Source organism: Heterodontus francisci, chromosome 1 (assembly GCF_036365525.1).
Source record: "Heterodontus francisci isolate sHetFra1 chromosome 1, sHetFra1.hap1, whole genome shotgun sequence".
NCBI lineage: Eukaryota > Metazoa > Chordata > Chondrichthyes > Heterodontiformes > Heterodontidae > Heterodontus > Heterodontus francisci.
Window position 1 is genome coordinate 39095580 of NC_090371.1, and position 144179 is coordinate 39239758.

General features: G+C 43.2%; 2 protein-coding genes across 3 annotated transcripts; both read right to left on the reverse strand.

The window, feature by feature from the left end:
- Positions 1 to 28176: 28176 nt before the first annotated feature.
- On the reverse strand, positions 28177 to 36673 carry LOC137376575 (transmembrane emp24 domain-containing protein 11-like). Its single transcript, XM_068045789.1, has 5 exons — positions 36544 to 36673; positions 34854 to 34954; positions 33576 to 33701; positions 30490 to 30636; positions 28177 to 28326 (listed from the first exon to the last, which is right to left on the reverse strand). The coding sequence occupies exons 1-5, from the start codon at positions 36671 to 36673 to the stop codon at positions 28177 to 28179; spliced, it is 654 nt and encodes a 217-aa protein (XP_067901890.1).
- A 7262-nt stretch (positions 36674 to 43935) lies between these two features.
- Positions 43936 to 116157, reverse strand: spon2b (spondin 2b, extracellular matrix protein). Of its 2 annotated transcripts, none has more exons than XM_068044633.1 (6): positions 116069 to 116157; positions 70855 to 71092; positions 53598 to 53821; positions 50214 to 50405; positions 46389 to 46566; positions 43936 to 45062 (listed from the first exon to the last, which is right to left on the reverse strand). In XM_068044633.1, the coding sequence occupies exons 2-6, from the start codon at positions 71063 to 71065 to the stop codon at positions 44884 to 44886; spliced, it is 984 nt and encodes a 327-aa protein (XP_067900734.1). In that variant the 5' UTR covers positions 71066 to 71092; positions 116069 to 116157; the 3' UTR covers positions 43936 to 44883. The 2 variants fall into 2 exon arrangements, with proteins under 2 accessions (XP_067900734.1, XP_067900652.1); XM_068044551.1 differs by lacking the exon at positions 116069 to 116157 and adding an exon at positions 71535 to 71752.
- Between the last annotated feature and the right edge of the window lie 28022 nt (positions 116158 to 144179).

The following is a 144179-nucleotide window of genomic DNA, read 5'->3' on the forward strand; positions in this document are numbered from 1 at the left end:
TTCATGTTAAAAGGGAGGAGAATATGCTTCAGTTGTATAGTACCTTGGTCAGATCCCAGAGTACTGGTTGGAGGTAGTACACAGCAGATTCACATCATGCTACCAGAGTTTAGAGGGCTAAATTATGAGTGTAAGTTGTGTAGACATGGCTTCTATTCCGAGTTTAGAAAGAGTAAAATCCGGAACCACTTTTTCACAGAAAGGCTAGTTGAAATATGGAACTCTCTCCCTCTAAAGGCTGGGAATACTCAAGACAATTAGAGTTTTCAAGACTGAAATAGATTTTTGGTCGTTAAAGTGTCAAGGGATATGGAGCAAAGGTGGTAAAATTGAGTTGACGTGAGATCAGCCACGATCTAGCTGAGTGGCCCACTGTTCCTAATGTTCTTATGTTCTTACTCTTGCTCTAGATATTTTTGCCCTTCCATCACTCTCAGCAGAGAATTCAAACTCCCCAGATCTTCAAGAATATCAATCCTTGCACAAAGATCTAGGATCCAAGATTCTACAGACTCTGGAACAGTTCCTACAGATTGGAGGGTAGCTAATGTAACCCCGCTATTTAAAAAGGGAGATCGAGAAAAAACAGGGAATTATAGACCAGTCAGCCTGACGTCGGTAGCGGGGAAAATTCTAGAGTCCATTATCAAAGATTGTATAGCAGAGCACTTGGAGAACAGTGGTAGATTCAGAGTCAGCATGGATTTACGAAAGGTAAATCATGCTCGACAAATCTACTAGAGTTCTTCGAGGATGTAACTAGTAGAGTTGATGAGGGACAGCCAGTGGATGTGGTTTTTTTGGACTTTCAGGAGGTTTTTGACAAAGTCCCACATAAGAGATTAGCGTGTAAAATTAAAGCGCATGGGATTGGGGTAGTGTATTGCGATGGATAGAAAATTGGTTGGCAGACAGGAAACAAAGAGTAGGAATAAATGGGTCTTTTTCCGAATGGCAAGCAGTGGCTCGTGGGGTACCGCAGGGATCGGTGCTAGGACCTCAGCTATTCACAATATATATTAATGATTTAGATGAGGGAACTAAATGTAATATCTCCAAATTTGCAGATGACACAATACTGGATGGGAGGGCAAGTTGTGAGGAGGATGCAGAGAGGCTTCAGGGTGATTTGGACAAGTTGAGTGAGTGGGCTAATGCAAGGCAGATGCAGTATAATGTGGATAAATGTGAGGTTATCCACTTTGGTAGCAAAAACAGGAAGGCAGATTATTATCTGCACAGCTATAAACTGTGAGAGGGGAATATGCAACAAGACCTGGGTGTTCTCGTACACCAGTCGCTGAAGGTAAGCATGCAGGTGCAACAGGCAGTAAAAAAGGAATATGGTATGTTGAGCTTCATAGTGAGAGGATTCGAGTACAGAAGCAGGGATGTCTTGCTGCAATTACACAGGGCCTTGTTGAGGTCACACCTGGAATATTGTGTGCAGTTTTGGTCTCCTTATCTGAGGAAGGATGTTCTTGCTATAGAGGGAGTGCAGCGAAGGTTTACCAGACTAATTGCTGGGATGGCAGGACTGACGTATGAGGAGAGATTGAGTCGGTTAGGATTATATTCACTGGAGTTCAGAAGAGTGAGGGGGGATCTCATAGAAACCTATAAAATTCGAACAGGACTTGACAGGGTAGATGCATGAATGATGTTCCCGATGGTGGGGGAGTCCAGAACCAGGGGTCATAGTCTTAAGGATACGGGGTAAACCTTTCAGGACAGAGATGAGGAGAAATTTCTTCACCCAGCGAATGGTGAGCTTGTGGAATTTGCTACCACAGAAAGCAGTTGAGGCCAAAACATTGTATGTTTTCAAGAAAGAGTTAGATATAGCTCTTGGAACGAAAGGGATCAAAGGATATGGGGGGAAAGCGGGAACTGGTTACTGAGTTGGATCATCAGCCATGATCATAATGAACGGCAGAGCAGGCTCGAAGGGCCAAATGGCCCACTCCTGTTCCTATTTTCTATGTTTCTATAACGTGCTTGGAAAATTAAAAGCAAAGGTAGTTGCTTTTACCTACTGGTCCTATTCTTTGCCTCCATAAGTTTCCTCTCTGTCTTTAAGCGTTCTTTATCAGACCTCATTTTCAGTTTAATGGCCCAGATTTTGCAGTAGTAATGATGGTGAATCCGTCAGCATTCGCTATCATGACTCCACTGAAACTGGCAGCAACTTCAGGAGTCTGCACACGTGCAGAATAGCGCAGAAATCCAGTAGTTGCTATCAGTTGCTCCTCCAGAGGGTGTGCAGCTGAGGTGCCTCCAATGTGCAATTCCTAAGCAGTCAACAAATTGACAAGAACTTCCAATTTTACACTTAATCTTGCTGTAAAAATCCTTTGAAAAAGTTATATCTTGTTAAATGCAGTGTAACTGGGTCTTTAAAGGAGTACTAACTTCATAATTACTGCTGAACACCCTTGCTCACCCTGAAAATCTAATTTTATATTTGTGGATTGTCAGATTTTGCTATTATGATAAAAAGAATCCAAATATTTAAAAATAATAAATGTTTTTAAAAGATTGTTTATGATATTGTAGCTTCTATCTTAATCTAATTTATTTCATTATCTAAACATTTAAATTAAAAGTGAAGGATAATCAGGTTTATTTTTAAACTTCCTGGTTTGCTTCCCATGGGAATACTTCGATGAGCTGCTTGACCTACTTGCTTTCAAAGTTTGCGGATGATACGAAACTTGGAAGCATTGTGAACTATGAGGAGGATAGTGTAGAATTTCAAAAGGACATAGACAAGTTGGTGGAATGGGCAGACAGGTGACAGATGAAGTTCAATGCAGAGAAATGTGAAGTGATTCATTTTGGTAGGAACAACATGGAGAGACAATATAGAATAAAGGTACAATTCTAAAGGGGGTGCAAGAGCAGAGGGACCTGGGTGTATATGCGCATAAGTCATTGAAGGTGGCAGGACAGGTTGAGATAGCAGTTAATAAAGCATACAGTATCCTGGGTTTTGTTAATAGGGGCATAGAGTACAAGAGCAAGGAAGTTACGTTGAACTCGTATAAGACACTAGTTCAGCCTCAACTGGAGCACTGCGTCCAATTCTGGGCGCTGCACTTGAGGAAAGACATGAGGGCACTGGAGAAAGTACATAAAAGATTCATGCGAATGGTTCCAAAAGATGAGGAACTTCAGTTATGAAGATAGACTGGAGAAGTTAGGACTATTTTCCATGGAGAAGAGAAGGCTGAGAGGTGATTTGATAGAGGCACTCAAAATCATGAGGGGTCTGGACAGAGTAGATAGGGAGAAACTGTTCCCACTCGTGAAAGAATCGAGAACGAGACGGCACAGATTTAAAGTATTTGTAAGAGAAGCAAAAGTGACATGAGGAAAAACATTTTCACGCAGCGAGTGGTTAAGGTCTGGAATGCGCTGCCTGAGAACATGGTGGAGGCAGGTTCAATTGAAGCATTCAAAAAGGAATTGGACAGTTATATGAAAAGGAAGAATGTGCAGGGATATGGGGAGAAGGCAGGGGAATGGAACTGAGGGAGTTGCTCTTTCAGACAGCCAGTGCGGATACGATAGACCGAATGGCCTCCTGCGCTGTAACGATTCTGTGATTACTGCTGCTGGATGCCCAGAGATCCCCTTGACTTGGCACCAGATTTTAAGCCAAGGAGATTGCTTGAACTTTGTGAGCAGCTTTCAAGGTCAGTGGCAAGTGCCGTCGCTTTGCCGCTAACCATAAAATCCACCCAAATATATTAAGATAATTTATCAAACAATAAACTAATAAAAAAATCTGCACCATAACACAATTAGATATCAAGCACATTCAGTAAGCAAAATAAAAATTCCAAGAACTAAGCTAATCCTTTCTGAATAACTTTTAAACAATAGTTCGGATGAAAGGTTTTTTTTTTATTTATTCATGGGAGTGGCCATCACTGACAAGGCTAGCATTTACTGTCCATCCCTAATTGCCATTGAGAAGGTAGTGGTAAGCCACCTTCTTGAACCACTGCAGTTCATGTGCTGTTTGGAAGGGTATACCTGGTATACTCCTCATTATCAATGTAAAATTACCACATGGCTTCAGCTAAATTTCATGCTCCTCCAGTACTGCAAATACACCACTCGCCAGTGCTGTTAGGAAGGCAGTTCCAGAATTTTGACCCAGTGACAGTGAAGGAATGGTAGTATGTTTGCCAAGTCAGAATGGTGTGCAACTTGGAGGGGGAACTTGAGGATGGTAGTGTTTCCCATGCGCCTGCTCCCCTTGTTCTCCGAGGTGGTAGTGGTTGCATGTTTGGAAGGTGCTGTCAAAGGAGCCTTGGTGACTTGCTACAGTGCATCCTGTAGATATGCACACACTGCTGCCACTGTGTACTGTGGATGGAGTGAATGGTTAAGGTGGTGGACAGGGCACCAATCAATCAACTCCTTTTCTCTTTTCACAGGTGCTGCAGCAAGTACAGTCCAAGGTAGACAAATGGAGACAGAATGGGGAGAGATAGGAGTAAAGGACAATGACAAGTTTAACTAAGCATGTGCATGTAGGCATTTCTAATGTGAATAAGGCACACACAGAATTGGATAAGCACCTGAAAAGAAAAGAAATTGCAGGGCTACAGAAGAAAGGGCGGGGCAGTGGGACTAAATAAATTGCTCTTGCAGAGAGCTGGCACGACACGATGGGCCGAATGGCCTCTTATGTTGTCACCATTCTATGAATGGAGAGCTGTACAAGGACAGTAAATTACATTTGCACGTCCTGGTGCAGATATTTACAATACAGACTGCAAGTACAGATTTTCAGCTCTTGCAGCATTTAGCTATAACATCCTGACACTCCTCACAGCCGCAGCCAGAGGCTCACATCATCCCTCCCTAAACGAAGCCTCGACACAGTCGACATGGCATCAATAAACAAAGCAAGCCCCTTGGTTTAAAGACACTCACTCGATGCACAAGCCCGCGCTTCAGTGGTACAAGTCGCACAACTGGCTGGTTACCAACTCCTTCACAACGGTAATTGTCCTTAGAAACGGTTCCTTCTCACCTCACCCAAAGCCGCACATGCGCCTTCAAATGCATGTGCGTGCGCTTGTCCAGTCCTTTCCCCCGCCCAGCTCGAAACCGCATGCGCAGTCGCACGGCCTGCGAGCACATAGAGCCGCATGCGCAAACTCACAGGCGGGACTCACACCTGAGCACGTGGCTGTGAGCAGGTGAGGAGTCCAAGCAGGTCCGAGTGGTGCATGTGCAGTGCTGGAGGAGCACGAAATTCAGTTGAAGCCAATAATCACTTTGATAATGAGGAGCGTGCCAGGTAATGTTGCTTGCAAAGTTATCTGTGTAAAATCTTGAAAATTAAATGTGTGCGCTTAAAATATACGTCGCCATTACCACGCGAGTGCCCTGCAATAATACGAAACTTGGAAGCATTGTGCACTGTGAGGAGGTTAGTGTAGAACTTCAAAAGGACATAGACAAGTTGGTGGAATGGGCAGACAAGGTGGCAGATGAAGTTCTGTGCAGAGAAATGTGAAGTCATTGATCTTAGTAGGAAGAACATGGAAAGGCAGTATAGAATAAAGGGTACAATTCTAAAGGGGGTGCAGGAGCAGAGGGACCTGGGTGTATATGTACATAAGTCATTGAAGGTGGCAGGACAGGACGAGAGAACAGTTAATAAAGCATACAGTATCCTGGGCTTTACTAATAGGGGCATAGAGTACAAGAGCAAAGAAGTTATGTTGAACTTTGTATAAGACACTAATTTGGCCTCAGCTGGAGTATTGCATCCAGTTCTGGGTTGGAAGTGATAGACATTCTGATCCAAAAACAGTCATTAAAACACAATGTTGAGTTGAATGAATTTAACTGCGACACGAGTTACATAGATCCCTGATCTGTTTTTGAATACTGCTTTCAGTTCTCACTTTAGGAAGTATGTGAAGGTGTTAGAGAGGGTGCAGAAAAGATTCGTGAGAATGCTTCCAGGAATTAGGAACTTCAGTTATGAAGATAGATTGGAGAAGTTGGGTCTGTTTTCCATGGAGAAGAAAAGGCTGAGAAGAGATTTGATTGAGGTATTGAAAATCATGAGGGGTCTGGATAGGGAGAAACTGTTTCCATTCGTGAAAGGATCGAGAACGAGAGGGCACATATTTAAAGTAATTGGTAAAAGACGAAAAAGTTACATGAGGAAAAGCTTTTTCACACAGACAGTGGTCAAGGTCTGGAATGCACAATGTGAGAGTGTGGTGAAGGCAGGTTCAATTGAAGCATTCAAAAGGAAGTTAGACTGTTATATGAAAAGGAAGAATGTATAGGGTTATGGGGAGAAAACAGGGGAGTGGCACTAGATAACTTGGATATTCGGATAGCCAGTGCGGACACGATGGGCCGAATGGCCTCCTGCGTTGTAACAGTTCTGTGATTCTGTGAAACATAACGTGTTTCAATCGTTTTGCTGTTTTTACAATAAACAATCATATCGGTAATTCATTACTGATAAAGAGAGAAGGTCTTTTTAATTTTATTTTCTCCCATTTTAATGACTTGCTGCCTTATTCTCAGCTCCTGAATGTTGACTGCTTTCTGGATTAAGGTTCCAAAGACACAAGTTGTCCTCTGCTATGTCAGCCAAATTCCATCTTTTTTTTTCTTTTTTTTCTTTGGCCTCCTTATCTCGAGAGACAATGGGTAAGCGCCTGGAGGTGGTCAGTGGTGTGTGGAGCAGCGCCTGGAGTGGCTATAAAGGCCAATTCTAGAGTGACAGGCTCTTCCACAGGTGCTGCAGAAAAATTTGTTTGTCGGGGCTGTTACACAGTTGGCTCTCCCCTTGCGCTTCTGTCTTTTTTCCTGCCAACTGCTAAGTCTCTTCGACTCGCCACACTTTAGCCCCGCCTTTATGGCTGCCCGCCAGCTCTGGCGAACGCTGGCAACTGACTCCCACGACTTGTGATCAATGTCACAGGACTTCATGTCGCGTTTGCAGACGTCTTTAAAGCGGAGACATGGTCGGCCGATGGGTCTGATACCAGTGGCGAGCTCGCTGTACAATGTGTCTTTGGGGATCCTGCCATCTTCCATGCGGCTCACATGGCCAAGTTCCATCACAGCCATGTAATTCCAGCATTGGCCACTGGACATCAGAACTAGTAATGAGAGAAATGCTATATCGCCGTTCCTTCACTGTCCCTGGGTCAAAATCCTGGAACTCCCTCCCTAACAGCACTGTGGGTGTACCCGCACCAGATGGATGCAGCGGTTCAAGAAGGCAGCTCACCATCACCTACTCGTGGGCAATTAGGGATGGGCAACAAATGCTGGCCTTGCCAGCAATGCCCACGTCCCATGTTTTTTAATAGGGACATAAGAACAGGAAAAGGTTATTCAGCCCCTTGAGCATGTTCACCATCATGCTGATCAATATCCTAACCTCATTTACACATCTTGGCTCCATGTCCCTTTATAAGCTTGGCTAGCAAAAATCTCCGATTTAAATTATTAATGGAGTTAGCATCTACTGTTTTTTGTGGGAGAGCATTCCACACTCCTACCACCCTTTGTGTGAAGAAGTGTTTCCTAACTTCTCTCTCGAATTACCTGGCTCGGATTTCAAGGCTTTATCCTCTTGTCATAAACTCGCCCGCAGAAAAAGTTACTCTCTATCTACTCTATCAGTTCCTTTCAATATCCTAAAAAAAAGTCAATCAAATCACCCATTTAAAGTAGGCGTATTCCATGTGTTACAACCAGGTGAGAAGGTCTAAGGGTTTACTCTCAGCCTTTGCCTGGTTTAACCTTAACAGGGTTTAATTTTTTAAAAATCACTGTTTTAACTCCCTCTTAGTGAAGCCTTGTTCACCGCTTTCCAATTGTAAGGCAAAGAAATCAATTCAGACAGATTTTCTCAGATTTTAAACAAGTAAGGTAGAGGTTTATTAGTCTTAAACTCTAATCCGGTTACCGACTACAAATATGCGACACAACCATGCTAGCATGCATACGCGATAAACACACGTAGATAGAGACAGAAAAGTAGAAAAGGATAAAGGGGAAAAGTTTGAAGTAATTGATGGGTTTCTATTTTACTATCCTTTAAGTTCAATGTGGAGTCTTGGTTGCCAGTCAGACTTGCAATTCATTGGGGCTCAGCTTGTTTCGAGGTCTTTTCTCTCTTGAGGTTTACGTGTCTTCCATGGGTCCGATGGCTTGGGAGAAAGCGAGAGAGGGAGAGAGAGGCTTCCTTGTTGCAGGTTCCAGATCAAACAGCCTTCTGAATTCAAACTGTCCTATAGCTGGTTCAAAAAAACCTGGACCAGCCAGTTACTCATGTGACCAGCTGGTTTAACCAGTCCTGGCTCTGTGGATTGTATCATCTTAGCAGGGCCTGGAATTCGCTTCCTTGCCTTCAATGTCTGGTGATCAAAATTCATTTGGGGTTAATTGGAGCAGGGAATAGTCCAAGCGCTGTCTGTTAGTATGCAAATGTTTTCCAGCCAAGTGTAAGGTGATTTTTTAACAAGTCCTTTCTTCACTCCAGCAACATTTGAAAATCAATTTTCATCTAACAAAATTAATATGCCTCATTCTTGGCAGGTGGGGGTCTGCATGACACATGGTATATAGAAAGTTATGTAATCTTTCCTCATAATTTAACTGCTGGAGCCCTGGTAACATTCTGGTGAATCTGCAGTGTGTTAATGGTGAGAGACTAGAAATTGTGGAGGAAAAAAGGGATTTAAAAACTAGAAAACAGGTACAATAAGTAATCAAAAAGGCTAATGGAATGTTGCCCTATATCTCAGTGGAGCTGGAATTCAAAAGTGAGGAAGGAATGCTTCAGCTGTGCCGAGCTTTAGTGAAACACCATCTAATGTACAGCATTCAGTTTTGGAAGGAACGATATATTGGCTTTGAAAGGCATACAGCACAGATCCACCTTGCATTTAGAAGGTTGAGGGGTGAACTAATTGAGGTGTTTAAAATGATAAAGTGACTTGATAGGATAAATATTGGGTAACTATTTCCTCTGGTGGAGGAATCTGGAACAAGAGGGGATATAACTTTAAAATTAGAGCTGGGCTGTTTAGGAGTTCCTTCACCTCACTGTTGGCAATCTTGCCTTCAGCTGTCATTTCCTGACCCTCTCATCTTTACCTTTTCCTTCTCCTCAGATACTCTGATCAAGCTTTGTCACCTATCCTAATAATTCCTTCTTGGATCGATGTCAATATTTGTCTGATTTTTTGCTCCTGTGAAGCGCCTTGGGATGTCTTACTATGTTAAAGGTGCTATATAAATGCAAGTTGTTGTAGTCGCTATGGGCTGGATTTTCCATCAGATGTCGGGACCTGAATACTGGGCCCATATAGAGATCCCAAGACCACCCATGTCCTCAATGTGACCACCAGCGCAACCTTCCAGAAGGAGACCTCCTAATTGGCCTCTTCTTTGCTATTAAGGATGGTATTCGGGAGCCCAAGGCTGAAGGCCCAATCAGTGGGCCCGCAGCAATGTCAGGCCGGCAGGCGAGTGCAAGGCCACCTCAACATGGTGGCGCCCTCGGTTGCCTGCATTGAAGTCCTCAAGTAAAGAGACCTGAAGCTGGTAAGGCCATCAGGGTGGAGGGGAAAAACCTCTGCAGGATTGGTTTCTGATGCGCTTGTGGCCTTTCATCCCTGCAGCCCTGTCATTGGGGCATGAAGGCTCTGGCTTCGATGGTTATTTGGCCTGCTGCCGGGAAGCCATCTCAATTTGAGCTGGCAGCCTCTGCACACGTTGGTGGCCACTCAGACAGCAGGAAAATACCAGCAGCATCGCAAAATGGCCCCTAGGTGGGGGCTTAATTGTCCTAATGCCGACCTGGTTCCCATTGCACCCCGGGAAAGTCTTCCGGAGGCAGGAATTCATCGGTGAGTCATACTAATGGGGTCTCACTACCCCACCCCCCCCCCCCCCACCCCAAATTTTCCCAGCTCTCCTCCCCTGCCTCCCCACCAGCCTCCAAAGCTGTCTACATGCAGCTGGGAAAATTCGATCCTTTGTGTTTGGTCGTAGTGGTTTTTAAATTTAATAGTTTTTTTAGTTCTTCTGGCTTGATTTTTTTTTTGAAGGTATTCTTTACCTGTTTTGTTGAAATTTGTGAAGACTGTTTGCCATTCCCAAATAAACATAGTCAGGCCAGGTAGCTTCTATAGACAGTGAAAACATAATTTTTTTTATAGTTTCATAAAACATCTGTGAAATATTTATTATTTTCTACACAGTGAGATAGCTAAGCCGAACAACTACTGAAAAAATATTAGTTGTGCTTCAATGCTTAATAAATTTGTTGAAGGCTAATTCAAAGTCTAGTGCAGTGTTAGTCTGCCACATTCTGAAGATGGGGAGGATGACTAGAGGACAGTGGCTGAAATCAACTGGAGAAGGTCATTCCTGGACAGTGTTACGGGGTCCTATCATCTTGGAGTCTTCTTTCTTTTACAAGTGGTAGTTCTGGATCACTCCAAGTTCCAAACACCTTCTTTTGATACACAAATGCAAAGCAAGATCGCACAAAACATCGCTTAACCTTTTAACTCTAAGCTCCTTCTGCCTTTACTTCTCCAAACCTTCCCTTTTATGCTCACCTGTCTAGGAAAGTCTCCTCCCACTCCAGGTGCTTCTACTTTAAAGGGGACGTTCTTAAGCAGACCATATCCTTACCCAAGGACCAGAACCCTTATCAGCCTGTGCTGATGTATGAACCCTGCCACAGGACATTGCAGGTTTCCATAGATATTTGGGCAAGTAAAAACTCCCTCGGATATAGGGGCTTACTTATGTGAGATACATATGGAGTCATAAAATCATTTACAGTGCAGAAGGAGGTCACTTGGCCCATCAAGTCCATGTGAGGCATTCAAGGAAGAGATAGTGAAGGTTCAGGACAAGTATGTTCCTTTAAAGACGTAGTGTGGGACTAACAAATCCAGAGCTCCCAGTATGTCAAGGGACTTACTGGTGTAAGATTTGATAAGATAGGGGTATTTTATACCCCCTTCTAAGGTAGGGACAGACTTGACAGCACAAAGCTTGTTATGAATTGACTTTATTGAGATAAAGGTTTGTTAAGTTTTCAGACAAACCATAGTCACAGACTCAGGCAGTAATTAGCAGTCTAACACAGATACTATCTGTATTAGAGACTGGACGGCCGAGCACACGACTAGTTTCTTTTGCAGCTTTGGGGTCCTCAAGCTTATTGGTAGGTCTTTCTCCTCTCTCTTGTAGTTTCTCTTGTCTCTTGTTGCTCGAAGATTCTCTGCCGTATAGTATCAAAGACAGGACTTCTGTTATTCTGGCAGCTCTCCAGTTAACCCTCCCCTCTCCCAATTAATAATTAGTTTTGTATTAAAGGATGCCTTTCTTAACCATCCAAGGATTGTTTTGTGATGGCTGCTAACCTTTCGAATTTGCGCAAGTAGTACCCTTTTGTGTTGACTACTTTATCTCAATGCTTTTACATTTTGAGGATGCCTTTATCACTACTAAACAAATCTACGCAGCAGCTGTTTTCACTGTCCGCTCTCAAGGTCTCCCTCTTTTGCTGCAAGTAAACATTTTAAAACTTGACATAATCTCTCAGAATCCTTCTGCCTTGACATTTTGTCCATACTGTGCCCTGTTTCTGAAGTTTTTCCACTTTACCATGCTACAAAGAAGGGTTCTAATAAAGCTCAATGTTAGTTTCTAATAAGTCAATTGTTAGTTTCTAATAGCTAGATTTTAACAATTAGTACTCTGGTTAGTAACTTTTAGTAACCTAATAATCTTAGACAGAAGAGGATCAAGAAAAAAAGGGAAGCTTATGACCGATACCGAGGGCTCAACACTGGAGAAACTCTAGAGGAGTATAAAAAGTGTAGAGGTGAAATTAGAAAGCAAATTAGGAAAGCAAAGAGAGCATGAAAAAATATTGGCAAGTAAAATCAAGGAAAACTGAAAGATTTTTAATAAGTACATAAGAGCAAAAAGATAATGAAAGAAAGGGCGTATGAGGGACCATAAGAATAACCTGTGTGTGGGGGCAGACAATATTGGTATGGTTCTTAATGAATATTTTGTGTCTGTTTTCACAAGAAAGGGACAATACAGGCATTGCAATCAGAGAAGATGAGTGTGAAATATTACGAGTATTAATAATATGAGTGCCATGGTCGAGGATGTCACGAAGCGGCTGTAGGACATCCTTCTGGGGGAGGGTGAACAGCCAGACGTCGTGGTCCACATTGGTACCAATGACATAGGTAGGAAGAGGGATGAAGTCCTGAAAGCAGATTTTAGGGACTTGGGAAGGAAATTAAAAAGCAGGACCTCAAGAGCAGTAATCTCAGGATTACTCCCAGTACCAAGTGCTAGTGAGCATAGGAATAGGAGGATTGATCGATTGAACATGTGACTGGAGAATTGGTGTAGGACGGAGGGCATCAGATTTCTGTAGCATTGGGACCAGTTCTGGGGCAGGTGAGACCTGTACATGATGGACGGGCTACACCTTAACAGGACCAGAACTAATATCCTTGCAGGAGGATTTGCTAGTGCTGTTGGGGAGGGTTTAAACTAGCTTGTCAGGGGGATGGAAACCTGAGGGGTAGCTCAAATTGGAAGGAAGTAAAATTGGTAACAAAAGTAGGAAGCGACATTAGAAGGCAGGTGAAACAAAGGCAAGCATCAACTAGGTTTAGAATGCAGAATAATGTCAAGAAAACAAGGTTAAGGGCACTCTACCTGAATGCACGCAACATTCGCAACAAGGTAGATAATTTAAAGGCACAAATAGAGGTAAATGGGTATGATCTAATTGCCATTACGGAAACATGGCTAGAGGGTGACCAAGACTGGGAAATGAATATTCAAGGATGTTTGACATTTAGGAAGGACAGGCAAAAAAGAAAAGGAAGTGGTGTTGCTCTGATAATAAGGGATGGGATCAGTACATTAGTAAGGGAGGATCTCAGATCGGAAGAACAAAATGTGGAATCTATTTGGGTGGAGCTAAGAAACAGCAAGGGGCAGCAAACATTGGTAGCAGTTGTTTATAGGCCAGCAAACAGTAGTGGTAGTGTGGGGCATGGTATTAATCAGGAGATTAGAGAAGCATGTAGCATGCAGTAATCATGGGTGACTTCAATATGAACATAAACTGGGTAAACCTAATGCGCACTAATGCTGTGGAGGACGAGTTTCTTAAGTGTGTTAGGGATGGTTTTCTAGAGCAGTATGTTGAGGAAGCGACTGGAGTACAGGCTATTTTAGATCTAGTATGATGTAATGAGAAAGGGCTCACTAATAACCTAGTTGTAAAATAACCTTTAAGGATGAGTGACCATAATATGATAGAATCTTACATTATGTTTGAAAGTGAGGTAGATCAATCTGAAGACAGGGTGTTAAATTTGTTAAAAGGAAATTATGAAGGTTTGAGGGGCAAATTGGCTGAGGTGGATTGGAAAAATACATTAAAAGGTATGACAGTACATAGACAATGGATAGTCTTCAAGGAATTATTACAGAGTTTACAGCAACTATACATTCATTCAAGGAACAAAAACCCCAAAAGTAAAGACAGTCAACCATGGCTAACAAAGGAATTTCAGGATTGTATAAGATTAAAAGAAAAATCTATAAAGTTGCCAGAAATAGTTGTAAACCTGAGGATTGGGAGGATTTTAGAGTATAGCAAAGGAGGGCCATGAAACTGATAAATAAAGGGAGAAATAGAATATGAATGTAAACTAGCAAAAACATAAAAATGGACTGTAAAAGCTTCCACAGGTACATAAAAAGGAAACAGTTGACTAAGACAAATGTGGGTCCATTACAGGCAGAATCAGGAGAATTTATAATGGGGAACAGAGAAATGGCAGAGAAGCTAAATGATTACTTTGTGTCTGTCTTTATTGAGGAAGATACAAGAAATCTCCCAGAATTAGAGATCCAAGGGACGAGGGAGAATGAGGAATTGAAGGAAATTAATATCAGTAAGAAGGTTGTATTGAAGAAATTACTGGGGCTGAAGGTTGATAAGTCCCCAGGACCTATGGAGATAATTGATGCATTGGTGATTATCTTCCAAAATTCTATGGATTCTGGAACAGTTCCTACAGATTGGAAAGTAGCAAATGTCATCCCACTATTTAAGAAGGGAGGGAGAGAGAAAACAGGGAACTACAGACCTGTTAGCCTTACATCAGTAGTAGGGAAAATGTTAGAATCTATTCTAAAGGATGTGATAAATGGACACTTGGATAATAATGAGCTGATTCAGCACTGTCAACATAGGTTTATGAATGGGAAATCATGTTTAACGAACCTATTGGAGTTGTTTGAGGATGTTACTAACAGAATTGATAAAAGTGGACATAGTATACTTAGATTTTCAAAAGGTTTTTGATAAAATCCCCCACAGGAGGTTGGTTAGCAAAATAAAACACATGGGATAGGAGGTAATATACTGGCATGCATTACGAATTGGTTAACAGGCATAAAACAGAGTGTAGGAATAAATGGGTCAAAGAAAAAAAGAACAAAGATAATTACAGCACAGGAACAGGCCCTTCGGCCCTCCAAGCCTGCGCCGATCCAGATCCTCTCTCTAAACATGTCGCCTATTTTCTAAGCTTCTGTATCTCTTTTCTTCCTGCCCATTCATGTATCTGTCTAGATACATCTTAAAAGACTCCATCGTGCCCGCATCTACCACCTCCGCTGGCAATGCGTTCCAGGTGCCCACCACCCTCTGCGTAAAGAACTTTCCACGCATATCCCCCCTAAACTTTTCCCCTTTCACTTTGAACTCGTGTCCTCTAGTAATTGAAACCCCCACTCTGGGAAAAAGCTTCTTGCTATCCACCCTGTCTATACCTCTCATGATTTTGTACACCTCAATCAGGTCCCCCCTCAACCTCCGTCTTTCTAATGAAAATAATCCTAATCTACTCAACCTCTCTTCATAGCTAGCGCCCTCCATACCAGGCAACATCCTGGTGAACCTCCTCTGCACCCTTTCCAAAGCATCCACATCCTTTTGATAATGTGGCGACCAGAACTGTACGCAGTATTCCAAATGTGGCCGAACCAAAGTCCTATACAACTGTAACATGACCTGCCAACTCTTGTACTCAATGCCCCGTCCGATGAAGGAAAGCATGCCGTATGCCTTCTTGACCACTCTATTTACCTGCGTTGCCACCTTCAGGGAACAGTGGACCTGAACACCCAAATCTCTCTGGACATCAATTTTCCCCAGGACTTTTCCATTTACTGTATAGTTCACTCTTGAATTGGATCTTCCAAAATGCATCACCTCGCATTTGCCCTGATTGAACTCCATCTGCCATTTCTCTGCCCAACTCTCCAATCTATCTATATTCTGCTGTATTCTCTGACAGTCCCCTTCACTATCTGCTACTCCACCAATCTTAGTGTCGTCTGCAAATTTGCTAATCAGTCCACCTATACTTTCCTCCAAATCATTAATGTATATCACAAACAACAGTGGTCCCAGCACGGATCCCTGTGGAACACCACTGGTCACACGTCTCCATTTTGAGAAACTCCCTCTACTGCTACTCTCTGTCTCCTGTTGCCCAGCCAGTTCTTTATCCATCTAGCTAGTACACCTTGGACCCCAAGCGCCTTCACTTTCTCCATCAGCCTGCCATGGGGAACCTTATCAAACGCCTTACTGAAGTCCATGTATATGACATCGACAGCCCTTCCGTCATCAATCAACTTTGTCACTTCCTCAAAGAATTCTATTAAGTTGGTAAGACATGACCTTCCCTGCACAAAACCATGTTGCCTATCACTGATGAGCCCATTTTCTTCCAAATGGGAATAGATCCTATCCCTCAGTATCTTCTCCAGCAGCTTCCCTGCCACTGACGTCAGGCTCATCGGTCTATAATTACCTGGATTATCCCTGCTACCCTTCTTAAACAAGGGGACAACATTAGCAATTCTCCAGTCCTCCGGGACCTCACCCGTGTTTAAGGATGCTGCAAAGATATCTGTTAAGGCCCCAGCTATTTCCTCTCTCGCTTCCCTCAGTAACCTGGGATATATCCCATCCGGACCTGGGGACTTGTCCACCTTAATGCCCTTTAGAATACCCAACACTTCCTCCCTCCTTATGCCGACTTGACCTAGAGTAATCAAACATCTGTTCCTAACCTCAACATCCGTCATGTCCCTCTCCTCGGTGAATACCGATGCAAAGTACTCGTTTAGAATCTCACCCATTTTCTCTGAGTCCAAGCATAACATTCCTCCTTTGTCCTTTAGTGGGCCAATCCTTTCTCTAGATACCCTCTTTCTCCTTATATATGAATAAAAGGCTTTGGGATTTTCCTTAACCCTGTTTGCTAAAGATATTTCATGACCCCTTTTAGCCCTCTTAATTCCTCGTTTCAGATTGGTCCTACATTCCCGATATTCTTTCAAAGCTTCGTCTTTCATCAGCCGCCTAGACCTTATGTATGCTTCCTTTTTCCTCTTAGCTAGTCTCACAATTTCACCTGTCATCCATGGTTCCCTAATCTTGCCATTTCTATCCCTCATTTTCACAGGAACATGTCTCTCCTGCACGCTAATCAACCTCTCTTTAAAAGCCTCCCACATATCACATGTGGATTTACCTTCAAACAGCTGCTCCCAATCTACATTTCCCAGCTCCTGCCGAATTTTGGTATAGTTGGCCTTCCCCCAATTTAGCACTCTTCCTTTAGGACCACTCTCGTCTTTGTCCATGAGTATTTTAAAGCTTACGGAATTGTGATCACTATTCCCAAAGTAGTCCCCTACTGAAACTTCAACAACCTGGCCGGGCTCATTCCCCAACACCAGGTCCAGTATGGCCCCTTCCCGAGTTGGACCAATTACATACTGCTCTGGAAAACCCTCCTGGATGCTCCTTACAAATTCTGCTCCATCTGGACCTCTAACATTAAGCGAATCCCAGTCAATGTTGGGAAAATTAAAATCTCCTATCACCACCACCCTGTTGCTCCTACATCTTTCCATAATCTGTTTACATATTTGTACCTCTATTCTCACATTCTCACATTGGCAGGCTGCAACTAGTGGGGTACCGCAAGGATCGGTACTTGGGCCGCAGCTATTCACAATATATAAGGGATTGGGGGTAGTGTATTGCGATGGACAGAAAATTGGTTGGCGGACAGGAAACAAAGAGTAGGGATAAATGGGTCTTTTTCTGAATGGCAGGCAGTGACTAGTGGGGTACCACATGGATCGGTGCTAGGACCCCAGCTATTCGCAATATACATTATGATTTCGATGAGGGAACTAAACGTAAGATCTCCAAATTTGCAGATGACACAAAACTGGGTGGGATGGTGAGTTGTGAGGAGGATGCAGAGAGGCTTCAGGGTGATTTGGACAAGTTGAGTGAGTGGACTAATTCATGGCAGATGCAGTATAATGTGGATAAATGTGAGGTTATCCACTTTGGTAGCAAAAACAGGCATATGAATATATATAGCTTCGAGCAAGTGCACATGAGCCACATTGCGAGCACAACTGATGATCTTAAATTGGTTGTTAGTATAATTCTTAGCACACTCAGGATTGTTCAGTAAGTGCTGTCCAATCATGGAATCACATCTAACATTAGACATTGTGTTCTGAGGTTTTGCAAGTATGGGCTCGTTGAGTATCGTTAGTATTCTGTCCATTGCGAACAGCCGAAGGGACGTGCTGTTTCATACAATCTGCCAGTCATTGGGATGTACAGCCTCTGTACCTGGCATCGCACCGGCACTGAAATTCAGATATCACATTACTCATTTGTGTGGCAGGCAGAATGTCTTTTTGGCTTGACGGCAGCATCCTGTTAGTGGAAAATGCCACTTGTGTTGCTACTGCATAGTAGCAGTGTAAAAAGGCTAGCTTCACCTTTTTGTCAATTTTTGATACACCTTTCCCTTCCAGGGTAATTTGAGGTAGACTGGGCACTTTTTAGATCCGAAAGTGGTGGACTTAGGCCCATTCATGAGTATGCGCGATACACAATGAGCAATGATCTGATCGGGGTAGCATTATCCTGCAGGATCGCTGTGATGCTCCCTGTTTCAGCGTCAAGCTTGCACAGTGAACAAATGGCTTGGGCCCTCTTTACGAGATTACTTAATATAGCTACAAATAATTGTTGAGTGACATTTCAAAACTTGAAACCCTGATTAGTTAAATAAAATACCAGGAATGGTACTAAAGACTGACAATTCCCCTGGTCATGATGGCCTGCATCCTAAGGTCTTAAAAGAAGTGGCTACATTGTTGTAATCCTCCCAAATTCCCTAAATTCTGGAAAGGTCCCAGTGGATTGGAAAACCACAAATGTAACACTTCTTTTCAAGCAAGGAGGGAGACAGAAAGCAGGAAACAATAGGCCAGTTAGTCTAACGTCTGTCATTGGGAAGTTGCTAGAATCCATTTTTAAGGAAGTAGTAGCAGGACATTTCAAAAATCATAACACAATCAAGCAGTCAGCATGGTTTTAGTTTAGTTTAGAGATACAGCACTGAAACAGGCCCTTCGGCCCACCGAGTCTGTGCCGACCATCAACCACCCATTTATACGAATCACATCCCCACCAGTCCCTATATTTCCCGACCACCTACCTATACTAGGGGCAATTTATAATGGCCAATCTACCTATCAACCTGCAAGTCTTTGGCATGTGGTAGGAAACCGGAGCACCCGGAGGAAACCCATGCAGACACAGGGAGAACTTGCAAACTCCACACAGGCAGTACCCAGAATTGAACCTGGGTCACTGGAGCTGTGAGGCTGCGGTGCTAACCACTGCGCCACTGTGCCGCCCACAGTGAAAGGAAAGTGGTGTTTGACAAAGTTCTTTTGTGGATGTAACAAGCAGGGTGGATAAAGGGGAACAAGTAGATGTAGTGTATTTGGATTTTCAAAAGGCAATTGATAAGGTGCGACATAAAAGGATACTGCACAAGATAAGAGCCAATGCTGTTGGGGTAATATATTAGAATGGATAGAGGATTGGCTAACAGGAAACAGAGTGCTGGATTAAATGGATAATTTTCAGGTTGGCAAACTGTAACTAGTGGAGTGCCACAGGGATCAGTGCTGGGACCTCAACTATTTGAAATCTATATTAATGACTTAGATGACGGGACAGAGTATTTTGTGTCAAAATTTGCTGCTGATACGAAGATTGGTGGGAAAGCAAGTTGTGAGCAGATCACAGAGTCCGCAAAGGGATATAGATAGGTTAAAATTTGGCAAATGGAGTATAATGTAGAAAAATGTGAGGTTATCCACCTTGGTAGGAAGAATAGAAAAGCAAAATTTTATATTAATGGAGAAAGATTGCAGAATGTTGTGGTACTGAAGAATCTGGGTGTCCTCGTACGTGAATCTCAAAAATTTAGCATGCAGGTACATCAAGTAATTAGGAAGGTAAATGAAATGTTGGCTTTTATTGCAAAGAGGATGGAGTATAAAAGTAGGCGAAGTCTTGCTACAACTGTACAGGGCATTGGTGAAACCACCTAGAGTATTGCATATAGTTTTGGTTTTCTATTTCCGGAGAGATATACTTACATTGGAGACAGTTCAGAGAAGGTTCACTAGGTTGATTCCTGGATTGAAGGGCTTGTTTTATGAGGAAAGGTTGAACAAGTTAGGCTTATACTCATTGGAGTTTAGAAGAATGAAAGGTGCTCTTATTGAAATATACAAGATTTTGAGGGGGCTTTCCTGGGAAGACACAGAAAGGATGTTTCTCCTTATGAAGGAATCTAGAACTCGGGGGTACAGTTTCAGACTTAGGGGGTCTCCCATTTATGATGGAAATGAGGAGGAATTTGCTCTTTGAGGTTCAGTTATCTTTGGAATTCTCTGCTGCAGAGAGTAGTGGAGGCTGGGTCATTGAGTATATTCAAGGCTGTTAAACCAATTTTTGATCAACAAGAGAGTTGAGGGTTATGGGGGCTGGCAGCAAAGTGGAGTTGAGGCCACAATCAGCTCCGCATGATCTTATTGAATGGCAGAGCAGGTTTGAGGGGCCAAATGGCTCCTATTTCTTATGTTCTTGAGTTTAGAGAGGATTTGAGCGGAATTTTTCTTCACCCAGAGGGTAGTGGGGATCTGGAACTCAGTGCCTGAAAGGGTGGTCGAGACCTTCACAACATTTAAAAAATACTTAGATAGGCACTTGAAGTGCTGTAAACTACAAAGCTACGGATCAAGAACTGGAAAGTGGGATTAAGCTGGAATGGCTACTTGTTGGCCAGCATGGATGTAATGGGCTGAATGGCCTCTTTCCCTGCTGTAAATTTCATTTCTATTCTATGAATTCTGGAATATCAAAACCAATACATCTACTATCTCTGCAGCTACTTCTTTTAAAATCCTTTGAATATAGTACATCAGGTCCGGAAAATGTTATAAGTATATAAGTATTTGGTGGCTCACCACCACATTCTCAAGGGCAGTCAGGGATGTGCAATAAATGCTGGCCTTTTCAGCGCTGCCCACATCCCATGAATGAATAAAGAAAATGATTTGTTTTTTTAGTCCCACTAATTTCTTCAGTACTTTACATTTCCTCACTTTCATTGGACCCTTAGTTCCCTACAATTTCTGTTATGTTCCTTGTGTTTTCTACTGTGAAGACAGTCACAAATTTGAGCTGAATTTTCACCACGGAGGCGAGAAACGGGATCCCGATGAAATATAGGTATAATCGGCTTAATTAGGTAGAATTTAGATATAATTAATACATTATACCTTTTAGAATTAAAGATTGAATAAATGGTCAGTTTTCAAGACTCACTGAAATTCCCTTTAAGGGCAGAGTTAAAAATCCATGAATATCCCTGTTACAATGGAATGTGTACCAGAAACACCTTTTAAGTTAAATGAGACTGGCTATACATGGTCCGTACTGATAACTATAATCCTAATTAGTTGATAATGTTAATGATTCAGACAGACTGACTTAAGGAGATGGTACAAGGTACAAGCTACCACAGATGATCAATCAGAAAATGGAATGTTACCTACAAAAACAGATGCCACGTAAACCCAATTTAACCCAAAAAGGAAAAACAGTTACTGCACAAATTTAATTAAAAATCTTAAGTATAAAACACATTTATAAAGTTAAGTCTTAGCGTTACTATAAAACACTGCAAACATTTTGACCAGATAAAAGCTCACAACTTCATGAGAAGGGAATTCTCAGCAGATAATTAATTGGGAATAATTAGCTAATGATATCATCATATATGGATAACGAAAGCGGGAAAAACACGCACAGAAAGGTAACCTCTACATTCCAAAAGACGAGTTAATAGACTAGAAACAGTATAAATGTGAGTTTTGAATCAAAAAATCAGAGGTATCGAAATTCCTCATCAATGCTTCTCAACCTATGGTAAGAACGGCTAACAGAATGACAGGAGAATTCTGCTCTTAACAGAATGTTTTGTCTTGTTAAGCAGGATGCTCACTCAGGGAATTTAAGGTAACAGTTTACTTTGAATTTTGATGGATATTCTAAGATATTTTGCTGTAACATTGTCAAGGTTGAACTTTTGGATTCTATTTTAGAAATAAGATTATGTTTTACATCTCTTAGTAATATTTGATATTGTAGTATACTTATCCACTTAAAAGTGTATTGCATGTTAAATTCTTTAATAAATATATAAAAGTTAATAAATCGTCTCATGTAGCATTCTATATACAACTACAAGAACCCTCTCTCTGTGTCTCTTTAAGTGGAGAGATACATATTGAAGAGAGTTTCCCAGACCCTTACAATATCTGGGATATTTACGACTTAGTCATAATTTTTTTTTAATAGGCTATCCGAAAGATGGTAATATTCTCTGTTAGTTTTCTTTCTTTGAGGGAAAACTAGTTCAATTCTTTGGACCCAAATAAATATCTGTAAGAGTTTGTCTAGTTTGAACTAAATTTAAAAGGAGATTCATGGGGATGTACTCTTGATTTGGTTTAATCCCTGTAAGGGTTTAAAATCATAAATCACTTCAGAGCCAGGTTTGTTTTTGGGTCAGAAACCTGCCTCTGGGGGAAACAAATTAAATTTAGATGTTTGCATGGGGAAGCCCTTAATTGGTATGGAGACTAGTTTCCTGTCCAGTTTGAGTCAGTAGGGTTGGCATGAACGCTGGTCAGGTGAAGTGTGGGACTCATTTAGACTCCCATGGCAGTCATCACTGAGGCTGCTGGTTGTCTTGAGAGAGAGATCTGTGGTTTGTGCCAAAGCCTTCCACTGCACCAGAGAGAAGCAAGATGTCGCAGGGGAATCGGAGGCCTGGTACCTGGGGCAGATAGCTCCTCGCTTCGTCGGTGCCGACCTGGATCTAATGCCTCCTATTGCCACCACCTCGTTGTACATCAAGGGAACCTCTCCATTCAGCATCATCTCCCTCTGCCTCCTCTTCCTCCTCCTCTCTTACCTCCTGTCCCAATGAGCTGTCTCCTTCCAGGGCCTAATTGTCCTCAAGGTCCACACTTCTCTGGAGGGCCATGTTATAGAGAGCACAGCAGACCACCACAATGACCGAGACCCTTTCAGGAGGATATTGGAGGGCACCACCCAACCAGTCCGGGCACTGGAACTGCATCTTCAGAAGCCCAATGGCCTGCTCAATAATTTTCCTACTGAGCTGCTGATTTTATCACCTCTGCGCCTCTGTCTGGGGACTCCCATAGAGGGGTGAGTAGCCATGTCTTCATGAGATGTCCCTTGTCCCCTAGGATCTATCTATGTATTTTGGGTGTTGACTGAAGATCTGAGGCAGCCTGGACTGTCGGAGGATGAAGGACTCATGGATGTTGCCAGGAAAATGAGCGCACACATGGTGGTAGCAGTTGGATATTGAGGAAGTTGGAGCCCTTCCTGTTGATAGATCTCACTGGCTGGTTGCTGGGTGCCTTGATGGCCACATGGGTGCTATCGATGATGCCCTGCACTTGGGAGAATCCTGCAAGGCTGAGACCATCATCAAATGAATATGCTGTCCAGCTCTGGCAAAGAGAGCATCATTGACCAGCGAGATGCAATGGTATGTAGCCGTTTATGAGATGCTACCAACGTCTACAACCAATCCTTGGAAGGAGCCAGAAGCAGAGAAGTTCAAGCCCACAGTGACTTTGACAGCTACTGGCAGGGCATGGCAACCAGCGCTGCAAGATGCGAGGTCTTTGGCAACGAGGGCACCGATTTCAGAGTCGCAGTCTGCTGTGGCACTGGGTCTCGGTCATCTCCAGGTAGCTCCATCTTCAGCAGTAAATCCTGTGTTGAGAGTATGGCTTCCATTGCCTTCCTGCCCCTCTTTCCTCTCCGCTGCTCTCCTGATGCCCAGGTTCCACCCTTCCTGGGGAGGGTGTTGCCTCTCTTTGCCACTGGACCCAAAATCTGACGGGCATGCCTCCAATGCCAGTTGCAGCTTTTCTTTTAGAAAGGTGGTTGTCCTCTTGTGATTGGCAGTTTTGCTCACTGCTTTTCTGTCCTGCAATGCCAGGCAAGTGACAACCCCGGTCAATGCCCGAGCACTGACTCTCCCTGCCGCCTGAGCACCATCAAGGGCACCTACGTACCAAGTGCTGAGTCCCCCTTTGTTCTGCTGACCCTCTTATGGGCCGGGGCAATCTTGACTGGGTCCCCACTGTGTTCAGAAACTGGCAGCTTCTAAAACTCTTTCACTCCTTTAATTATTCCACCCTTCCCCTTCAACAAGATCTTTGAGCTGTTTAACTAGTTTAATTAACCTCAGGAGGAGAGCTGGATTACTGTCCTGCCCTAGTGATCATTGCTGGCACCAGGATCGGCAATTTAACATTGACATACTACCCACTTTTCGGGGCCCCACTGCCTCCGTTCTCAACTTTGGGGAGGTGGCGGGGGTGGGGGGGGGGAGAGGGGCGGAGGAGGGGTCCTGACGATTGAGTCCAAATATTTATTTTCCGTTTTTGCCATTTCCTTACTCCCCATTAGAATTTTTCCTGTCTCTGCCTGTAGGGGTCCCACGTTTATTTTCACTAATCTTTTCCTTTTTATATACTTATAAAAGCTCTTATGATCTGTTTTTATATTTCTTGCTAGTTTATTTATTTTTTATTTATTTATTTAGAGATACAGTACTGAAACAGGCCCTTCGGCCCACCGAGTCTGTGCCGACCATCAACCACCCATTTATACTAATCCTACACTAATCCCATATTCCTATCATATCCCCACCTGTCCCTATATTTCCCTACCACCTACCTATACTAGGGGCAATTTATAATGGCCAATTTACCTATCAACCTGCAAGTCTTTTGGTGGTGGGAGGAAACCGGAGTACCCGGCGAAAACCCACGCAGACACAGGGATAACTTGCAAACTCCACACAGGCAGTACCCAGAACTGAACCCGGGTCGCTTGAGCTGTGAGGCTGCGGTGCTAACCACTGCGCCACTGTGCCGCCCATTTTCTCCCTCTTTATCACTTTCTTGGTCATCCTTTGCTGATTTTGAAAATCCTCCAATCCTCTGGCTTATTACCCTTTTTAACAACATTCTAGGTCTCTTATTTTAATCGAATGCTATCCTTAACTTCTCTAGTTAGCCACTCTTGTACTATTTTTCAAGTGGAGTTTTATTACTCAAGGTAATACAGATTGAATGAATATATGTTGAGAATTATTTCTTTAAATGCCGTTCTTTATCTACTGTCATATCTTTTTAATATAATTTCCCAATCTGCCTCTGTCAAATTGTGTCTCATGCCTCCATTATTGGCTTTATTTAAATTTAAGACCATCGTATCAGACTTATCCGGATCACTCTCAAACATGATATGAGATTCATCATATCAGGATCACTCTTCCCCAGAGGATCAGCTACTATAAGATTACCAATTAACCCTGTCTCATTACACAATACTAGATCTGAAATAGCCTGTTCTCTAGTTGGTTCCTCATGATATTGTTTTAGAAAACTGTCTTAAATGCATTCTATGAACCTGTCCTCCTAGCCTTTGCCAATTTGGCTTGCCTATTCTACATGAATTTCCCAGGATTATTGCATTGCCCTTGTTACATCCTCTAATTTGCTGATTCACTCTGTCCAACATTACAAATACTGATAGGGGGCATATAAACTATTTGGACCAGTATTTTCTGCTTTTTGTTATGACTTACTCAATCCATACTGACTTTTTTTTGGACTAAGATCCTTTCTCACTACTGCCTTTCGCTCATCATTTACTATCAGGGCTGTCCCACCTCCTTTTCCACACTGCATATTTTTTCTAAAAGTTATGTATTCTGGAATACTTTAGTTCACAATTTTGGTCACCCTATAACCAAGTCTTAGTAAAGTCTACTAAATCAGGTTATGAAAGAAAGAAGGAAGACTTGCATTTATATTACATCATTCATGACTTCAGGAGATCCCAAAGTGCGTTACAACCAATTTAGTAATTTTGAAGTATATCATTGTTGTAAAATGTAGAAAAGGCAGCAGCCAATTTGCGCACAGCAAGGTCCTACAAATAGCAATATGATAATGACCAGATTATCGATTTTAGGTTTTGGTTGAGGATTAAATATTGCCCAGAATACCAGGGAGAACTACCCTATTTTTTTGAAATAGGACCTTGAGATCTTTTATGTCCACCTGAGAGGGCAGGCGAAGCCTCAGTTTAGCCTTTCATCCAAAAGATGGCAACTCCAACAGTGCAGCATTCCCTCAGTAGTGCTTAGCCTGGATATTTTGCTCAAATCTCTGGAGTGGAACTTGAACCCACAACCTTCTGAGTCAGAGTACTACCCACGGAGCCACTGGCATTTTATAGTAGTTTGCATGGAATCGTCCTTTAATTTTATTTATTTTTTAATCCTAAATTTGTTTAAAATATGTTGGTCCGAGGATTTCTCCCATTACAACAGGGCTGCCATTTTCAATGTGGATAAACTGAGCCAACTGCGACTATAGTTTGAGCCTACATTTGACACTATGCCAGGCAAAACCTCCCAGAGTAACAGAAAACACTATCACACCTTTCCTCACACCTGACCTGGAAACGTTCTAAAAGTCACTGGAACGAGAATGTGCTTCATTCAGTCATTTATAAAAACTGATAAACAGCTTTAAAGAATATTATTGCGGAGATGAGAACAAGTAATTCTCAATTAAAAATAATTACAAATTAAACATATTGAAAATATATAGGGTTAAATTTCCACAGGAGTTTTCCTTAACATCCACCATAACCATGGTCAAAGATTTTTTTTATTCGTTCATGGTCTGTGGGTATCGCTGGCGATGCAAGCATTTATTGCCCATCCCTAATTTCTCTTGAGAAGTTGGTGGTGAGCTGCTGCCTTGAATTGCTGCAGTCCTTGGGGTGTAGCTACACCAACAGTGCTGTTAGGAAGGGAGTTCCAGGATTTGACCCAGCGACAGTGAAGTAACGGCAATATAGTTCCAAGTCGGGGTGATGTGTGACTTGGAGGGCAACTTGCAGCTCATGGTGTTCCCATGCATCAACTGCCCTTGTCCTTCTAGGTGGTAGAGGTCGCAGGTTTGGAAGATGCTGCCAAAGGAGCCTCGGTGAGTTGCTGCAGTGCATCTTGTAGATGGTACGCACTGCTGCCACTGCGTCAGTGGTAGAGGGAGTGAATGTTTGTAGATGGGGTGCCAATCAAACGGGCTGCTTTGTCCTGGATGGTGTTGACCTTCTTGAGTGATGTTGGAGCTGCACCTTCCAGGCGTGGGGAGTATTCCACCACACTCCTGACTTCTGCCTTGTAGATGGTGGACAGGCATTGGGGTGTCAGAAGATGAGTTATTCACCGCAGAATTCCTATCTCTCTGCCCTGCCTCTGTAGCCACGGTATTTATGTGGCTGCTCCAGTTCAGTTTCTGGTCAATAGTAACCCCCAGGAAGTCAATAGTGAAGGATTTAGTGATGGTAATGCCATTGAACATCAAAGGGAGATGGTTAGATTCTCTCTTGTTTGAGGTGGTCATTGCCTGGCACTTGTGGGGCACAAATGTTAACTTGCTAGTCTTCAGCCCAAGCCTAGATGTTGTCCAGGTCTTGCTGCATCTGGACACAAGCTGCTTCAATATCTGAGGAGTCCATCCCCACTCTGACCTTATGATGGAGGGAAGGTCATTGATGAAACAGTTGAAGATGGTTGGGCCTAGGACACTACCTAGAGGAACTCCTGCAGTGATGTCCTGGGACAGAGATGATTGACCTCCAACAACCACAGCCATCTTCCTTTGTGCTATGTATGACTCCAACCAGTGGAGAGTTTTCCCCCGATTCCCATTGACTCCAGTTTTGCTAGGGCTCCTTGATGCCATACTCGGTCAAATACTGCCTTGATGTCAAGAGCAGTCATTCTCACTTCACCTCTGGAATTCAGCTCTTTTGTCCATATTTGGACCAAAGCTAACATGAGGTCAGGAGCTGAGTGACCCTGGCAGAACCCAAACTGAGTGCCAGTGAGCAGGGTATTGCTAAGCAAGTGCTGCTTGATACCACTGTTGATGACCCCTTCCATCACTTTGCTGATGATCAAGAGTAGACTGATAGGGCGGTAATTGGCCGGGTTGGATTTGTCCTGCTTTTTGTGTACAGGATATACTTGGGCAATTTTCCACAGTGCCAGGTAGATGCCAGTCTTGTAGCTGGAACAACTTGGCTAGGGGTGTGGCTAATTCTGGAGCATAAGTCTTTAATCCTATTGCTTTAATGTTGTCAGGCCCCATAGCCTTTGCAGTATCCAGTGCCTTCAGCCATTTCTTGATATCATCTGGAGTGAATCGGATTCACAGATCCACAGAAACCCCAATAGAATTAAATAAACAGTATGAAATGTCACACAGACATGAAATGTTTACTCTGTTTTTTCTCTCCACAGATGCTGCATGACCTGCTGAGTATTTGCAGTATTTTCTCTTTTTATTGTAAGTAATATTTATGTTGCTTCTCCATGTTTCAATGGATCTTTTGCAGAAATAAGGGTGGACAATCAGCGCCAACCCCCACCCCTGCAGAAATTCAACCCCTTAATGTACAGTTCCTTTCAGCAAACATGCAACTCATACTAGTTTCTTAGCTATCAAGAAATTTTTCATGTGCCTCATTTGCCAGGCTCCCATTGAGAGGAGGATAATGGTTTGAACGATGGCCCACCATAAGACGCTACTGTTGGTTTCTTCGCTCATTTGACGAAATTCTTCTTCACGTGACTAAAGATCAGAAAGACTCAAAAGTATTAGTTACATGATCATACATACTAGGATTTTATTTAAAAATTGCATCCAATCATCTGAATATAAGAACTTTGATTAAAATGACATTTCTTGAATTAATTAAATTAAAAATTATCTGTAAAGATAGACTTCAAATAACTTTCAAGTAACCTATTAAGTAAGATGCTCTTCCAATAAATTGAAATTTGATTTGGGAAAAAACAATTCAAAAATCTCTGTTAGCTAAGCTGTACAATAAAATCTTGTCTAAAGCCAGTCACTGTTAGTGAACTGCAGAAGTATGTTTTTTTTATTTTGTATGTGTGTTCTAATATACCATCAAAATAACGTATGGCGAGTTTTTGTATAACTTTGTGGAAAAAGGTTTTAAAAATATGAATTCATTCAGTTTTTAATGCTAGTAATAACTTATTAACAGAACCACTTTTTTTTTTATTTGCACCATTAATGTTTTGCATAATTTAGTGTGCTGTAGGACAAAACAAGACTTGATTTAATTCATTATCTTGATGAATCAATATTCACAGCGCAATTTAAATTTATCATCAGTGCAATTTAATATTATGATTGCCAACCTCCAGGATTATTGTGAAGTCTCCAGAAATGAAAGAATATTCTGGGTCTGCTGCAAGTAACTCAGGAGAAAAATCATCGGAGCGTAAAAAGTTGTATGTTGTTTTTTCATTTTCTTTGACCACTTTAGTTTATTAGTTATGAAAATATTGGAGATGGGGAAAATAGGTTGTTTGACTGGGATAGAACTGTCCTAAAGGGAGCGGTGGCCACTGCTGAGACTACACCCAGCCAGGACTGGCCAGATGGAAGAGGCCCCAAAATAGAGGTAAGCCTGTGGGGCTTCGCCAGGGACAATCAGCAATTAATTGTGGGCCGTTTGCCTTCTCCCATGCTCCTGGTAAAATTGCATTGGGGATGAGTCGGCAATGGGAATGGCGCCCCTCCACCTCCCACTCAATTTTACAGACCCCCCCCTACCTCCAGCCCACTCTAGGGGAGCGGGGGCATAAAATTCTGGCCAGAGAGTTCTGGAGATGATTGTAGGGCTGCAAAGGGTCAGTGAAATTTGAGGGAAGGGAGAACAAGGTCCTAAATGGATTTAAACTTTATAATTGCCACCTATATCTGCAGGCTAGGGAAAGAAACATATCAGCAATGTTTTGTGCTTTTGATTGCTATCTGGTGAACTCTGCTGGATAGCTCAGAACCCAACAAGTGCAAATATTTCCACCCACCAGCCCTCTCCACCGACCCACTGATAAATCGGCAGATGAGGTGGGTCCCATCTGGGTTAAATGCCAGATGTTAATTTAATACAAATAGGAAAACATGGTCTCTGTCATATGCACTGCTTGGACGCTGGATGCAGAATCCACATTTTAGGTCAGAGCTAGCACAATGGGTTCTTAAAAATCAATGAGCAGTCAAGAATAGGGATGAAAATATAGTGGACTAGCAACCCAGAGGCCTGGATTAATGCTCCAGCGACATGAGTTCAAATACCACCATACCAGCTGGAGGAATTTAAATTCAAAGTTAAATAAATCTGGAATTAAGTGCTAGTCTCATTAATAATGACCATGCAACTACCAGTTTGTCATAAACACCCATCTGGTTCACGAATGCCCTTCAGGGGAGGAAATCTGCTGTCCTTACCCTGTCAGACCTACGTGTGACTCCAGACCCACAGCAATGTGGTTGACTCTTAACTGTCTTATGAAATGGCCTAGCAAGCCACTTAATTGTATCAAGCTACTATAGCAGTTCAAGAAGGTTCACCACCTTCTCAAGGGCAATTAGAGATGGGCAATACACTCACATTCCCAAGAACGAATAAAAGAAATGTCCAAGCACTTAGTGAGCACAAACCTCAGGGCACATGGCATAAAAACTTATCAAAAAAAAGGTATTTTATAGCTGCAGGGTGAATCCTGACACATGCCCATGGTCTGCCATGTCAAAACTCCACCCTCGTTTTTTTCGCAGCACCCCTTTGTAGAGGCTAGTGAGCCCACCCCCAATATGATGAAAAGCCTGAAGGCCAGAAAGTCAGTCAGGTTGGGAGGTGTATCTGTAAAGCAGAAAGCCTAGGCCACTCTTCCTTGCATATAATCACTGACATACCCTCTGGTAGTCCTGCTGTCTACTGATATATTGCATCTGGTTTATCAGATACTGGATTCTTTCCTTCACATCATTTATCTTGTCCTTGGTTTCATCAAGAGACTCATCAATAGGGTGTTCACCAACCTGAATATTCAAATGTATGCGCTGGAAAACAGAAACCCACTGTGAACTGAGAGGAAATGGCATTAGTATTAAAAAATGAAAAATATAGCATTTTAAGAAGTATCTTTATGAATTCAATATTAAGAGTTTTGAATTAAGTTGAACTCCTTTCATAAAACATTTCATGGAGGTCCAGCCAATCTCTCACCATTGTTACAAGAGGTGATCCATAGAACTTCTATGGAACTTCAGGGCCATTATAGTTTGACCATGAAGTAAATTTATTTCTGGCTACTTAAAGAATGAACCATGAACTCTGGTAATGTTAGAAAAAAAACAATATTGAGAGTATTTTCCAATTGTTTTAATTTCTTTATTCTGTTTATGCAAAATACATGATTAAAAAGTTTAAGCTATTTTAAATCTCAGCTATAAAAATGATTTATTAACTTGTGTCCATTCTGATGGTTATTTATGTGGGCCAGATTTTGCTGTAGTAATAATGGCAAGGCGAACAGCACTTGCCATCTTTATGTGCAATTTGAATAGCAACTGCCAGCAACCACACATACGCCGTTAAGTGCAGATATTTGCAAGTTGCAGAACTTCTCCAAAAGATGCAGGAAAACGGTCCATGCCATTTGACTCACCATTCAAATACATTGAACGACATGAAATTCCTGTACTTATCTCAGATTCGGGATAAACTCACCAGAAAAATTAGGGCTTGTGCATTCCAGTCTAAGTACTCTTTTATAATAAAAACAAGAAATGCTGGAACCACTCAGCAGGTCTGGCAGCATCTGTGGAAAGAGAAGCAGAGTTAACGTTTCGGGCCAGTGACCCTTCTTCAGAACTCTACTTCATGGTCAAACTATAATGGCCCTGAAGTTCCGAAGAAGGGTCACTGACCCGAAACGTTAACTCTGCTTCTCTTTCCACAGATGCTGCCAGACCTGCTGAGTGGTTCCAGCATTTCTTGTTTTTATTTCAGATTTCCAGCATCCGCAGTATTTTGCTTTTATCTAAGTACTCTTTTAATGGCTTTGTAAGTCTTAATTACTGCCAAAAACTTCTCTGGCATTGAAGAGTAACTTTTACAAGTGTGAGGTCTCACACTTTAGCTTTTAACTACTGTTGAAGATTTGGAAAGGAGATAAACTGAATTTTTTGAAAACCCTTTCTCTTTTATCTCTCTATCGTAATCCAATCTTTTTTTCGCTCTCTTTATTTCTCTTTCTGTACCTGACTTACCACTGAATTCACTATTCTACCTGACACTTCTGGTTCAGACTCTGTGCTGCTCATTAACAATTCTTCAATTTGATTGGTTAAGTTGCTTGCCCTGTTCATACAGGTCTCAGATGCCCAGTAGTGGGCGCTGAGCTTTATGGCAGGTTGGCTGACAATCTTAACAAATGGCTGTTACTCATTCGCCACTCAGAGCAAAATCAGGCCCAATATTTCTAGTTAAATAATAAATGCCAGGCAATGTAAAAGAACTAACGATTAGTAGAAATTACTCCAGTACGTACCAGTGGAAACAGAATATCACCCAACTAATAGGGCCTCATTTTAACATTTCACCCAAAAGGTAGCACCTCTGATAATGCAGCACTGCCTCAGTACTAAGCTAGAATGTCAGCCTAGTCCCACTGAAATCTCTGTGGGACTTGACCCTGCAACCTTCTGACTTGGAAGTAAAAGTGCTACCACCAAACTACACGATTTTGGAAGAAGCATATAAATTCTGCTTTCTCTTCTGCTATATTGCTCCTAATTTAAATGAGTCTGGCAGTCTCAATCCAGCTTTGGTGAGCACAAATGTGTAATTTAATAGTGTCATTCAAAAAAATGCAACAGGATTACCGATGAAGGTAAACAAAATGTTTTAGTACTGCACCCAAAAGGATCATTTTGCAATCATGCTTGTTTGCTATATCTTCATTTAACTGATTCGGGAGCAATATTACTGTTCATTCCGTTGTTTTGGATTCAAGCCCTACTCCAGGACATAAATATATCTAGTTGACACTGGAGTGTATTTTTGGAGATGCAGCTCTTTAGGAGAGACATTAAGCTTAGGAACTTTCCATCTGTGGATGCTAAAGATCCAATGGCATTTTTTTGTAGAACAGCAGATAATTCAAGTTTCTTTGCCAACCAGGACCACAAAGATCATATTCACTGGCCATCCATTGCTGTTTGTAGAATTTTACCATGTGCCAAATGATTAGAGTCATAGAATTATACAGCACAGAAACAGGCCCTTCGGCCCATCATGTCTGTGCCAGCCATCATGTACCTATCTATTCTAATCCCATTTTCCAGCACTTGGCCCGTAGTCTTGTATGCTATGGCATTTCAAGTACTCATCTAAATCCTTCTTAAGTGTTGAGGGTTCCTGCCTCAACCACCCCTTCAGGCAGTGTTTTCCAGATTCCAACCACCCTCTGGATGAAAGAAATTTTCCTCAAATCCCATCTAAACCTCCTGCCCCTTACCTTAAATCTATGCCCGCTGGTTAATGACCCTTCCGCTAAGTGAAATAGTTTCTTCCTATCTGTCCTATCAATGCCCCTGATAATTTTGTATACCTCAATCAGGTCCTCCCTCAGCCTTCTCTGCTCTAAGGAAAACAACCCTAGCTTATCCAGTCTGGGCTTTCCTACACAACAGCAGTCACTGTACTTCAAATTAGTTCATTTTCTGTGAAACATTTTCAGATGTTTCTAGAACATGAAATATAGTGCTATAAAGGGCCTTTTGGCTTAAATGCACTTAATATCACAATATTCTTGAATAATCAAAGAGACTGTTAATTGAATTTGGTTGTTTTGCGTGCAATTCAGTAAGTGAATTGAGTCTGCTTGCTGGATCTGTTAAAAACACTCAATATTTGAACCATTCCACTTTAATCTATTATTTATATTCAGTCCAGAAAAGAGGCACGTTGATTTATTGTTGATAAACAGCCATACCAGTTTGGTCCCAGCAAACACTGCTATTTTGGTAGAGTTGGACATCAGACAGATGTGGTGCTCCCCTTGTGAGTGTGACTGAAATGTAAAATGACTTTCTGGCCCATACAATTTATGCAACAAAACCTGTTTAAAAGAAAGTAAAGATATCAATGTTGTCAATGCAAATTGATATTATTTTGCTTCTAATCTACTGAAAAACGTTCAACTTGAGAGCAAACATACAGGGAGTAAATGTGATATATTAAAATTCTTGACCTTTTTGAGTTTCTTGCGATTGTGGTACTTGGTACCTTGAAGTCAATGGGTAACACTGTTGTGGTAATCTCTGCTATTCTTAGTTCCTTCAAAGGTGGCAATATTATGTCAGGGTCACCCACCTGCTGTAGAACCAGCCTGCACCCAAAACACAGGACCACCTGTTACTTGTGCTTGCTCCAGCTGAGTCACTAAAATCTCTCTTTGCCTTTTAAAGCTTCGTTCGTTGGTCGTCATCTTCCCAGAAGGCTGACTGCCATGGATCTGCACCTCCACCTGTCCTGTGCTACCCTTACACATTCCACATAGGTCAACTGCATCCAGTCCATTATATCCATCATCTGTTTTCGCTTCTGCTTCCCTCTCCTACATTTTCCATCTATCTTTCCTTCCAATAATTATCTCGGTCTACTTTCTGCTCTAATGATGTGAATGAAATATTGTATCTTTCGCACTTTGATGTTGTGCACTAATTTCCTCTTCTCTCCAGCCATTTTCAGCACTTCCTCATTAGTCTTTCTGTCAGTGTAGGATATGCAGAACATCCTCCCATATGTCCACATCTCAAATCACAGAATCACAGAATAATACAGTGCAGAAGAGGCCCTTCGGCCCATCGAGTTAAAACACCTGACCTGTCTACCTAATCCCATTTGCCAGCACTTGGTCCATAGCCTTGAATGTTATGACGTGCCAAGTGCTCATCCAGGTACTTTTTAAAGGATGTGAGGCAACCTGCTTCTACCACCCTCCCAGGCAGGGCATTCCAGACCGTCACCACCCTTTGGGTAAAAAAGTTCTTCCTCAAATCCCCCTTAAACCTCCCGCCCCTCACCTTAAACTTGTGACCCCTCGTAACTGACCCTTCAACTAAGGGGAACAGCTTCTAATGAACGTTTACATCTGAAACATTAACCAACCTATGGTATATTTCCATTATTTTCAATTTTCTTTAAACCATTAGTAAAGTCTGCTGTGCAACAGTTTATTAAAAATGCATAAATTGATTTTTTTTTTTACCTGTTCATTTGGACCTTTGACATTCACAAACAAGCCTAAACCTGGGGCAGAAGGAAGAAAATCTCGTGTGGCAAAATCCCACGATTGGATTTTGTAATGCCCTGAACAGAAGGAGGAGAGTCAAAGTCAGACAGAACCATATTTAATTACTGTCATAACAATTACCTGCAGCTGTACAGAAATGAACCGATGCATGAACTCTGACTGCAAAACTAAAGGTTGCAATGTAAAATGATAAAATTCATGTTCCTCGAAAATCATGGACCTTCTTCCTTCCTCAGTTTCCCCTTCTCCTTATAATCTGCAAGCTTTTAAAATCTAAGCATCACATCACCTAACCTGTTTTGATTATTTTTGTTTTTGTTACCTGCTGTTTTGAACCTTGGTAGTGGTGTCTTGCATTGCTGGTCCTGACTCATCACCAAAATTGCTCATTTAAAAAATGTCTGAGAAATAATTGAAAATTTGTCCTTCCACTTCATTAGGAGTAATTCAATAAAGTTGAATCGTTTAGAAGTCACATAAAATGTTAATATAATATGGGACATATCTCTACGTGTGAAAGGCATAGAACTGACCTATATTTCAGTTGAAAGGATGCCTACAATTTATCATCAGCCACATTAAGATATTCAAATTATGAGCACATAACTTACCCTAGAGTGTGCCTTTCAATTAAATTCTGGAGCAGTATCAGGTACTACCAACCTTTCAAAGGAACATTCAGTTTAATCCAGAAATAACTTCATATGCAATCAAACCATCATTGTATTGGCTTGAATTCAAATAACCAAAGATGATTCAACAATGTTACTCTTACTGCAGCAAAATGGATCAGATATTTTAAGGTCCTGAAGGATCATCAACATTTTGTTAAGGGCAGTGAAGTGCATTACCTTATCATGTGTGACTCAACACTCAACAGTTGGTATCTTTGCTTTCCTGCATTTTGCAAATGAAAAGCTACATTTTGGGGAGGGAGAGGTCCTTTTAAAATGAATTGGGAATACAGTAAATTAAATATTTAATTGAGTTAATTAAGTAGGTGAAGATCTTCAATCAGCATGATTTCCAGAGTTGAGAATGACTTCTGTATTTTTAGCACAGTGAGAAAGAAACATTTGTGTAACATGCATCTAATCAGTAAAATTTCCAAGGACACACTCAGAACCATCAATATGCACCTCCTTTGGTGAGAAAGTTGCAGGTGGCAAACAGCAGCTTTTCAGCTTAATAGTATTAAACTGTATTTCCTTCATGATCTACAGAACCTTATCTTTAATTTGTGTGCAGAAACCTTATTCAATTAGTTAAATGGTAATAAAATATTATACATGCTGAGTTATAAAGTGTCCCAATTACACAGCTGAGGACAGTAAACATACTGTTGTAGATCACTTTAAAAAAGACTCAGTCGACAAATAGTGCAACAATGGTGAAAATGTAGATGTGTGGAGTGTACAATCAATTTAAAGTAGAGTTGTAAAAATGCATGCTTTTAAATGTATCTTAGGATAGTCCAGCTGTAATTCATGACTTTTAACTCGTAATACCTTAATCTTTTCCAGTGGGTAAAAACGTGTTAATAGTTACTTGATTTTTTTTAAATCACAGTGATTTTAGAAACTTTTGTTATAAGTGACTGAGTCTTTATATGGATAAAGAGCTCATACTATTTTTGCACACTCACCTGTAACCAGAGTATCACCTGGAATGTCCTCTATGATGCACTTTTCTTCTTTCTCCCCCTGATGAAAATAAAGAGAAGAAGCAAGACCCCAGCTCAAAGTGAACAGAAATCCTGTGATATGACACTTCATTTTAATTTATAATTCAGCAAAATCAGCAGGCTCTTAGGAGAGCAGAGGGGTGAATATTATACATTTCCCCTAGTGACACGTCACACAAAATCTGCATTGATATCACTGAGGCCCTTTCCCCTGAGATCAGCTTTGGCCAGGTATTGTGGAAATGTTGTTACATGATATGTGAGCACCACCCAGTGGACACAAACTTACTGGATTTTGTGTGGCCCCATGAGATGGGATCGGAGGCGGGGGGCAAAGAGTATCGGGGCAGAAGTAGAAACGTAGGGTAGAGGTGGAGACGTAGAGTAGAGGTGGGGAAGGAATGGTAGGCGGGGGAGGGTAGTGGGGGGTTGGGGTGGATAGGAATCTGTGTTGAGGTCGGGAAACCGGTTTCCTGAACGTACTGCAGTTTTTAAGTTCCGAAGAAGGGTCACTGACCCGAAACGTTAACTCTGCTTCTCTTTCCGCAGATGCTGCCAGACCTGCTGAGTTGTTCCAGCATTTCTTGTTTTTATTGCAGTTTTTAAGATGTCTTTAAATTTCTTTCTGTAGGTTTCCCACTCAGTCAGCAAGTCTGGCTGCCTGATGAGTGGAAAATCCTGCAACGCAAGGCCGTAGCCAAGCTGGCCAAGAGCAATAGGTCTGTTGGGCTGGGAATAGGGTGGGAGGGGGGGGATGGTGGTGGTGGAGAGATTGATCTTGGGGAGCTGTGATTGTTAGAACATGGCAGGGGAGCGGGCAGATGGTGGTTGAAGGGGTTGGGGGGGGGGGGGGTCCGATCACGGTGGAGTCCAATCGCAGGCAGAGTGGGGTGGGGGGTCTACTGGCTAATTTGTTGGGCCTGAATAAAATATTCCTGCACCTCCTTGCCCATAAGCAGTTGTCATGCCAACTTGCTTTGTTGAATGATAATTTTCTTTAATCCACTGACTGGAGATCTGAATTTATACTTTTTTTAAAAAGACATTTTTTTAACAAAAAGAGCTAAAAAGATGACTTTGCTGGCAGCTTTGGATGGCCACCTCATTTTCAACCCTGTATCCTACATTACAAAGGCTTGAGAGGAGGGAGACGAAATGTCTGCTCAGTCCTCAGCAAGAACAAAGACCCAGGAGGTTTAAGGGAACTACTTGTTCATTTTAGCAAGAAGAAATACTGCAGCTATGTTTGAATCACTGAATGACTGTCATGTGACAAAACCACAGATGGGGAGGGGCTTAAGCTTGTGTTTGTCTGCAGCCGAAAGGAGAAGCATTTGGACTCTGATACGTGCAGACACTAAGTGGGAGGTCCCTCTCCCTCCCTCTCTCTCTCTCTCTCTGCCCATTACAGCTTGAAAGCTTTTAAATCCTGCTTGTTGGCTGACCACCTTTGCATTCCCCACCTACAATCAGAAACCCCGTTGGATGAAATCATCCACATTGCTGCTTCTAAGAGACCCATCAAACCAGTCATCTACCTCTTCCAACTAAAAGCCTCAGGACCACTGATATCAGCTAGAGGCCAGCCGAATCACCAAACTGCACAGATTGTATACCTTATTTTTATATTGACTCCAACAAATCTTCCTTTCCCCACTCTGTAACCTATTTGTGTGTGTGTAAACCTCCAGAGTGTGTGTGTGAGTGAAAATTGGTGCATTGTTTATTATTTTTATTAGTTCAGTTTAGGTACAATAAAGTTAACCTCTTTCTTTGTTAACTCAAGAAAACCTGTCCGATTGGTTCTTGTTATGATCATAGCAAGTAAGTAATCAAACACCTACTGAATTAGCCAGTACATCAACTTTAAGAAATAATTTAAGCTATTGTGGTCAAACAAGGAGGGAAAAGAGGGAAGCTGTTCGACCCCTCCTCACTTGACCGTAACAGTGCAGTAAAGTCACTTACCTATGGATTTGGCCCTTTCACCTGCTGGGTTTCTTGAGGCTAAGGAAGCACGACTGACTGTGGTTAATAGTAGAATCACTTAAAATGAAGGCACATTGCCTCGTTAAAATATTTTAAAAGAACGACCCCCCGCCCCCCACCCCCACCGAGAACGGATTTGTTGCCCTCCTCCATTTTAAGCAAAGATGGGCAGATTCAAGGAGGGTTGGGGTTTCTGTTTCAGATTTTTAGCTTTTTAATCTCCCATTCGGACCAAATCCATCCGCTTTGGCTGGTGGGGTGGGGGGTGGTGATGGTGTTAAAAGTCCACCGATAGAGACCAGAAAAGTCTTTAAGAGAAACTAATAGTATTGAGGATCCAATTGCATACACAAAAATGAGCAAGGGAACATTTCAAAAAAAATTAAAACTTGAACTAAACTTTCTATCCAGAACATGTAATTACTTAATTTATAACAAGGAGAATATGTAATTGAAACACTTGTTTCTTTAATTTGACATGAAGTGTAAAAGATGTTAGGATAAGGCAACTATAGAATTAAATACAACAATATACATGCAGTCAACTATATACAAATACATGTTCAATGGAAACAAAGTAGGAAACAGATAAGAAGCAGCAATACAGTCCCTTTTAGAAGTAGAGACTATGCACACAGGCAGAGGATATTAGCAATCTATAGTGATCTGAGATAGTAGTCCTTTCAGTATTTAAAAAATGCACAATGCTCGTATTTAAATTTAATAACCAAGTGCAAGTTCATTTTGTGGATCTCGCTTCACGAAAAAGTGAGAGAAGAGCATACCTCAGATAGTCTTATACGTTGTTAAGAGTTCAAATGAACATTAGGGATAGTAGAAGGTGATTTAGCCCCTCAACCCTGTATCACCATTCACTTAGATCATGTCTGATCTGTACCTCAACTCCATTTGTCCACTTTTCTTCCATATCTCTTGATACCCTTAGTGAACAAAATTCTTTCTATCTCTTGGATATTCCACTTGCCCCAGCATCCATAACTTGTTGGGGCAACAAGTTCCAGATTTCAGCTACCCTTTGTGTGAAATTATGCTTCTTGATTTAATTCCTAAATGGCCTTGCTCTAATTTTGAGATTATGCCCTCTCATTTGCCCTGACCCAATATTCATGTGGAGATGGGGAGAAAGAGTGTGGGGATGGGGATGGTGATCTCAGAGAACATATACGAGCATACGAATTTGGAGCAGGAATAGGCCACCCAGCCGCTGCAGCCTGCTCCACCATTCAATAAGATCATGGATGATCTGACATTAACCTAACTTCACATTCCCGCCTTACCCCTATAACCTTTCACCCCATGGTAATCAAGAATCTATCTACCTCTGCCTTAAAAATATCTAAAGACTCTGCTTCCACCGCCTTTTGAGGGAGAGTTCTAAAGATCACGACCCTCTGAGAGGCAAAATTTCTCCTTATCTTGGTCTTAAATGAGCGACTCCTTATTTGTGAATAGCGACGCCTAGTTTTAAATACTGCCACAAGGGGAAACATCCTTTCCACATCCAACCTGTCAAGACCCCTCAGGATCTTGCCATTTCAACACTACCCTGCTCTCATGTCAACATTTCTGTTATTAGCCTGCTCCAGTGTTCCAGTGAACATCAACACAAGCTCGAGGAGCAGCACCTGATCTTTCAATTAGGCACTCTACAGCCTTGCGGACTGAACATTGCATTCAATAACTTCAGAGCATGATTGGCCTTTTAAAAAAAATGTTTTAATATTTTATTTTTTAACCATGTGTCTGCTTTTTATGTAGTCAAAACTGCTTATTATTCCACTATTAACAGTCTCTCTGACCTAATGCTTTGTCTTTCACCACAAGCATTAACACACGCTTTGCCTTTGTCCCAGGACAGCTTTGTTATTTAATCTCTCCTGCCCTATCAAACACCTTCCCCTTTGTTCTCTTCCCCACCCCCTCCCCTTCACTTGCTTAAAACCTAATACTTTCCTAACCTTTGCCAGTTCTGACGAAAGGTCACAGAACTGAAACGTTAACTTTGCTTCTCTCTCCACAGATGCTGCCTGACCTGCTGAGTATTTCAGCACTTTTTGTTTTAGATTTCCAGCATCTGCAGTATTTTGCTTTTAATTACCTCTCAGGATCTTGTATGTTTCAATCACGTCACCTCTTACTCTCCTAAACTTTAGCGGATACAAGCCTAGCCTGTCCAACCTTTCCTCATAAGACAACCTGCCCATTTCAGGTATTAGTCTAGTAAACCTTCTCTGAACTGCTTCCAATGCATTTCCATCCTTCCTTAAATAAGGAGACCAATACTGTACACAGTACTCCAGATGTGTTCGCATCAATGCCCTGCATAACTGAAGCATAACCTCTCTACTTTTGTATTCAATTATCCTTGTAATAAACAATAATATTCTATTAGCTTTCCTAATTACTTGCTGAACCTGTATACTAACTTTTTGCGATTCATACACTAAGATCCCTCTGCATCTCAGAGCTCTGCAATCGCTCACCATTAGATAATATGCTTTTTTATTCTTCCTGCCAAAATGGACAATTTGAAATTTTCCCTGGGGATGTGGAGGTACCACCGCATTTACTGGCAATACCTCTTCAGTTTTATTTTAATTCAATTTCCTGCCTGGCAACCAGCCACAATGACAGGCCAATTGGGTACCAGGCAGGAAAGTTGGTGGTAGAAGGCCAGAGCTGGGGGCGGTGCCCAGTAATCAGGAAAGATTGGGGGTTGGTGATGGTGGTGGGAGGGGGGGGGGGGTGGTGGGTGGCAGATCCCATCAGTCAGATGGGAAGACTAGGGGTTGTGGTGATTGGCCAATCACAGCAGCAAGTGCAGACCAGGATCAGCAGAAGGTTAGCTTGAGGGGATGGGGGAAGCACTCTTGCTCCTCCTGTCTCTCAGGAGTGCTATACAAAACACCTACCTTCTGCAGCCAGTTTCTCCCATCTCCATTTAGCTGCCTGGTTTCCCGAGCCTTAGGAAACCTAGCCAGCAACATTTAAATATAAATCAGGCTTCCTGGAAGGCTGATTTAAGCATTATAATGAAGTGTCCTGGCTCTCCAAGACAGGAAGCATGCAACCTGCTACCATACAAATTTCAATTGAGCAGTATATCCACAGCCTTTTGCAGGGGGCAGGGTAGGCGGGGGGGGGGGGAACCGATTTCTCTCCTAAATAGCCTAGCATGTTCTGCATTTTCCCACCAAAGGAAATAGTTTCCCTGTATCTACCCTATCAATTCCCTAATCATTTTAAATATCTCTAAAATCACCCTCTCAATTTCCTAAACTCAGAGGAATACAAACCAAGTTTATGCAAGCCCCCACTCATAATTTAACCTTTTAAGCTCTGGTATCATTCTGGTAAATGTACTCCTTCCAAGGCCTTGAAGAGGGAAATTAGCATTTCCATAAAAGGAAATAATATTCAAGACACATGATATATACATGTACACATAACATAGGCAAAGGCATGTTACTGCATGTTACCTTATGTCCAAACTATGCCAATGCATGACTGCTTCAAACCAGACATTATGATTTTGTTGAACTGGAATTTATAAAAAGAGGTAAAAAAGCAACAACATCGACTGCCTGAAGTAAACGTACTAATTATATTTATATATAAAGAACATATGAGCTAGCTTATGAAAATAAAGACCAGCTGTGATCATCAATATATGGACTCGTGTTTGTGATTTATTTGGTTCACCATTCCTTGATGGTGCATTACCCTTTCACCATGGATCCATTGTGTGCATTGCTATTTATTTATTCATTCATGAGATGCGGGCATTGCTGGCAAGTCCACCATTTATTGTGCATCCCTAATTTCCCTCAAGTTGGTAGTGGGCTGCCTTCTTTAATACATCTGAGTGGCTTACTAGGCCATATCAGAGGACAGTTACAAGTCAACCATATTGATGAGGGTCTGGAGTCACATTTACTGGATTGGACGGCAGATTTTCTTCCCAAAGGGACATTAGTGAATCATTTACTTTTATTTACTTCACAAGAGTGAAAAAACAATAATTTATGAACACAGCAGTCACCAGCAAATGACAAGATCTTTTCTCAATGACTTAAATAAATCCCTTATACTTCACCATGATGTGATTTCTAATTAATTTGGGTTTATTTTTATTTAAAGTGTAAGATTAATGAATATACTTGTCTTTCCCCTCCAGTTCTCTCTAGCTTTTTAGCACTCTGCACCATTAGGGTTACAGTAGTCTGGTGGTTATGTTACTGGATTCAAAATCCACCGAGTCAGAATATGAGTTCAGATCCTGCCATGGCATTTTAAGAATTTGAATTCAACATAAAAGAGTCTGGAAATAGAAAAAAAAAGCCAAAATGTCAAAACCCAACTAATTCACAAATGCCCTTTAGAAATAGAAACCTGCTGCCCTTACCTAGTCTGCAACATGGTTGGCACTTAATTGCTCACTGAAGTGGCCTAGAAAGCCAGTCTGGTATATCAAGCTCAAGACAACTCGGATAGGCAATAAATGCAGACCTGATGAGCGATACCCAAGTCAATAAGGATTTTTTTAACAAAGCAGCAGAGAATCCCAGAGATAAAGCCCAATACCTTTGCCTATTCCATTCCGTGATTGCTCACTAGTGCTATGTAAATTCATGGTGACTCTTCCTGAGATTTTCTTTCCCTTTTCGTGAGGAGGTTTCTAGTCTTCACTTGATACTTTCCCACAAGCATAGAGTTGAAATTAATAGTTCATAATATGCATTTTCATTAGCCTTTACCTTGCATCATATCCTTTCCGTAGCACCATACAATGTGTCACATCAGCATGTTAATCACTGCAATCTATACATTTTTGAAACTTTATTGGATCCCCTTGACATAGGAGATGATTGTTGTTAGTTGATGAATCCCAGAGAATGGTTGGTGCCTCAGAGCTTCCATCAGCTTGAGTTGCCTAATGACACACTGTAGAAATACTTCACCTTCAAGGATCCATCTGTACTTAGCTCATTATACACATGTTACAAGGTGTAGCTAGTTAGCATATATGCTCCTAATTTTAACACCTTGGTAACTTCTCCTCTGAAAGGGTTTAAGTTGAATTTAATATACCCACCCTAACTGCAAAATCTATTTCATGATTTTAAATTGAGTCTTGTAACTTAAATTAATTGAATGAAAGGGCACAAGTAAATCATGTTGGCAACAGTTAAAGTGGCAACATCTTCAAGAAAGCTTCTAGCCAAGCAAAAGAAAACACATTTTGCCAAACATCATACTGAAATGCATGAATCTTCTTGTCTAGTAATAAAAGTGTTTAAAGACACTTAAGGAGAAAAATCAGACCAGATTGAAACAGTTCCCTTAATTCAAGCATTCTATTGAAAATTTTAATTTTGGTTGGACAGATACTTGAAAGACACAACTGGGCAAAATGATACTGCAATTTGTTACAAAATGCTTTAAACCAACATCAAAATGCAATCTCTTACACAACTACTCCCTGAGAATGTGGGTAATGTTATCACTCAGGATGACTAATCATGACACTGCAATAGAAGTTGATGTTCTTTAGTCTACGAGGTCTTCAGATAGTAAATTGTCTGCCTAAGAATCGTGATTGTGATCCGTTAAGACCTATTCAGTGGCCTGGTAAATTTGTGGAACAAGGAAGCATTAAATGAGAATACATACGCAAAATACAAATTAACACTGCTATTTTCAAATCAATTTCCATCATTACTTTCTTAAAGCTATTAATTAGCTACTGCACATAACATTGCCAGATAATTAAAATCTGATTCTAAAATGTTCATTGCTGACCGCCGTTAATCTTCTCACACAAATACCATCACTGAACAAGAACCTGGAAGGCATTCACATGTTGCCTTTCACACCAACACCAAAAACAGAAGAATTCAAAAGCTCGTGCTAAATTGAAATGTCACAGTATAAATAATGCAAGATGCTGGGAGTGATTTCCAGACTGCAGTCTAATCTAAGAGTTTGCTCAAGAGATTAGTTTACTGCTGAGTATGGTTTTGAATCATTACTTACAGTAATTGCTGTGCACTAAGATATTGATGATAAATGAGGTGGAGGGAAACTTAAGTCTTCATTTAGTCGACATCAAACTGATAGAGAACGCATTAGCATTTACATGGAAGGACTGTCAGCCTGTCATTTAAAACCCTGAATTATTAACAATTAATTGAATTAATTAGTATTGCATAGGGATCCATCTTTGGGGAGATCCAGCCCTTTAAATCCAACAAAGGCGCCAATATGGTCTATTGTCACCAAGTGTCGCTATTAGACACAGTTGTGCAGCACGCATGGCTCCTCCTCCTGTAGCTCTGGGCACGGATTACCGCTGTTGGCTGGATTCAGTCGGATATAGCGAGTGCGGCGCTTAATACCCATATCAGTGCATTTCCCCATGCATAGCCCCCAGGAAGACCAGGTGGAAACCTCACAATCCAGGGGTGTCTCTGTAATGAACAGATCAATCAGTTGCAATCATTCAGTCCAGAAAATTTGTTGCAAACAGAAGGAAAAAAATGTCTATGCGATTTGATGCAAAATGCAACCAGCTTTGTTTTTAAAATCATAATTATTGGTCAATTAATTGGCAAAACTACAAAGACTTCCAGTTATATTATTCCCAGCCAAACAATTTTCAAATTAGGAATTGCATTGAAATGTAATACAGGCAAATGTCGCAGCCATTTTGCACACAGCCAAATCTCATGGATGCAAGATACATGTGAAGTTAATGTGCTTTTGGTGATGCTGCCTGAGATAGGACTGTTGACCAAGTCACCAGGAGAACTCACTGTTCTTTGGATAATGCCACACCATAGGACCTTTAAAGTCCACCTGAACATGTGAATAAAAGGAGATAGAGCCGCGGTTTCACATCTCATCCAAAGGACAGCACTTCCGACAATACAGCACTAGTATGTCAGCCCGGAGTATGTGCTCAAATTATTTTATATTTTTCTTGTACCATTATGTAATGTAGGAGTTTTATTAAGTCAAATTGGTTTACATTAGTTGAGTGGAAACTTTATTGGGATTCTTGTTTAATTTCCAGCAGAAGTGCAGAGTTATCGGTGGCCTGCAGGTAAACCACCTATTCTACCATCTTGACGACAAGGCCTAGGAGGAATAAAAAAGATAAGCAGTGGAGAAGGGACTAACCTACCCTCTTGAGTTATAATTCTGCCTTGATAAATCTTAATAAAAATACTATTTAGTTTAGACAGTAAGCCAGAACTTGACAATTACAAACTTTGATCCTTGAGTATGATTTGAGTGTTGACGATTTCCCTCCCCCACACAGGATATGTGAGGCAGACTGCAATTATTAAAATTGTCAATTGATCCAGGAAATTGAGAGTTAAGATATTAATCAATGTGTACTTTATGAGGGTGGGAAGAAACAGCCCATGATTGAGACCATCAAGCATGGATTGTAGATGCAGAAGCCTTGTTGGATTAGATGGTCTTTCCTTCCAGGTTTTCTTAGATTGCCTACCTCCTTTTTAAAAAGAAAGGAGCTGGATAAATATCTGGCTAAAATTGGAATTTAAAAGTATAAGGATTAGTATAGCTATCACTAATTAAATCATAGAATGATATGGAATCGGAGGCCATTTGGCCCATTGTGCCTGTGCCAGCTCTTTGAAAGACCTATTCAATTAGACCTATTTTAGTTTGGCGCCCTGCTGGAACCATGAAAATGTGGAATGCATTGTTAAGTCTACTGTCATGTAGATTTAATGGGAAACATTCAACAGTGTTCTACAACTCACCTGACACAGTGTCATCTATCTCATTGCCCATGGGAATGAGGTTGGACTGAGCTGCAGAAATCCCAATTAACCGGGTGTCCTTCAGTTTTGTCAGTGTCACTCTGGCGATTGGAGGGAGTTGTTTCAGTCTGGGATAGAAGAAAGAGTTTGCAGGGTGGTTTGGTGAGCTCGACGTTATCTGAATGATGGAAGCACATTCAACAGATAAGTATCAGTTGTGTGCCAATTTTACATCTATCTCTGAATTATGAAAGTATTGGTTTAAATTAGATGGTAAATGCATTGTGATTTAGTGTTAATATATAAGACAATTTTACCAAAGCCACAGAGATCTAGTAATGTTAAATTAAGAGTTAACTGGCAAAAAAAAGTTCATATGTAAAGGTAAAATGTAAAAAAAGGGTGTGTTGGGTAATTGTAATATAATGGGTCATAAAATACTAATATAAAGCTGGAGGGACCCATATCATCTTGAAAGCTAGTATCTACAATCATTCCAAACAAAATACTCCTACTAATGATGTGTCACGCTGGAGTATGTGGGAGCTCCTGGATGCCATGGCAATTCATGGCAACCACATCTGTAGTAAGTGACTGCAGCTGGAGCAGCTTCGGCTCTGAGTAGATGAGCTGGAGGCCAAAGTGCAGACATTGCGATGCATCGCGGGGGGTGGGGGGAAGTTACCTGGACACTTTGTTCCAGAAGGCAGTCACATCCCTCAGTGATCAGGGACAGGAGGATGTGACTGCGAATCAGGCGGGTAAGGGGATCAAGAAGGTAGGAGTGGAACAGCCTCAGCACTTGCAATTGAGAAACAAGTTCGAGGTTCTTGCAGCTTGTATGGACAAGAGCGAGGGTTGTAGTGTGGATGAGCAGACTGACCATGGCACAGGAAGCCGTTCAAGCAGGGATGCAAAAAGGGAAGTAGTTGTGGTAGGGGACAGTAGAGTGAGGGGGATTGACGCTATTCTCTGCAGCAAAGAGCGAGAGTCCAAAAGGCTATGTTGCCTGCCCAGTGCCAGGTTTGGAACATCTGCTCCAGACTGGAGAGGAACTTAAAGTGGGAGGGGGAGGATTCAGGCGTCATGGTCCATGTATGCACCAACGACATAGGCAGGACAAGGAAAGAGGTTCTGCATAGTCACTATGAGGAGCTAGGCACCAGATTAAGAAGCAGATCCTCAAAGGTAATAATCTCTTGATTATTACCTGAGCCATGTGCAAATTGGCATAGGGCAAATTAGATTAGAGAAATAAATGCGTGGCTCAAAGACTGGTGTCGTAGAAACGGGTTCCAGTTCATGGGGCACTGGCACCAGTACTGGGGAAAGTGGGGGCTGTACCATTAAAATGGTCTACACCTGAACCATGCTGGGACCAGTGTTCTAGTGAACCATATTCTACAGAAGTAGTGGGCGAAAGGAATCAAATTTGGGAAGATGTGGCAAATCAAAGAGTAGAGACAAGGCAAGGAGAAAGGTATTAATATGGGAAAAGATAAACAGACCATGACAGGAAGGGATAGTGAGTAAATCAGCAGATAAGGCTAGAGGTTACAAAATAATAAAAGGACAAAACTAAAAGCTCTGTACGTGAATGCACATGGCATTCGAAACACAACAGGTGAACTGGTAGCGCAAGTAGAAATAAATAAGTACACTCTGATAGCCCTTACAGAGACAGGGCTGCAGGATGACATAGGCCGTAATTTTACGGTAGGCGGACGGGAGCCAGCCCTGACTGAAAAGTCAGTGGCTAACCCGCTTCCACCTTGCCTGGGGATCTGACCCATATTTTGCGGGTCCCCGGGTTTCAGTTGGCGTGAGGCAGGACTTCCACCCGCCTGAGGTAGGATTTGAAAATAGCCAATGTAACTCCATGACTCAAAAAGGGAGGGAGATAGAAAGCAGGAAACTACAGGCTAGTTAGCTTAACATCTGTCATAGGGAAAATGTTAGCTATTATTAAAGACATTTTAACAGGCCACTTCAAAAAATTCAAGGTAATCAGGCAGAGTCAATATGGTTTTGTGAAAGGGAATCATGTTTAACCAATTTATTGGAATTTTTTGAAGGAGTAACATGTACTGTACTTCAATTTCCAGAGGCATTTGATAAGGTGCCACATCAAAGGTTATTGCGGAAAATAAAAGCTCATGGTGTAGGGTGTAACATTTTGGCATGGATGGAAGATTGGCTAGCTAACAGGAAACAGACAGTAGGCATAAATGGGTCATTTTCTGGTTGTCAAGATGTAACAAATGATGTGCCACAGGGATCAGTGCTGGGGCCTCAACTTTTTAAAATTTATATAAATGCAATGACTCGGATGAAGTGACCAAAGACATGGTTGCTAAATTTGTTGATGACACAAAGATAGGTAGGAAAGTAAGTTGTGAAGAGGATATAAGGCTACAAAAGGATTTAAATAGGTTAAGTGAGTGGGAAAAGATCTGGCAAATGGAGAATAATGTGGGAAAATGTGAAATTGTCCATTTTGGCATGAAGAATAAAAAAGCATATTATCTAAATGGTGAGAGATTGCAGAGCTCTGAGATGCAGAGGTATCTGGGTGTTCTAGTGCATGAATCACAAAAGGTTAGCATGCAGTACAGCAAGTAATTAAGAAAGCTAATAGAATGTTGCCATTTATTGCGAGGGAAATTGAATACAAAAGTAGGGATGTTATGCTTCAGTTATACAGCGCATTGGTAAGACCACATCTGGAGTACTGTGTACAATATTGGTTTTCTTATTTAAGGAAGGATGTAAATGCATTGGAAGCAGTTCAGAGAAGGTTTACTACACTAATCGCTGGAATGGGCGGGTTGTCTTATGAGGGAAGGTTGGACAGGCTAGGCTTGTATCTGCTGTAGTTTAGGAGAATAAGAGGCAACTTGATGGAAACATACAAGATCCTGAGAGGTCTTGACAGGGTGGATGTAGAAAGGATGTTTGCCCGTGTGGGTGAATCTAGAAGTAGGGGTCACTGTTTAAAAATAAGGAGTCATTTAAGACAGAGATGAGAAGAATTTTTTCTCTGAGGGTTGTGAGTCTTTGGAACTCTATTTCTCAAAAGGCAGTGTCTTTGAATATTTTTAAGGCAGAGGAAGATAGATTCTTGATAAGCAAAGGGTTGAAAGGTTATCTGGGAATGTGGAGTTGAAGTTTCGATCAGATCAGCCATGATCTTGTTGAATGGCAGAGCAGGCTTGAGGGGCCAAATGGCCTACTCCTCCTAATTCATATGTTCATAAAGACAACAAAGTTCTCAAATAATATCCAAGTGCCATATATCAATTTGTAAAGAAAACAATATTCAGCTTTTGTATCCAACTATGACGGGGTACAGTGCCACAGGTACCCAAAGCCCCTCATCCCCTAAAGGCACTGACCTGTGATGGGGTACAGTGCCACAGGGATCTGCTGCCCCTCCTCCCCTAGGGGCACTGAGTTGTGATGAGGTACCTGATGTCCTCTGGGTGCCTTTTCCTCATTGACCCTTGACAGTGAGTGTCAGAAGGCTATATTTTTAACCATTGATGCATCACAGCCACATATAATCCTGTCATTAACACGTAGCACTTTGTGGGCAACTTTAGTACATCAACTACCAAGCTAGCTAACTCGGCACATTCTAGGAAGCAAGCCTGCAATCTTCTTGGTCCCTACCATACCATATGCTGTATTTATTGACTAAGCCATCAATACATTTAGAAAGATAGATAGCATAGATATTTCTGACAACAGAAGTACTGGTAACATACATTGGATTCATATTTAAATAGTTATACTTTGCATGGATATTTTTCATCATATTGTTACCTCAGTGATAGTCTCCTGGGGAATAGTAGCAAAGTTTGGAGAAGAAAAGGTGAAACCACTGTCTGTACCAGCATCATAAGGATACAGATCTACAGACATTTTCTCTTTCCAGTTATCTCCTTCACACAGATTAAAACTGTCACCACCTACGAACCAGTCTGGACTTGGCACAATACGAACTATGAAGGACATCTAGGAATAAGCAGAAGGAATTTGGTTAGTCCTCATGTATTGTGATAATGCAAGCAGAACAGAGAGCATCAGGTTGCTGAGAATGCATTACTAAACATTTCAATCATGCATAGTGCTCATTGCTTATGGGTGTATTTTGAAATTTTGTTCAGCTAGTTCCCATGCAGTAGGTAAGACAAGTAGTAATTGGGAAAAAACAGAAGATATGATGGGTGAAAGTGCTATATGTACCAGCATTTTCTATTTTCATTTAATATTTTTTTGCATTCAGTTGTTTTTCCATTCTCTTTTTTTTTTCAATGTTGTTGGTATAAGTGTTGCAGAGATTCTGGGACCACCAACAGTCCTGGAGGGGGATTTGCTGTGTATCAGTGTTGGAGAGATGCTGGATCCACCAACAGGTCTGGAGGGGGATTTTCTGTGTATCAGTGTTGGAGAGATGCTGGATCCACCAGCAGCTCCACAATGGACTTGACGAATTCACTGGGGCGGACCACTAAGAAAATTGTCCTCAAAAGTTCCAGAAAGTTTGCTTCTAATTGGCACTGTGCCAGGGATGGTCAACATTGTGTTCATGTTGCACCTATATAGGATCAGCTTGCAAGTGTAGCTTTCCTATGCCTTGTCACTACCCCAATTAGTTACTTTTATGTCTTTTTATCCTCTGAACATCTTTATGTTTCACAGAGATGTTCTTCACACACCATCACCAACTTCCATGAAATTGGTCTCCTGATCATTCAACCTTTCATCTCTATGACATGATTCAGCATTCTCAGTTTGTGACTCTTTTCCACCTTTGTTTTTCCTTATGGGAGTTGGGGCGGGGAGGGGGAGGGCTTGCTTATCTTTGAATTCAGGTCACTCTAAGCCAAATGATCAATGTTGTTCTACATAGATACAGGCATTAGTAGCGAAGCAGATAGTATAAAAGGAATTGCATAATTTATGATTTAATTTGCAAGTGTACATAAACTGGTTGTGGGCAAAGCATTTATTAGATATATTTACCAAACATAAAAAGTGATGTAAAAGCAATACGGTTTGGCACAGGTCGGGTTTTGGCCTGTTACACAGGCTACATTATGGGAATCATTTTTACCCTCAAAACAGATGGGTCCCTCAGGCGGGAGGCTTAAAAGCTAAAAATCTTAAACAGGAACCCAACCCACCCACTTCTGGTTTTAACAGAGGTGAGACGAGACGGTGACCAGTCCACTCGCAGCAGGTGGGTCAGTCGTTTGAAACCTTTTAGGGAGACTGCGTGCCTTCATTTTACCAGCGATTCAATTTTTAACCCTAGTCAACTGATTTCCCTGAATCTGACAGGTAAAAAGGCAAGAAGGGCTGAATTCCTAAGTTAAGTGTTTTACAGCCCTGCTTGTGTGACAGGAGGAGCGGGAGTGTTTCCTCCAGGCCCATTATGCTTATGTCAATACCCAACCGACACGATCTGTCTACTGCCTTCACCGTGACCGGATCCCCTGACTATCATCTGCTCAGCACCCCCATTACCAACTGCACCCCCCCCTCCCCCCCTGCCCCCACCGACTACCAAATCGCCCAGCCCAGGACTGGGCCACCACTCACACCTGCGATCTCTCCACCACCCCTCCCACTAGATCTACCTGCTGCAGCACAGCTGGGGCCTTTTTGCTGACAGGCAGCCAACCAATCAAGCTGGCTGTCAGATGGGAGACCTACAGCAAAAAAAAGACAGCCTGCAGTTAATGACTAACTGCAGGGTGTTCAGGAAACCCATACTTCTGGTTTTCTTGCCCATAACTCTTACCTGCACGCCCACCATATTAAATGTATCTCAAAGATAAAATCGGGGCCTATGTTTCTGCTCAGAATTGTGGGCCATCACACTACAAGCCAGAATGGAAGCTCTGAGACACCAAATGAAATCATTAAATTTAAGAATCACCTTTCTTCAGAAATCTTCCACTGTGCCTTGGCCCAATTTATATTCATCACATTTGCTTCTACACATTGCAAAAAGAATTTTAAAAATTAAAAAGGATTGGTTTACCATTCAGTATTGCAACTTTGTTAAGCATTTAAGGAACACTTAGGATACCCTCTTCCTGGAAAAAAAAAGTTGTCTCTAAAAGAAAACGTCCTTCTGCTGCTACATTTTTTCCCTTAGCAGAGGTGTCAATAACCAGGGGCGTCAATTCAAGGTAAGGGGTGGGAGGTTTAGAGGGGATTTGAGGAAAAAAATTTTCACCCAGAGGGTGGAATCTGGAACACTCTGCCTGAAGGCATGGTAGAGGCAGGAACCCTAACAACATTTAAGAACTCTTTGGGTGAGCATTTGAAACACAATAGCAATACAAGGCTACAGGCCAAGTGCTGGAAAATGGGATTAGAATAGATAGGTGCTTGATGGCTGGCATGGACACGATGGGCCGAAGGGCCTGTTTCTATGCTGCATAACTCTATGACTCATGACCTCACTCTCCTATTGTAAAAATAGTTTCAGTTTGTCTCCTCATTTCTGCTACAATAAATTGTCCAAGCGATTTGGTATAACGCAACATCTTATGATGAATCCTGGTGAATACATAAACTGGGGTAATTTTAACTGCTGGCAATAGTGTAAAATGAGTGACATTTAATTGGCCACTCACTATGCACCATGCCTGATAGTTCCTTCCAGTGACTTCCATGGAAAGGAAAAAAAACTGTGCTGTTTAATATGAGACCAATTTGATAACACCCATTTTCCACCATCACCCAAAATTAATATTGCCTCCATCGTGTGTGATCCACTTTTCTGCGTGGTTACGCCATTAACAGTTTGTGAAATGCTAGATTCTGAGTGCATCTCTGACAAATGTGTGGTGGAGAGCAATTCAATTTGGGCTTTCAAAAGAGAATTAGATAATTATCTGAAGAGTAAAAATTTGCAGGGCTACGGAGAGAGCGGGGGAGTGGGACTAGCTTGCCCTTGCAGAGAACTGGCATGTACACAACAGGCCAAATGGCGGCCTCCTTTGCTGTAACTATTCTATGATAAATCATTTTTCCCAACAATAACTTTTTTTAAAGTCACTCAGTTTGTTATTTCTATTGAATGTTTTATTGTGTTAAATATTAACCTATTAATTCAGAGACGTGTGAACATTTCCCAAGTAGGTTAAATTACAGGGTAAGGCTGAGTAACACAGCTAAGTGGATACTCACAAGAGAATGTCTGGCATGCACCTCAAATTCAGTTGAGGTCTGCTCTATGCCATTGGGGATAGCTGGTGCTGAGAAAACTCCGTAGACACTCTGGATTTTCTCTCCTGATGCTTCCACCTCTCGCATCAAAGTCCATGCCTCACTTTTCTCTGCAAATTCCCTTACTCCATTGCTGGCATATTCACCCACCCGCCACATGTGGTAGTCGCTGCTGTGGGTGACCACTGTTTCAGGAAGAGGAAAAAGTTTATTTTAAAATAAGTTTTCTTTTAGTAATCCAGTCACGTACATAGCCAAAAATACACAGTATTATGTGATACTATATACCAGAAAAACACACTGCTGTATAGTAGTCACCATTACTCCACCATCATATGCACAGAGTGAACAATGTGTACAAGTAGAATTAAACAATGTGATGGTCATTATATTTATTAGAGATAGGTAGGTTATCTGGTATATTCAATGCTTCCTCAGCTGAGATCCAGAGAGATGTGATTGTGCCAGGCTGCCAATTATGCATGGATTATCTCACTAAGGGAAGTGGCCTTTGAGATAAAAAAAAGCAAAAGATTTTTTTTGGGAGGACAGGGTGGGGGGAAGTGGCTGAAGGAAATGGGTGGGTTATCCAAGTTTTTGGTTCATTGGCTGAGAACAGCTTACAGAAATAATCACTCGGTGCTTTCTTCCCTTGGTATTTAAGAAAAAACTTGCATTTACGTAACACTTCTCAAGACCTCAGGACATCCCAAAGTGCTTCACAGCCGATTAATATAGGAAAACACGGAAAACACAGCAGGCAATTTACACACTGCAAGGTCCAACAAACAGTAATGTGATAAATAACCAATTAAACTGCTTTAGTGGTGTTAGTTGAGGGATAAATTCTGACCAGGACATCAAGGGAATGCTCCTGCTCTCCTTCAAATACTACCATTGAAGTTTCTACATTTACCTGAAAGGGTAGACAAAACCTTAGTTTAAGATCGCATCCAAAAGATGGTACCTACGACAGTGCAGCATCCCCTCAGTACTGTACTAAGCTTCAGCCAAGATTATATATGAACATACGAATGTTCAAATCCTACGATGGCAAGACCTGGACCTTTTGACTGAAAGGCAAATGTGCTCCCACTGTTCCAAGGCTGACACCTAAATATCTTACACTATAATATTTTCCTTATGGGATGTTATGCCCAGGTGATGTGCAACAATTGAAATAAAGAACCCAAACTGAAGTTATAAAAATGGACTTTTCCTTTAAAAAGTAGACAATATGCTGCAAAATTGCCGCTAAAGGTCAAACCTGTATATTCAAACTGTCTTACTGTCTGTTAAGGACAAAAGGATACATTCCATGCTAAGAGGCATCAATTACACCTATCCTGAAACCATCAAGAGACATTTTTTAATCAAATGGGTTCTTCTGAAACAAAGAACGTATGAAGTAGCCACATCCTGGTCACCACAGGGAAGGAGATCTGCATCTCCCAATGGAGGCAAGAGGCTGAAATTTGCGAGTGCGTTGCCAATTGGTGGCACGCTTTGAAGATGGCGGTCCACCTGCGTGGATCACCCATTGCTAAACCCTCACTATATTACACATGGCAGCTCAGTAGCAAAGAGGGGACAGATCGCCTGATGCAAAGTGAGCAAAGGAGGCAGGCACTGCATTTAATTAAACTTTGTAACCCCTCTTCCACCCCACCCCCACCTGCCACTGAGTGAACAATACATAAAATGACCTGTGTCCCCAAAACACACCTTTTGCTATGCCAAACTTTCACCTCCCAACTTCAGCACCTTTGACCCTCAACCCCTTCCCACCATCCCCATGACCAATCAAAATAGTTTTCACTGCTCCCCTCCCCCCATCTGAAAATTTCACTCCTCCCCCCTCCCCACAAGTGTTGTGCCTCGGATCTCCAAATGGATATCAGAAGGCACAGGAATTCCAACCATAATATATCGGCGTGGGGCGGCCATCAGGTCAAGGTAAGATCATTTGCATTTAGTTAAATTGATTTCAATATTGTCACGAGAGTTTTTTTTTAAATTAAAGGTGTGTGTGCCTTTAAGACTGAGAAAAAGGACTTTCTGTGCACAGTGACTGTTGATACTTGGTGTTTGAAGTATGCAGGCTGTAAAACTCATCCAAGCAAAAGGAAGATTTATGACTGTCTTGTGACTTAGTCTCTGTTGAAAACTTTTAGTTTCAGCTTTGGCAGAGTGAAACAGACCGGGGAGCTGTGAGCAACAAAATGCCAGTTGCTGTTGGAGACCTGGGCTTGCAGACCAGAAAAAAAGAACTCTCCCTGAAAGGAAGACTTATCTCTCTTGTAAAAAAACAGAATCTTTGAGTTGGGGCTGTGCTCTGCCTGGATAGAGAAAAGACCCCTGGAGATGTAAAGACCCAGAAAAATAGGAGTTGCTGCTCCCTGTGGAGAAAGGCTCCTTTGCTGAGGGGAAGCCTTCATTGTTAAAGGTAGAAAAATTCATATTGTCTCCAGTCTCTGGAAAATCCCTATCTCAAGTAAAGTTTCCTATCTACCGGAAAATTAGCCAAATTAAACACTTTATTTATCTCCAGAATAAAGCACACCAAACCAGGTTTCTTTAAACAACAAAATTAACTATTTATTAATAACCTAAAATCTTAAACAATAATGGATTATATTTAAATAAAATCAAAATACTGCGGATGCTGGAAATCTGAAATAAAAACAAGAAATGCTGGAACCACTCAGCAGGTCTGGCAGCATCTGTGAAAAGAGAAGCAGAGTTAACGTTTCGGGTCAGTGACCGTTCTTTGGAACTGACAAATATTAGGAAAGTCACAGGTTATAAGCAAGTGAGGCGGGGGTGGGGCAAGAGATAACAAAGGAGAAGGTGTAGATTGGACAAGGCCACATAGCTGACCAAAAGGTCATGGAGCAAAGGCAAACAATATATTAATGGTGTGTTGAAAGACAAAGCATTAGTACAGATTGGGTGTTAACGGACTGAATATTGAACAGCAGCAAGTGCAAACCTGAACAAAAACAGTGGGTAAGCAAACTGAACAAACTAAGATGAAGTGAAATAAATGCAAAAAAAAAGATTGTAAAATATGTAAAAAAGAAAATATAACTAAAAATGAAAGTAAAATGGGGGGCTGTCATGCTCTGAAATTATTGAACTCAATGTTCAGTCCGTTAGGCTGTAGTGTGCCTAATCGGTAGATGAGATGCTGTTCCTTGAGCTTGCGTTGATGTTCACTGGAATACTGCAGCAATCCCAGGACAGAGATGTGAGCATGAGAGCAGGGGGGAGTGTTGAAATGGCAAGCAACCGGAAGCTCAGGGTCCTGCTTGCGGACTGAGCGGAGATGTTCCGCAAAGCGGTCACCCAGTCTGCGCTTGGTCTCCCCAATGTAGAGGAGACCACATTGTGAGCAGCGAATACAGTATACTACATTGAAAAAAGTACAAGTAAATCGCTGCTTCACCTGAAAGGAGTGTTTGTGGCAAGGGATAGTGAGGAGAGAGGAGGTAAATGGGCAGGTATTACACCTCCTGCGATTGCAGGGGAAGGTGCCATGGGACGGGGACGAGGTGGTGGGGGTAATGGAGGAGTGGACCAGGGTGTCGCGGAGGGAACAATCCCTTCGGAATGCTGATAGGGGAAGGGAGGGGAAGATGCGACTGGTATCACGCTGGAGGTGGCGGAAATGGCGGAGGATGATCCTTTGGATATGGAAGCTGATGGGGTGGAAAGTGAGGACAAGGGGAACCCTGTCACGGTTCTAGGAGGGAGGGGAAGGGGTGAGGGTAGAGGTGCGGGAAATGGGCCGGACACGGTTGAGGGCCCTGTCAACAGTGACTTAAGAGAGAATCCTTTTGCCTTTTGTGTTTCTTGGGAGGTCTTGAAATCTCAAGAAAGTTTCTACTGTTAAGACTGCTACTTTAAAATATAAGTAGACCTGTTGCTACACTTTTGCTGAAAGATCTATGTGATGCCCGCTGCAGACGAATTGCCTTGAACGCCTACCCATCAGAAAATGTTTATTAATTTCACCTGGAGAGACTTGGAGTGGCATCCGACTATTCGACTCTGGGACACCTCATCAATCCGGAAATATCCTACCAGACTGTGACAATTAATTATCTTACTATTCCTAATAAACTGTTGCAACTTAAAACTACTTTTTAAAACTGGTTAACCATTGTTTTTTGAATATGTGTGTGCATGAGGGTTAGGAAGATTAAGGAGGTATAAAATGCTTTCATACACATAAATAAATCCCATTATTGTTTAAGATTTTAGCTTATTAATAAATAGTTAATTTTGTTGTTTAAAGAAACCTGGCTTGGTGTGCTTTATTCTGGGGATAAATAAAGTGTTTAATTCGGCTAATTTTCCAGTAGATGGGAAACTTTACTAATATGCTGTGACCTGTGTTTGTGTGGGACTGAATTAACAGTGCATTATTCCCGCCTTGGTCGTAACATATTAATTGGAGGCTCTTGCGGGATTCAAATCCAACGCTAATTACGTGAATTGTGAGGGGAGTAATTATTTGAAAGAGAAAGAAAGGAACCAGGTTTCTTGTATAAGAGAAAAGGCTATACCATTGAAGCGGCATTAGCAGTTGCAGCAGTTTTTCTGGGAAAGGAGAATGTGTCCCTCAGTGACTTGAAAACTTTAACCAAGGTTAAACTGAAAAGTTGGCAGCACAATTGGGGTTGAAATTGAAATTAGGTGCTAAAAAAGCAGAGATAATTGATGTGTCATGAAGACCCCACCTACCATGAATGAGGCATATTAATTTCATCATATGAACATTAATTTTAAACTGCTGCTAGAAGGAAGAGATGACTTGTTTAAAGAGATCAGCAGTGGCTGGAAAACATTTGCATACTAAGAGACAGTGCCTGGAGACAATAGAACGGCTCCCTGATCCAATTAACCCAAATGGATTTTGATCACCAGACATTGAATGTGTAAGAAAGCCAACATTCCAGGGTGTCTGCTAAGATGGAGAATCCACAGACACAGGAGTTTGTTACAACATCTAGTCATATGACTAACCTGCTGGCCCAGGTTTTTGTTTGAACTGCTCACAGCACAGTTTGGATCAGATTGCAACTAAACTTGGAAGAAGAGAGTCTCTCTCCTGGTTAGCTCTCTCTCTCTCACGAATATCCGGATCCACTTAAGTCACTTAAACCTCAAGAGAGAAAAGACTCCTACATCAAAACAAGTTTTAAAACATACACTGGGCCCCAACGAAACGGCAAGACTTACTGGCAGTCAAAGACTCAACGCGAACTCAAAGGACTGTAAATTAATCTCAGCTATTGCCTCAAACTTTTCCCTTTTATTCTTTCTACTTTTCTGTCTCTATCTGCATGTGTGTTTATCGCGTATGGATGCTAGCGTGGTTGCGTCGCTTATTCGTACTTGTTAATTGAATTGGAGTTTAAGGTTAATAAACTTCCACCTTTCTTGCTTAAATCTAAGAAAACCTGTATGGTTGATTTCTTTGCCTTACAATTGGAGAGCAGTGAACAAGGATTCACTGAGGGGGAGCTAAAAACACGGTGTTTTAAATTTAAACCCTGTTATGGTCAAATCAGGCAAAGGCTGAGAGGGAGCCCCTAGACCCCTTTCTCACCTGTCGTAACAGATGTAATAGTTCAACATTTAAAATTGGAGGAAGAAAGTAAGCCAGAGAGTGATGCAGTTGAATTGGCTAAAATTCAGTTAGAAACGAAAAAAAACTGGAACAGGAGAAAATAAAAGAAATAGAATTAGGAAGACTTGACAAGGAACAACAATAGCATTGAAAAGATTTAAGCTTGAATTTCAGAGAGAAAGTGAAAAAGAAGCAAGGGAATTCGAATTAAAAAAGATGGAACTAAGACAAAGGGGTGATCTTGACTCCATGGAAAATTCTGGTCAGGAAGAATCTGAATCCAGCCCAGGACCCAACAAAAAGCTATTTAAGTTTATACAAGCTCTCCCTAAGTTTGAGGAAAAGGACATAGAAGCATTTTTCATTTCTTTTGAAAAAATAGCCAAGCAAATGAAATGGCCAAAGGAAAGCTGAACACTGCTTATGCAAAGCAGGTTGATGGGCAGAGTTCATGAAATTTATGCCATGCTTCCTGAAGAGGCTTCTGCAGATTATGAGATGGCAAAAAAAGCTATTCTCGCTGCGTATGAGTTAGTCCCTGAAGCGTACCGTCAGGAGTTTCGGAATTTACGGAGATTGGCTGAGCAGACTTATGTAGAATATGAGAGGGTAAAGCAAATTAATTTTGATCGTTGGGTATGGGCATTAAAGATGGAAAACACATATGAATTCGAGAATTGATTCTTTTAGAAGAGTTTAAAAATTTAATCCCTCCAGTAGTGAGAACTCATGCAGATAACCTGAAAGTTTTAAAAGCCAGGCACGCAGCGTAAATTGCTGATGATTTTGAGCTTGTGAATAAGCCTAAATCTTTTGTCTATCACCTCCAAACATCCGAGAAGGATAGATGGTAGGAGAGTGAAAGGAAGGCAAGTAGCCAGGAACAAGAAGGAACAGCTGGGAACGCCACAGGAGCCCCTCCTCAGGCAGGTGCTGAGGGTAGAAGTCAGGTCTGCAAGCCGAAGTGTTATTATTACCACAAGGTGGGACATCTTAGTTCAGAATGCTGGAGGTTGCGAGGTAAACCCATGGGACTTGTTGGGGTATACAAAGCTAATGCAGAGAAAGAGGCTCTGACTGAGTGTACAGCAGACCATGCTGTAGCTTTAATGGCATCTGTAAAACTAGACTTAAAAACTAAGGTGAGTAGGAGTTAAGAATAAGATATCTAAAAGTTATAATGAATTTTTGTCAAAGGCAAAAGTAAATCCAAATCCAAGTGAAGCAGGCAAACCTTTTGTTATACTTGGGGATACAGGAGCAACCCAAACTCTTTTTGCTGGGGAAAGGTATACAGTTTCCGCCAGAGAGCGTACTGAATGCTAAAGTTTTAGTTAATGGAACTGGTGGGGAATACATACCTGTACCTTTATATAGAGTGCACCTAGAGTGTCCATAGTTTGCCAGTAAAGGGATTTGACCTACTCCTAGGAAATGATTTGGCCAGAGCAAATGTATCAATTTCTCCCAAAGAAACCAAGTGAAGTTAAAGAAATGGAACAATTACAAGAACAAGTTCCAGGAATATTTCCTGCGTGTGTTGTAACCCGAGCAATGGCTAAACAAGTTCCATTGTTGGAGATAAAATTGGCAGCACAAACAGATAGCCAAGTATCTGAAACTTTCTTTGGGGATTTGGATAATCCAAATGAGATGTTTAACAAATCTTCTATAATTGCAGTACAGCAAGCTGATCCAGAGTTACATAGAATAGCGTAGTCGGCTCTGACAGAAGCTGAGGCAAAACAAGTTCCAGAGGCTATCAAGTTGAAGGCAGGGTTCCGAGGAGGAATTGGAGACTGCCTCATAGACCTGTGGGCTAAGACTGGACGGTTGTTCAACAGATAGTGGTACCACCTAAATATCACCAGGATTAGCAGATGACATTCCTCTAGCAGGACATATGGGGATTTGGAAGACCAAATCACATATAAGTCAACATTATTACTGAAGTAATTTTGTAGGACATGCCATACATGCAAAATGGTGGGAAAACCGCAACCTACCATAAAACTGGCACCACTAATTTCCTTACCAGTTATTGAGGAACCATTTAGTAGGGTATTGGTAGACTGTGTAGGACCCTTGCCAAAAATAAAAGCAGGACATCAAATATATACTTACTATCATGGATATGGCTACTCGATTTCCAGAGGCCATTCCTTTGAGGACAATTACTGCTAAAGTAGTAGTAGGGAAGTTACCACTTGAAGTTCAATCAGATCAAGGTTCTAATTTCATGTCTAAAATATTTCAAGAGGTTATGGGTAATTTGGGTATTAAACAGTTAAAATCTTCACGATATCACCCACAGACACAGGGAGCTTTAGAGATGTACCATCAAACTCCCAAAACAATGATTAGAGCATACCGTCACGAATATCCGCATGACTGGGATAAAGGGCTAGATTTTCTTTGCCACCAGAGATTCACCAAATGAGTCTACAGGTGTTAGACCTTTCGAATTGGTTTACAGGCATGAAACAGGAGGTCCTCTGAAACTCATAAAGGACAGGTTCTTAGAACAAAGGAATGAATCTTCGATACTAGACTATGCATCTGTGTTCCGGGAAAAGCTCATGAAAGCTTGCAATGTGGCTCAGGAACATCTAAAAGCATCCCAAGCCAATATGAAAAAATGGGCAGACAAGAATGCAAAGACTGGAAATTTTCAACCAGGGGATGAAGTACTGGTGTTACTGTTACAGGGTGAACCATTAAAAGCACAGTTCAGTGGTCCATATAAAGTGATAAAAAGAGTGGGTAAGGTAAATTACTCGATTGACACCGCTGATCGCCAGAAAAAGAATCGGCTGTGCCATATCAATATGTTAAAACAATATTATTGCAGGAAGGAGGATAAGTCAATACAGGTATGTCAGGTAATGAGGACTGTTGAGAAAGAAAAGAATTGTGAGGATGAGGCAGAAGGAGGCCTGGACAATTCTCAGCTTGAACCTCCTACTATTCAGTTAGCGAATACAAAATGACTAGGAAAATTGGACAACATGCTTTTGAACTTAGATGCGGAATAACATGAAGACCTAATAAGGCTTCTCACAACATTTAAAAGAGTCTGTAGGGATAAGCCAGGATGTACAACCTTAGCCACACATGATGTGGATATTGGGGAATCGGTTCCTTTAAAACAGCATCCTTACTGCTTAAGTCCAGACAAATAGGCTGAAGTAAAAGCAGAAATCCAATACATACTGGAAAGCAACTTAATTAAACCTAGTCAAAGCAGCTGGAGTTCACCAATAGTATTGGTGCCTAAACCTGATGGGTGATCTCGACTTTGCATAGACGACAGAAATGTCAATGCGGTAATGTTACAACCGACCATTCCAGTCAAAGCCCCCAATCAAAATATACGATTCTGATTGTGGTGGGAGAAACACACTGTTAATTCAAACAAAAAGAACAAAGAACAAAGAACAGTACAGCACAGGAACAGGCCATTCGGCACTCCAAGTCTGCGCCGATCTTGATGCCTGCCTAAACTAACACCTTCTGCACTTCCAGGGCCCATATCCCTCTATTCCCTTCCTATTCATATATTTGTCAAGATGTCTCTTAAACGTCGCTATCGTACCTGCTTCCACCACCTCCCCTGCCAGCAAGTTCCAGGCACTCACCACCCTCTGTGTAAAGAACTTGCCTCGCACATCCCCTCTAAACTTTGCCCCTCGCACCTTAAACCTATGTCCCCTAGTAACTGACTCTTCCACCCTGGGAAAAAGCTTCTGACTATCCACTCTGTCCATGCTGCTCATAACTTTGTAAACCTCTATCATGTCGCCCCTCCACCTGAATCGTTCCAGTGAAAACAATCCGAGTTTTTCCAACCTCTCCTCATAGCTAATGCCCTCCAGACCAGGCAACATCCTGGTAAACCTCCTCTGTACCCTCTCCAAAGCCTCCACGTCCTTCTGGTAGTATTCAATCCCGTCCCTCCACAGATCACCTAACATATCATTTTTAAACTTTCCAAATTAAAGACCCAGCCAAATTGTACTATCTATTAACCCCTGAATGAGGCTAACCAAACCAGGTGTCTTTAAATCAACAAATTAACTGTTTAATTAGAAAAACTAAATTCTTAAACACTATGAAGATGTAAACAACACTTAAAATAGAAAAAATTAGAGTCCTTGCAAATTTACAATCCAATGTTGCTTGAAGTCCTCACAGCCGTCCGATAGGGAGAGAAAGGTTCTTCCACAGTAGAACAGCCCATAGTCTAATTCCAGCTGTAAGTAATGCTTTCCTTCCTTCAATGAATTTCAACAATTAACGACTTGCAAACTCTTTTTAAATGAATCAATTTGGCTTTAGAATTTTTGAGGGATAATAGATTGTCCCAGTCTAACTTCCCTTCCTTCAGTTTAAATTACCAGAGATCTCTGTTTCGGCTTGACATATTTTTAGAATTTTGAGAGATAATGATAATTAAACAGACAAAATTCGCTTTCTTCAGTTTAAATGGCAGAGAGCTTTATTTTCAGGTGCTAACACCAGTCTGTGTTCTCTGTTAGAACAGACTGTCTTCAACTAAAAAGCCAGTCCAAAATTGAATTGTAACAAATGTATTGCATGATTCTCAATCCAAGTGGTTGTATCCATGGTAACGAGAATGCACCCTTTGAATCGCGGTCTCTGAATGGCTGTATCCAAGGCAACGAAAATGCACCTTCTCGGTAACTCCAGAGACCTGCTGGTTCTTAAAGCAGTACTGATCCTTTGCAAGCCTTAAAGGTAATCCGCATATTCCCGGGGGAAAAAAAACTACAGGACCATGACAGTAACGAAGGCAGACTCATACCCAATTCCTCATTTAGAAGACTGCATTGAGAGTGGGCAGTGTCATATTTCCTACCAAGGTAGATTTGTTAAAGGGATACTGGCAAGTTCCTTTGACACCTCGAGCTAAAGAAATATCAGCTTTTGTCACACTTTTGTCTTTATCAAGCAACTTTTCAGAGATTAATGAATCAGGTGGTAGCCAGTGTTCCCAACAGTGTAGTGTATCTTGATGATGTATATCTATAGTAACACTTGGAAAGAACACTTAAAACAGCTAGAAACTTTACTTAAAAAGTTACAAGCCGCTGATTTAGTGGTAAATCTGGCAAAAAGCGAATTCAGAAAAACAAGAGTGACCTACCTCGGACATATAGTGGGGCAAGGACAAGCATAGCCAAGAATGGCAAAAGTACAAACCTTAGTGGAGTTCCCTATTTCCAAGACTAAACATGAAATCATAAGGATTTTGGGGATGTGTGGTTTCTACAGAAAGTTTGTACCGAATTTTAGTGATGTAGCTGCTCCAGTAACCGATTTGCTACAGAAAAAGAAAACCAAAGTAGTATGGTCAGGTGAATGCCAGGCAGATTTTGAAAAGCTAAAGGCAATCTTAACTAGACTGTTCCAAATTTTGATAAACTCTTCAAGGTAGCGATTGATACTAGTGACCTGGGTGTTGGTGCAGTCTTATTGCAGGATGAATAATCAGGCATAGAAAAACCAGTAGGGTACGTCTCAAAAAAATTGAATTGCCACCAAAAGAAGTATTCCACCATGGAAAAAGAAACATTTGGCTATTTGCTGGCTATAAAACATTTCGAAGTATATGTCCACCAAGACTACAAAGAAACACTAATATACACTGACCATAACCCATTAACGTTTGTGGAAAAATTTAAAAATCAAAATGCCAGAATATTCAGATGGAGTTTATTGCTACAGCCTTATCATTTGAAAATTGTAACTATTTCGGGAAAAAAACAATGTTATCACCTATGCTTTGTCACCAATTTAACCTTGTTGAGTTGCATGAGCAACAATGGTACAAAGCAAAATTGTGTTAATTACCAGTAGAGTGAATGCGAAGATAGGTTAAAAATGTTTTTTTCAATTTCGGTTTTACATTGTACTGAAATGCATTCAAGAATGGCGTTTCATTTCACCAAGGGCAGAGGTATCACGAAAGTTTTGTATTTTTAAAACAAAATAAGAGGTCTGTGTGCCTTTAAGACTGAGAAAAAGGGCTTTCTGTGAACAGTGACTGCTGAGACTTGGTGTTTGAAGTAAACAGGCTGTGAAACTCATATCCAAGTGACCGGGCGAGTTACAACTGTCTTGTGACATGGTCACTGTTGCAAGCTTTTAGGTTCAGTTTTGGCAGAGTGAAACAGACCAGGGAGCTATGAGCAGCTAAAAGCCAGTTGTGCTGGCAGACCAGGAAAAGAACTCTCCCTGAAAGAAAGACTTGTCTCTCTTGCGAAAAAAAAGGAATCTTACATTTGAGTTGGGACTGCTATCTACCTGGTGAGAGAAAAGACCCCTGGAGAGAGGAAACACCCAGAGAAAGAGGAGTTGCTGCTGTCTGTGGAGAAAGGCTCCTTTGCTGAGATGAAGCCTGCATTGTTAAAGGTAGTAAAATTCATATTGTCTCCAGTCTCTGGAAAATTTCTGCCTCAAGAGTGAGTTCTTTTTTATTCATTCATGTGATGTGGGCGTCATTGGCCAGGCCAGCATTTATTGACCTTGAGAAGGTGGTGGTGAGTGCCTTCTTGAACTGCTGCAGTCCATGTGGGGTAGGTACACCCACAGTGCTGTTAGGAAGGGAGTTCCGGATTTTGACCCAGCGACAGTGTGGCTTGGAGGGGAACGTGCAGGTGGTGGTTTTCCCATGCATCTGCTGCTCTTGTCTTTCTAGGTGGTAGAGGTCGCGGGTTTGTAAGGTGCTGTCTAAGGAGCCTTGGTGCATTGCTGCAATGCATCTTGTATATGGTACACACTGCTGCCACTGTGCACCGGTGGTGGAGGCAGTGAATGTTTGTGTATGGGGTGCCAATCAAGCGGGCTGCTTTGTCCTGGATGATGTCAAGCTTCTTGAGTGTTGTTGGAGCTGCACCCGTCCAGGCAAGTGGAGAGTATTCCATCACACTCCTGACTTTTGCCTTGTAGGTGGTGGACAGGCTTTGGGGAGTCAGGTGAGTTACTCGCTGCAGCATTCCTAGCCTCTGACCTGCTCTTGTAGCCACGGTATTTATATGGCTACTCCAGTTCAGTTCCTGGTAAATGGTAACCCCAGGATGTTGATCGTGGGAGATTCAGCGAACGCAATGCCATTGAATGTCAAGGGGATATGGTTAGATTCTCTCTTGTTGGAGATGGTCATTGCCTGGCACTTGTGTGGCACGAATGTTACTTGCCACTTATCAGCCCAAGCTTGGATATTGTCCAGGTCTTGCTGCATTTCTACACAGACTGCTTCAGTATGAGGAATCGCGAATGGTGCGGAACATTGTGCAGTCATCAGCGAACATACCCACTCTGACCTTATGATTGAAGGAAGGTCATTGATGAGGCAGCTGAAGATGATTGGGCCTAGGACACTACCCTAAGGAACTCCTGCAGTGATGTCCTGGAGCTGAGATGTTTGACCTCCAACAACCACGGCCATCTTCCTTTGCGCTAGGTATGACTCCAGCCAGCCGAGAGTTTCCCCCTGATTCCCATTGACTCCAGTTTTGCTAGGGCTCCTTGATCTCATACTCGGTCAAATGCTGCCTTGATGTCAAGGGCAGTCACTCTCACCTCACCTCTTGAGTTCAGCTCTTTTGTCCATGCTTGAACCAAGGCTGTAATGAGGTCAAGAGCTGAGTGGCCCTGACGGAACCCAAACTGAGCATCACTGAGCAGGTTATTGCTAAGCAAGAACTGCTTGATAATACTGTTGATGACACCTTCCATCACTTTACTGATGATTGAGAGTAGATTGATGGGGTGATAATTGGCCAGGTTGGACTTGTCCTGCATTTGTGCTAACTGGGCAATTTTCCACATTGCCGGATAGATGCCAGTGTTGTAGCTGTACTGGAACAGCATGGTAGGGGTATGGAAAGTTGTGGAGCACAGGTCTTCAGTACTATTACCGGAATATTGTCAGGGCCCATAGTCTTTGCAGTATCCAGTGCCTTCAGTCGTTTCTTGATATCACGTGGGGTGAATCGAATTGGCTGAAGACTGGCATCTGTGATGCTGGGGAGCTCTTGAGAAGGCTGAGATGTATAATCCATTCGGCACTTCAGACTGAAGATTGTTGCAAATGCTTCAGCCTTATCTTTTGCACCGATGCGCTGGGCTCCCCAATCATTGAGGATGGGGATATTTGTGGAACCACTTCCTCCAGATAGTTGTTTATTTGTGCACCACCATTCACGACTGGATGTGACAGGACTGCAGAGCTTAGATCTGATCCTTTGGTTATGGGATCACTTAGCTCTGTCTATCGCAGGCTGCTTATGCTCCTTGGCATGCAAGTAGTCCTGGGTTGTAGCTTCACCAGGTTGACACCTCATTTTGAGGTATTCCTGGTACTGCTCCTGCCATGCCTTCCTGCACTTTTCATTGAACCTGAGTTCTGTTGCATTTTGTGTTTTTTAAGAGATCCTGAAATTTCAAGAATGTTTCTACTGTTAAGACTGCTACTTTAAAATGTAAGTAGACTTGTTGCTACACTTTTGCTGAAAGATATGTATGACGCTTGCTGCAGACGAATTTCCTTGAATGCCTACCCATCACAAACTGTTCATTATTTTCACCTGGAGAACTTCGAGTGGCATCCGACTATTTGACTCTGGGACACCTCACCAATCCAGAACTATCCTACCAGACAGTGACAATTAATTATTTTATCATTCCTAAGAAACAGTTGCAACTTAAAACAACCTTTCAAAACCGGTTAACTGTTGGTTTTTGAATGTCATGTGTGTGCACGAGGCTTAGGAAGATCAAGGAGTTATAAAATCTTTTCATGCATATAAATTTATCCCACTATTGTTTAAGATTTTAGCTTATTAATAAATATTTAATTCTGTTGTTTAAAGAAACCTGGTTTGGTGTGCTTTATTATGGGGATAAATAAAGTGTTTAATTCGGCTGATTTTCCAGTAGGTGAGGAACTTTACTAATATGCTGTGACCTGTGGAGTAGTGGGACTGAATTAACAGTGCATTACTCCCGCCTTGGTTGTAACAATATTTAAATGAAGGTCCCATCGCTCAGCAGCAGCGGGGGGGAGGGCTGCACCAAGGCCTTGCCGCTGCCGGTAAAATGCGGTGGGGCCTTCCCGACATTGGGGGTCATGGTGGGCCTCTCCTGGAAGAATTCTTCGGGCCCACCCACCATAACCCCCGATATTGGAGGACTGGTAAAATTCAGCCCAAGATGTGAGATATTTTTGACCTTTAAAAGTAGCTCTCTGGAGAGAGAGAGAGAAGGGGAATCAGAGAGAGAGAGAGAGATCAGAACAAACATCATGAAAGCCTGTCCAGCTGAGAGCTGGGAGAAATCCAGCAAAAGTCAAAGAAGGTACACTATTGTGAATTCTACAATTTAACTTGTGCAGAAAAGAGCTGGAAGTGATTCCCCCGTCTCCAGACTGAAATCTCAACCAACAAAGAAATTTCCAACCAACTCAGGCCTGCAACTTTAAAAGAGAAATTGACCTCTGAGAAGATTGAACAGGTTTACCGTGAACCCCGAACACCTACCTCACTTTAAACCATTTACCCCTTTTCCTCTCTACCGTTTCCTTATGTGTGTGCGAGTGAATGCATGAGTGGGTGTGGTTGCGACAATTTCGGGAATGAATATTGCTCAATAAATAGCTAATCTTCTGTTTTAAACCTACAAGAAAACCTGATGCTGTCTGTTTATTTGACAAATAATACATAAAGGGGTTAAAAGCCCTAGTAACAAAAACACTTGCTGCTGTCAGTTGGGAGTTGAACAATGGGAACCCCCTTACCACCTGGCCATAAGAGTGATCATATATGAAAACCAGAATAAACTGCATTTGCTGGCAAAAGGTAATAACCCTATCAGCAAACATGTCTTTCCCACCACCCCCACTAATTTATATCAACTAACAAACTTCTGGACTTAAAATGCAACCAGTATGTCAGGGTGCACAAGTGATAAACGTAAAGCATTTTCTCCTACTTTAAAAAGATACAAAAATACAGTCATAAGCAAGATAAAAGTAAAAATATTTTCAGTGAACATCACAAGTGTGGATGCTCTGATAATTCACACCTGATTTAATGGTCACCTAGAACTAGAAAAAAAAGTATCTCACTCCTCGACTTGCATTTTTAAAGCAAATTCTGTGTATCCATCCAACAATATTTTTGGATATTGAAAAGAAAAGCCTTGAATTTCTGAAAGAGATCCCAGAAAAAGCCTTGGGATGTTAGAGATTCACTTAACCCAATGTGATGCACCAGAGGTGAAAGCAAGAACGAACAAGGTTAGGCAACCCAATTCACATTGAGACATTGGACTAAAATAATAAATTAACAGTGAAATCCCGGGGCAAACACGGCCACAGGAAGAGATAGACAGAAACAAAGCGAGGTACAAATATGGGAAGGGAAGGATGGAAATGCACAGAGATCGTCTGTCTTAATAGCTTTAATTTTAGAGTCTGAGAGTAGAGATGCTACATAGAAATTCCCATGACAATGTAATGAAAAAGAAAGATTTGCTTTTATATAGCACCTTTCATGACCTCAGACAAAGCACTTTACAGCCAATGAAATACTTTTTAAGTGTAGTCACTGTTGTAATGTAGAAAATGCAACTGGCAATTTGTGCACAGAAAGTTCCCACAAACAGTAATGTGATAAGCACCAGGTAATCTAGTTTTTTGTGATGTTTGACAGATAAATATTGGCCAGGTCACCAGGGATAACTCTCCTGCTCTTCGAAATAGTGCCATGAGACCTTTTACCTCCACATGAGACAGCAGACCAGACCTCGATTTCAACGTCTTATCCGAAAGGCGGCACCTCTGACAGTGCAGCATTCCGGAGCAGTCCCATCCTGTGCCCCGGGGGTCATTGGGTTGATGGTTGTACGAAATGTTAGTTACTGTACTTTTTGTTCTTTTAAAGAAAGCCATCCAGAGCAATAAGTAGTCTTCTGGTTGATAAAAAGCAACTAACGTTATATTACAACTTGCACCATGACAAAGGAGTCATTAAAATTGCAGTATTCATAAAATAACAGTGCGGCTGGAAATAAGGGGAACATTTTTCTCGAGGATTATATTCATCCTTCGGCCGATTAAAGAAGAACTCATTAGTTCTCAACACTCACGTACGTTCCTTAAAGTAACAAGCCAGAATGCCGCCTCTTAACGGAGGGCAACTGCGAAAGGGAAACGTTTTCCTTCTCTAAGGTGGTGTCCGCCAGGTGGCAGTGCGATCCCCAAAGAAAGAGTAAATGTTACAAGTCAATTTAAAAAGGAGCAGCGCCCACTTTATTAGGGAAGAAAGTGATCGTTGGGTGAAATTTACATGTCTTCAATTAGAATTGAGGAGGGGGGGGGAAGTTACAGTTAAAAAAAGTTAACTTCAAAACTAATTCTAGCGGCAATCTACCCATCTTTGAGAGGCTCGGCCATAAGTAACATTTGTCAGATTAGTTACATTAAACTTCTTTAAAGTGGTTACAGGTCAGATTGCGCACGCAGTATTTGGAGTTGTCAGCGGTATTCTGACTTACCCATCAACGGGGACCACTGCGCCGGGGGCCGGTAGAGCGGGTACTGCTTGGGGAAAGCGGTGCGGCTCCACTTGCCCGTGAAGATCAGACTGTACTTGGCGCGGCCCCCTGCCGTACACAGAGTCTCCCCGTCTAGGGGCAGGCACCGCACACAGCCCAGCACCGTTACAAAGAGTGTCGCCAAAACTCTCCAGACTTTGCACATCGCCATTACTGTGTCTATGGGGCTTTTTAGGTACTGCAGGAAACAAAAAGGGATTCATTTTATTCAAAAATACATTACTGGATTTTAAAATTAACACTTTACGAAAATGAAAATTACATTTCTGTACTAAAATTACCGCCGTCGCTGACTTGCACTGAACCATATATGTAAACATTTCATTGTTGTGTTGTATTCTATTGCTAAAGTCTAAATTAACTAACAGCTCACACTCTGCTGAAGAGCAAAGACTGGTCTCAATTCACACATTTCAATATTACAGGAGATTAACACAAGGGAGTGTGGAAGAAGAAAATCCCATTTTATAGTAAGTCATTAAACATTTTTTCTCTCAAAAGTACAGAGATTAAGGAGAAAAAAAAAACAGGAAATGCTGGAAATCTAAAAATGATGGAAGCTCTTGTGCAGTTGCACCGTTTTCTCTTCTAATACAAAATGTGCAGCGCTGCATACTCACTGACTGTTGAACGTTGGTGTAATCTGTGAATTGTCACTGCTTGCAGGTGTTGAACTGTGTTGGGACTGGGACCTCTGCAGAAATCGACGGTAACAGCCTGGCTATTTATGCTTCAACGGAGTCCTCGTTAGTCGAGCAATTATTGTAACCTTTCGACCTCACATTTAAGGGTGGGCACACCATATTCATATTTCAAGATATATATATATATATATATATGATATACTCTCGCTTTGTGCGATGTCTTAAAGCATCCTGAATACTGATAGGTCTAAACAAGAGATTGTAAAACGTAAATTACTCAACGCCAATAGATCATCTCTAGTCTGGAGCAGTTAGTTACCGCCTTAAAACTGCCACATTTCTGTTGTCATGCTGTTCTAGGGATATAGAGTTACAAAACTGGCTGCAGGATCTGTGAAGCTGAACAAGTTCCACAGTGAACGTATCAGTTAAATTCTGCACAAAAAAACTACATGTACCTAGAGTTATGGAGTCATGGCGACGCAGAAAGAGGCATTCTGCACACCGAGTCTATGCCAGCTCACTGTAGAGCAATCCATTCGGTCCCATTCCCCCGTTCTAACCCCATAGAAACAAGTCTGTTTCCCTCAAATGCCCATCCAATTTCCTTTTCAAATCATTCATCGTCTCCGCTTCCACTACCCTTGTAGGCAGCAAAACGTTAAATCCAAGGCAATCTCAACTCCAGCAGCCTTGAGTAATGTCTGTAGTTTTTGTTCTGATTTTGGGGACGTTGCAATAATTAGTTTTGAAACGAGATTTTCAGTACATTCATAGTGGGCCGAATGGCCTCCAGCGCGGTATCGCTGCATGAATCTGTATCACTCTATGATTTAGCAGCTTTATTGTCTGAAAACAAGAATAAGAGCAGCAATATAGGCACCTGAACAAGTAACCTGAGCAGCTAGACTGATAGCTCTAGGAATTCGAATGTTAAACTTGTCCATGCTGGCACATCCATAATAATGTGCAAGGAGAGACTGACTGTAATGGCAAATGCGAAGATTGTAGCTTGCATTCACAATCTCCCCAGTTCTCCCCTTCAGCTCCTGAGAGACTGGCTCACCGCGGAATATGGTTCCACAGAGGCCAGCAGTCTGCTGCTCACTCATCTCGCAATTCATCACAAAGGGCATCACATCTCAGCCTGATCTTGTTCTTGACCAACCTTCACAGGTATAGATTTTCCCTGGGAGGGAAGGGGGAGGGAGTAATTGGTGGCGACCAGGAGCTTGTCCCCCCCCCCCCCTCCCCTCCTCCTCCCCCGCGCTAACATGGAGGTCCTGAGACTAATTGTAGGACCTTTAATACAGCTCTGACTGAGACCAGTAAACTGCGCCAGGGATTGTCTGGAATCATACTGTTTATTGCGGGCAGGCTCGGAACCACATCAGAACATTGACTAACCAAACTTTCGTGGGACCTTTAATTCATACCACGTAAACTTTCAATGTGAATCGAAAGCAGGCCATTGAGAATGCTTGGCCTTTAACCTGATTCTAAATCTTCGCCCGATATTCTCAATTACTAAAACAAAAGCAAAATACTGCAGATGCTGGAAATCTGAAATAAAAACAAGAAATACTGGAAATACTCAGCAGGTCTGGCAGCATCTGTGGAGAGAGAAGCAGAGTTAACATTTCAGATCAGTGACCCTTCTTCAGAACTGGCAAATATTAGAAATGTAAAAGGTTATAAGCAAGTAAAGCGGGGGTGGGGCAAGAGATAACAAAGGAGAAGGTGTAGATAGGACAAAGTCACAGGATAGCTGACCAGAAGGTCGTGGAGCAAAGGCAAACAATATGTTAACAGTGTTTATTTATTATTTTTATTTTTTATTTATTTCGAGATACAGCACTGAAACAGGCCCTTCGGCCCACCGAGTCTGTGCCGACCATCAACCACCCATTTATACTTATCCTACACTAATCCTATATTCCTACCACATCCCCACCTGTCCCTATATTCCCCTACCACCTACCTATACTAGGGGCAATTTATAATGGCCAATTTACCTATCAACCTGCAAGTCTTTGGCTGTGAGAGGAAACCGGAGCACCCGGAGAAAACCCACGCTGACACAGGGAGAACTTGCTAGCTCCACACAGGCAGTACCCAGAATTGAACCTGGGTCGCTGTGTTGAAAGACAAAGCATTAGTCCAGATTAGGGTGTTAATGGACTGAAAATTGAACAGCTGCAAGAACCAACATGAAAAAAAGTGGGTAAGCAAACGGAACAAACTAAGATGAAACGAAATAAAACAAACACAAAAAAATGTTTAAAAAGGAAAAAGAAAAAAATAACCAGAAATAAGAGTAAAATGGGGGGCCCGCCATGCTCTGAAATTATTGAACTCAATGTTCAGTCCGGCAGGCTGTAGTGTGCCTGGTCGGTAAATGAGATGCTGTTCCTCGAGCTTGCGTTGATGTTCACTGGAACACTGCAGCAATCCCAGGACAGAGATGAGAGCAGGGGGGACTGTTGAAATGGCAAGCAACCAGAAGCTCGGGGTCCTGCTTGTGGACTGAGCGGAGGTGTTCCGCAAAGCGGTCACCCTGACTGCGTTTGGTCTCCCCAATGTAGAGGAGACCACATTGTGAGCAGCGCATACAGTATACTACATTGAAAGAAGTACAAGTAAATCGCTGCTTCACCTGAAAGGAGTGTTTGGGGCCTGGGATAGTGAGGAGAGAGGAGGTAATTGGGCAGGTATTACATCTCCTGCGATTGCAGGGGAAGGTGCCATGGGAAGGGGACGAGGTGGTGGGGGTAATGGAGGAGTGGACCAGGGTGTCACGGAAGGAATGATCCCTTCGGAATGCTGACAGGGGAAGGGAGGGGAAGATGGGTTTGGTAGTGGCATCACGCTGGAGGTGGCGGAAATGGCAGAGGATGGTCTTTTGGATATGGAGGCTGATGGGGTGGAAAGTGAGGTCAAAGGGAACCCTGTCGCGGTTCTGGGAGGGAGGGGAAGGGGTGAGGGTAGAAGTTCAGGAAATGGGCCGGACACGGTTGAGGACCCTGTCAACCACAGTGGAGGGAATCCTCTGTTGAAGAAAAAGGAAGTCATGGAAAGTAGCATCATCAGAGCGGATACGTCAGAGACAGAGAAACTGGGAGAATGGAATGGAGTCCTTACAGGAGGCAGGGTGTGACGAAGTGTAGTCGAGGTAGCTGTGGGAGTCAGTGGGCTTATAATGGATATTAGTAGACAACCTATTCCCAGAGATGGAGATAGAGAAGTCGAGGAAGGGAAGGGAAGTGTCCGAGATGGACCATGTCAATTACTAAGTCGGACTTTATAAACAAATTAAGAGTTACACGAAGTCCAAGTATCTCTTCCAACTGCTTCGGTTGAGTTGAACCAGTAGAAACAAGGCAGCATGGATCTCGTCTTTAAATTATAAACACAGACTTGTTTTCTTCCTATTCAGTTGAGCTCTCAGGAGACACACAAATGGTAAGTAGCGAATGACGTGACGTTCTCTTTAATAAAGATTGAGATTGGTCGAAAATGTGTTAAATTTATGTCTGTGTGTATGTTATAATTTTAAAACAGTTCTCTGGAGCTAATTTGCACTTTTGGAAAGCAAATCTATGTCCTGGAAGAGATTATATGACCCACTGGGAATTATTAAAATTCATCAGTACCTCTGCTGTTAGTTAACGATGCAGCCATCCCCCTATTTCCCAAAGCAACCCTATACCATGTTACGATTGGCTTCCGCCTTCCCGCTTAACCTGGTCAGTTTCATTCTATCCTGCATGTGTTGAGTGACTCTTGTTGAGGTTTAAAGATTTCTCAGGAAGATGTTTTAAACAGCTTGTTCTGCAAAGTTCTGGCACCTGAACCATCGATCGCTTTGTGTTTGTTTGACTTTCCTTGACATGCGACTTCAACTTAACTCTCAGCGCTAAACTGGGGAAATGGTTGACAATAAAACAAAATGCAAAATGCTGCAGAAATCTGAAATGAAAACAGAAAATATCCAGCAGGTCAGGCAGCATTTGTAGGGGGAAAGAAAGAAACGTTAATGCCTCAGGTCCATGACCTTTCATCAGAACCGGGAAAAATTAGAGATGGAGCAGGTTTTAAGCAAGACTGAGGCTGGGGGTGGGGGGGAGGGGTGGACAAAAGGGAACTTCTGTGGGAGGTTGGAAGGCAGGAAAGATTAAATGACAAAAGAGGATGATGGTGGAAGGCAAAGAGATAGTAATGGGACCAATCAAGAATCAAAAGATGGGTCTAGAGGAGGTGTGAATGGCAACAGCAGAAGGAGTACCAGCACCTGCTGTCTGAAAAAAGTGGTTATGATCTAAAATTGTTGAAGCCAATATATGAACATACATACAACATACGAATTAGGGGCAGAAGTAGGCCATTCAGCCTCTCGAGCCTGCTCCGCTATTCAATAAGATCATGGCTAATCTGTTTGTGTCTTGAACTCCACACTCCCAACTACCCCCAATAACCTTTGATTCCCTTGCCTAAAGATAACCTAAAATATATAAAATAAAAAATATTCAATGACCCAGCCTCCTTCACCTTCTGAAGCAGAGAGTTCCAAAGTCGCACAACTCTATGAGAGAAAAACATTCTCCTCATCTCTGTCCTAAAAGGGCGACCCCTAATTTTAAAACAGTTCCCCCTAGTTCTGGACTCCCCCACAAGAGGACGCATCCTCTCCACATCCACCTCATCAAGACCATTCAGGATCTTATAAATTTCAATCAAGTCTCTCCTCACTCTTCTAAATTCCAGTGAAAACAAGCCCAGTCTGTCCAACCTTTCCTCACAAGACAACCAGAAGGCTGTAAAGTACATAATCGAAAGATGAGGTGTTCCTCAAGCTTACATTGAACTTCATTGGAACAGTGTAGGGGGCTGAGGACAGAGACGTCACAGTGGGATGAAGAATTAAAATCACAGGCTGTTCAGCAAATCAATCACCCAATCTCTGTTTGCCTCCTCAATGTAGAGCAAGCTGCATGTGAGCAGCAAATATAGTATACTGAATTGAAAGAAATACAAGTAAATCATTGTTTCACCTGGAAGGAGGGTTTAGGGCCCTGGGAAAGGAGGAGGTAAAAGGGCAGGTGTTGCATTTACTGCTCTTGCATGGGACGGTGCCATGGGAAGGGGAGTGGGTGTTGGGTTGACTAAGGAGTGTACCAGGGTGTCGCGCAGGAAATGGTCTCTTCAGAATGCTGAAAAGGAAGGAGAGGGGAGGATGCATTTGGTGGTGGTATCATTCTGAAGGTGGCGGAAATGGCAGAGGATCATCTGTTGAATGTGGAGGTTGTTTGGGTGGAAGGTGAGGACAAAGGAAACCCTATTGTGGTTCTGGGAGGGAAGGAAAGGGTGAAAGCAAAAGTGATGGAAATAGGATGGACATGGTCGAGGGCCCTGTTAACCATAGTGGAGGGTAATCCTTGCTTGAGGAAAAAGGAAGACATGTCAGAGGCACTGATGTGGAAGGTGGTATTGTCAGAACAGATGTGATGGAGATGGAGAAACTTGGAGAATGGAATAGAGGCTTTACAGGTCGTGTATTTGTAGGAAATTGTAATCAAAGTAGCTGTGGGAGTCAGTGGACTTTTAGAAAATATTGATTGACAGCCTAGCTAAAGAAATGGAGATAAAGCAAAGTGAAGAGTTGGAGATTGACCATGTGAAGGGAGCAGTGGAATTTGAAAGAAACATTAATGAAATGATCTAGTTCAGGGTGAGACCCAAATTGGCACCAATACAATCAATCATCAGTGTACTAGAAAAAGAGGTAATGGAGGGGACCTGTGTGGGACTGGAACAAGAAAGAGCAGACATAGCTAGGACACATAAGGATTGCCATGGCAACACCTTCTATTTGGAGGAAGTGTGGAGTCAAAGGACAAGATTTTCAAAGTAAGTTTTACACATTGGCAGTCTGCAAAATGTCATTCCTAATGGTCTTAGTTTTGGAGGCATTGTGAGATCCCAATAATTAACACACTTATTATACCATCACAAGATATATCCATGTATTAGATAATTTTGTTTGTGCAATTATTATTGCAGAAGTTGAAATAAATGTGGCACGAAAAGATTGGATGCAGGTAAAAATTAACAGTGAAATCATATGTCAGAATAAAGCACGTAAGGTGAGGTGAGAATGACTGCCCTTGACATCAAGGCAGCATTTGATTGAGTATGGCATCAAGGAGCCCTAACAAAATGAGGTCAGTGGGAATCAGGGGGAAAACCCTCTGCTGGCTGGAGTCATACCTAGCGCAAAGGAAGATAGTTGTGGTTGTTGGAGGTCAATCATCTGAGCTCCAAGACATCACTGCAGGAGTTCCTCAGGGTAGTGTCCTAGGCTCAACCATCTTCAGCTGCTTCATCAATGACCTTCCTTCAGTCATAAGGTCAGAAGTGGGGATGTTTGCTGATGACTGCACAATGTTCAGCACCATTCGTGACTCCTCAGAAACTGAAGCAGTCTGTGTAGAAATGCAGCAAGACCTGGACAATATCCAGGCTTGGGCTGATAAGTGGTAAGTAACATTCACGCCATACAAGTGCCAGGCAATGATCATCTCCAACAAGAGAGAATCTAACCCTCTTCCCTTGACATTCAATGGCCTTGCGATCGCTGTATCCCCCACTATCAACATCCTAGGGGCTACCATTGACCAGAAACTGAACTGAAGTAGCCATATAAATATCATGACTACAAGAATAGGTCAGAGGCTAGGAATCCTGCAGCGAGTAACTCACCTCCTGACTCCCCAAAGCCTGTCCACCATCTACAAGGCACAAGTCAGGAGTGTGATGGAATACTCTCCACTTGCCTGGATGGGTGCAGCTCCAACAACACTCAAGAAGCTCGACACTATCCAGGACAAAGCCACCCGCTTGATTGGCACCCCATCTACAAACATTCACTCCCTCCACCACCAATGCACAGTGGCAGCAGTGTGTACCATCTACAAGATGCACTGCAGCAATGCACCAAGGCTCCTTAAACAACACCTTCCAAACCCGCGACCTCTACCAACTAGAAGGACAAAGGCAGCAAATGCATGGGAACACCACCACCTGCCAGTTCCCCTCCAAGTCACACACCATTCTGACTTGGAACTATATCGCCGCTCCTTCACTGTCACTGGGTCAAAATCCTGGAACTCCCTTCCTAACAGCACTGTGGGTGTACCTACCCCCCATGGACTGCAGCGGTTCAAGAAGGCCTTCAGCTCACCACTACCTTCTCAAGGGCAATTAGGGATGGGCAATAAATGCTGTCCTAGCCAGCGATGCCGACATCCCATGAATGAATAATAAAAAAAACATAAACATCATGAGTGACAATAGCAGGAATTGTGGGACACTTCAACATGCCCCCCTTTCCCTATTACATTGATATAATGCAGTGTGCTATCAGTATACATACTTACAAAGATTTCATTTGATATTTCTCAATGGTCAACACTTGCCTTGCCTCATGTATTGGAATGCGTTATCTGAATGCGTGTTGGATTCAACAGTAACTTTCAAAAGGGAATTAGATAAACACTTAAAAAGGAAACATTTGCAGGATTATGGGGAAAGAGCAGGGAAGTGGGATTAATTGGTAGCTCTTTCAGAGAGCTGGCACAGGCAGGATGGGCTGAATCCTTCTAAACTGTATGATTTATAATTCTATGATTTCTGCCTCAAGATTGTGAGTTTGTGAGATCGTGCAGTACTGAGGGATGGCTGCATTGTCAGAGGTGCTGTCTTTTGGACGAGACTCCAAACCAACTCCAGTTGGAAAATAAAGATCCAGTGAAAGCACTCAATGAAAAGCAAAGGGTTCTCCTGGTATCCTGGATAACATTCAACTCCCAGCAAATACTACCAAAAAAGCTGATCAACTGATCATTAGTTTTATTAATGTTAGTGGGATCTTGCCAAGTATAATATGGCTGCCCTGTTTTCCTTCATATTAATTGTTTTTTCAAAGGAATTCATCATATATAAAGTATTTTAGGACAGCGTGAGAGACATGGTAATGTGCTAGATAAATGCAAATTCATTTTTGTTAGAAGTGCTGGGCATTGACTGTTCAGATATGGGGGAAAAATTGAAGTGTCAAGAATCAAGACCAATAACACCTGCATTTATAGAGTACCTTTAACATCATAAAATTTCCCAAGATATTTCACAGGAGTGTTACCAAACAAAACTTGACACCAAGCCACATAAAGAGATATTAGGACAGGTGACCAAAAGCTTGGTCAAAGAGGTAGGCTTTAGCAAGAACAACAACGACCTCCATTTATAAGGCGGCTTTTATATAGTAAAACATCCCAAGGCACTTTATAAGAGCATTATCAGACATAGTTTGACACCAAGCCAAATAAACAGTTATTAGGATGATGACTTGGTCAAAGCAGTAGGTTTTAAAGAGCGTGTTAAAGGAGGAGACAGAGTTTCAGATGTTTAGGCAGCGAATTCCAAAGCTTAGGGCCTGAAGGTATGGCCACCAATGGTGAGGCCAGAATTAGGGGAATGCAGAGGTCATAATTTGAGAGAGTTGTAAGGTTCTAATTTGATCAAAGGGCTTCAAAGGTATTATCATTGAAAGCAGGGAAACCTGAATGGTTTCTGAATATCATCTGAATGTTGAGATTTAATTACATAGAGTATAATGGGTACAAATGAATACTGCCCAAGGAGTATAGCTGATATCATAATCTTATTTGAGTAGTTTATCATTTGAATAGAAAAAAAATGAGATTATTTTGACTTTCATCTCATATTCATTTAAAGCAAGTATTCATTTTGCTTCTCTAGTGTTTCTTATGAAAGAAGAGGAACTTACGTTGTAGATATTGCCTTTCATGATGTCAGGACATCCCAAAGTGCTTCAAAGCCAAAGAAGTACTTTTAATATGTTGCATCATTGTAATGTAGGGAACATGGCAGCCACTTTACAAACAGCAAGGTCCGACGAAAAACAATGAGGCCAGATAATCTGTTTTAGTGATGTTGGTTAGAGGAATAAATGTTGAATATTAAATAAGAACTGCAATGTGAAAATGCAGAAACAAGCTGAAGGGTGGACTTAAATCAGCAAGGGGAGCGGGCAACAGGTTAGGGTTGTGACCTGTCAGACCATGTGAGTACCAGGGACGGGAAGATGGAGAGGAGTACAGATGGGCCAGGGAGGAAGTGGAGCACACACAAACAGAGCACTTGTAGGCTGTTTTAAGCTGGAAATAGAAGAGTTGGGGAAGAGCAATATGGCAACAATGTGCAGTTTTCTGGAATTAATTCCATGGCTGCAACAGTCTGTGCTGACCAAATGGCTAGAAATACTATGTGATTAACATGGACCAATCCAAATCCAAACAATCATACAGAAGCTCTAGAATCATGCAACACGATAAACATATATGTCTAAAATTATTGTGGGTGTTTTTCACTTTGAGTGCTTGTGGAAAACTGGTGGTTGCAGATTGGATGCCAATTGTACACCTTGTCCGAATTTCCTTTCCATTGATGTCCAGCGATATTTAATGGGATGGCCAGTCTTCCATCCATGCCCAAGGTGTAAATTAACCTCATATATTCTTAAGCAGATAATAAACACAAAGTAATATTGTGACATCGTCAATGATTTGATATGTGACATCACCACTCCCAAGATTATTAGAACTAAATTTTCAGTAATTTTCTGGAAAATAATACTGCATTATATATGAGGTCCTTATTACATATTATCTGTTATTTATTATGATAATTACAACAGGCCCATAAATTATTTTTAAAGAAAATATTTCAATTTTTCTTACACTTAAGGGGTCGGCTATTTAGGACTGAGATGTGGAGAAATTTCTACACTCGAAAGGTTGTGGATCTTTGGAATTTTCTACACCAGAGGGTTGTGGATGCTCAGTCATCGAATATATTCAAGACCAAGATTGATAGATTTTTAGTACTAAGAGAATCAAGGGTTATGAGGATAGTGCGGAAAGATAAAGTTGAGGTAGAAAATCAACCTTATCATGTTGAATGGCAGAACAATGGCCTACTCCTGCTCCTATTTCTTTATGTTCTTATAAAAGAATACAGCAAAGGACCTGGCCTTTGGCCAGTCAAGTGTCTGCTGGTGCTTTTCACCACATAAATCAACTAATCCCACTCGCCTGCTGGCTTCCCATACACTTTAATATTCTCCATACCTTTTAATAGTCTCAGTTCAACCAATCATTTGATACCCTTTGGAAAGAATTGATCAATTCTGTTTTACCAACAGTTTGTTGCATATAATTCCACATTCTATCCATCTCTGTGTAAAGAATTACTTACTTTCTCATTTAATTTGTTTTATTATATTAAATTCTGCCTTTCTATTATCATCCCATCAGTCATTGGAAACAATCTATCACTACTTACCCTAATCTTTCAAATCTTGAAAGCCTGTAACAGGCCACCCACTAACTTGTTTAACTCTAGAGAAAATACCTTAACTTCTCAAGTCTGTTAACATTAACTGTAACTTTTCATTCTGTGACTCCTTACTCTCATTCACATTCCAGTGAATTACATTACATCTTTTCCAATGCTTTTCTGTAATGGGATACTCAAAAATGCACATAATTTTCCAAAATGCAGTCACCCACAACCTCAATTCTTCCGCCTTGCTTATGTATTCTTTCTCCAGTACAAAACCTAGGATTCTCTTTGGCTTTTTAATGGCCTATCAGCTTTCCTATCCTTTAATGAGTGATGTATCCACACACCAATGTGTGTTTAACTCCATTTAATATTTTACCATTTAAGGATATTTTTATTTCTTATTCTTACTTGTAAAACATATTACTTCACATTTTGCTACATTGTGCTCCATCTGTCATCCATCTACCCAGCCCATTAGCTGAACAAAAAACACCTCTTTTACATTTAAACAGTGTAATAAAACTGACAGAGAGTTAGCCTGCTATTCCAATAAACAGACCGATCACATAGCTGGGGTAAGAAATTCCCCCTAACAGTAGCCACACGATTGCATCATGTGCCAAATTCATGGTTTACCACAAGAATTTCATTTTAAAATTAGTAATGAAATGGACAGTCTGAAGTCAGATGAAGAGGGGTGGGAGGAGGCTTGAGTGGAGCACCAGCACTGATGTGGACCAATTGGCCCAAATGGCCTATTCCCATGCAGTACATCCTAAGTAATTCTCTTTGTCTCCCTTGCAGTTTTTCACAATCTTGGACATAGTTTACAGTATCCTCCAAATTGGTGCCATCAGCAAATTCAATATTGTTCCCCAAGTTCACAAGCCCAGCTCATTTCGTCGGCTGTCCCTCGATTCGAGGATGATGCCTATGCAAGGTTACCAGTTTCTGCAGTCTTCAATCTTCAATTGACCAAACAGGCCGATTCTCGACCCGCAGATCTTTGGGCACATGAGGCAGGATGTCCCATGAGATAGTGGGATCCGGAGTGCAGGATTTGCTTCCTTTACTTTGCTTCTCTGCCGCTGCTCTGCCTCTTCATTAAGGGGTTTGGACTCAAAGCATGATGCAGCTTGATGCACAAGTTGTCGCCATTTTGAACAATTGGTAGCAAGCTCCTCCCAGTTAACAATCTCAATGCTGCTGCACTTCAAAGAGAGATTCAGAGTGTCTTTGAAGCATTTTCTGTGTCCTCCCCTGGAACGCCAGCCACTTGAGAATTGAAAAAACAGGACCTGACAGGGGGGATGGTTTTCGATCATCCGGACACAATGTCCAGTCCATCGAAGTTGGTTTTGCAGCAGTTTTGCCTGAATGCTTGTGGAGCTAGCTTTAAGAAGGACACTAGTGTTTGTTTGACGGTCCTCCTATTGACTCCGGAGGATGTGGTGGTGGCATTGCTATTGGAATTTCTCTAGTGTTCTTATGGGTCGCTGAAAAACAGTCCAGGTCTCATTGCAGTACAGGAGTGTGGTGACAACAACTACTCTGTACACTAGGACTTGTGTTGACTTGCGGAGGTCTTTGTTGTCAAACATTCGCTGCCATAGTTTGTAGAAGGCTAATCCGGTGTTGGACCTCTTCGTTAATGATGGCCTTTTGAGAGAGGTGGCTGCCAAGATATGGGAAGTGCCTAAGATATTCAAAATATCCTTCAACATATATAGGATATGGAATATTTGGCTGACCAGGTGTGGGTTGATATATGAGTTTTGTTTTGGCAACACTCAAGGACAGGCCGAGTCTCTTGTATGCAGCAATAAAAACAAAAAGTGCTGGAAAATACTCAGCAGGTCTGGCAGCATCTGTGGGGAGAGAAGCAGGTTCTGTTGAAAGGTCACTGACTTCAAACGTTAGCTTTGCTTCTCTCTTCACAGATGCTGCCGGACCTGCTGAGGTATTTTCCAGCACTTTTTGTTTTTATTTCAGATTTCCAGCATCTGCAGTATTTTGATTTTATCTTTTGTATGCAGGATTGAAGAGATCGAGAGCGGCTTGCAAATCTGGTGCAGAGTGGGCAACAACACTGCAGTCATCTGCAAACTGTCGATCATGTATGTCTATGGTGGTCAGTTTAGTTTTGGCACGGAGGCGACTGAGGTTAAAGAGTTTTCCATCTAGGCGGTATTTAATACTCACACCAGAGGGCAGCTGATCTTTCACAAGGTGAAAAGTCACCATCAGGTAGATTGTAAATAGCATGGGGGCTATCACACAGCTTTGCTTGACCCTGGTCCGGATTTTAAAGGTGTCTGATTCAGATCTCCCACTCAAGTCAGTGGCAGTCATATCATCATGCAGTAATTACAGGATTGTGATGAAGTTTCCTGGGCATCCAAATCTTTGGAGCTTAATCCACAGAGTCTTGCAATTTACTGAGTCAAATACTTTGGTCAGGTTGATGAATGCAATGAAGAATTCCTGGTGTTGTTCTCGACATTTTTCCTGGAGGTTCCTCTGGAAGATCTAAAGCCACTTTGTGTCTCTGGGAGGATTTCCTAAGCCACAGGAAATAGGCGATTCAGGAGAATGCATGGCAGGATTTTCCCTGCTATGTACAAGAGGGAAATATCTCGATAGATCTCACAGCATGATTTATCGCCCTTTTTAAAGATAGTTACAATTGTTGCATTCCTGAAGTCAGGGGTGAGTTCCTTTTCCTCCCAAATCTGTTGGATGAGTGAATGCAGTCTTGAAGTGAGCAAAAGCCCACCAGCTTTGAAGACCTCAGTTGGAATGCCATCGGGGCCGCAGGCTTTATTGTTTTTCATCGGTTTGATTGCTTGTTGCAGCTCCCCCAGTGATGGTGGTTCATCCATGGATTCTACCACAGGATACTAGGGGATAGCCTGAAGAGTATCAGCTGCCACTGTGGATTCACGGTTGAGGAGTTATTGAAAATGTTCTTTCCAGCGTTGAGGGGTGGCATTGTCATCCTTAAGAAGAGACACCATCCTGTGAGCAAAGGGAATTTTGTCCATTTGATCTTGGTCTATAGGTGGCCCTGGCGATTTCATAAAAGCTTTGCATGTCACAAAGGTCGGCATATTGTTGGATCTCTTGGGCTTTCCCTTCCCACCACTTGTCCTGTATCTTCCAGATTTGTCTTTGGGTGTCAGCCTTCAACTGCTGGAATGCTGCCTTCTTGACTTGCAACCTTGGGTTGTTCTGCCAGTCAATGAAGGCTGTATGTTTTTGTTCCAGGAGGTCACATATTTCAGCATTGTTTTCATCAAACCAGTCCTGATGACAACAATGCTCGAACCCAATGGTCTGAACACAGGAGTCAATACAGCCGACTTTATTTGTTCCCTCTGTTCTGAAATTGAGTTGGATGCATGAAGATTTTCCAGATTGATTGCGAGCTGCACTTGGAATATGTCATGCGCTTCTTTGTGTTATCTTAAGCAACACAATGAGGTATGTGGATTCCATTTCCTGAAGATCTCTAGAAGGTTTATTAACAGCTAAAACTAATACACGCAATACAGAGCAAACTATATACAGAACCTTTGTCCAGGGTGTTGCTGTGCAGAGTGACTGTGGTTTCTAATCACATGACTACATCCTGGTACTTAACTCTCAGCCTACTGAGTTCTTAAAGGGACATCACTCTTAAAGTGATCATGCAACAGAATTCCTCTCTTCGATCGGGCAGCTTTAGGGCTGAGACATTGATCTTCTTCCTCTTGGACTTCTGGGTCTTGCGATGCCTTGGTGCTAGGTGAATGTTCATCACCGATCAAACAAGTCAATGATCTGTCCAGCAGGCATCAGTTCCCTGCTTGGATCGAGTGATACAGACATCACTTAGATCTTTGACTCAAACAATGACATAATCCAGGAGTTGCCAGTGCTTTGATCTAGGATGCCTCCATCTGATTTTGTATTTGTCCTTCTGATAGAAGAGGGTATTTGTTATAATGTGGCCATACTGAGCACATTTTGTCAGCAGGAGAACACCATTTGCATTGGCTTTTCCCACCCTGTTTTCCCAATGGCTCCTCTCCAGACATCGGTGTCACAGCCATCCCTGGAATTAAAGTCCCCCAGAAGGATGATCTTCTCTTCTTTTGGCAGTGAGCAGTTCATCAAGATTCTCTGATATGGTGAGGAGGTTTGTGTGCTTCAATGATCCCTTGAGCAATGCCATCGGGAGCTCCTTGCTCCAGGTAGAGCCACCCTTGGCAGCAAGGTCGGTGGGGAGGTGCCAGACAAAGTGAGGTCCAAAAAGTCCTCGACGGCAGAACAGGTGAAGGAAGAATATGCTTCTCATCAACTGAGAAGGTGGAAGAAGGCTGCAGCGGCAAGGTGGTCCCGGTCATCGCGTTTCGACACGTCACCAAAATCTGACCACCAATCCGTCAAGGTTATGTGAACAGTGACAACGCCCCAGGGTCCCCACGTTAAACAAAGTCATGCGCAGACTTCTACCAGGGTCTATTTGCATGGACTGGACGTAATACTCCAGCTGAGGCCAAACTAGTGTCTTAAAAACGTTCAACATAACTTCCTTGCTGTTGTACTCTATGCCCTTATTCATAAAGCCCAGGATGCTATATGCTTTATTGATGGCTCTCTCAACCTATCCTGCCACCTTCAATGACTTATGCACATATACACCCAGGTCCCTCTGCTCGTGCACCCCCTTTAGAATTGTACCCTTTATTCTATATTGACTCTCCAAGTTCTTCCTACCAAAATGAATCTCTTCACATTTCTGTACATTGAACTTCATCTGTCACCTGTCTGCCGATTCCACCAACTTGTCTATATCCTTTTGAAGTTCTACAATATCCTCCTCACAGTTCACAATGCTTCCAAGTTTCATATCATCTGCAAACTTTGAAATTGTACCCTGTACATCCCAAGGTCTAGGTCATTAATATATATCAGGAAAAGCAAGGTTCCCAACACTGATCCCTGGGGAACTCCACTGCAAACCTTTCCCCAGCCTGAAAAACATCCATTAACCACTGCTCTTTGTTTCCTGTCACTCAGCCAATTTCATATCCATGTTGCTACCGTCCCTTTTATTCCATGAACTACAAGTTTGCTCACAAGTCTGTTGTGTGGCACTGTATCAAATGCCTTTTGAAAGTCCATGTACACCACATCAACAGCATTGCCCTCATTAACCCTCTCTGTTACCTCCTCAAAAAACTCCAGCAAGTTAATTAAACATGATTTTCCCTTAAGAAATCCATGCTGGCTTCCTTAATTAACTTGCATTTGTCCATGTGACTATTGATTTTGTCCCGAATTATTTTTCTAGAAATTTTCGCACCACCAAAGTTAAACTGACTTGCCTGTAATTGCTGGGCTTATATTTACAACCTTTTTTGAACAAGGGTATAACGTTTGCAATTCTCCAGTCCTCTGGTACCATCCCCAAGTCTAAGGAAGACTGAAAAATTATGGCCAGTGCCTCTGCGATTTCCACCCTCACTTCCCTCAGTATCCTTGGATGCATCTCATCTGGTCTTGGTGCTTTATCCACTTTAAGTGCAGACAGCCTATCTAATACTTCCTCTTTATCAATTTTAAATCCCATTAGTGTCTGATGTACCTCCTCTTTCAACATTGCCTGGGTTGCATCTTCTTCCTTGGTAAAGACAGATGCAAAGTATTCATTCAATACCTCAGCTACACCCTCTGCCTCCATGTGTAAATCCCCTTTCTGGTCCATAATCAGCCCCACTCCTCCTTTTACCACCCTTTTACAATTTATATGTCTATAGAAAACTTTGAGATTTCCTTTAATGCTTGTTGCCAGTCTCTTTTCATGCTCTCTCTTTGCTTCTCTTATTTGCTTTTCAACGTCCCCTCTGGACATTCTATATTCAGCCTGGTTCTCAATTGTATTTTCTACCAGGCATCTGTCATAAGCACACTTTTTCTTCTTTATCATAATCTCTACTTCTTTTGTCATGCAGGGAGCTCTGGATTTGTTTGCCCTACTTTTCCCCTTCGAGGGAACATACCTCTACTGTGCCCGAACTATCTCTTCTTTGAAGGTAGCCCGTTGTTCAGCTACTGGTTTCCCTGCCAACTTTTGACTCCAATTTATTTACCCCAGCTCCATTCTTGCCCCATTCCAGTTGGTCTTCCCCCAGTTAATTATTCTTACCCTGAATTGCTCTTTGTCCTTTTCCATAGTCAGCCTAAACCTTGATCCAATGATCGCTATCCCCTGAATGCTCTCTTACTGATAATTGATCCACTTGGCCCACCTCATTCCCAAGAACCAGATCTAACACTGCCTCCTTTCTTGTTGGACTAGCAATATACTGTTGTAGAAAATGTTCCTGAATACACTCTAGGAACTCTTGCCCCTCACTGCTCTTTACACTACTATTATCCCAGTTTATGTTTGGATAATTAAAGCCCCCCATTATAACTACCGTATAATTTTTGCACTTCCCAGTAATTTCCTTGCAAATTTGTTCCTCCACATCCTTCCCACTAGCTGGTGGCCTATATACAACACCAAGCAATGCAACTGCACCTTTTTGTTCCTTAGTTCTAGCCAAATTGATTCTGTCCTCGACCCCTCTGGGACATCCATTTTCTCCAGCACTCAATGCTCTCCTTAATCAATACCGCCACACCTCCCCCTTTTTCCTCTTTCCTATCTTTCCTGAACACCTTGTATCCAGGAATATTTAACACCCAGTCCTGCCCTTCTTTGAGACAGCTCTCTGTTATAGCCACAACATCATATTTCCACATAGCAATCTGCACCTATACCTCATCAGTCTTATAACCACACTCCATGCATTCACATACATGCACATTAACCCCGATTCAGACTTTATTACTTTCTCCCTTACTCTGATCCCATCTATTAACTTACTATTTCCTACTCCACCAGTATTCTGTGCACCTAGGTATTTCTCTCTAATATTTGCTCCTGGTTCCCACACTCCTGACAAGTTACCAGTTTTGCTTCCCTCCAATCTGAGCTCCCTCTCAGGTTCCCAGCCCCCTGACAATTTAGTTTAAACTCTCCCCAACAGCACTAACAAATCTCCGTGTGAGGATATTTGTCCCAGTCCTGCTAAGATGCAACCCGTCCATCTTGTACAGGTCCCACCTGCCCCAGAACTGGTCCCAATGTCTCAGAAATCTAATGCCCTCCCTCCTACACCAGTTCTTCAGCCACGTATTCAATTGCTCAATTCTCCTATTCCTTTGCTCACTTGCATGTGGGAATGGGAGTAATCCTGAGATTATTGCTTTTGAGGTCCTGCTTTTTTATTTCCTTCCTAGCTCCCTAAAATTTGCTTTCAGGACCTCATCCCCCTTGTTACCTATGTCATTGGTACCTTTGTGGACGACGACCTCTGACTGTTCACCTTCCCCCAGATTAATGTCCTGCAGCCGCTCCGTGATGTCCTTGACCCTGGCACCAGGGAGGCAACACACCATCCTGGAGTCACGTTTACTGGCACAGAAACGCCTGTCTGTTCCCCTAACTAACGAATCCCCTATCACTACTGCTCTTCCACTCATCTTCCTCCCCTCCTGTGCAGCTGAGCCAACTGTGGTGCCACAAACTTGGCTCTGACTGCATTGTTCTGAGGAACCATCACCCTCACCAGTATCCAAAATGGAAAACTGATTAGCGGGAGACATCATATCAGGGGCCTCCTGCACTACCTTCCTGGTTCTCTTAGACTGCCTGGTGGTCACCCATTTCCTGTCTGCCTGCATGCTCCTAACCTGAGGTGTGACCACCTCCCTAAATGTGCTATCCATGTAATCCTCCACCTGGTGGATGCACAACAGTGACTCCAGCCACCGCTCAAGTTCCAAAACCAGGAGCTCAGGCTTCTGCAGCTGGTGACACTTCCTGCAGATGTGTTTGTCTCGGACACATGGTGTGTCCATGACTTCCCATATGCCACAGGCTGCACATTCCACTCAGCAGAGCTGCCCTGCCATACCTTAACTTTACAGACTATTTATTATAAGTAGAATAGCTTACCAGGTGCTCTCAAACAGCTCCTTCCACTGAACCAAAGCAAGAACCAAATACTGGAGGGTTAAAAACATACAAAAACAAAGTAGAAAATGGAGCACCTATTCCCTCCTTCACGGAACTCGCTACTCACCAAACTCGAATCGGCACACTCAGCTTGCAATCTGCACTCTGTTTAAATTTTTTTTCTTTTTTCATTTATTCATTCACAGGATGTGGCATCGCTAGCAAGACCGGAATTTTATTGCTCAGCCCTCATTTCCCTTGAGAAGGTGGTGATGAGCCACCTTCTTGAAATGCTACAGTCCATGTGGTATAGGTACTCCCACAATGCTGTTAGGGAGGAAATTCCAGGAGTTTAACCCAGTGACTGTGAAGGAATGGCAATATCGTTCCAAGTCAGGATGATGTGTGACTTGGAGGGGAACTTTAATGTGGTGGAGTTGCTATGCATCTGCTGCCCCTCTCCCTATAGGTGGCGGAGGTTGGGGAGGTGCTGTCAAATAAACCTTGTTGAGTTGTGATTCATAATTTCCAACTGTTCTCCTACTTTTAAGATGCCTAATTTCACCACTTTATTATCTAGAACTAGTTCAGATAGTGCATCCTTCCTTGTTGAAGGAGCAGCAATATTGACTGTAAAAACTGTACTGGACAATCTGCAAAAAAACCCTCCCCTTTCTCTTTCAATAAATGTTCCCACTCCAATCTACTTTTGGATAATTGAATGTCTATAAATATTGTACTTAATTTTCTTCCCACTGTTCCACAGCCCATAATATTCTACCAGTAATGTGATCAATTCTTTGCTACTCCTCAGCTCATCCCAATAGGGTTCTATTTGGACTACTTCTTCATTTAACCCTTACTCACTAGTTCTATGATGCTGGAATTGATTTCAACTTGTGGGCTTTGGGATGGTGGGGGTTGGTGTGTTTTCAGGGCGGGTAGTGAAACCCCAGCAGGGAGTTGAATGTGAAGTCCAGGCCATTTTATTCTTGGATCCCATTAGCATTTGGCATCGCTGTGTCCTGCCTAAAACCAGAAGCATCAGCGAGCTGGATTGAGAATTTGGACAGGACCCCAAAGTTACCTGGGACCCAATGGAATGGTCCCTACATAATGGTTAGTGCTGTGGATAGTTTGAGAGGAGATGCTGGCCCTGGGAGGAAGAGGCGAACACCTGGGCTGGGCAGATCCTATCATCTGTATATTAACAGAGGTGCATTAGATAGGTGGGGAGAGGTGGGGGGGCGGGGGGGGGAAATGGGTGGGGGAGGAGGGGTGGAGTTCCTCCGCATTCTTAGAGTTTTACCTCGACTGTATGTATTTCATATCCTTGACAGGTTCCCCACCCAGAAGTCAGCCTGATTGACAGGCTTTGCTTCCAGTCTGGGTGGGGAGGACTCCTACGTAGTTTGCAGGTGCAGTTAGGTCTTACCCCTGACCTGCACAGGGCATCTGATCATGATGGGAAGAGGTCAATCCCACGTGGGAGGAGTCCGTTCCCAGCAGTGGATCCAATCCCTGACTCCGGGGTGGGGGACTGTCTCATCACCCATAGGTTTCCTCCTGTCCACATGCAGCACTCTAAAGTCTTTGCCCCAAAGCTGTCATTGCCTCCCTTAAGTGCCGGGTTTCCTGAGGCCTGGAAACTTAACTGCCCAGTGCAAAGCAGTTGATAGCTGAGGCTGCCAGCCTCATTATGATATTTAAATGGACAACCTACCTACTGGGAGTGAATTGGCTACCTGCCCTGGCCCCAGTTTCTTTCAACCTGCAAGTTGAAGGGTTGGAGTCGAGGTTGAGATTTTTAAAAGTTGCTATCTGACCTGACCCCCAAGCTCACCCGTTTCTGCTTGTTAAAATTCACCCTGATGCATTCTTGCTCCTCCTGACCCATCAGGAATCCTCAGCAAATGTAAATAAAATTATTATGGCCTCTTTCAGCCACTCTGCAGAGTGCTGACGTACTCTGACTATGGGGTTTAGTTCAATGTGGGCCTCCAGATTTTTTGAACTCAAAATTATGTTGCAGCACAGATGATATCATCAGGTCGCAACTTTTGAATGTAAGATATGCCCAGCCTGCCTAAGGCAGGCAGCCCTCCCATGCCTGTTTTGAAGTGTGTTAAATGGCAAGGGTTGCAGGCACGTATTGGGAGCACGCGGCAACCTCCACACTCCATTTTGCCAACATGAGAACATAAGAAATAGGAGCAGGAGTAGGCCATTCGGCCCCTCAAGCCTGCTCTGCCATTCAATAAGATCATGGCTGATTATGGCCTGAACTCCACTTTCTTGCCTTCTCCCATAACCCCTGACTCCCTTGTAGATCAAAAATCTGTCTAACTCAGCCTTGAGTATATTCAATGACCCAGCCTCCACTGCTCTCCAGGGTAAAAAATCCCATGAATTAACGACCCTTTGAGAGAGGAAATTCCTCCACATCTCTCTCTTAAATGGGAGATCCCTTATTCTGTAACTGTGTCCTCTAGTTCTAGACTCTCCCACAAGGGGAAACATCCTCTCAGCATCTACACTGTCAAACCCCCTCAGCCTCCTACATGTTTCAACAAGATCACCTCATTCTTGTAAAGTCCAATGAGTATAGGCCCAACCTGCTCAACCTTTCCTCAGAAGGTAAGACCTGCCCACCATGTTCACATGTGGTGGGCTATGTTAAAATCTTCCCCATTGTTTCAAATTAATAGAGCTACCCCTCTTTCTTCAATCCCAACCACTTCTGAAAATTTTATAACAAGAAGTATTAATTGCCAATCCAGATACAGCAGCAGCCAAGTTTCAGTGACTTCAATGATGTCATGATTTTCCATTTTAAACAATGGTTCTAGTTCCCCAATCTTTAAAAAAAATTCATACTTGGGAGATGTGGGTATTGCAGGCAAGGTCAGCATTTTTTGCCCATCTCTGGTTGCCCTAGAGAAGGTGCTGGTGAGGCACTTCCTTGAACTGCTGCAATCTGTGCAGTGAATGTACTAGCGTTGTCCTGTTAGGGAGGGAGTTCCAGAAGATTCTTTTTTTTATTCTTTCATATAATGTGGGCTTCACTGGCAAGGGCATCATTTGTTGCTATCCCTAATTGCCCTTGAGAAGGTGGTGCTGAGCTGCCTTCTTGAACCGCTGCAGTCCATCTGGTGCGGGTATATCAACAGTGCTGCTTGGGAGGGAGTTCCAGAATTTTGATCCAGCGACAGTGAAGGAACGGTGATCTATTTCCAAATCAGTATGGTGAGAGACTTGGAGTGGAACTTTTAGGTGGTGGTGTTCCCATGCATCTGCTGCCCTTGTCCTTCTAGGTGGAAGAGGGTTTGGAAGGAGCCTTGATGAGTTGCTGCAGTGCACCTTGTATATGGTACACACTGCTGCCACTGTGTGTCGGTGGTGGAGGGAGTGAAGGTTGAAGGTGGTGGATGGAGTGCCGATCAAGCGGGCTGCTTTGTCCTGGACACTGTCGAGCTTCCTGAGTGTTGTAGGCGCTGCGGCCATCCAGGCAAGTGGAGAATATTCCATGACACTCCTGACTTGTGCCTTATAGATAGTGGACAGGCTTTGGGGAGTCAAGAGGTGGGTTACTCGCCGCAGAATTCTGACCCAGCAGCAATGGAGGAATGGTGATATATGTCCAAGTCAAGATTTTATGTGACTTGGAAGAGAACTTGGAGGTGATGACTTTCCATGTACCACTTTATTTCAAATGTTTTTCTTTCCTTAACTTAAAAATAAGTTAAAGAAAAAACACCCAGTCCAAATCTAGCTGAATCAAAGCAAAAATGTATTTGTTTTTGAATAATGCTGTAAACCTTAGCAACCAATATAAACATATTAGTTGCTTCAAATTAGAAAAATATGTAGCGGTCAGATGCCACCATTGCAGTATTTAATAATTTGCATGACACCAGAACACCAACTACCATGGCAACTAGAAACAACAAATAACATTCTCAGAATGTTGGATCTTTAGTACAGCGCTTAAATAAATACATTTCTTTGTAAACAAATTATGGTATTTTTGGAAAAGCTTTCAGCTTTTTCTAACTAAATATTGTAGGGATATATAACAATGGTTTAGAAGGAAAGACTCAATGAAATACTTCTGAAGTGTAGACACTGTTGTAATGTAGGAAATGCTGCCGCTAATTTGCACACAGCAAGCTCCCACAAACAGCAATGTGATAATGACCAGATAATCTGCTTTTTATGATATTGAATGAGGGATAAATATCGTTTAGCATGGTTGGGCAAATCTGTCTCTGATCCTGAACCTTTGGTTGCAATCTCCATTCTCAAATATGTTTATTGTGGCAATTGGCTCTCTAGTTCTGCCAAAGAGCTTTGAAGTTTATTTAGACTGGAACATGAATTTAAAAATGTCAACCTGTACTTACTTGGATTAGCCTGAATGTGTCATCAAAAGTCTGAATGGAGATGAACTGGGAGGATTTTGAACCCCCCCCCCCCCCCCACCCACAAAGCCAAATTAACTGAATTTAGGCCACTTCTAATTCATGCAAAATTTCATGACTAATTGTATATGTGTCACATTTGTTATATTTTTTGACCATTTGTCCCCAGAATTAATCTGAATTATTTTAAATGCATTTTTAAGTTAAAGCATGCTTTAAAGGCTTAAATCACAGACCAGACATCTGAAACCAACATCCTAGAGAAAATAAAACATTGTTTGATATTCCAGTGACCATTCATGTTCATTGCTGCTGCAACAATGTTATTGATGCGAACTCAGCATGGGGCAAATGCCAAGTTAGGCTGCTGATCTCTGCTCATGTGAGGGTGGTCATTTTTGAATAAAATACACCACTAGAGTGAAGCATTCTAAAAAGAAATATGCATCAAAAAGTCAGCCTGGCAGTGAAGTGCTGATAGAAGGTTAAAGTAAAATCAAATGGATGCAGGGAGGTTCTGTCCTTGTCTGTAGAATAGAATCCAGAGGAGTTGCTCTATTTAAGTCAAATAAGATGGCCCACAAAAGAGATGGTAGCATCGCATGTTCTTTATTTTGTTTTATTACACCAATTCACGTTGCACCGATTGAAGTCAGTGACTGTAATCATACCCGACTCCTCTGTACGCTTTATCGTACCATGAAATAAAGAAGCTTGCCAATTAAATCAAACTGAACTTCATCTAGTGTTAACTTGATCCACCATGAAATAGATTGAAGCGATGTACATGAGAAGGATAAGAGTAACTGCATGAGATCATAACAGGATTCTATTGTGACATCCTTGGGTGACTCATAGAGTCATAGAGTTTTACAGCACAGCAACAGGCCCTTTGGCCCAACGCGCCTGCGCCAACCATGAAGCTCCTGCCCAAAACTAATCCCACTTCCCCGCACTTGGCCCGTAGCCTTGTATGTTATGGCATTTCAAGTGCTCATCTAAATATTTCTTAAATGTTGTGTGTTCCTGCCTCTACCACCCCTTCAGGCTCTATTGTAAAAGCAGATAGAGGGCAGTGGAATCAACTCCCACAAAAATAAGACACTCATACTGCTGAGAGGATTGATCAATGGCACTGTACCCCAAAAGGTATCTGTGGCAGATCAAAATTCATCATAAATTTGAGTACGAGTATTTGGAGATATTCCCTTAAATATCAATGTGTCAATCAAGCAGTTAGATCCAGACTGAAGAAGTGATACTGCAAGATGGAGTTTGTAAACTGGCGATGCAGGCATGACATTTCAGTAATTATGTTACTGAACTAGCAACCAAGATGTTGTGAGTTTAAATTTCGCTGCAGGAAGTTGTGAAATTTAATTTAATGAGCTTGGTATTTTGTGGGCTAGCAGCAGGGAAAAAATCATTGTGGATTACTGGAATTTTGGAAAATCCAACCCATGTCTTTCAGGCAGGGCAACCTGCCACTATTACTTGTGATTCCAATATCATAGTATATGGTTCACTCTAAATGCCCTCTGAATTGGCGTAATAAGCCATTCCATTCAAGACAAAGCTTATAGCCTTGCTAGCATTGCCCACATCCTCAGAGCAAATGGAAAAGAAAAGAAAGCATTAAAATATTGAACACTGCTATATGTAAAACTCTTTTTCTGTGTAATAACCCTAGGATTTGTTCCTTCATCATTCAATGCAGGATTAAGAAACCTAAAAGCAATATAATAATCAAGCAGTGAGATAATATAGCGAAGTAATCTCAAATACCAAGAAGCACGAAAACATAACATCTTAGGCTAGAAATTACTGTCAGCCATGTTATTGCTTAATGTGCTTGTACGAAATACTCTCTCCACAATTTTAACAGAGGCATTAACTTATTTAAAATAGAAGTGTTATTGCTTCAATTAAATATAGAAGGGAACTTGATACTCGTGCTTTAAGCCCTTGTACAATTACCATTGCCCAGAAACTTAATTGGACCAGCTGGATTTTATGGGCCCCCCTGAGGTGAGGTCAGAGCAGGGAGCCCATAGAATCGCAATGGGTGGTGGAGGCAGAGAGCCCGTTGCCGCCCCATCACCAAGCGATCTTGCCAGGGTCGGAATAGGCCGATGACGACCTTCCCCGCCCCGAGGCCAATTGAGACTCTTAAGTGGCCTATTATCGGCCACATAAGGGCCTCTTCCTGCTGTTGCTGGAATCTAACCAGTGATGAGGGGAGGGGGGTGCCTCCACCATATGGGGAGGGCTCATTGTTAAATGAGGCGCCCTCCCTGCGGGCTTAGGGGGTCCCTCCTCTGTGGGCAATCTGTGGCCCTACTGGGAAACAATGCAGCTCCCAGGCCCCCTCTACCCCTGGAATTTATGACCTCACCCTCAATCCTCCTCGCCACAGCCTTCCAGACTGGTCCCAGTGAACCCGTCTCCCTTATCTGAGGTCCAGCCCTAAGCCAGGGTCCAAAGCCTCTGCAATACAGGAAGTGGCTACCGCCCCCAGTGGCACTGCTGAGATTGCTGAACTGCCAGACCCATGATTGGCCAGCAGCTCTTGGAGGTGGTGGGAGGGGGGGGGGGGGCGGAGTTCTCATCTTTAAAGGGACAGGGATCCCAGCAGGGGACACTTAACCTGCAAAACACCAGAAGATCGCTCCAAACAGGCATGAAAAGGCCGAGGCGGGGAATCCCCCGCGGTTTTGGCTGGCATCAGCATCCCCGCTACCTCCACAAAATCCATCCCACTGTGGCTACAAGAGCAGGTCAGAGGCTGGGAATTCTGTGGTGAGCAACTCACTTCCTAACTCCCCAAAGCCTGTCCACCATCTACAAGGCACAAGTCAGGAGTGTGATGGAACACTCTCCACTTGCCTGGATGGGTGCAGCTCCAACAACACTCAAGAAGCTCAACAGCATCCAGGACAAAGCAGCCTTCTTGATTGACACCCCATCCACAACTTTAAACATTCACTCCCTCCACCACTGATGCACAGTGACAGCAGTGTGTACCATCTACAAGATGCACTGCAGCAACTCGCCAAGGCTCTTTCGACAGCACCTTCCAAACCTGCAACCTCTATCACCTAGAAGAACGAGGGCAGCAGACGCATGGGAATACCATCACCTGAAAGTTCCCATCCAAGCCACACACCATCCTGACATGGAACTATATCACCGTTCCTCTACTGTTGCTGGGTCAAAAACCTGGAAATACCTCGCTAACAGCACTATGGATGTACCTACCCCTGAAGGGCTGCAGCGGTTCAAGTTGGTGGCTCACCACCACCTTCTCAAGGACAATTAGGGATGGGCAATAAATTCTGGCCTTGCCAATGATGCTCACATCTCAAGAATGAATTTAAAAAAATCACTGGCACATATTTTCAGACTATATTTTTGTAGTTTCCTGATAAAACACATCAATAAAGAAAATGCTAACTGACAAATCTACCATAATCATCTTCGTTCACGACTGGAATCTTGAGCCAGGATTTTATCCAGGCGACGGGGGTCGCGACCTCCGGCAAAAGTGCCATCAAGAGCCCCACGTTGCCCCTTCTGTGGGAGGCCCACGAAATCAAGTGCCAATTAGGCACGTAACTGGACAGTAATGGGTCTTCCATGGGGTCAAGAACACCGGCGACAGATCTCCTGCCCTCTGAGAGTTGCCAGCCAATCAGAGGCTATAATGTTTTTAACTGAGCAGCACCACCACAGACGCACTGGCTGCTAATGGTGGAGTACCCAACTGAGGCTGAGGAGTCGCGCTGGACCCAGGCCAAAGGTAGGTATGGGTAGGAGGGGCCTCACGGGGTGGGGGTTGCGATGGAGGGGGTCGTATGGGGGGTGGTCAGAGGCAAGGCAGAGGGGTGCTTCTCAGCAGGCAATCCCCCCTTCCCGATGCCAGGTGCCTCGTTCAGGCTCTAAGTGCCTTTAATGAGGGACCTGCCCCCCACCCTCAACTGGAGCTGGCACCCAACCCGCATGGTTGATGGCTAATTGGGATAGCAGCGGGATGAGGCCCTTAATTGGACATTAATTGCCCACTTAAGGGTCACAATTGGTGGCGGGATGGGAAGGCCGTTCACAGGCCTTCCCACCTTGGACTTAATTTCGGTGAAGGCGGGAAGGTGGCAAGATCCCCCGCCACCATCCCACCCAATTGCATGCCCTCCTCGCCTCCAACCTACCATGAAGGAGAGCATACAATTCCCCCCTTGGTGTCAGAGATTTTACTGGTTAATAATTATAATGTTTTCTGCCTGATGACAGCTAGTATTTTTAATCCACCTATTGTACTTCAGGAAAACTTTTGCACAGAATTTTTAGTGGAAAAATACTTTTTCTTTTAAAGACAACTCTCGCCTCAATCAATTAAGAATTTTGACCACATTCCAAAGCAGCAAATACACTCAAGAAAATTTGTATCTGCTTGGCTGTCTTCCATTAGATTGTTATCTTATGTTCTTACATTATTTTTCGTCAAATTTTCTAACTGTGGCATTTTTTAATAGCTATTTTGCCAAAACTGTATAAGCATTGTCTACAGTGCCATCGCAGTAGATTATTAATGTCAGTAAAACAAAAACAAAGGGAAAATAAAACATTTGAGTGTGCGATCTGGGTAGGTTATAAGATTACACTTAATCTGTGGAAGCAACAGGCTTATAACATTTTCTCATTCAATATTTTAATTTGGCATCTTGCATATTATTAAAGCAAAAATACTGCAGATGCTGGAAACAGGAAATAAAAGTAGAAAGTGATGGAACCATTCATCATGTCAGGCAGCATCTGTGGGAAGGTCACTTTTTTTTTTACTCGTTTCATGGGATGTGGGCGTCGCTGACTAGGCCAGCATTTATTGCCCATCCCCGATTGCCCATGAGAAGGTGGTCGTCAGCTGCCTTCTTGAACCGCTGCAGTCCATGTGGGACAGGTACCCTCACAGTGCACTCACACCCGCTGACCTGGAGAGATTTTATCATGTTGGAGCGTGTGGGTTTGGCTGCGGGTGCGGGGTAACAACTGAGGGAATTGATAATGTGCCAGGAAGCCGGCTTCAACCCATCGACTTCTGCAGTTAAATTGAGCATGGTACGCTGCGTGCGAACAACCCACTTGGGAGAGGCGAGTTGCCAATTAACATGTTATTCGTTCAATTAGAGCGATATCTCAACCCACTTTTGAGTTTAACGTCGGATCCGCAGGATTCCCGGGCTTCCTGAAACTCACCAGTGAAAGCAAGGCAAGTACACAGAAGCAATTGAGGGGGTCAGTCAATCTCCTGGAAATGTGGGCACTACATACTCAGTACTCATAGCTGCTGCCTTACCTGCTAGTGCACCCCAGATCAACCAGGGATTATTTGTCAACCACAAGAGCTGATACTCCATCAATGTGCAACTACAGAAAGGTCTGCATGCAGATGTGCACAAGATTCCCAGGAAGCTGAAAATAATGATTTGGTCCTGCAGCAGTCCAAGCTCCCTGACTTCTTCGAACTTGCAAGCACGCTTAAGGGGTGGTTTCTCGGCTACAAAGGGTAACCATTTCAAACTCGGCTCAGGACACCCTTCAGAATCCCTACTAATAAAGCCCAACAGTACGACAATGATTGCCATATCACCACCAGATAGATATGTGTTCAAACAAGCTATCGGCATGCTGAACATGTGCTTCATGTGCCTAGCCCTTAAGTATGAACCAGCCAGGATCTCCAGAATTGTCATGGTGTGCTGCTGTCTGGACAACTTAGTGCAGCAGCGAGGCTTAGAACAAGAGGAACAAGACAAAGAGTACAAATTCACCTCGCATGATTTGAAAGGGAAGGAGGAGGAAGGTGGTACAGGCATTGCACCCCCAGTTGCTCATGTTGCTGCCTGAGCTGCGATGGATGCCCTTATGATAATAACTGCGGCAAGATATAGATGCATTCAGGCTTGGGCTGAAAATTGGCAAGTAACATCCACGACACACATGTGCAAGGCAGTGACCATCTCCAACATGAGAGAATCTAACCATCTTCAATGATATTACCATCACAAAATCCTCCACCATCAACATCATGGGGGTTATCATTGACCAGAAACTTAACTGAAATAGGTATATAAGGCTGAATTTTACGAGTGCACCATAGTTTGTGGCAGCGCACTCTGATGGTGGCGTGCATCTCACACGGATGCGCCGTCCCTGAGCCCCTGCGATATTATGCACGAGGGCTGATTTAAATAGAGGGGGCAGAGTGGCCACCCCCGATGATGTAGAGGGGGAAGCCACTGTGTCCCCGGCAACGGCGTCCAGCACCACTGCGCAGACGCAGGCGCCGACGCCATTTTTAAAGGGCTTTAAGCTCTTACAATTAATTTTAATTTTTAAAGGTACATTAACTGGAATTTTTCATTAACAAGTAATAAAGATGTGGAGGCCGTTCCCCAACCCCCCCAATAGTCATTTCATTGCCCGATATGACCAACACTTGCCTTTTTCCCTACCCAAACTTCCGCCCCACCCCCCCACCAACCTTCTAACCTTTGCTCTTCAACCCCTTCCCACCATCCCCACATCCAATAAAAATTGATTTTCCTCCTCCCCCACCCCTCCCGCCCTGAAAAATTTATTCCTCCCCCCTCCCCACAAGGTTCTTGCCTCGGAACTCCATATGGAGTTTCAAAGGCGTGAGAAGCACGAACGGCAGCCGTAAAATCGGCTTGGGATGGCCGCCGCCTGCAGGTAAGTTTATTTAAATATCATTAATGTTAAATCAAATATGCAGATGAGGGGCATACCACCAGGCGGCGGGGGGAGGGGGGGGCCGCACCGAGGTCCCCCCGCCGCCGTTAATATGCAGCGTGCCCTTCTTGACATCAGGGGTCGAGGCAGGCCTCTCCCTGCAGAATTTTATTGGCCTCCCCTGTCGCGACCCGCAACATCAAGAGAATGAGAATGAGAACAAGATGCACTGCAGAAACTCACCACGCCTCCTTCGACAGCACCTTCCAAACCCACGACCTCTACCACCTAGAAGGACTAGGACAGCATGCCCATGGGAACATCACCATATTCACAGTATTCCAGGGGCTGGATTTTGTATTCCCGTCGCTAGGAGCAGCACCGGGCACAGAACATCGCAGCCGTCCACCACGGGATCCGCACCGACGTGATTACATGGCAGGCGGCCATTTTATGTATTCACGGCAGCCACCCCTTCCCCCACCCAATAACGTGGTCGGAGCAGCCTCAGCGATGCCGTTCATGGCGTCACCCGTTGAAAGCAAAGGTGCTGCCGCCATTTTTAAAAGGCTGCCAGCCCTTCAAATAGTATACCATAAAGCAGAGTTCACCCTTCCCATTCCCTAGACATCAGAGTGCAGAGTTCAATCCTCACCACCCCCCCCCCCCCCCCCACCATCAGAACGTAGAGTTCGCACCTTCTGTATCTCGATGGTGCCTGGATGGGAAAGTAAAGGCACATGAGTGCTGCATGTTACGCTGAGGATCGGAAACTGAAGGTAAGATTGTTGCGGTTTGGATTTTAATTCATGCAAATATGTAAGTTAAATATGCTAACTTGGGTCCCGTCGCAAAGTGGTGGAGGGATTGCCACTAAGCTTCCCCACCGCCGGGAAGATCGGGCCTGGCAATCCCAGCATTGGGTTCCGTAGTGGCCACTGCCGCTCTGATTTTCCGCCCCCATCCCCCTACCCACAGAACCCGAAATCAGGCTGGGAACAAAATCCAGCCCCAGGTGTGGTCCAAACAGGACTTTCTATAGCTGAAGCATGACTTCCTTTTGATTTCATGGGATGTGGGCATCACTGTGGGCCTGGAATCATGTATATGCCAGACCAGATAACGACAGCAGATTTCCTTCCCTAAAGAACAATAGCGAATCAGATGGGTTTTTATGATAATTGATGATAGCTTCATGGTACTATTACTGAAACTATCAATTCCAAATTTTTATTAATTGACTAAATTTAAATTCCACCAGCTGCTGTGGTGGGATTTAAACCCATCTACCCTGGGCCTCTGGATTACTAGCCCAGTGATGTTACCATCTCCCTTTCTATCCCCTTGTATACTAGTTCTTGAGATATAAAGAACAGCTTTCCATTGGTCTTCTTCGTTTTTTTCTGTACCTGTTCATGACATTTTAATGATCAATATATTTGGATTCCCATATCTCTTTGGATCTCTACTGCTTGCATCTTTTTACAATTTAGAAAGTACCCTGTTCTAACCTTTTTAGGTCCAAAGTGGATGACCTTACATTTGCCCACATTGAAATTCACTTGGCACAGTTTTACCCATTCACTGAACTTATCAACATCTCTTTGCAATGTTATGTTTCTATCCACACTGCTTACAATACTGCCTATCTTTGTGTCATTGGAAAATTTGAATGTGTGACTTTCTATCCCATCATCGAAGTCAAGTGAAGGTGAATTTGCAGCTGTAGAGTCATAGAGTGATACAGCACTGAAACAGGCCCTTCAGCCCACCGAGTCTGTGCCGACCAACAACCACCCATTTATACTAATCCTACATTAATCCCATATTTCCTACCACATACCCACAATTCTCCCACCACCTACCTACACGAGGGGCAATTTACAATGGCCAATTTACCTATCAACCTGTAAGTCTTTGGCTGTGGGAGGAAACCAGAGCACCCAGTATAAACCCACACAGTCACAGGGAGAACTTGCAAACTCCGCGCAGGTAGTACCCAGAACCGAACCCGGGTCGCTGGAGCTGTGAGACTGCGGTGCTAACCGCAGCCTCACTGCACCACCTCTAGTATCCCATAGCAGTGGCATTAAAGCAGGACGCAGCTTTGAGCTTCTTGATGCCATTCTGAGACTTCTTTGCTGACTGGCTCAAACCTTTAACTCCTCCAAATTGCCTGATTGGAGTGTTCCTTTAAACATTGGAGCTGTGATCACGTCATGCGGGTCCATTGGGCCCACTGCCACTGATTGGATGGCAAACCTGGAATTATGCTGCTATGTTCCTAACTAAAATGATAATGATGTGGCTGAGTTAAAATGCCAGTGACAGACGTATTGCACTTTCTTCCTGCATGCCATCGGAACTCCCCACCACCACCCCAAATGCCACACCCCAACTCCCAGCTTATTTCCCAATTAATATAGGGTGTTGCCTAACCTGCTGTGTGCCTCCAGCATTTTCTGTTTTTTATCACATATTATTAAGTTGGTAATCTAACAAGAGTGGTCATTTTGCCAGTTACAATAAATTGCTTCCCTCATTGAAGGTGCTCGGAGTGTGTGCAAGTTACCATTCTCAACTTGCTGAGAAACAGAAGAAGCTTAGAATTCCTCCTTGACTTATTGGAACTGTAGAATCAGGGGGGAAACGTCTGACTAAAGAGCTTTCCTGATCGTAACATAACTACAAAATTAAACCTCAAAATATTGGAATATGCCAATAAAATTCATATTAATATTTGAAACATGCCAGTGACATGGAAAGTGAACACATTAGTTTGGATGAGACCCAGATTTTTCTTCTGCTTTAACACATTTTTTTTTCTGTGAGCTTCTTCATATCAATTATATTGAACAGCTGTGATTTGTTTTCCATGATGATACTGATATAATGGAGACAGGGTATTGGGATACATCTGAAATTGCCCTATCAACTCTAGAATTTGGTCTCAAAACGCATTGTTAGAATGAAAATCTGCTCTAACACATAATTTGCGGTGAGTCGCAAGTACAATTAGTTTGAAAGATCTTAAGAAACTTCTAAGAGTTTCCGTAGATTGTTAGTTTGGACAAATTGGAGATTTTCACAGGAATGTCGTTTTGTGTTATATTGATATTGGAATTAATAATTTCACGATCTGAATGTGAAACAAAGAGGGGGATTAGTCATTTTTTCATGTAGATCAATGGAAGAGAAACCTGATTCTGAAAACAGAAAGGGGTTGGATGAATTATGGTGCAGCACCTCACAACTTGTGGAAAATGTATTGAGACATTTTTTTCTGTAGCTACTGGAAATTTCCAAAGGTCACAGTAGAAATATTTTGCAATTGTAAAACATTGGCAAGGGATAGATGGGAAACAAAACAAGCCACAATTAAGAATGAGTAAAAAGTTCTACCACAGAGGCTCCAGATTAAAATTTCAGTATTATATGTTAATCCATATTAATATATCTTTTATGTTGTGGGGAGGTGGTGTTTTGAATGGAGGCGGTGGCTTAGAATGGCAGAAGGGTTGGGGAGGCAGTGGCACAATGGTAAGGGGAAGTGATGGCATAATGGTAATATCACCAGACTAGTAATCCAGATGTCTAGGATAATACTTTAGGGACGTGAGTGCGAACCCCACCATGGCAGTTAGTGAAATTTGAATTCAATTAATAAATCTGAAATTAAAAGTTTGTCTAATGGTAACCATAAAACCATTGTCAATTGCTGTAAAAAAACAATCTGGTTCACTAATGCCCTTTAGGGAAGGAAATCTGCTGTCCTTACCTAGTCTGGTCTACATGTGACTCCAGACCCAAAGCAATGTGGTTGACTCTGAAATGGCCTAGCAAGCCACTCAGTTCAACGGTAATTCGGGATGGGCAATAAATGCAGGCCTGGTCAGTGACACCCACATCCCACAAATGAATAAAAAAAGTAAGTCAACAATAGAATATGGCTGATTGGTGAAAGAAAACTATTTTAGAACATAACTGTACAACAGTAGTTTCAATGATCATATATCACTGTTATGACCATGTGAGAAAGGGGTCTCGGGTTCCCTCTCAGCCTTCACCTGGACTTACTGTAAGAGGGTTTAATTTTAAACACACTGTGTTTTTTTTTAGCTTCCCTTTAGTGAATCCTTGTTCACTAACTTCCACTTAAAAGGCAAAGAAACTAGCCAAACAGGTTTTCTCATGTTTAAAGAAAAAAGGTTGAACCTTATTAAATTTAGACTCTAATTTGATTAACGCCTATGGATATGCAATGTGCCCACATTAGCATGCATACACGATACTTCTTTCTTTCTTTTGGGCCTCCTTATCTCGAGAGACAATGGATACGTGCCTGGAGGTGGTCAGTGGTTTGTGAAGCAGCGCCTGGAGTGGCTATAAAGGCCAATTCTAGAGTGACAGGCTCTTCCACAGGTGCTGCAGAAAAATGTGTTTGTCGGGGCTGTTGCACAGTTGGCTCTCCCCTTGCGCCTCTGTCTTTTTTCCTGCCAACTACTAAGTCTCTTCGACTCGCCACATTTTAGCCCTGTCTTTATGGCTGCCCGCCAGCTCTGGCGAACGCTGGCAACTGACTCCCACGACTTGTGATCAATGTCACACGATTTCATGTCGCGTTTGCAGACGTCTTTAAAGCGGAGACGTGGACGGCCGGTGGGTCTGATACCAGTGGCGAGCTCGCTGTACAATGTGTCTTTGGGGATCCTGCCATCTTCCATGCGGCTCACATGGCCAAGCCATCTCAAGCGCCGCTGACTCAGTAGTGTGTACAAGCTGGGGATGTTGGCCGCCTCGAGGACTTCTGTGTTGGAGATACGGTCCTGCCACCTGATGCCAAGTATTCTCCGGAGGCAGCGAAGATGGAATGAATTGAGACGTCGCTCTTGGCTGGCATACGTTGTCCAGGCCTCGCTGCTATAGAGCAAGGTACTGAGGACACAGGCCTGATACACTCGGACTTTTGTGTTCCGTGTCAGTGCGCCATTTTCCCACACTCTCTTGGCCAGTTTGGACATAGCAGTGGAAGCCTTACCCATGCGCTTGTTGATTTCTGCATCTAGAGACAGGTTACTGGTGATAGTTGAGCCTAGGTAGGTGAACTTTTGAACCACTTCCAGAGCGTGGTCACCAATATTGATGGATGGAGCATTTCTGACGTCCTGCCCCATGATGTTCGTTTTCTTGAGGCTGATGGTTAGACCAAATTCATTGCAGGCAGCCGCAAACCTGTCGATGAGACTCTGCAGGCACTCTTCATTGTGAGATGTTAAAGCAGCATCGTCAGCAAAGAGGAGTTCCCTGATGAGGACTTTCCGTACTTTGGACTTCGCTCTTAGACGGGCAAGGTTGAACAACCTGCCCCCTGATCTTGTGTGGAGGAAAATTCCTTCTTCAGAGGACTTGAACGCATGTGAAAGCAGCAGGGAGAAGAAAATCCCAAAAAGTGTGGGTGCGAGAACACAGCCCTGTTTCACGCCACTCAGGATAGGAAAGGGCTCTGATGAGGAGCCACCATGTTGAATTGTGCCTTTCATATTGTCATGGAATGAGGTGATGGTACACACATGTAGATAGAGACAAAAAAAGTTTGAGGCAATATCTGAAGAAGATTTTGGTTACTGTTCTTCGAGCTCGCCATAAAGTCCTTGATTGTAGGTAGGTCTTGCTTTTCATTGGGGGCCAGTGTTCTTCCTAAACCTTGTTCGATATAGGAGACTTTTCTCTCATGTGTCCTCAGTGGATCCAGAGGCTTGTGAGAAAGAGATGGGAGCAGACAGGAGAGGTCTTCTCACTCCAGGAGCAAACAGTCGTTCTGAGTTCAAAAACTCTGTGGCTAGTTCAAAAAACCCTGGACCAGCCAGTTAGTTGTGCGACCAGTTGGTTTAACCAATCCTGGCTTTTGTGGATTGTTTCACTTTAGCAGTCTCTGGAATGCTCTTCCTTACACCTTCTGGTGGTTAAAATCCATTGTGGGTTGAATGTGTCAGGGAATGGTCCTTTTGTCTCTGTCTGTTAGTATGCAAATGTTTTTCAGCTAAGTGTCTGGCAGCCCTTGTAACAGACCTTCTCTTCTTCCCAGCAAGTTTAAAATTACTGTTAATAAAATAATAAAATTGTGACAAAATTAATATGCCTCATTCTTGGCAGATGGATCCTACATGACAATCACAGTGTACCTGATAGAAAGTTATTTGCCTGAACGCACAGAGTAGAAAATAAAAGCTGATGCCATGGTTAACCTTTCATTCCATGTGATCTTGCGAACAACATGCAAGTGGCAGGAAGCTCATAATTAATGCCTCCACAAATTGCTCTTGATTAAGATTTATAAATAGACATAGAGTACAAAAGCAAGGAAGTTATGCTAAATCTTTATAAATCATTGGTTAGGCCTCAACTGGAGTACTATGTCCAATTCTGGGCACCACACTTTAGGAAGGAAGTCTAAACCTTTGAGAGAGTGCAGAAGAGTTTTATTAGAATGGTACCAGGGATGAGGGACTTCAATAATGTGGAGAGACTGGAGAAGCTGGGATTGTTCTCAGAGCAGAGAAGGTTAAGAAGATTTAACAGAGGTATTCAAAATTATGAGGTGTTTTGCTGGAGTAAATAAGGAGAAACTGATCCACTGGCAGAAGGGTTGGTAGCCAGAGGACAGAGATTTAATGTATTTGACAAAAGAACCAGTGGGAGATGAGGAAACATTTTTACACAGTGAATTGTGACCATCTGGAATGTACTACCTGATAGGGTGGTGGAAAGAGATTCAAATAGTAACTTTCAAAAGAGAATTGGATAAATACTTGAAAAGAAAATATTGCAGGGCTATGGAGAGCAAGCAGGGGTGAGACTAATTAGTAACTCTTTCAAGAGCCTGCACAGATGCAGTGGGCCACATGGCCTCCTTCCATGCTGTACAATTCTATGACTCATATTAAATGGGATTTATGTTTAACAAAGTAGTTCATTTTCCAACACAGTCTGATTGAACTGAAAAGCACCCAGGCAGTAATCAGAGATCAGTGAATTTCAGAGAGATTGACCTCCTAAAGCTAACCCCCAATTTTAAGCTCATCTAATAGGCATGGAGTGGGCAAGTTCTTAAAATTGAGTTGGAGTATTTACTGCTGTATTCCCAATATGGTCTTGCCTGCCACCATTTTAATTTCCCAGAGGTAGGCATGGACCTCATGAATATATTAATGCTAGAGGTCCTATGACTTAAATAGGACCGCGGTGCGATTTTAACTGCAGACCGCAGACTACCGTATTGGACTTAGTAAACTAGTAAACTCTGGTGGCAGCAGGAGCAGGGCCGGAAAAGGCCCAAGAAGGTAAATATATTTAATTTTTTGTTGGGGGTTGTTTCTTTGTGATCCAGGAGTGGGGTCCTCTCCTGTCCTGCATCCACGATATCTCCCTCTTCCCTGATCGCAATGCCCTCCTGAACCCCCCACCCCACCCCAGACCTTAGTTCCCCTGACCATTTTGTCAGTCAACGGGGATGACCTCTTTGTATCCAACACTCTGTTCCCAACCAAATGATTACCTATAAATTTGTCTTAATGCTTCTTGTTGCTCCAGTTATGTGTCCTAGATTGATGTTTGATGAGGTCATGCTTTATATAACAGTGAAAATGATTAATGAAAAATACATTTGGAGGATTAGGTTAAGCATCTGGTTTGAGCTCACACCAGAATATCACTGGCAACAATTGTCAAGCAGTCTTGCCAAGCTATTTTCCCATGTCTTTTACTTTGCTACACTAAATGTTGGTCACACAGTATACAGGGTATTCTTGGCAGTGTTTAATGGTTAGTTAGCAATATGGACAATCAATTGATATATGTAACACACAGGCTACAGTGTTTGCCAACACAGAAAAACATTGAAGTTTTGAGATGACATCACAATAGTGAAACATTCCTACTTTATCAACACTGTTCATTACTGAGGTATATTCCTGCCTTGGAGTACAGTCTTTTGTTCTTCATTCCATATTCAAACTTAATCATTACTTACCTTTAAGTTGTTCTTTTTTTGGTATTCTCCATCAAGGATGTAGAGGTAAAGAGTGATAGACGCAAAACTCCAATGATTGAATCACTTAATTTGGCAAACAATTGCATTTGGCCAGGTCATTCTACAAGCAAAGTATTTTATTAAGGCTGCGCATAACCATATAGATCTCAGTGTGAAATTAGTATCTGTCTTGTTGCACACCATGCTCAGCAGTGAAACAGTCCTAATCAAAGTCATAAATGACATCCTCTATGATGATAACCATCGTGCACAATCCCTCCTCATCCTTCTAGTCCTAACTGCAGCCTTTGACATGGTTGACCACACCATCCTCCTCCAATACTTCTCCTCTGTTGTCCAGCTGAGTATTTTTTATTCACTCATGGGATGTGGACATCACTGGCTAGGCCAGCATTTACTTCCCATCCCTAATTGCCCTTGAGAGGGTGGTGGTGAGCTTCCTTCTTGAACCACTGCAGTCCTTGGAATGTAGGTACACCCACAGTGCTGTTAGGAAGGGAGTTCCAGGATTTTGACCCAGCGACAGTGAAGGAATGGCATTATACTTCTAAGTCATGATGGTGTGTGGCTTGGAGGGGAACTTGCAGGTGGTAGTGTTCCAGTGCATCTGCTGCCCTTGTCCCTCTAGATGGTAGAGGTCGTGGGTTTGCTGTCTTAGGACCCTTGGTGAGTTGCTGCAGTGCATCTTGTCGATGGGTACACATTACTGCCACTGTGCATCAGTGGTGAAGGGAATGAATGTTGAAGGTGGTAAATGGAGTATCAATCAAGCGGGCTGCTTTGTCCTGGAAGGTGTCGAGCTTCTTGAGTGGGACTGGTTCTACTCTTGCCTATCCAGTTTTAAGCAGAGAATCTCCTGCAATGGTTTCTTATTCTGCTCTTGTACTGTTACCTCTGGAGAACCCTGAGAAGCCACTCTTGTTCCCTCCTATTTCTCATCTACATGCTGCTCCTAGGCAACATCATTCAAAAACACATCAAGTTCCACATGTGTGCTGCGACAACCAACCCTACATCAAAATCACCTCTCTCAACCTCTCCACTGCCTCCAATTTATGATGTTGCTTATCCGACACCCAATCCTGGATCAGCAACAATTTCCTCCAATTAAATTTTGGGAAGCCCAAATCTATTGTCTTTGGCCTCTGTCACTAACTCAGATGCCTAGCTACTAATTGCATCTCCCTTTCCGGACATTGTCTCCAGCTGAACCAGACTGTTCGGACCTTCAGAGTCTTATTTGACCCTGAATTGAGCTTCTGAGCCGATATCCTCTGCATCATCGAGACCGTCGACTTCCATCTATGTAATATCACCCATCACTGCCTCAACCCATCTGCTACTGAAACCCTCAGCCATGCATTTGTCGCCTCCAAACCTGACTATTCCAATGCTCTCCTGGTTGGTCTCCTAAATTCTACCCTGCATCACTGCCCATAACTTGTGTCAAGTTCCATTACCTTTGTGCATGCTGACCTGTATTAGCTCCCAATGCCTCAATTTTAAAATTCTCATCCTGGTTTTCATGTTGCTCAATGGCTTCACCTCTCCCTATCTCTTTTACCTCCATCAGTCCTACAACCCTGCAAAAATTTTGTGTTCTTCTAATTGTAGCCTCTTGTGCCTCCTCTAAATCTATTGCTCTACCATTGGCAGCCTTGCGTTCAGCTGCCTAGGCCCTAAGTTCTGGAATTCCCTCTCTAAAACTCTCCGCCTCTCCCTTTTGTTTTCAACACACTGCTTAAAGCCTACTCTTTGACCAATCTTTGTCCAACCTGTCCTAATGTCTCTTTCTTTGGCTCGTTGTCAGGCTTTGTCTGTATATGTTGCCGTGAAGCTCCTTGCGATGTTTTACCTTGTTAAAAGTGCTATCAATGCAAGTGAGTTCTAAGCACAAGTCCACTCCTAACTGGTTAATTTTTAATATTCTAAAAGTCTCACCCACTTGATATTCTAAAAACATCCAGACTAAATCTGAAGAGCACCCTGGAGCTTCTAGGCACTTTCAAAATATGCCTTTGTACCAGGTTGCTGTTTTCAAGCTCACAAGATAGATATAAATGAGAAACGCCATTCAGCCCACTTCATTAATCCAGAAAGAATTTACAATCCCTCTTATCATAGCTAATTATATCTTTATTAATTCCAGGGTTTTTGTCTACACTCCTCTATGCGGAAGTCCATTTCAAGTGTTAACCACTCTTTGGACTAGAAGTCAGTATGGGCTCAGTTTTGGGCCCAGACTCAGTGATGCATGAACAGAGCACTCTCAAACTGAGAGATCTGAGCACCAATGGAAATTGGTCCTGGGGCCTCATCAGCATATTTGAGGGTGAGCTGGTTGTGCAGCTCGCCTAAGCAAAATGATCAACGTCGGGCCACCTGCCTTGCTGCTAGTTGGCCTCAGTTAAGTTGCAGGAGGGATGATTGGAGTGGAATGTAGGGCAGGGGTAATTGAGGTTCCTCAGGAGTCCAGGGAGCAATGTTGCTCCCCTTGGCTCCACATGTTGGGATTTTTAACAAAGAATTTTTATAAACTTTGGATGTTGGTGGTTGCAGGGGCCGCTGAAGAACCCTGAACAGGGTTCAGATCCTTCAACGGGATTTAAGTCCCTAATATCCATATTTAATGGCTAACACAGGGCTACTTTTATGCAGCCAGTGGGGGTCCTGACACCAGTGTCAAGAAACACTATATGCCAAATGAGAAATATTAATTTCATCAGTTGAAAACTTACATTAGACTTTTAATGGAGAAAAATCTTGCAATTAACTTTTTAAAAACTGGCAGCCAAGATGGCCACCGCAATTTGCATCTGAAACATCTTTGCACATTCAAAGGCCCAACTGCAGACAGAAGTCTGAGAAGCCCTGGACCCAGAACAATGGCTTGCTCTAAGTAATTGAATTACCTAGGATTGCTTCATTACCATGGCAGTCAAGGCCATCCTGACACATTGACTTTGAAAGAGCAAGCCCCTCCAAGTGTAAATATTGGCATCCTGGAACCTGTGGACCAAATCCTAAACCTTGTATCTCATTAAAAACAAAAGGGATTGAGAGAACCATGTGACCATCTGTCCATCTCTGAAAAACAGGAGTTTTGTTACTCTCACAAAAGACAAGGAGTAACTGAGACTGCAGCAGCAGAGAAAGTTGTATGCTTCCCTCTCTTTCTCTCTCTCCAGAAAACATCAAGTTTGAAAACCATCTGTGGACCCTCCAAGCTTACAGAATGCTACAGCCAGAGACCAGGGGAAGAGAGCCAACTACAATTCTGCCTTCAAGAAAAGCCTGAGCAAAGCAGGCCAGCCAAAGTGCACTTTGACCAGCGAGGTCTTCAAGAATACAGCTTCAGACGAGATCATCCAGATCATCCACTTCACAGACTATGTATTTAAGTTCCATTGATTCTGGACTTTAATCCAACCACCAAATCTATTTTTCCCTCTGTAACTTATTTGTGTGTGTGATTTTTGTATGAATGTGTGCGTGAATGTGTCATGTATTTTTTAGCATTTTTAAATCGGGGTTAAAGTGTTAAGTATAATAAACTCTTTCTTGTTTAAACTCAAGAAAAAGTATCCAATTGGTTCTTTCACGATCACAGTAAAGGTAAAAAGGTAAAACACTCACGGAGGTGGTAAGTGCAATTTTTGTTTAAAAGGAATAAACCCTGTTGTGGTCAAACAAGAGGAAGGGCAAGAGGGGAGCCTGAGACCGCCCCCCTTCCTCACCTGGCCATAACACCGGGCTAAAAAGGCAAGGGAGATCCTGCCTCAGCCATTTGGGGGAGCCCTGGCTGCATTTTATGGCACTTGGGCAATTAACTACCCGGCACTGGGGTCACTGTCGCTTTGAGGACAGGGATCCCGCCTCCAAGTGCTACCGGCCAATCAGAGGGCTGGCAGATCAGGGAGTGGTGGCCACTGCTGGAATTGCAGCAGGCCCCAGACTAGGAACAGCCATAGAGTGTCGTAGTGCAGGTAAGTGGGGTGGTCTTGCCAGGGCCAGTCAGGCAGGCCACGGTGGGGATGGGGAGTGAATGGTTATTGAGGGCAGGGGAGGTGGGTGGTGGCACAAGGGCTGCGGCCTTTGCTGCCAGGGGCTGTCCATGGGCCACAGAAGGGCACCCCATTTATATTCCATATATTCCATTAGGGGAAGGAAATTTTATCAAGGTTCATTTTCTAAGCTGGAAGGAGTAGTATGCAATGGGGTAGTAAAGTATTATGTGGGCTTGTGCTGGCTATCTACTTCACTGCTCAATGTCAGATCTCAGCCTTTCCTCAGGGATTGTCAAACAGAGACTAAGTGCTTCCCCACATTGGTAAAAGGAAGTTGGTGAGAGGCTCATCCCTGACTGCTCTCAGACATCTTTAATAAACAGTGAAGGTCTGGGAAAGGTTGTTGGGCATCCTTTACAGTCATGGTATAGAAGGCCAGGCAATTTGAGAAGAATATCAGAAAAAATCAGTATTAATTTTGTGTGCTTTTAAACATGATGAGAAAGCTGATCTGTGTTTATGGCAGTAGTTATTTCTAATTTCTAAAGAATTTTATTTGACATACAGACACAAGTTTTTTTTAACCAGAAAGTATAGTTTTCATACAACCTTTCTAGTAGGCACACCTCAAGGAATAAAGGGAGATTAAGTCCTTTATCAATGGAGAGGAGAAGGTTTTTTTTCCTACACCATCTTGTACAAGTATTGTATCTGGGTCTCCTAACAATCTATGCAGAATCTGTATTTTTATATGTTTTTCTTCCTTGGGCTTACGAATTCTCCAAGATCGTTGCTGGGTGGAACAGGCTTCTGTGAACAGTTTTCTCAATGCAGCAAAGCAACTGTCCTTGTTATTGGCTGCTTATTTGAAATTTGAATTTATACCATCAAACATGACATTGGGGGATTTTCAACGTTCATGAGCACATGGGTTTGGGTCCAGGTGGGAGGTACAATCCTGAAAAATGCAAGTGTGTCAGGACACTGGCTCATGCGAGGGTAAATGCGAGCAACACCCTCGGAAGAGGCGGCTTGTCAATTTCAATTTATTAATTGCTCAATTGCAGCGATATTAATATAGGGTTTGGAGTTTAACTTTGGTGTCATGAATTTCCCAGGCTTCCTGGATCTTGCTAGTGAAAGCAAGATCAGAACAAAGCGGCAGTTAAGGGGCTGAAACAATGACAAGGAAATATGTTGATAAGTACTCAGCACTCACTTTATTGTCTGCTTGTGTGAAAGAACTTCTGCTGAGAGGTTGCTTTCACAAACTTTGGAGGTTTGGAGGTTTGGAGGTCTGATCTGTATTTTGAGCTCTAATCTATCATCAGCATGGGTGCCATTTATGCTATGTTACTTTGGACCTCTGATGAGGACCAAAGTGACTACCAGCAGCAGCAGGACCTGCACCAGAAATAGCTTTTTGCTCACAGACACGCAGCTCCACAGGAGAGAGGGGATCAGCAAAGAAGTGCAACGCGCAGGAGGCCATACCTGACACATAGGGTTCAAAGACAAAGGATAAGCTTGCTCAACATGTTGGAACACCAATATCTCAGCGTGTCACGTCAGGTGGTAGCAGATATTTGCAGTCTTCTGGAACATGACCTGCTGCCACCTGGACCCTGGTGACTGTGCTTTACCAATGGCTGCCAAAGTCACCACAGCCCTCAACTTCTTAGTCTCTGATTCCTTCCGGGGGACCTGGCAGAGACATTTTCAAGATCTTCTGTTCGACAGCACACAAATGCAGATGGCTTGTTTGCCAGGGCCAGAAATTGTGCCAACTTTGCCACTGATGATGCCAGTCAGTGACAGCGAGTGTTTGGGTTTGCGGCTCTGCCTGGCTTCCCACAGGTGCCGGGCATCACTGGCTGCACGCATGTGACAATTAAGACACTCACAGATCATCAGAATATTCACCAACTGCAAGGGCTTCCACTCTATCAATGTGCAGCAAGTGTGCCACCATAAAAATGATATTTATGTAGGTGTATGCAAAATTCCTGGGGAGCTGCCGTGATGCTTTCCTCCTGTGGCAGTCCACACTGTCTTTGCACCTGGAAGCAGTGCAATCAGCTGACTGCTCAGAGTCGAGGGATACTGTCTTGAAGTGTGGCTGATGACACCTCTCAGAAACCTGAGGAATGACGATCAGGAGAAAGAGAAATACAATGAATGCCTTATGACTACCAGATGTGTCATTGAGCAAGCCATCAGCATGCTGAAGGTGTACTTCAGGTGCCTAGACAGATCAGGAACACAACCGTCAGGATGTCCAGAATGGTCATGGTGTGCTGCACTCTGCACAACATTGCAGAGCAGAGATGTTTGGCCCTGCAGGAGGAACAAGACACAGAGCACAGAGCCTCTTCAGACGATACCGAGGAAGAGGAAGAAGAGAAGGAGGGGGAGGAGGAGGCATATGGTGATGTGGGCAATGCAATGGTGAACATTGCTGCCTGGGATGCCCTGATTATTATGAGGTTCACTTAGGTTCCACCAGTGGAACCATGTAACAATCAAATGCAAAAACCACTTTTTCACCTCCCCACCACCCAATGCCACTAACCAACAACCAAGTCTTCATTTCACAGTTCCCCATTGCTCAAAGTCAATTCCTATTCATCATCACACAACTGAAATGGCCACTTACAAAGAATCTGTGGCCCATGGAGGGCCCCTGCCAGCAGACAAAATACTTCCCTGTATCCCCCTGCCCTCTGTACTCAACGGAACCCTCACCCCCATCCTCCCCTCATCATCGGGGCCTTCCAGACTGGCCCCGGTGACCCCACCTCACGTACCTTAGATCCAGGCTCCAGCACTGTGACTGGGTCCAAGGCCTCTTGCAGTACCTGCAGTGGCTATCGCTCCTGCTAATACTGCTGAGCTGCTAACCCTGTGAACACAAGAACACAAGAAATAGGAGCGGGAGTAGACCATATGGCCCCTCGAGACTGCTGCACCATTCAATATGATCATGGCTTCAACTCCACTTTCCCGCCCGCTCGCCATATCTCTTGATTCCCTGAGACCAAAAATTTGTCTATCTCAGCCTTAAATGTATTCAATGATGGAGCATCCACAACCGTCTGGGATAGAGAATTTCAAAAATTCACAACCCTTTGAGTGAAGTAATTTCTCCTCGTCTCAGTCGTAAATGATCAGCCACTTATCCTAAGACTGTGCTCCTGTGTTTTAGATTCCCTGACTAGGGGAAACAATCTATCAGTGTCTACCCTTTCCAGCCCCTTCAGAATCTTATATATTTCAATGAAATCACCTTGCATTCTTCTGAACTCCAGAGAGTATTGGCTCAATTTACTCAGAGATTCTGTGGCATAGTGGTAATGTCACTGGAACAGAGACCTAGCTACTGCTCTGGGGACATGGGTTCAAATCCCACCACAGCAGATGGTGAAAATTTAATTCACTTAATCTAATGGTGACCATTGTCGATTGTTGCAAAAATCCATATGCCGTCCTTACCTGGTTAGCCAAATTGTGACTCGAAACCCACAGCAATGTGGTTGACACTTAAGATGCCCTCTGAAATGGCCTAGCAAGCCAATTAGTTCAAGGGCAATAAATGCTGACCTACCCAGCGATGTCTACATCCCACAAATGAAAAAAAAAATGCCTTTCACCATAGGACAACCTCCTCATCCCAAGGGTCAACTTAGTGAACCTTCACTGTCCTGCCTCCAATGCAAGTATATCCTTTCTTAAATGTGGATTCCCCCTGCCTTTTCGGCCTGGCACCAGCAGCCCCACCATGGCCAGAAGATTCCAGCCACAGTGGGCAAGTCATTGGTGAATGCCTGCATGCACTTGTGTGATTGCCACATTTGATGCTTCATGAAGGTGACCACTCTTTACCTGGAAGGAATTACCGCAAAGGCCTGCAATATCATGTCACTCATGTTTGAGACCAACTCCTCCAATCACAGTGCAGTCTGGAACACCTTCTAGTACATCATGCATTCTTTGCTGCTGCTCCAGAGTACCCTGTTCATTGACAACGACCAAGGAACAGCATCTTCATCCAGCTGAGCAGAGGTTGGAGGATCCTACACCCTGTAAAGTGGACTCTCCATAGCTATCCCTGCCTGCCATCTGCTCATGCTCACTTGTGATGTATGAATCACCAGGTAAAAATCCAACCATCTGCCTTACTGGTCCCACGGCAGTGTGAGTATCTGAGCTGGTGTATGGTCTGCAGGAGTCCTGTGACAGTGTGCCCTCAGAGGGAGATATCGCCTCAGAGGAGTTGTCTTCATTCTCACCAGCTGGACCACCTCCTGCGGGATGCGTTAAGGCCCTGTGGGAGGTAAAAGATAAGAATGAGCCCTGTCAAGGTAATAATGTTTGAATTTATCATTATGCACATGGTTCTATTTCACTTGCTGTTGACATCAATTCAACATAGATGGATGGAGAGCATTTGGTGAGGATGATTATAATGGAGAAGCATGGCATTGCATGAGGATGAGGATGAGAGTCAGTGTCGGATGGATAAATGGGAATGTGAGAAAGTGCATGGACAGAGAGGGATGGGTGCACCAGTAAGATAAATTGATGTCAGGAGTGATGAGCTGGAATTGGCTTCAAAAGGCAGAGTGAGGGGGTTGGGTGATATGCAGATCAGGATATAGATAGATGAATGTACCATTTCTCTCACCTTTCCTACCCTGTTTAAGTCATTGAACTGCTTCCTGCATTGTATCCAGCAACGTGACACCACACTCCTGCCTATAACCTCTTGTGCCACCTCCAACCACACCTTTTCAGTCTCCCCAGCCAGCTTCTTCCTGCCTTCATTAGGGAACAGTACACCCCTCTGTGTCCTCACAGCCCTCAGCAGCACATCCTGGCAGGCTTCACTGAACTGAGGCGCAGCCTTTGACTTTCTGGCACTTGACCTCCACTCTGGCAGTTCCTTCTCTTTGGTTCCCAACTGCAAACTCCTTCAAATTGCAAGCTTGGAGTGTTCCTTTAAATAAAGGAGTTGAAATGGCGTCACGCAGATCGTCATCATGCTAATTGGTCGGGAAACTCAGAAGTCATATGATAATGCAGTGGCTGGATTAAAAAGCCACTGACTGACTTGCTGCACCAACCTCTGGATTTCCCACGCACTGCTGAACCTACTTGCTACCAATGCATTGCAAACTTCAAATCCAGGCATGTGGTAATTTACTCATACTGCTTTCAAAGAAAATGTTAATGGCTTCTACTTCTTACTTCATACTTTTGAAGAGTTGGCAAGACTTTGTAAAACAGCTGGAAAGGTTATTGTCCAAGCAAATATACTCACTATATTGTTTCCAGCTGGTTTACCCCATGCCAGAAGACCTTGGGCAACTCCATCAGATGTGACCCACCAGATCCATTGAGAACAGTTGGGTCAGCACCATAAGTCTAGTCTGGTAAGACCATTATGTTTAAGAATTGAGGGAAAAAAATGTTCCAACTGCTAAGGAAGAATTGGAGACATTCAGTCCTGTAGTTTACTGTGTTCCAAGATGTTACCCTCCAAAAAGCACCAAAATCTTTTCTAATCTTTGGCCTACTTAAATTTATTTTCAAATTTATTGAAAAATTGGATCAACACAGCACTATTAATATATTTCAATATCATACAAAAAATGGTTATTAACTATGTAAGCACATTACCAGTAATTTCTTGTGAATCTGCACTACTTGTGTAGGTGAAATTGCATTCTGTTATAAAAGGACAAAGTGCTGAAAATACTCACTAGGTCTGTCAGCATCTGTGGAGAGAGAAAAACAGAGTTAACAGGTGGAGTTTCCAAGGCCAAGGAGACGGGGGTGAGGGTGGGTGGGTGGTGGTGCGGTGGTGGTTGGGGGGGGGGGAGGGCTGGGGAAATAGGGGGGTGCCATGTCGGGATGACTTCCAGAAGCATTCCCACCACAGGGGAAGTTTCCTGGGTGGGCTAGGAATAGGATCAGCTGCCTGCTCCATGGAGACGAGCAGCCAATTAAGATGGTAAAGGGGCAATTTTTCAGCCTCGCTGACATTTTTCCACCAGTGGGGGGGTCTCCATACCCCAATGACAGGGCCATAGGCAGGAAAGGCCACACACACAGCCCAAATGATTCCTCCAGGGGTGTGGGGAGGGGAGGATTCCCCTCTGCTCCAAGAGGCCTAGTGGCTTCTGCCCTCATAATGTTTGATTTGGATGCACGCCTTGGATGGCGCTTCAATGTTGAGACATCCTCACGGTCCCCGACCTGCCTCAGCAGCCTCCACCAGCGACTGATTAAGAGGCCACCTCTCGGAAGATTGCACCGCCGGTCTTGCTGTCAGCAAGTGCGGGCTCAGGCCCCCCAATTTGGTCTCTGTGTCTGGGTCCTGAAGCCCAAAGGAAAATCCAGATCAATAACCTTTCATCAGTTCTGTTAACTTACAAGAGTTAACTTTGTTTCTCTCTCCACAGATGCTGCCAGAACTGATCAGTATTTACAAAATGTTCTGTTTTTATGTCATATTTCCAGCATCCGCTGTATTATGATTTTACATTTCATTATGTTAACCAATAAATTATGTTTCAAAAATATAAAAAATGATTGTTTATACAGGGCCTGATCACATCTCTCAGAAATGTCTCAAGGCATTTCGCATACAATGATTACTCACTGTTGTGTCGGCTAAAAAACACAAATTGCTCCAGTTTTTCCTCATTACTCAGACCCCCTGACAGTTGGGATAAGCCTCATGTCTCTTTGTACTGCCTCCAGCACTTGAACGTTTCCCTTGTATCTTGACGATTAGTATTGAAGGTGCAGTCTGACCAAATAACATTTGCTAACTGCCTCTTCTGATTTATATTCTACTGTTTTATTTATGTAGGTCAACATCTTATTGATTGCTGCCCGGCATTGGATGGACATGTTTAGTGTTGTCTACTAAGACTCCTAGCTCTCTTTCCCCTTTATCCTTAGCTATTTCAACACTTGAATCATCTGTTTTTCCTTTCTATGTGTAATATTTTATATCAGTCTGTATTAAATTGAATTGAAGTAAGGTGTGAGGAAGCTTGTGTGGAGCATAAACCTGGTGGCTGAATGGCCTGTTCCTGTGCTGTAAAATTCAATGTAATTAGAACCATAGAACCATAGAAAATTTACGGCACAGAGGACGCCATTCAGCCCATCCTGTACTTGCCGGCCGATAAAACTCGCCGCCCAATCTAATCCCGCTTTCCAGTACCTGGTTCTATGTAAATTTCATTTGCTTTTGTTCTACCCACTGACGTGTCTTTTCCAACTCATTCTGCACTTTCTGAGTAGCATCTTTCAATCGTACTGTCCATCCGAGATTGATAGTCTCTGTTAATTTGGCCAGTTTGCATTGAGTTTCTGAATCTGAGCTGTTGATGTAAATTAGAAATGGTAATGGTCCCAGAACCAAGCCCTGAATTCCTCCATTCAGTACTTTGCCTCACTCGGACATAACTTCTCTCATGGGTATTTATATTTGGTATCCTTCAGGCAATTTCTTATGCATTCCCAAAGTAGTACCCCATATCCCCACAACTTTGAGTTTAATTGCCATCCTTTTGTGTAGAATTTTACCAAAAGCTTTTGGACCTGCCACATTCTATGAGATCTTTTAATGTAGATCCCTTCATAAGGCTATCAGTGCATTTCTGAACATTTGGATAGAGCAATTCTTGTTAACATGATAGTATAAATGAGTTTGAAAAGCCAATATTTAACCAAAAAACAAGTAATTCAGTCACACATACCATGGCTGTATACTATCTACATGATGCACTGCAGCAACTCCCCAAGGTTTCTTCATCAACACCTCTCAAACCAACAACCTCCACCACTTAGAAGGACAAAGACAGCAGGTGCATGGGAACACAATAACTTCCAAGTTACCCTTCAAGTCATGCATCATCCTGCTTTGGATATCAATCATCTTTTCTTTGCCGCTGGGTGAAAATCATGGATATATCTATTTAGCAGCATTGTGGGAGGACCTTCACCATAGGCTATAAGGCAATGCAAATGCAAAAAAAGACTTAAAAATCAAGGTTGTTTTCATTAGAACATAAAAGATTACTGGATGATTTAATAGATGGTTTTAAATTGTGATGGAATGGGGCAGAATGAATAGAAACTGACTGTTTCCACTAGACTGAATGGTCTAGAATGGGGAGACATACATATAGGATTAAATATGAAGAGAGTTATTTGATGAAAAGGTAAAAACAGGCACTAAATGCAGGTGTTGTACTAATCAGACACAACTGTTGAAAGTGCTAATCCTCATTGTTGATGACTATAATTTGAATTTGCCTTGAGGTGCTAAAACAGACCCCTACAGGTTGAGCACCAATTCGATGCAATTTTCATAGAGCAGGATATGTGGGCTCCTGGCGCGCAGTTCCACTGAAGGTGCGCAGTGCACTGACTGATGCACAGCAGCATGTTCAAGGATGGCTCAGCGGCTGAGTGAGAGGGTGCACAGATTCTTGGACAGGGCACAGGAGGTCCCGGTGGAGGAAGTCCAAAAGAGGAGGGATAACCTGTACCTGCAGTGGGGAAGGAGTTCACCTCACCCTCCTGTCCTCTCTTGCAGTAGCTGGTGCTGCTCTGCCTGGCCTCATGTCCACCTCCCATTACTTCTGCAGACTAAGGGGGAGCACTAGCAACATGCCGATTACCAACCACCCTTTCTCCTGGTCACTCCTAAAAGGTGTGCAATAAGGCATAGTAGCACAGCATTCACTCTTTTTAGGTGAAGTCCTTAGAGATTTTGCAGATGTTAGTAAGAGTGTTGGTGAAGTCTTGACAAAGTGTCTCAGAAGGTCTCCTGATGTGTTTCAAAAGTCCTCTTCAAACCTGCAGCAACAAGTGAATAATAAAAGTTGATATACCTTTAAGCAGCACTTGAAATCCTCTACAACTAGTTTACTCCCAGTCAGCTGGTCCCTGTTAGGAGAGGGTGTTAGGACAAGCACAAGTCACCAAAATGGCCTGCATCCTGCTTAATGGGTGCTAACAGCCAATTTAAGAGGCAAATAGTTGCATGATTTTTTTATTTATTTCCAAAATATACTTTATTCATAAAAATCTGTAAAAAATGCATTACCAGTTTCAGCACCAAGTCAAAAAATACAAACAGTGCAAAGGAGGTCCGTTTGCTCCATCACAATCATGAGTTGTCTCACAACCCTTCCATTTCACATTTGTCATGCCAATTACATTTTTACATTTTACAGCAAATTAAATAGTTGCTTGATGGTCCTCTGGGCAGCCAGTGCAAGTTTCAACTCCTTTTCCAAAATGGTGTCAGTCTGGCGATTCAGCTAAAGACTACATCTTGGTCATTGTGGAAGCTCTGTAATACCTACAGGGGGCAGGTTGTTCAACCTTGCCCGTCTAAGAGCGAAGTCCAAAGTACGGAAAGTCCTCATCAGGGAACTGCTCTTTGCTGATGACGCTGCTTTAACATCTCACACTGAAGAGTGCCTGCAGAGTCTCATCGACAGGTTTGCGGCTGCCTGCAATGAATTTGGCCTAACCATCAGCCTCAAGAAAACGAACATCATGGGGCAGGACATCAGAAATGCTCCATCCATCAATATTGGTGACCACGCTCTGGAAGTGGTTCAAGAGTTCACCTACCTAGGCTCAACTATCACCAGTAACCTGTCTCTAGATGCAGAAATCAACAAGCGCATGGGAAAGGCTTCCACTGCTATGTCCAGACTGGCCAAGAGAGTGTGGGAAAATGGCGCACTGACACGGAACACAAAAGTCCGAGTGTATCAGGCCTGTGTCCTCAGCACCTTGCTCTATGGCAGCGAGGCCTGGACAACGTATGTCAGCCAAGAGCGACGTCTCAATTCATTCCATCTTCACTGCCTCCGGAGAATACTTGGCATCAGGTGGCAGGACCGTATCTCCAACACAGAAGTCCTCGAGGTGGCCAACATCCCCAGCTTATACACACTACTGAGTCAGCGGCGCTTGAGATGGCTTGGCCATGTGAGCCGCATGGAAGATGGCAGGATCCCCAAAGACACATTGTACAGCGAGCTCGCCACTGGTATCAGACCCACCGGCCGTCCATGTCTCCGCTCTAAAGACGTCTGCAAACGCGACATGAAATCCTGTGACATTGATCACAAGTCGTGGGAGTCAGTTGCCAGCGTTCGCCAGAGCTGGCAGGCAGCCATAAAGACGGGGCTAAAGTGTGGCGAGTCGAAGAGACTTAGTAGTTGGCAGGAAAAAAGACAGAGGCGCAAGGGGAGAGCCAACTGTGCAACAGCCCCGACAAACAAATTTCTCTGCAGCACCTGTGGAAGAGCCTGTCGCTCTAGAATTGGCCTTTATAGCCACTCCAGGCGCTGCTTCACAAACCACTGACCACCTCCAGGCGCTTACCCATTGTCTCTCGAGATAAGGAGGCCAAAGAAGAAGTAATACCTGAAGAGGCTGGGAATGACCCCAGTAAGTTTAAGACCGAAAGTAGGAGAAAGCTTTTTTATGCAGAGGGTTATAAGATAGTCAAATGTACTACCAGTTTGTTTTTGAAGCAGAAACCATGTCAATATTTCAGAACAGGTGAAACATGGTTGAAGAGAAGGGAAGGGCTTTGGAGCAGAGATAGCACATAAGACTAAGGATACTGCTGGTGTGTGTAAGGCATTTGGATATTTCTTGTATTTTTGTTATGCTGTGAGGCATTTGTTAATATCTCCTGTATTTCTGTTCATAAGTAAATTGTAACCAGTTGTGGTGTGGACCAGCGTGTGGAGCTGACGTGGGTGGTGAAGACATGGAGGCAAAGGACACCAGGAAGAAGGGAGAAGAATTCTGGTCGAAGATATCATCGCTGGGTTCATATTGGACATTTTATAAATAAAAGACAATGTAAGTGTACTAGGACCCCCACACATACACAGACAGACTGACAAATCAGGAAACACCACTGATGTGATAGCCTGGGCTTTTACAACATCAAACAGCCTGTCTACAACCACTCTCCTGGACAATGGTCTTTTGAAATATGTGTGAATGGTTTTCTTCTTGCCTTGTCAAGATGCAGATATCGCATCCATGGGTGGTATGCACCTAAGAGCTGAGAGCTGGCCGAGTCATAAAGGACATAGCTGCTAGACTGGGTCTGCGGCAGGTGGTGGGGGAACCAACACAAGGGAAAAACATACTTGACCTCGTTCTCACCAATCTGCCTGCTGCAGATGCTTCTGTCCATGACTGTATTGGTAGGATCGACCACCGCACAGTCCTTGTGGAGACGAAGTCCCGCCTTCACATTGAGGATACCGTCCGTCGTGTTGTGTGGCTCTATCACCGTTCTAAATGGGATAGATTTTGAATAGATCTAGCAATGCAAAACTGGGCATCCATGAGGCGCTGTGGGCCATCAGCAGCAGCAGAATTGTACTCAACCACAATCTGTAACCTCATGGCCCAGCATATCCTCCACTCTACCATTACCATCAAGCCAGGAGACCAACCCTGGTTCAATGAAGAGTGCAGGAGGGCATGCCAGGAGCAGCACCAGGCATACCTCAAAATGAGGCGTCAACCTGGTGAAGCTACAACACAGGACTATCTGTGTGCCAAACTGCGTAAGCAGCATGCGATAGATAGAGCTAAGCGATCCCATAACCACCAGATCAGATCTAAGCTCTGCAGTCCTGCCACATCCAGCCGTGAATAGTGATGGACAATTAAACAACTAACTGGAGGAGGTGGCTCCACAAATATCCCCATCCTCAATGATGGGGGAGCCCATCACATCAGTGTGAAAGATAAGGCTGAAGCATTTGCAACAATCTTCAGCCAGAAGTGCCGAGTTGATGATCCATCTCGGCCTCCTCCTGAAGTCCCCAGCATCACAGATGCCAGACTTCACCCAATTCGATTCACTCCACGTGATATCAAGAAATGACTGAAGGCAGTGGATACTGCAAAGGCTGACAATATTCCAGCAATAGTATTGAAGACCTGTGCTCCAGAACATGCTGCGCCCCTAGCCAAGCTGTTCCAGTACATCTACAACACTGGCATCTACCCTGCAATGTGGAAAATTGCCCAGGTATGTCCTGCATACAAAAAGCAGGACAAGTCCAACCTGGCCAATTACCGCCCCATCAGCCTACTCTCAATCATCAGTAAAGTGATGGAAGGTGTCATCAACAGTGCCATCAAGCGGCACTTGCTTAGCAATAACCTGCCCAGTGACGCTCAGTTTGGGTTCCGCCAGGGCCACTCAGCTCCTGACCTCATTACAGCCTTGGTTCAAACATGGACAAAAGAGCTGAACTCAAGAGGTGAGGAGAGAGTGACTGCCCTTGACATCAAGGCAGCATTTGACAAAGTATGGCATCAAGGAGCCCTAACAAAACTGAGGTCTATGGGAATCAGGGGGAAAACCCTCCGCTGGCTGGAGTCATACCTAGCGCAAAGGAAGATGGCTGTGGTTGTTGGAAGTCAATCATCTGAGCTCCAGGACATCACTGTAGGAGTTCCTCAGGGTAGTGTCCTGGGCCCAACCATCTTCAGCTGCTTCATCAATGACCTTCCTTCAATCATAAGGTTAGAAGTGGGGATGTTCGCTGATGTTCGCTTGACCATTCGCGACTCCTCAGATACTGAAGCAGTCCGTGTAGAAATGCACCAGACTTGGACAATATCCAGGCTTGGGCTGATAAGTGGCATGTAACATTCGCGCCACACAAGTGCCAGGCAATGACCATCTCCAACAAGAGAGAATCTAACCATCTCCCCTTGACATTCAACGGCATTACCATCGATGAATCCTTCACTATCAACATCCTAGGGGCTACCATTGACCGAAAACTGAATTGGAGTAGTCATATAAATACCGTGGCCACAAGAGCAGGTCAGAGGCTAGGAATCCTGAGGCGAGTAACTCACCTCCTGACTCCCCAAAGCATGTCCACCATCTACAAGACACAAGTCAGAAGTGTGATGGAATACTCTCCACTTGCCTGGATGGGTGCAGCTCCAACAACACACAAGAAGCTCAACACCATCCAGGACAAAGCAGCCCACTTGATTGGCACCCCATCTACAAACATTCACTCCCTCCACCACCGATGCACAGTGGCAGCAGTGTGTACCATCTACAAGATGCACTGCAGCAATGCACCAAGGCTCCTAAGACAGCACCATCCAAACCCGCGACCTCTACCAACTAGAAGGACAAGGGCAGCAAATGCATGGGAACACCACCACCTGCAAATTCCCCTCCAAGTCACACACCATCCTGACTTGGAGTTATATCGCTGATCCTTCACTGTCGCTGGGTCAAAATCCTGGAACTCCCTTCCTAACAGCACTGTGGGTATACCTACTCCAAATGGACTGCAGCGGTTCAAGAAGGCAGCTCACTACCACCTTCTCAAGGGCAATTAGGGATGGGCAATAAATGCTGGCCTGGCCAGCATCGCCCACATCCCATGAATGAATAAAAAAAAAAGCAGGATACGACCACATGCAGGTGGTCTTGCATAGCCAGGGTGGGATTGATAAGACACTGAAACCCAATTGGATGACCCAATTCAAAAATTACCTTATATGTTGAGGGACTAGGGTCAGAAAGGGGTATAAATCCACAGCTCACAAGGACATTGTTGCTGCAGCCAGGAAATGTGACTTGGTCAGCCACAGGAAGACGTGCAGAAGACATCACTCAGCGGACCTGACCATCCAGGAGCAAGTTTCCGTACGCAGGTCTACTAAGCAACTGGTGTTGTAATTATATACTATTGCTTGGTGAGTTAATAAAAGTGTTTCACATAAAGTGGAAATTTGATCCAAAGTCTGTTTCGTGCAGTTGATACTCAGTACGGGATCAGGACCTTAGAGGGAAGTGAAACACTTTTTAAGAATCTTACATGTGCAGGATAAATACCAATGCAGGTTGGTTGCTAACTGGGTCAAAATACTCCTGCAATGACCAAATTGCTGCAGTTTTCAGCTGAGCTCTCTCAGTCAATCGCAAGCATCTCAGGAGAACTTGACTGAGGCAATAGCCTTCAATCATCCATGTTGCAGCTACTGGATGAGCTTGTTATAGGAGCACTAGATTAGCTAAGTAAATTCTTAATATAGGCACTGGGGGCTTTCACCAGGGTAATAATTAGTGTTGTGAATTGGTATGAGACGCTAGCATCCTTTTTTGAAAACTTTAGCTGCAGAGAGTCTTCCTGAAGTAGCTGGTGATCCTGCAATATTAGTTGACATGAAAGCAATGTTGTTCTTTGAGCAGGTATAGTTTATTTTGGTGCGGGGGATATTGGAAATGATTGTTCAGCTGAAATGCAAGTCAATAAGCTGCTGTCGAAGAGCTATGGCTGTGGGAAGCCTCCCACTTCATTGACATCCAAACAATTTGCAATAGAAGCAAAACTTACCAGCGTTTTAACAGAGCAGCTGAGATTTTCATGAAACTTTATTGGGAATGTTCGCTTCCTGACTTGTACCACCCATACTTTGTGAAAGGGTTGAGGAACTGGGGATAGCAGCATAGGTAGAAACCAAAAAGGTCCTAAATATGTGTTAACTTTAACTTATACATTAGGGTCCCATCTGCTTTGGGTGAGGGTGCTGGTCTCCTATATCGTGACTTGCATTGGGCGGGTCTCAGATGATAAGTGAGCAGTAGATTTTTTTGCTAAACTTTTGTTTCATTGGAGCCCCATTTACTTTGAAATATGGGGTGTTCGTGAGACAAAGATCACTCCCGTAATAAAAACAAGAAATGCTGGAACCACTCAGTAGGTCTGGCAGCATCTGAGGAAAGAGAAGCAGAGTTAACGTTTTGGGTCAGTGACCCTTCTTCGGAACGTTAACTCTGCTTCTCTTTCCACAGATGCTGCCAGACCTGCTGAGTGGTTCCAGCATTTCTTGTTTTTATTTCAGATTTCCAGCATCCACAGTATTTTGCTTTTATATCACTCCCATAATGTCGGCTTCTGGAACTTGTGGTGCAGCAACACAATGGGCAACGCAGACTGCATTATCAGCCTCATATTGCTATCAATATGGTACTGACATCATATGGGGCAACACTTTGTGATTGAACATCCTTTGTGTATTATCCATAAAGTGTTAGCAACTTTGTTAAAATACCACAAGTGTGAATTTGACTCAAATGCATTTAACAGTTGATTTTTGTTAGGTAAGGGTATCAAGGGATGTGGAGCTAAGGTGGGTAAACAGAGTTGAGGTATAGATCATCAGATCAGATTAAATCCTATTGAATAAATTAATACCTTGAAACCAATCCCTACTCTCTTAATTATTTTAAGGTTATATGAAGGTTTCTTCTGGATTTTGTAATTTTTTTTTGTGTCAGCTGTCAAGACCAGATGTCAACTAGCATTGCATTCCATGTCTCTGACATATGACAGTATTCACAGAAGACGACTAACATTTGGGAATGTTGTCAGTGCAGGATTACAGGGAAATTCTTTGGCATGCATTCCTAAAATATTAACAAAAGAAGCCTCTAGGAAAGTGGACTCAACCATGGAAGAGGTTTGTTGTCGAATCACAGCAGTAAATAATGCTAAAGTCACTTAATATTTCCATATGTTTGGCAATGGGTTGTGTCTAAAACAAACTAATTGTGTGCACGGATCAACTGGTGGCTCCTCAATGAGAGAGAAGGGATGCCAGACTAGCTTGTTTCAATAGCCAAAAAATGTTTATTGAGTAACAGCTGTTGGAAAATTGCCATTTTTCTACAATTTTAATTATAAAATCTGCCCATGCAGACTCCATACTGTCTGCACAGCTTGATGATTGATCCCAATAATAACAAAACTGAGTAGCCCAGTGAGTTAATGAGCCTTCAGACTGAAACTTCCCTGGGACAAATACTTTCTTCGAACACCCTCCTCTTGTACTTCTGGTAGGATACAAAAAAAAAACTGCTGGTTGTCTGATATGCAAAGCTTCTCCCACCTGTACACTTAGGTTTTATAAATTTGGAACCAATGTACTCAAAATTATGAGTTCACTGAGTGTAAATGTGTAAAATCTATCCTGCAGTCACCAAATTCTACTGGGGGGCTTTTACCAAAGAAAACAGGTGGGTTTGGGTCAGATGTGGGTGTTAACATCTTAAAAATCAAGTTCTAGATCCAAAGCCACATCCAACCCACCCACTTCCAGCTTTAACTGAGGCAGGAAGGTGGGTGGGCGACCAAGCCTCCCAAGAAGGCAGGTTGGTACTTTAAACATAACAATAAGGTTGCAAGCCTCGTTGTCATTCAGCTATTCATCTCTAACTCTGGTCGGCCAGGTTTCCTGAGCCTAAGGGAACCCGACAGCTGCATACACATGAGGACTTGGCAGGTCCCAAAGGCCTCCAATTCCCCCCCACCCCACCCCACCACCGCCCCCCCCCCCCCCCCCCCAAACCCCATCCCATCCAGGTCTCTGCCTTTCCTCCCAGGACCTCAGAGACATAAGCCAAGCCGATCGACCCCCTCGCCCCACCACCATGCCTAATCAACACTCGTCTCTTTCCCCATTTGCCTTCAACCCCTCTCCAAGATCGACCACCATCCCCTTCACTGGCACGGAAATCCTTGGTCCTGCAGCCTCCACTGACTGGAGTAAATTCCAGAGTTTAAGGCTCAGGCACCTGAAGGCACGAGCGCCAATGGTGGACCAATTAAAAATCGGGGATGCTCAAGAGGCCAGAATTAGATGAGTGCAGATTTCTCGGAGGGTTGTGGGGCTGGAGGACAATAGAGAGATAGAGAAGGGGGAAGAGGCAAGGCCATGGAGGAATTTGAAAGCAAAGATAATAATTTTTAAATTGAGGCTTTGATGGAATGAGAAACAATGTACAATGAAACAACGTCAGCGAGCACCGGGGATGATGGGTGAACGGAACTTGGTGCACGTTAGAATAAGGGAAATAGAATTTTGGATGAGGTCAGGTTTATGGAAGGTAGAGGATGGGAGGCTGGCGAGAAGAACATTGGAATAGTCAAGTTTAGAGCTCTATCTTATCTCTACTGCAGCATTGTAATGTCCCTTGTTCCCTGTCCCCTGTATGTTCCATTCTTCCTCATTTTACTACTGTTTTGGAGATCTTCCAATGAGCCTCTTGTGTCACTATGAGCATTGCTGTCTTCCACCTCCTCAGTTTCTAGGGGCTCTACATTTCCCACCGCTTGATGGGAGAAGACCGCAAAGGATTGCTCTCCTCCTCTTGTTGCTGTCACCTTGCTATTATTGCTTCGAAACTTTCTGTGCAAGAAAAAGTGGAGTCTCAGTGGTAGCCTAGTGAGATGCTTCAAGGATATAAAGGTAGAAGAATGATATGTGTGTGTGGCAGGCAGCAGAGTTGTGAGAAGGTAAAGGAAGTAACAGATGCAGAGAGTAGCAGGTGCAGATGATGGCATTAAGAGAAGAGGGTGGAGTGAAGTGGGCTGCATTGATTGGAGGAGAATGCTGGTAGTCATGGGAGAGAAGGGTTTAAGTACTGGGGTTTCTGGTAATGCAGGGTTAAGCAAAGAGTAATGCTAGATCCGATTTCAGAGCCTTACCCTAATAATCCCAATCAGGTCATTGAACTTGTTTTAACCATGTCTGTGGCAGGATGCTTCGAGTGGTGACCTGCTCTGCCCCTTCTGCCCGCTGCTGCCGAGCAGCTTGTCTGGAAACCTTCCTGCCACCTGATGGGAAGGGACGTCCCTCCCCCTGCTGACTTCTTCCCCCGGCACCTTCAATGCAGCACTTAAGAGAAGGCGGGCCATTACAGCTTTTCCTTCACCTGCCATTGTGAGAAACATTCAGTGACAGTTGCTGGCAACCAAAGTGCACATCTCCTTTAAGAGATGCAGGATGCGTTTGAATAGTGCCAGGGATGGTCAACATTTTATGGGACAAAGATTTCAAATTGTTTGTCCATCAAAAGATGTGAATATCCAACGGCCTTGCATTTCTTCTCAAACCAATTACATACGTTTAATCCAAAAGCAACACACTGCGGACGTTGGAAATCTGAAATAAAAACAGAAAATGCTGGAAATACTCAGCTGGTCAGGCAACATCTGTGGAGAGAGAAAAAGTTAATCTTTCAGGTAAGTGACTTTTCATCAGAATGTTTAATTCATTTTAACAGGGAAGTAGGAATCATTTCAGGAAGGGAGGGCTACTCCTTGATATTGAGGTCAGTGAGCTTCAGTTTTTCTCATTGCAACTAAGTGGCTGAGTTGAATAATTTGGGATACAATAACAACTTGCATTTATATTGCACCTTTAATGTAGTAAAATATCCCTAGCCACAGCCTATGGGGAAATATATGGGGAGTGGGACTAATTGGATTGCTATTTCAAAGATTGCTTTTTCACAGGTATGATGGGCTGAATGGCCTTCCTTGCTGAATGATTCCATGTAGGGGTAAAGTGCTTCACCTGTGAGATGTGGGAGGTCCGTGACGCTTCCAGCGTTCCGGACGACTACACCCTGCTGAACAGCAGTGCCAGCCGTGGTGCCACTGCTCTGGCTGCTGCTGTTGTTTTCCCCTGATAGGCCATCCCCCCCCCAACAGTAACCAAAACGGTATATTTGTTAGAGAGGGGGATAGCCACCGGGGATTCCTGCACTGACTGCCTGCCCCTTCTAGCAGTCACCCATCTATCTGCCTGCACCTTGGGTGTAACCACTTCTCTAAAACTCCTGTCTATGACGCTTTCTGCCACCTGAATGCTCCTAAGTGCCAGTGAGGCGAGAAATAGGAAGATAGTGTAGCTAAACACGTGGCTGAACAGCTGGTGTAGGAGGGAGGGTTTCAGATATCTGGATCATTGGGATCTCTTCAGGGACAGGTGGGACCTGTACAAGAAGGACGGGTTGCATCTAAACTGGAGGGGCACAAATATCCTGGCTGCGAGGTTTTCTCGCGTCACTCTGGAGGGTTTAAACTAGTGTGGCAGGGGGGTGGGAACCAGAGCAGTAGGACAGCAAGTGAAATAACTGAGGCGGAACTAGTAAATAAGGCCTGTAAGACGAAGAGGAAGAGCAGGCAGGGAGATGTTGCGGAGCACAGTGGGACTGGTGGTCTGAAGTGCATTTGTTTCAATGAGAGAAGTATAACAGGTAAGGCAGATGAACTTAGAGCTTGGATTAGTACTTGGAACTATGATGTTGTTGCTATCACAGAGACTTGGTTGAGGGAAGAACAGGATTGGCAGCTAAATGTTCCGGGATTTAGAAGCTTCAGGCGGGATAGAGGGAGATGTAAAATGGGTGGGGGAGTTGCATTACTGGTTAAGGAGAATATCACAGCTGTACTGCGGGAGGACACCTCGGAGGGGTCATGCAGCGAGGCAATATGGGTGGAGCTCAGGAATAGGAAGGGTGCAGTCACGATGCTGGGGGTTTACTACAGGCCTCCCAACAGCCAGCAGGAGGTAGAGGAGCAGATATGTAGACAGATTTTGGAAAGATGTAAAGGTAACAGGGTTGTAGTGGTGGGTGATTTTAACTTCCCCTATATTGACTGGGACTCACTTAGTGCTAGGGGCTTGGATGGGGAAGAATTTGTAAGGAGCATCCAGGAGAGTTTCTTGAAACAATATGTAGATAGTCCAACTAGGGATGGGGCCGTACTGGACCTGGTATTGGGGAATGAGCCTGGCCAAGTGGTCGAAGTCTCAGTAGGGGAGCATTTCGGGAACAGTGACCATAATTCCGTCAGTTTTAAGTTACTTGTGGATAAGGATAAGAGTAGTCCTCGGGTGAATGTGCCAAATTGGGGGAAAGCTAATTATAACATTAGGCAGGAACTGAAGAATTTAGATTGGGGGCAGCTGTTTGAGGGTAAATCAACATCTGACATGTGGGAGTCTTTCAAATGTCAGTTGATTAGAATCCAGGACCGGCATGTTCCTGTGAGGAAGAAGGATACGTTTGGCAAGTTTCAGGAACCTTGGATAACGAGGGATATTGTGAGCCTCGTCAAAAAGAAAAAGGAAGCATTTGTAAGAGCTAGAAGGCTGGGAACAGACGAAGCCCTTGAGGAATATAAAGAAAGTAGGAAGGAACTTAAACAAGGAGTCAGGAGGGCTAAAAGGGGTCATGAAAAGTCATTGGCAAACAGGATTAAGGAAAATCCCAAGGCTTTTTATACGCATATAAAGAGCAAGAGGGTAACCAGGGAAAGGGTTGGCCCACTCAAGGACAGAGGAGAGAATCTATGTGTGGAGCCAGAGGAAGTGGGCGAGGTGCTAAATGAGTACTTTGCATCAGTATTCACCAAAGAAAAGGACTTGGTGGATGATGAGTCCAGGGAAGAGAGTCTGGGTCATGTCGTTATCAAAAAGGAGGTGGTGTTGGGCGTCTTGCAAAGCATTAAGGTAGATAAGACCCCAGGGCCTGATGGGATCTACCCCAGAATACTGAGGGAGGCAAGGGAAGAAATTTCTGGGGCCTTGACAGAAATCTTTTTTCCTCATTGGCTACAGGTGAGGTCCCAGAGGACTGGAGAATAGCCAATGTTGTTCCTTTGTTTAAGAAGGGTGGCAAGGATAATCCAGGAAATTATAGGCCGGTGAGCCTTACGTCAGTGGTAGGGAAATTATTAGAGAGGATTCTTCGGGACAGGATTTACTCCCATTTGGAAACAAACAAACTTATTAGCGAGAGGCAGCATGGTTTTGTGAAGGGGAGACCGTGTCTCACTAATTTGATTGAGTTTTTTGAGGAAGTGACAAAGATGATTGATGAAGGAAGGGCAGTGGATGTTATCTATATGGACTTCAGTAAAGCCTTTGACAAGGTCCCTCATGGCAGACTGGTACAAAAGGTGAAGTCACACGGGATCAGAGGTGAGCTGGCAAGATGGATACAGAACTGGCTCGGTCATAGAAGACAGAGGGTAGCAGTGGAAGGGTGCTTTTCTGAATGGAGGGCTGTGACAAGTGGTGTTACGCAGGGATCAGTGCTGGGACCTTTGCTCTTTGTAGTATATATAAATGATTTGGAGGAAAATGTAACTGGTCTGATTCGTAAGTTTGCAGATGACACAAAGGTTGGCGGAGTTGCGGATAGTGATGAGGATTGTCAGAGGATACAGCAGGATATAGATCGGTTGGAGACTTGGGCAGAGAAATGGCAGATGGAGTTTAATCCGGACAAATGTGAGGTAATGCATTTTGGAAGGTCTAATGCAGGTGGGAGGTATACAGTAAATGGCAGAACCCTTAGGAGTATTGACAGGCAGAGAGATCTGGGTGTACAGGTCCACAGGTCACTGAAAGTGGCAACGCAGGTGGATAAGGTAGTCAAGAAGGCATTCGGCATGCTTGCCTTCATCGGTCGGGGCATAGAGTATAAAAATTGGCAAGTCATGCTGCAGCTGTACAGAACCTTAGTTATGCCACACTTAGAATATTGCATGCAATTCTGGTCGCCACACTACCAGAAGGACGTGGAGACTTTGGAGAGGGTACAGAAGAGGTTTACCAGGATGTTGCCTGGTCTGGAGGGCATTAGCTATGAGGAGAGGTTGGATAAACTCGGATTGTTTTCACTGAAACGACGGAGGTGGAGGGGCGACATGATAGAGGTTTACAAAGTTGTGAGTGGCATAGACAGAGTGGATAGTCAGAAGCTTTTTCCCAGTGTGGAAGAGTCAGTTTCTAGGAGACATAGGTTTAAGGTGCAAAGTTTAGAGGGGATGTGCGAGGCAAGTTCTTTGCACAGAGGGTGGTGAGTGTCTGGAACTTGCTGCCGGGGGAGGTGGTGGAAGCAGGTACGATTGCGACGTTTAAGAGGCATCTTGACAAATATATGAATAGGATGGGAATAGAGGGATATGGGCCCCGGAAGTGCAGAAGGTTTTAGTTTCGACAGGCATCAAGATCGGTGCAGGCTTGGAGGGCCGAATGGCCTGTTCCTGTGCTGTACTGTTCTTTGTTCTTTATCTCATCCGCTTAGCTCACTAGGTTCTGCTCACAGCAGTGGTAATGCATGTCTAGAGCACCTAATAATCTCTGAGAACCATCTTCCCTTTAATTTCTCCTCTATTGAACTTTTAAAGCAGGAATTTCTCATATTATTGTCAGAGTTTTCAAGTTCTTCTCAAAGTATGCTATTTTCAAGTCAAGTTTTCCCTTCCTACCCTGTTCCATAATACCTTGGTATGTTACTTGTGTTTAAGTACCTCCAAGGCTTCACTCCTGCCTATCTCTATAATCTCCTCCAGCCATACAACTCTCCGAGATCTCTGCGTGCCTCCAATTTTGGTCTCTTGCCCATCGCTGATTTCCTTTGCCCCACCTTCAACTGCCTGTGCCCTAAACTCTGCAATTCCATTCCTAAACCTCTTTGCCTCTATTACACTTTCCTCCTTTAAAACGCACCTTAAAATGCTCTTTAACTTAGCTTTTGTTCATCGGTTTTCTTCTTTGGCTTGGTATCAGTTCCTTTGGTCTGATCAAGCTCTTGTGAACTGTCTTTTCTACATTAAAGGTGATAGATAAATCTAAGATTTGGAGCTATATAGAGCAGGGAAACTCCAGGTTCATGGCCTGGTCTGTGCTAGATTGAAGGACATGAGCTGCAGTAGTGGTGGTAACTGCAGTTGGTGTCAGGACCGCTGAGCTAGGGAGGGAGGGGGTGGTAGGCAGGAGTTGAAAGGTCTTCCAGGGTTCCTGCTGCTGACTTTGATTTTTTGATCCCCACTAGAAGCAAATATGCTTGGACATATGGCAGAGAAAGTGCTTCTGGTTGCTTCGTGTAAATGTATTTATGGAATTTTTCTCTGATCAGTATTTTTAACATCTAACTAACATATTCTGACTGAATGTGTTTTATGATTTTGCTAGAATACCAAACAGCGGAAACCTTTAAGACTATATGTAGATGCCGTTACACTCAATGACCAAATTCATACCCCCTTGGTAAGTGAAAGCACTTAACTCAGCTGCAACAAAAACAAGAAATGCTGGATTCACTCAGCAGGTCTGGCAGCATCTGTGGAAAGAGAAGCAGAGTTAACGTTTCGGGTCAGTGACCCTTCTTCGGAACTGCTTAACTCAGCTGCTATGGCTATTGTCATGAAGACCCCACCCACCTAGAATGAGGCATGTTAATTTCATCATATGAATATTCATTTTAAACTGCTGCTGGACTGAAGAGATGACTTGTTTAAAGAGATCAGCAGTGGCTGGAAAAATTTGCATACTAAGAGACAGTTGCCTAGAGAGACAATAGAACTGCTACCTGATCCAATTAACCCAAATGGATTTTAATCACCAGACATTGAATGTGTAAGAAAGCCAACATTCCACGGTGTCTGCTAAGATGGAGAATCCACAAATGCAGGAGTTTGTTGAAACAGCTAGTCACATGACTAACCTGCTGGCCCAGGTTTTTGTTTGAACTGCTCACAGCACAGTTTGGGTCAGATTGCAACTGAATTTGGAAGAAGAGAGTCTCTCTCCTGGCTCGCTCTCTCTCTCAAATCTCCGGACCCACTGAATTCACTTCAACCTCAAGAGAGAAAAGACTCCTAAATTGAAACAAGTTTTAAAGCATGCACTGGGGCCCAACAAAACAGCAAGACTTACCAGCAATTGAAGACTCTACATCAAACTCAAAGGAATGTAAATAAATCCCAGCTATTGCCTGAAATTTTCCCCTTTTTATTCTTTCTACTTTTTTGTCTCTATCTCTGTGTGTGTTTATCGCGTATGCATATTAGCGTGGTCACGTCGCATATTCATACTTGTTAACCGAATTAGAGTTCAAGGTTAATAAACTTCCACCTTTCTTCTTTAAATCTAAGAAAACTGTCTGGTTGATTTCTTTGCCTTACAATTGGAGAGCAGTGAACAAGGATTCACTGAGAGCTAAAAACACGGTGTTTTTAAAATCAAACCCTGTTACGGTTAATCCAGGCAAAGGCTGAGAGGGAGCCCCTAGACCCCTTTTTCACTTGGTCATAACACTATGAATACTGCAACTTAGGGAAGCAGATAGGGTAGATAGAGAGAAACTATTTGGCTGTTTGGGGAACCTAGGACTAGACGGCATAATCTAAACATAGAGCCAGACCTTTCAGGAGTGGAATTAGGAAACACTTGAACCCGCAAAGGGAGGGTGGTTGAAGTTTGTAACTCTCTTCCGCAAACAGACAATTGATGTTAGAACAATTCAAATCTGAGATTGATAAATTTTTGTTAACCAAAGGTATTACGGGATATGCGGCAAAGGCAGGTTTATGGAGTTATGTCACAGATCAGTCATGATCGCATTGAATGGTGGAAAAGACTTAAGGGGCTTAATAGCCAACTGCTTAATGTCCATCAGATGAGGGAGAAGCAAATAGAAAGATATGGTGATGGAATGAGATGAATTAAGGTAAAAACAGACTCATGTGGACGTAAACACCAGCATAGATTTGTTGGGCTGAATTGCCTGTTTCTGTGCTGTACATTCCATGTCATTCATTCTATGTTATGCCTCACGCATGAAGAATGTCCATATGGTGTTGGAATGCTGACATAACCCACATAACTCAGCACGAGTCACCATCTTCAGGAGATGGGCGAGGGAAGAAAATCAGCATGGAAAATGGGAGAAGGTGTAAGAAGGGATGCAATTTATTCATCCCAGCTGAAGTTATAAAACCCTGTGAAAATTCTACAGATTAGATGACCCATTAAAGTTTGCTGTGAGGACAGCACAGAGAATAGATTCCATTTTTTGAGCTCCTGTTGTTCACTGGATTTGGGGGGAGATGGTGGCATAATGGTAATGTCACTGAACTAGTAATCCAGAGGCCCAGACCATTGCCCCAGGGACACAGGTTCAAATCCCACTACAGCAGCTGGTGGAATTTAAATTCAATTGATTAATAAATTCAATTAATTAATTTTAAAAATCTAGAATTGAAGCTAGTTTCAGTAATGGTGCCATGAAACTATCATCGATTGTTGTAAAAACCCATCTGGTTCACTAATGTCCTTTAGGGAAGGAAATCTGCTGACTTTACCTGGTCTGGCCGACATGCGACTCCGGACCCACAGCAATGTGGTTGACTCTTAACTGCCCTCTGAAATGGCCTAGCAAGCCATTCAGTTGTCAAGGCCAATTAGGGATGGACAACAAATGCTGGCCTTGCCAGTGACACCCACATCCCATGAAAGAATAAAAAGAAAATCAATGTACTCCACAGTTTTCTAAAATAATGGTTTTGCCTTTCTTTTATTCACCATATATGCCCCTCAGAAAAAAATTGATGAATGTCAGGAAAATCTTCATCTCCTTATAGAGAATGTAAAGTGGGTTCCACCAGGAGAACTGGTAAATGACACTGCAGGATGATTTTTAACTCCCACCCATAATGGGCATTAAGTTGGTGGAGGGGCCACACCACAGCATTGGGAGGCCCGAAACTCATCACCATAATTCAAGCCAAGCTGCCGAGTGCTCATTGAGAGCTTAACGGGCAGATCTTTGTGACTTGGGGTTTGGAGATCTGACAGATCCATGGGTAAGCTGGACTGGAAGACAATAGTAAAAAGGAGGAAAGTGCACTGATGGGTGACAGCCAAAGTTCTTTTGTGGATTCAAGAGGAGCATCCCCAAAAGATTCCCCCCCGCCCCCCAAAAAATAAGTTCCAGGCCTTTAAGGACCACTGGTTAGGCCACTCACAGCCTGCTACAAATGGGTGGAGCATTCATCGTGCACACTGCCTTGCACCTCCCCCCATTTGTACCTGAAAATTACAAACGGGTGTCCCACAATTGGCATAGGACCCGGATTATAAGCAGCCTTCTACCTGTTTCAGGCAGGCATGGTGCATACTCACTTACAGGCCTACCTGAAAATGACATCAGATATGTCTGGGGCCTCCAAGGGTTGGTAGGGTATCCCTCCCACCTTGATTTTCCACTGCCGAGAGCTGTTTTTTAAGGCATGAAATGGGTGGCCAATGGGTGAAAACTGCTCCCAGCGAATAGAAACTATTAGAAAAGAATTACTAGAGTTTGAATGCAATGAAGAAATCAAAAAAAAAAGTTGCATCAAGACCCCAGGGTGATTGGTAGGGCATGTGGAAAAGATATTCAACTGGTGCAATAGGAGATACTCTTGCCAGGTAATGGCAAAAGCAACTTGTTAGGGTAGAGCAGTGGAAACTTCGTACTCCACCTATCTGACCCAGGAGTGCATGGTGACATGTCCTCAAAGTGGAAAGTGATCCATTCCACCTCAATAACACCCCTGACCTTTAGAAGTACAGAATCAGAAAAAAAGATAAAGCTAAAGGCTGCACAAATTACTAGTAGAAATACAGATAAATTGATTAACAGATCCCAAAGACAGAACCAAACCCTTTTGATGAGGAGGCTGCAGTTTCACTGGATTACAAAGTGCAGAGGAAAGCTAGAACCCTTAAAATAACCACAACCACCATGATCTGTGACATATGCTTTCTTAACTGTGACATTATGGACATTATGATGTTACCTAATACATAAAAATATGCTGAGTAATAATCCTGAGCCTATTTGGCTTTCCTGAAGCGATTGACTGCTTGAATCCAACAGACAAAAAAAACATTGAGCATTGAGAGAGGTGATAAATCTGGATCTTACAGGGCATCCCAAGAGAGAACTAACTGGTCTCTGGATGGAAACAGACCTGAATGCTTTGTGATAGAGTAGCAGGCTGTCTGAGACAAGCTTCTCTTTTTTTTAGGCTAACAGTGGGACTGGAGTATTGAGTTCTCAGGGAAGAAGGATCTCTCTACATACAGACCTTACTCCAGATCTATTTGCTGTAATAACTAAAGGATTTAACAGAATAAATGACTTAATCAGAGGAGTTGGTGTGAAGTGTAGTCAGTCATCTATCCATCGATTGAACAGCTTTTCCAGGCAAGCCACAAACAAGGAATTAAAATTGATTACCTGGCTTAGGATTCTGTACAGCTGGACAGGAGACAGAGGCAGAGCAGGAAAAACAGATAAAAGAAGTAACGCAGAGAAAGACCAGAGTTGGAATCAATCAATGCAAAGCCAGGCTGTGAATACTGAAGAACTGTCAGTGCAGGACTGCCAAGCTGAATATATGAAAGAAAAGAACAGATATAGCAGAAATCTTTGAAACTAATCTTTAAGTCAAATTGTCAGGTTTGACTCAGTAGCCGCGCTTGAGTCAGAAAGTTGTGGGTTCAAGTCCCACTCCAGAGACTTGAGCACATAATCTAGGCTGAAACTCTAATGCAGTACTGAGAGAGTGCTGCACTGTCAGAGGTGTCGCCTTTTGGATGACACATTAAACCAAGGCCCCATCTGCCCTCTCAGGTGGACATAAAAGATCCCATGGCACTATTTGAAGAAGAGCAGGCAAGGTATTTCTGGTGTCCTGGCCACTTAACAGCCGTTTAAGGGCCTCCGCCCACTGCCATGGGGATTTTACACTTGGCTGGCACACGGGCCAGGCCCAAGAAAAGCCACCTGTTAAAAGCAGGCAGCTTTCTGACGGCCTGGGGAACCCTCCTGATTAGGCACCCTGTGCCCAATGAAGGCTGTCCCCGATAGCCCAAAAACCCGTATGCCCAACATGCCCCCTGTGTCCCCAATCGACCACCCTTGTCTCACTGGGGCCCAACTGATTGCCCCCAGTGAGACTCCAAAAACGTACCCGGTCTTCGGGGCTCCCGACATCTTCCGTCTTCAGCTGGGTTGCAGTACCAGTGTCGCTGCTGGGACAGACAGCTGCCAGCCCACTGATTGACCGGCAGCTCCATTGGGCAGGACTTCCTGCCTCAATGAAGTGGAAATCCCATCTCAGACCAATTAAAGGCCTGGGGACCGCAAAATGTGGTTCGGATCCCCAGGCCAGGCGGAGGCGGGTTCACCACCAACATTTCAGTCGGTGGACGGCTCCTGTCCACTGAGGTTAAAATTTCAGCCGTTATCAGTTTTCCAGCATGATTGCCAAACAGGCGGGCAACCTTAAGGTAAACAAATTTTAAGGGCCAGATAAGATACATTTGAGGATCCTTAAGGAAATGAGAGAAAACTAGAGGAATTCTTGCAGAGATCTTTCATAAATCACTAAATACTGGAGAGGGAACTGAGGACTGGAGAAAGGCAGATACTACTTGTATTTTGAAAAGTGCTAGCAAAAATTACCCAGGAATCGACAGACCGGTGAATTTGATGTCCATTATGGGTAAAGTTATGGAAACCTTTATCAAATGTAAGAGCATGGAGCCTGTGGATAGAACTAAAAAATAGCCAATAGGATTTCATGTAGGGGAGGCCTTATCAGATCTAATGCGGCACAGTGGCGCAGTGGTTAGCACCGCAGCCTCACAGCTCCAGGGACCCGGGTTCGATTCCGGGTACTGCCTGTGTGGAGTTTGCAAGTTCTCCCTGTGTCTGCGTGGGTTTTCTCCGGGTGCTCCGGTTTCCTCCCACAAGCCAAAAGACTTGCTGGTTGATAGGTAAATTGGCCATTATAAATTGTCACTGGTATCGGTAGGTGGTAGGGAAATATAGGGACAGGTGGGGATGTTTGGTAGGAATATGGGATTAGTGTAGGATTAGTATAAATGGGTGGTTGATGGTCGGCACAGACTCGGTGGGCCGAAGGGCCTGTTTCAGTGCTGTATCTCTAATCTAATTTACTAGATTTGTTTGAAGGTTAAAGGAGCTTGATAGGTGTAAGGCAGTGGTTGTGTTTCACACAGTTCCTCTGGAAAGGCTCAAGCTGAAAATAAAGAGGGTATCAGTGGAAGTATTTTACAATTGGCTTGAAATTTTTTGTTAGTAAAGGAATTATCATCAGCCTAGGAGAAGATTATCAGTGGGATCCCACAGGGGCCTATTTTGGGACCTCTTTGTTTAATGTCTTCTTAAAGCAAGAAAGTTATATTAAATCATTATAAATCATAGGTTAGGCCTCAGCAGTAGCATTGTGACCAGTCCTGAGCACCACATTTTAGGAATGATGTTAATGCCTTGGAGCAGGTGCAGAGGAGATTTACCACAATGGTACCAGGGAGGAACTTTAATTATGTGGAGAGACTGCAGAAGCTGGAATTATTCTCTTCAGAGCAGTGAAGGCGAAGGGAGATTTAATCGAGGTATTAAAAATTCTGAAAGGTTTTGATAGAGTAGGTGAGGCGAAAGTGTTACCACTGACAGGAAGGACACTAACAAGAGGACACAGATTTAAGATAATTTGCATAAAAACGAGGGGGAAGATGAGAAGAATTTTTTTTACACAGCAAGCTGTTATGATCTGGAATACACTATCCGAAAGCAATAGAAGCAGATTCAATAGGAATTTTCAAAAGGAAATTGGATACTTGAAAAAGAAACATTTTTGGTCGATGGGGGAAGAGCAGGAGAGTGGAACTAACTGAATAACTTTCATAGTCAGCCAGGACAATGGGCAGAATGGCCTCCTTCTGTGCTTTAAGATTCTATGACTCTAAGCAGGAAGTTGGGCACCAAGACGTATTAAAAAGTAGAAACAAAGTGCCGTAAAGGACTGGGACAGATACAGAATGAAGTGGAATCACAGTAAATACAAGGAAGCCTAATTTAGGTTTGGAGTGCATCTGTGTAAATGCTTTAATAAAGCTGGTGAGCTGCAGGTGCAAATAGGCATATGGGAGAATGATGTAATGATGATACCTGAGAAGGTTTGGATGCTTACTATTCCTGGGTACAAACATCATCGAAACACTATGAATTTCACCACTGCTGCTGCCTCCACCAGTTGTCATATTTACAGTGCCCTCCCCAAATTCCTCAATTTTTAAATTCATTCATGGGATGTGGGCATCGCTGGCCAGGCCAGCATTTATTGCCCATCCCTAATTGCCCTTGAGAAGGTGGTGGTGAGCTGCTTTCTTGAACCGCTGCAGTCCATGTTGGATAGGGACTCCCACAGTGCCATTAGGAAGGGAGTTACAGGACTTTGACCCAGCGACAGTGAAGGAACGGCGATATAGTTCCAACTCAGGATGGTGTGTGGCTCAGAGAGGAACTTGCAGGTGGTGGTGTTCCCAACTATTTGCTGCCCTTGTCCTTATAGGTGGTAGAGGTCGCGGGTTTGGAACTTGCTGTCTAAGGAGCCATGGTGAATTGTTGAAGTGCATCTTGTTGATGGTACACACTGCTGCCACTGTGCATCGGTGGTGGAGGGAGTGAATGTTTGTGCATGGGGCACCAATCAAGCGGGCTGCTTTGTCCTGGATGATGTCGAGCTTCTTGAGTTTTGTTGGAGCTGCCCCCATCCAGGCAAGTGGAGAGTATTCCATCACACTCCTGACTTGTGCCTTGTAGATAGTGGACAGGCTTTGGGGAGTGAGGACGTGAGTTACTTGTCGCAGGATTCCTAGCCTCTGAGCTACCCTTAAAGCCACAGTATTTATATGATTACTCCAGTTCAGTTTCTGATCAGTGGTAACCCCCAGGATGTTGATAGTGGGGGATTCAGCGATCACAATGCCATTGAATGTCAAGGGGAGATGGTTAGATTCTCTCTTGTTAGAGATGGTCATTGCCGAGCACTTGTGTGGAGTGAATGTTACTTGCCACTTATCAGCCCAAGCCTTTCTACACGGACTGCTTCAGTATCTGAGGAGTTGCGAATGTTACTGAACATCGTACAATCATCAGCAAACATCCCACTTCTTTTTTTTTAATTCATTCATGGGATGTGGACATCACTGGCCAGGCCAGAATTTATTCCCCATCCCTGATTGCCCTTGAGAAGATGGTGGTGAGCTGCCTTCTTGAACCGCTGCAGTCCATTTGGGGTAGGTACACCCACCGTGCTGTTAGGAAGGGAGTTCCAGGATTTTAACCCAGCGACAGTG

What these genes read in the sequence shown, in the direction of transcription:
- LOC137376575 (XM_068045789.1), bottom strand. Translation starts at nt 36,673, where the DNA reads ATGAAGTGTCATATCACAGGATTTCTGTTCACTTTGAGCTGGGGTCTT. An exon ending in TCAAAGGTCCAAATGAACAG is followed by an intron (nt 33,702 to 34,853) that starts GTAAAAAAAAAA and finishes TCTTTTAAACAG; the next exon opens with GTTTTGTTGCATAAATTGTA. An exon ending in TGTTTGCTGGGACCAAACTG is followed by an intron (nt 30,637 to 33,575) that starts GTATGGCTGTTT and finishes TCTGTTTTCCAG; the next exon opens with CGCATACATTTGAATATTCA.
- spon2b (XM_068044633.1), bottom strand. Translation starts at nt 71,065, where the DNA reads ATGGCGATGTGCAAAGTCTGGAGAGTTTTGGCGACACTCTTTGTAACG. An exon ending in GCAGTGGTCCCCGTTGATGG is followed by an intron (nt 53,822 to 70,854) that starts GTAAGTCAGAAT and finishes TTCCTGAAACAG; the next exon opens with TGGTCACCCACAGCAGCGAC. An exon ending in CCCAGGAGACTATCACTGAG is followed by an intron (nt 46,567 to 50,213) that starts GTAACAATATGA and finishes TCCATCATTCAG; the next exon opens with ATAACGTCGAGCTCACCAAA.